At 49.0% G+C, this 144179-nt stretch overlaps 1 protein-coding gene and 1 pseudogene across 1 annotated transcript; both read left to right on the top strand.

The window, feature by feature from the left end:
- Positions 1–23668: 23668 nt before the first annotated feature.
- On the top strand, positions 23669–92948 carry LOC140420981 (protocadherin-20-like). The gene is made up of 2 exons (XM_072505207.1): positions 23669–23805; positions 85657–92948. Exons 1-2 carry the CDS (start codon positions 23755–23757, stop codon positions 88237–88239), a joined length of 2634 nt encoding a protein of 877 aa, XP_072361308.1. The 5' UTR covers positions 23669–23754; the 3' UTR covers positions 88240–92948.
- A 25687-nt stretch (positions 92949–118635) lies between these two features.
- LOC140422752 (nucleosome assembly protein 1-like 1-A) lies at positions 118636–121227 on the top strand (annotated as a pseudogene).
- The last annotated feature ends 22952 nt before the right edge of the window (positions 121228–144179 follow it).

The following is a 144179-nucleotide window of genomic DNA, read 5'->3' as shown; positions in this document are numbered from 1 at the left end:
CGGCTGTGGTACAGAGAGAGAATAAAGGACCTGGACCTCAGAACCCTTTTTGGATTTTCAGGAGAGATATCAGCCTGGGCTTTTCTCAGCCTTTGTCACAGAGTTTTAAACTTGCACAGGCCTGGCTTGACAGAGAATGCTTTCAGCATTTAAATTAGGAGATAAACCTTCACAGGCCTGATATCAGAGAGAGAAGAATTTCCAGCTTTTCTGGGAGAGATATTTAACAGGCTTCGGCCTAGCTCCTTCTCAGAACAAAACTTAAAACAAAAATGGAACCTGTCTTCTACTCCAGAATCTTCTGAAAGGCTCTACCGATCCGAATCGAAAGCAGAGAATTCCCAGAATTTCCAAGGAGGGGATGGCTGCTTGTCAAGTCCATCAAAATGACATCACGAGCTATGCCACAGAGCACACTGCATCAAGGGGTGTGTCTGGGCCAGTTGAAATAACAGCCTGTAGTAGGGGGTGGGTTCAGTTCAAAACCAAAAGTCTGTAGTTTTAAAAACAGCCAGCAGGACAGGCGTTACAACGGAAACTGGGATCAGACAAGGATTTTAAACAGGTGCCTTACAAGGTAAATGATGATCAGTTGAGTCTTGTTGACTTTTTCAAAAATCAGCATGCTGCTGATTATAAAGACACAAGGGAAGTAATCAAATAATTCACAGGAGGCAACAGATCTTTGCCAGCTGTGACCTGAAGGAAAATCTGTTAAGCTAACCCTTGGATTAGACTCATGATAATATGCAGACTGATAGATATTCTAGAGTTTTCTTTCATAACTTTTGGAAGCGAGGTGTTTTGGTGCAAATTCCAAGGAAGGGTCCATCCTGAATTTAAACCGGCATCCAAAGAGATGATAAACTAATTACTGGGGAGGGATGTTATATATGCAGGTTGATATTGTTGTGCTATTGCAAGGTCCCTTTAAGAGTTGAGTCACATGATAGTCTGTGACATCATCGGCTACTTAACGGGCTTAATGTCAGTCTAGACCAAGTGTTCATACACCACTTTGTCAGCCCTGATTGTGTCGTTGCAGTAATAAAATCAAATGATGACATGATACTTTGGCTGACACCACCCTGATTGGCCAGTGAAAGAGATGGGAGCTGATCACTGCTGAAAACATTTACGTGACCATCAGTTCTTGAAGGGTCAAATGCAAAGAGAGCATCTCATTCATATTAGACAAATAACAGAGCCCTCAAAGAAAGGACTGAGGATCTGGTGATCTCCATAAATATAGAAGGTGTACCTAAATATTAGTTGGCATGATTCTGATATTCAAAAGGAATGAAAATTGAATTGTGGAGCTATACACTAGTTAGTCTAACGTAGGCAGCAGGGAAAATGCTTCATAACATTTTATGAGATACTATCAATGTTCAGTTTTAGCAAATAGGTTTACAGGAATGGGTTCTGCCTCACAACTCTACTGCAATTTATCCAGCAGAGCACTAAATCAGCAGATGAGAGCTATGCAGTGGATATAATTTACTTGAATTTTCAGCAGGCATTGCATAATGCTCTGCAGGCGATGGCTTTCCAAGATGATTAAGATCCATGAAATGAATGGTAAATTGACTACCCAGACTGAAAACAGGCTGAGCAAGAAAGAAATAGCAGGCGGTGGTGAAAAATGGGGATAAAGTTCTGATTTGTAGGTGAACAAAGTTCAGACCTAAACAGCCTTCGAAGGCATGGGAATAACAAAATGGCACAAAACCCATTACGTTTCACCCAGACTGTCATGTATTGTACTTGAAAGGAATTGCTGAAGCAAGTGGGCTGAATGCAATAATCAACAGATGTTTATCAAACGGTTCTTAGCTGTATGGGGGAGGGGGGGGGGGGGGTGGAGCACAGATAGATGATAACAAATCAGCAATCCCCATTTCACAGCCTGTCCAATATTCCATTACTTTAGAGTGTAAAACAAGCTGCATTGTCAACCAAAACAAATTTCAGCCTCTCTATTTCTATCTCTGAACTTGTTTGATTTTTACCATTATACTTCCTTCAAGATTTTTTCTTAACTGTTGCTTTATCAAGACAATTCCCCCCCCCCCCCCCCCCACCCCGAGCAAATACATGTTTTACTTCCATTGTGGAGACTTTTGCCCAGCTCCTAGCCCATGTGACAATTCATTGTGATTTTGCGCTTTTCCCCTGCCTAACATGACCGAAAGGAATGAAAAGAAGATGATTAACACTACCAGAATGGGCAGGGAAGTGGCAGATGGAACTTAATGCAGAGAAGTGTGAGGTAATGCATTTTGGGAGAATGGATAGGTAATATTTTTTTCTGCCTTCTTCTTTTATGGAAGGTGAGCATCATTGACAGGGCCACCGTTTGCTGCCCATCCCGAATTGCCCTTGAATTGCATGGACTAAACCATTTCAGAGGGCAGTTGAATATCAACCACATTGATGTGGGTCTGGAGTTATATGCAGGCCAGGCCAGGTAAGGATGGCAACTTTCCTTCTTTAGAGGACATTAGTGAACAAAAATAAATTTAGAGCACCCAATTCTTTTTTTTTTCAAATTAATGGGCAATTTAGCATGGCCAATCCACCTACCCTGCGCATCTTTGGGTTGTGGGGGTGAGACCCACACAAACATGGGGAGAATATGCAAACTGTACACGGGCAGTGACCCAGGGTTGGGATTGACCTCGGGTCCTCGGTGCCGTGAGGCCATAGTGCTAACCACTGCACCACCATGCCACCCCCGTTGGGTTTTCAAAACAATCAATAATAGTTGTCACTATTAATGAGACTATATTTATTAACTGATCTGAATTTTTCAGTTGGCAGGGCGTTCGGTCCCCACCATCTGAAGGGTCATTGGAGAACATGCCCCCACCGACTCCAGCGTACCAATGCTAATTTGTTGATTGGCATAAGGCACGACATCTGCCCTCACAGCAGCCAACATGATTGGCCAGCTGAAGGGCAGCACGGTGGCACAGTGGCTAGCATTGCTGCCTCACGGCACCGAGGTCCCAGGTTCGATCCCGGCTCTGGGTCACTGTCCGTGTGGAGTTTGCACATTCTCCCTGTGTTTGCGTGGGTTTCGCCCCACAACCCAAGGATGTGCAAGGTAGGTGGATTGGTCACACTAAATTGCCCCCTAATTGGAAAAAATGAATTGGGTACTCTAAATTTATTTTTTTTTAAAGAAAAAAAAATGATTGGCCAGCTTCTCTCCCATCCCTCCAAGCACAGCACTGAAGTGATTGGAAGAGGCACTGCAAGGAACATAGGAGCATAGGAATTAGGAAAAGATGTAGGCAATTCAGCCCTTTGAGCTGTTCTGCCATTCAATCAGATCATGGCTGATCTCTTCCTGGTCTCAAATCAACTCCCCACCTGCTCCTCATATCCCTTTAACCCATTTTTAAAATCAGATATATATCTATCTCCTTCTTGAAATCATTTAATGATTGAGACTCCACCACACTATGGAGTAGTGAGGTTCACAAATTCACCACCCTCTGCGAGAAGTAGTTCATCCTTTTCTTAGTTTCAAAACTACTGACTCTCAAATTATATCTGTGACCACTCATTCTAGATTGCCCCACAATGGGGAACATTTGCTCTATGTATACTTTATCAATCCCTTTTAGTATTTTATATTCCCTGATCAGATCACCTCTCATTCTTCTAAACTGCAGCGAGTATAAGTCCAAACTGCTTAATCTCTCCTCATACTTGAACCCTTTCATTTGCGAAATTAATCTGGTGAACCTCCTCTGAACTGCCTCCATTGCCAATACATCCTTCCCCAAATAAGGAGACCAAAACCGGACACAATACTGCAGATGTGGTCTCACCAACACCCTATACAATTGCAATAACACTTCTCTACTTTTATGCTCCAGGCCTTTTGCAGTAAATGCTAAAATTCTATTTATGTTTTTAATTACATGTTGTACCTGCATACTGACTTTCTGCGGTTCATGAACAAATACATCCAAATCCCTCTGCCCAGACACATTTTGAATCTTCTTTCCATTCAGATAATAATTTGCCTTTCTATTTTTTCTGCCAAAATGGATAACCTCACACTTATCCACATTAAACTCCATCTGCCAAATGTTGGCCCATTCTCCTAGCCTATCTATATCCGTCTGTAAACTGTTTATCGCCTCTTCACAGCCTGCTCTGCCACCTATTTAAGTATAATCTGCAAATTTTGCTATGTTAAATCTGTCCCTGCTTGCAGATAAGTTTTGTAGATTGTAAACAGTTGAGGTCCGTGGACTGACCCCAGCGGCACACCGCTAGTTACAGTTCACCAGCCAGAGAAGGACCCATTTATTCCGACCCTCTGTTTTCTGTCAGTCAGCCAATCCTCAATCCAATCTAGTACTCTATCCCTAATCCCCTGTGATCTCACCTTCTGGATCAGTCTTTTATGCGGCACCTTGTCAAACGTCTTCTGGAAGTCTAGATATACCGCAAGGTCCCCATTATCCATCTTTCTGATTACATCCTCAAAGAACTGAAACAGGTTTGTCAACCATGCTGACAATGGTGGATTGGGCCTTGCCTTTCCAAATGTTCAGTCATCTCCTCCTTAATGATTGATTCCATCAACTTCCCCACCACAGAGGTCAAGCTAACCGGTCCATAGTTTCCTACTTTTTACTCTTTCCCTTTTTGAATAGGGATCTGCCTGGAATTAAGTCCCAGGATTCGGGGGAACAGAATGGCAGGAGTGCAAGTGCGAGAAGGGGAGGGAATGTCTGGGTGTTCACGAGGGAGGGCAAATGAGATCTTGGGAAATAGGCAAAGGGTTGTGGGGCGGGGGGGTCCACCAGTCACCAAGTCTTAAGGGGAAAGCACCTCCAATCAGAAGGGACCTTCCCACCCGATAGAACTTCATTTTTATTCATCCTTCCCCCTTGAACTATCATTCGCCCGCCAGCTTAAAAATTGAGGTTGGGGGGGAAAACATCCTTAAGTGGCCATTTAAGGTCTTGACTGGGGCAAGGGCAGGCTTCCCGTCTGAGGCCCCACCCGTCCTGGCATTAAATCTCTACCAGGTTGGGCGTGCGGTAACCGGAGGGAATCCCGTCCACACCATTTCATGTTCCAGCCCCAACGTCTCAGAACTCACCGGGAGGAGCATTACATTTGGGGCATTGAGTCCACCACCTGATACTTCCTGGATTTAAACCCATGTCCCCAGATTGTTAGTCTGGGTTTCTGCATTACTCATCCCATGCCATTGCTGTTGTGGTCCCACCTTCCCCAGACTCAATGGTGCAATTCTAGAGAGTGTGCAGGAACTGAGGGACATGGCGTGTTCGTGTGCATTGATCTTTGAAGGTGGTAGAACATATTGAGAGAGTGGCTAGCAAATCCATTGGGATCCGAAACCAAAGAGAAAATGCTGTAAAATCTCAGCAGGTCTGGCAGCATCTGTAGATAGAGAAAAGAGCTAACGTTTCCAGTCCAGATGACCCTTTGTCTTTTGGATAATTTGCTTTTATCCATTGGGATCTTGGTACTCGTAAATAATAATAATAGCTTTTTGCGACAAGTAGGGCTTCAGTGAAGTTACTGTGACAAGCCCCTAGTCGCCACATTCTGGCGCCCCCTCAGGGAGGCCGGTATGGGGATTGAATCTGCGCTACTGCCTTGTTCTGCATTACAAGTCATCTACTTAGCCCACTGTGCTAAACCAGCCCCTATAGGAGCACTGAGTCCAAAATTAGGGATGTTATGCTGAACATTTATAAAATTCGGGTTAGTACTGTGTCCAGTTTTAGTCACCGTACTTCAGGAGAAATAAGAAAGCCCTTCAGAGGGTACAGAGGACATTTACCAGAATGGTTCCAAAGATGCAGGCTTTTAGTTACACGGAAAATAATTTAATCAGTGACGCAACGTTACCAGCGGTGGATCCTGAAAAGGGTGCCACTTCAATGTTCGTGCCGGGAGCTAGTGACAATGTGATTCATCTGACAATTAAAGGGATGACAATGGGCATGTGCAACGCATGAAAATACGTGGTTGGACAGGTTTCCATTGGTGGATCCTGCTATCAGGTGACAGATTAGTAGGTATGAAAGGACTGTCATAGCTCTGCCTGGACAAGCCGGAAGGCTCGCCATCAAGGATAGGTAAAACATCCACCTCAGTTTGTCCTGAAGTTTGGTCAATTTGTTTTTGCAACTCTTTGTAACCCTCAGTGAACCCTCCCTGCCCCCCGTCCAAACTATTCCGCCCATCACGCCCTCCCCCCTCATTAAAATCAACCCTCCTGGGACCCCCTCCTCCCGCACCATCACATGCGAGGACATAGACTGACCCCAAGTTTCAGTGACTCCTCCCTGCAGATTCTCCTTCAGGCCATCATAGAAGGGTGGGAGCTGCTCTTCTTGCATGATGGTAGCAGAAGATCCTCCCCGCTGATCAAGGCAGCCCGAACAGAGATCGAAGAGGAGGTTAGGAACTGTGGAGTCCCCCCAAAATCATGGCTGCAGTCAAGAAAATGACCTCCTTCTGTCCACTCAATTATGCACAATGGCTTGGGATTGTCGCTCATGTCGGCATCAGGCTGTGTGGTTGTGCACGTTTGCAGTTAGGCAAGGTGGATGAATACATGAATTGCTTCAAGATCATGTGGCACTTGGGGACAAAGCTTGTGACTGTTTGGCTTAAGTGAATAATTGGACACAAATTAACATATTTTAACTTCTATTTATTCATTCACAGGATGTGGGTGTTGCTCGTGAGGCCAGCATTTGCTGCCCATCCCGAATTGCCCTTGAGAAGGTGTTGATGAGCCACTGCAAAACACTCACAGTTCTGTTAGGGCGGGAGTTCCAGGATTGTGTCCCATCGACAGTGAAGGACCAGCGATGTTGCTCCAAGTCAGGATGATGTGTGGCTTTGAGGGAAACTTGCATGTGTTGGTGCTCCCATGTAGCTTCTGGCCTCTTTCTTCTAGAGGGTAGAGGTCAATAGACCTTTGGTGAGTTTCTGGCAGTAAGTGAAATGGGGAATCCATGCAGACTATTGGGGTCAGTTGGCATTTGGCAAGTCACTAAATCTCCACTTTCTCCTGCAGAATAAGCAGACCCATAATCAGAAAGAAAGAGCGAGGATGGCAAGAGGGTCGCCCGATCTGCAATGGAAGAAGCCCACCAGGTTGCTGAGAAACAGGAAAGCAAATTCATTGCCGTTGGCATGTTGGAGTGGCAAAGCAGCAGAGGGAGAAGACAACCAGCGTGTTGCTCTCATAATGGGGGCCTAGGACCATGGGAAGAATTGTGCTGTGCTCATGGACTCCAGGGCATCTTAATCTGAATTTTTTTGCTCTTCGTTACTGGTGCCCGAAATCTAGACCCCAGTTCTCAGTTACTGGAGACACCGGTGACCAGGAGGATGTACCATCGTCTGCCAGTCTCACACTCTCCAAAAGCATCGATACTTCCACCTAGGACATGAAAGGCTCAAATTTAGAAATGGGCCAAATTCTGGTGACCACAGCGCAGGTACAGCCCAGCAGCTGAGAGAGGCTGTAATATTCAAGACCTCAGACATGGGAGGATTGATTAGGCCCCACACTGATGACAGGTCTCTGGTCACAGCCACAAGAAGCCCACTAACAATGCATCAAAGGTGATGGGAATATTTGGTGGAATGCCAGCTTTGGAAGGAGTTTGAGGGGTCCATGCACACCACGGAATCTGCCATGTTTCAGGCATGTGAACGCATGGAGAGGCTGCCCCAGAAAGCCAGGTGGATCTACCAATATTCTGACTTGCACTCTGTTGCTCTAGCCATTGGCTCCATACTGTATTGGTTAGGTGAGAGGGATTGAGACACCATGCACCATGCACCTTATCCTTAAGGAAGCAGGGTGGTGCAATTGCACAGCCTAACAGAGAAGGGGCATGGACCAGCTTCCTCAGGGGTTTCCTCTCAGGACACTCGGATGGTGAGCAGTCTCTCATTTTCCTCTTTGCCACTGACCCCAAAATTTGCCATTAACCAAAAGAAAATCTCGATGTGGCCATGGAGATTATCTCTGTACCTATAAGGAACATCACCAGTTGTGACGGAAACCCAAAGGCCCAAGACCTGCAAAGGACATCCTCCAAAGTCATTGCAGGCATCAGGGCATCATAGTCTGTCTCCATCTCAATTGCTGATGTTGTGTTCGCACCAAGATGGAGTGGTAGGAATTCTTTTTTTAAATTCATGAGCGAGCGCACATAGGTAGTGCAGGTATTTTTTATAAAATTCACTTTTTTACATCTAAATATTGCTCAATATATTGCTTCCACTTCATTGACATGTGCATTATTATCAGGCGCAATCTAACCAAATTGGAACAGAGTCCCATGACAAGTGCATTTAGCCGGGTGTTTAACCAGTGCTCACAGTGCTGAGAACCACCATGCTACCTATTGGGACTCTGTTTCAATTTTGGGCCTCAGCGGGGAACTCCTGCGCTGAGGCCGCTCTTAGTTCTGTTTCCTGCACTGAGAAGTACGGTGCGATCCCCAAAAGCTCCAACTGACCTACAAGGGAGTCCTTGGGCCCCTCGCATTGCACTTGTGCAGGCACCCCGGGCCCAATCCCCACCTGGCACCTTGGCACTGTCAGTCAGGCACCCTAGCAGTCCCCCTGCCAGTGCCACCTGGGCACCTTGGCTGTGCCAGGCAGGCACCCACATGATAGTGTCAGGATGCCAGGCTGGTAGTGCCAAGGTGCTGGGATGGCACCAGCAGTGCCAGGGTGCCTCCATGCACAAATGCCGTTCCAACTGGTCCCCGTTTGTGGTGACCGGCACTGAACAGTGCTCGCCCAAGATCTCTGAGGCAAAGGGGTTTGATCGGCTTGGGTAGATCAGGGGAGTACAACATCGAGTGAGACTAGCTGTCTCACTCTAATATACAGATTTGCAAAATAGTGATCCTGCCTATAGTGGGCGGAATTCAGATCACAACGTCTCACTAGATCACATTCGACCTCGCGAGGTGTGGCGAGCCGGGTAGATCCCAGAAGAGGGATCTCCCAGCATTTACCGGCCTTGCCACGCCGCCTTTCGGGTGTAAACTGGCCAGTAGATTGCATCAATCCTTTTTAGTCAGAGACCCAATTATAATGGCATAAGAACATTAGAACTAGGAACAAGAGCAGGTAATTCTATTCCTCCAGCCTTCTCCGCCATTCAATACGATCATGGATTAGCTCCTCTCGCCCTTTCTCAATAACCCTTCAACACATTACTAATTAAAAATCTGTCTCTCTCCTCCTTACGGTTAGTATTCATAGGTGACGAGGAAATGTTAAGTATCCCTTTTATTGCGCGAGAGACCATGGTGTTGTCTGTTTGCGGTCAATTATTATTTAATATTCATGTGTGTCTCCATTTAGATGGTAGCCGGACTGTGGGACAGAGAGGAAGATGCAGACTCTGCCAGGCACTATTATCTGCTGTGTGAAGGAGATTGTCTGAGATTACATTGCACATGATCAATTGAACTGCCTTTTGTGAAGTCAATGATCTGTAACAATGCCGCAGGTTATGGGATTTCGGTCATTATAGGCTGCTTGACATATTCCCACTGACACACCTGTTCTTTTGTAGCAAGTGTGTGTGACAGATGTCTGCTGCCCTTCATATTCTAGGTGTTAGAGGGCACAGGTTCTGAAGAAGCTCCTGAAGAGGAGGCAGGCAAGAGTTGGAAGACATCACGACCTGCCGAATCTGTCCAAGTGATGGGATAATGGTCGTTTAAGTCCCTCAATCGTGGGTGAATCTCATATATGTGAAATATGTACCCTAGGTAACCTTGGAATGTCCCTCAATGGCCCTCGCATCCATAAGGTGCTCAAGAACATTCATGTCCTCTGCTTGAGACTCATCCAATTCGTCTTCATCTGAGGAGTAGTGTTGCTCCACCCCCTGCTCTCCTAATGCAAGGGTTTGTCACTTTGGATGGCCACGATGTGCAGGGCACATGCAATGACTATCCATGAAACACTGCGTATATTGCAGAACCCCTTTGGAGCTGTCAAAACAGCTGAAGTGCATTTTTAACATGTGTTAAGAAACTCAAATACTTACCTTTAGTTTGTTGGTCAGAAAAGCCGGTTCCTGAGGAAGCTCAGGCCTCTTTGCCCATGCGTAGGCTGGAAAATGGGCAGATTTGCACAGTTGTTGTTTTTTGCACATTCTTCTAGCTGGAGGTCTGTGCTGTTCGTCTGCTCACAAGAGAAAAGAGAAAATGGTGTGAAGTGGAAGTCAGGTGATCTGATAGGAGATGGCATCATAGTTGGGACAGAGAGAAGATCCCGAAAATAAGTCCCAGGTAAGGGATGAGGACTTGGACAGGAATGACACCGTTAAGTAAAGGTATAAGGGAGCAGGGTAATGGACTCTGATTCAAGGAAGAGCTGCGGAGAACAAACATTAATCGATGTGGGTCATGAGGGAGAATATACCGTTTTGAAGCAGTAGTATTCTGCTTGACAAAACTGGACATCTGAGATTGTGTGTGTGGACAGTGAAGCTTGAGTGTACTCAGAGATCCAGTGGAAAAGATCTTTGGAAGGCAAGACTGAAACCTGTGAGGTGGTGAAATCATTAGAGTCGAAACAACCTTTGAAGAGAATTCAAAGGCAAAACGTCAGATGTGGTTGGAATCCCTTGTGAGAAAGACAAAGTTTCAGTGAGATTAGCTCACAGTGTGATAAATTTCTGGGTGGGATACTGAGAAATCCATGGAATCTTCTTTGTTTGCATCTGGCATTTATTGTGCCATGTGGTGTGCCTGACCACAGTTTGCGTGTTAATTCACATGTAACTCGTTTTTACCCTGAATATTCGAATATAAGATATATTTTGTAAATTGTTTCATCTTTCTGAATTTGGTTAGTAATGTTTATTTTTGTTTGTTCCAAACACATAGAATCTTGTGGCTTTATTCACTTCGTAAGCATCTTGACTCTTAAATATTAGTTACAGCATGCTATTGGTCCCCAAACGGATCTCCCTCAACATCCTGAGATCTGGCCAAAGATCATAATAATTCACTTTGGTGAAGGTGTGGGTTGCATTCTTCCTCTTTGCTGCTATGTGGTGGGAAGGCCCACTGTTGTCTTCAGCCAGTTCCAAAGGAGATAACCTTTGTCACCCAGGATCCAGCCTCCAATCTTGACAGATGCCTCAAAAAGCTCAACAAGCTGCAAGTTCTGCTAGATACAGGAGTAGCAAGAGCTCCCTGGAAAATAAGCACAGTCCTGCATGATCTTTTTTGCCTGTGGTTGCAAACTAATTGGATGTTTAGAGAGTGGAATCACTTGCTTTTGACACGACCACTAGATGACTAGATATTCCCATGGAGCGCGAATGGCGACATGAGTTCAATCACTCATTGAACGTGAGGGAAACGAATAATGGCTGCAAAGTCCATTGCCCATTTTGCCTGGCATGATGGAAAAGGGCATTGGTCACCTCTTTAATGCACCAGTGTGCAGCCTGCGGAATTCCACATGTCGCCCATAGAACATTGGAAATAGTCGGTTGCGAAGAGGTTGATTGTCGTGGTCACTTAAGAGTGCTACTGGCACAGGGTTGCAGCCAAATCCATGAGATTAGTTAACCCTCACACTAATGTAGGTCTTGCTGCAGGATCTGGCAGATCACAATGACCACTTCTCAAGTTATCCTGGCATTGCCTCTCAGACATCTGGAGGTAGTGTTTCTGCATCCTGAAGAAGCACTGCTGTCCGATGCTTTACATGGATGGCTGCCTCCTGCCCGCCCTTCCCCTCTGGCGCTGCCTGCTGCTGACCTTGCAGCCTTAATTGCTAACTGGCTAGTGGCCTCTTTGTCACACCCTCTCCTCCTGCCCCCTAGGTTGGAGCAACATTGTGTGCGTGGGTATCACCAAATAAACTGAGCGCAAAAGGCAAACAATGGTACGAGAACTTGTGTCCATGGGTTTCATCCATACAGCAGCTGAGCAGTGAGATTTTCCACCCCCCAAACTCCACCCACCCCATACTGGCCTGATCCCATGAAAACGGTCAGCTACAGAGTCCTTACTTTGCCACCTGTGACCTTCCACCATCCCGTCACCTTTGATTTTGTCTCCATCACCCTTGAACTTCCCAACATCACTAACCGTCTTCCCTCTGCAACCTTTGAACCTCCCCTCATCAATCTGAACCATCATTATAGAAGGGGACATTTCATTTCTCACCCCCTGGGACTACCCCCACCCAGGTCAAGATTTCCCCTCTGCTCCTCGACCCTTCCCATATCATCCTTCGAGTTTCCGTTAGTTCCTGTGCCCACAGATTGTACTTGAACCCCACCAAATTAAACTCCCCCTCTATGAATGTGAACATTCCCTTTGCCAGTCAGAATCATAGAATTTACAGTGCAGAAGGAGGACATTCGGCTCATCGAGTCTGCACCGGCTCTTGGAAAGGGCACCCCACTCAAGCCCATGTCTCCACCCTATCCCCGCAACCCAACTTAACCTTTTTGGACACTAAGGGCAATTTATCATGGCCAATCCACCTAACCTGCACAGCTTTGGACTGTGGGAGGAAACCGGAGCACCCGGAGGAAACCCATGTAGACACGGGGAGAAAGTGCAGACTCCCCACAGACAGTGGCCCAAGCCAGAAATCGAACCTGGGATCCTGGAGCTGTGATGCAACTGTGCTAATCACTGTGCTACCATACTGCCCCAGAAGCCTGAGTTTTATATGCAGAACACACACATAGACAGTATTGACCCAGCCCTTCAGCCTATCATTTTGTTTCTCTGCACTAACTGCATGCCCAGCCCCAACACATCCAAGATACCCTGTTCTTCTCCCCCTGCACACTTCCATGCCCACTCCATGCTCTGGCATCCTTTGGAGTGCCCTTCCACTCTTCCATGCTCTGACCTTACCATCTTTATCCCTCAGCGCCTTCTTCCATTCATCCATGCCCGAACAAGCCACCTTCCCTCACCCAGTTGAACAAAGACAACCGCTCACCTCAGAAACAACTACACAAAGCCGAATGGTGTGCATCATCTTTAAATAAACATGAACTGGATACAGCAGGGTTCCTTTGCACCACTGACTTAATCCAGAAGGAAGGTATTAATTTCAAAAGTATTTTTATAATGAGCATTCATGGCATGACATTGCAGCATAAGTAGGAACCACCCTCTCTGGAGAGCAGCATGAGGCCTGACTCACCACAGCCACACTGCTGAATCTGCCATCTTGATTTCAACATTTCAGTTCGTGTCTGATTAACTCACCCTGGCCGCCAGTATCTCTGCTTCCAGGTTCCTCATTAAATTCCACCCAGGTTAGCTTGGAAAGGCTGTGGTTGTTCTCCTTGGAGCAAAGACGATTGAGGGAAGGTTTGATAGAGGTGTACACGATTATGACAGACTTACATCAGATAGACAAGGAGCAAAATCAACCCAGAAATCGTCAGAGTGAGTGGGTGGGTAAAGTAGCATTTGACCTGCCGACACCTTTTTTTACCATGTTGTGCGGCACTTTGTTGTAAAAATGCAGATATCTCGTTGGTCTGCTGATGGGTGGCCTGTGATTCAGCTGCCCCGCCGTGACCTCAGAGCTTCAGTAGTCTGTGCACCATACTTAAGGGCCACCCCTGCACAGAGCTACCAATCCTCAGGGATTCGGAAGCCACTGGGGACTGATGTCTGCTAACGCCAAGAAACACGATGCTACTAAATTTAGCAACGCCTCCCTCGGACGACTACAAGACACAGTGGAAGCCCAGCGCGATGTTCTCCACTGCTACTCCGGATAAAGACTAGCAAGCAAGGTTACCAATCCATTACGGGAGGCAGTGGCAGCGATGGTCAGCTCCAAAAGATGACAGCCATCCATTGCAGGAAGACGGTGAATAATCTCTGTTCCGTCACGGTAAGCCACTTTTCTCATCACTCTTAACTCACAGACCCATCACACATCCACAGGGAACTCACTCACTGCCAACTCAAGGGACATCACCATTCATTCTCCCACACATGCCTTCATCTCTCCTGTGGATGTGCCCTCATTCCATCTGTGGCTCCACTCACCACACAGATATGCAAGACATACTACTCATCTGGCATGGCAGGTGTCATGCTTATACTCTCCACATCCGTTTACATGCAGGAGAAGCAGCCACACAATAGAAGGAAGAGGTCCTAGAATGGTGGAGGGATGCTCAAACTCAAGGTCTTCACAGACTTCGAGGGAAGAGCAAATCAGCTGTCTGATCAGTATGTGACCATTACTTGGTGAGGTCAACCAAGTAAGGAACCTGTACTGCAGCATCCATCAAACAACCATGCTGTGAGTGATAGCTCCTGGGCTGGATTCTCCGATTTTAAGACTATGTCCTGACGCCTGCGTGGGAATGGTGACCTTTTACAACCGAAGGTTTGGCACAAAACGGCCACCGATCCTCCATTTGGCTGGGGGATAGCATGAAGGCAGCGTAGAGTACCCAGCTCTAGCTGCCAATACGGGCATAGAATTGCCGGGTCCATGGCCGCGCATGCGCGCGGCAGCACCGCGCTGTGCAACGAGGCGCCAGCCGCGCACGGACCCGGCCTGCCGAATAGTGCCCCCTCTTTGACTGGCTCGGGATCTCCGTATCATCCCCCAACAATGCCCCAGCCCCTTCCAATGTCCCCCCTGCCCGCAGATCGGCCCTCCCCCGACTGTGGTTGTGCTGGATTGAGTCCGCAGCCGCCACATCGGGTTCCCGACAAGTATTACCATGAGAAGACCACGCTCAGCCGGTCAGGGGCGGAGCGTCGGGGCAAGGGCCTCGGGCAACATCCTGAGGCCGCCGATACGGCGTGCAGCGGTACTCCTAGAGTATGCCGCTTTGAAGGGTGCGGAGCACAGCGAATGCGGCGCCGCCCCCGATTTCAGCGCAAACTTTGATTCTCCGACCGATCGCCAAGCGCGATCTTGACGTCGCCGGCTGGAGAATCCCTCCCCCTGTTTCTCAGGCTCCTGCCATGCCCTCATGATCTCTCCTTTCTGTTACAGGCAGGAAGCTGCCGAGGGAGTCCATGAGCCAGGTCCTTGACTCCAGCCCGTGAAGAGCACAGAAGAGGAATGCTCCGACACCAACATTCTTAACCGCTAACAGTGCTTTCTGACACCCTCCAGGAGTGCAAAGACACACACTTCGGTGGGATCGGGGACACAATCTGGTGAGCACACCACACAATCTGATGCACAGTAGGTGGAGACAGATCACTCCAGATTGCTCAGAGGCCAGCATTCTGCTGAGTTCGAGCCAGATGAGGTGCCTCTGGACTGAGTCATACCTCAGTTTTTGGAACTGTAAGGACAAGCTTAGTGCGCATGTTTGTTGACCAAAACCCCAACACAACCTCCCCATATCACATGACTGAGTGGCGACAACAGTGGCCACTCGACTTCATCCTGAACTCTCATCCCTTGCGTAGGCATTGCCCTTAACCTTGCTGTTTGCGTGTACCATGAGCTTCACTTGTCAATTTCTACTTGAACATAAAGCAAAGGATTAGGAGCGCACCCTTTGGTTTGTGTCCATGGCCACATTTCGAAGTGGATCACCAAGCTTGCCCAGTAGCCCAATAGTTCTGCAGCACCATTGCACTCTGCATTTGGAAGTCTGCATGTGAGAGATTGAATGTAGGGCAGCAATCATTTGAATTCCCAGAAATTATTGCTGATTGAGTGGTCACAGTTGCTTCACGAACCTAACTCCAAGTATCTCAATTGAGCTCAAGCTGAACCATCTCAGTTGTGAAAGGCCCACCCACCACCCCCCTGGCCATTTGGTTGCGTGCAACCTTCGGTCTATTCTGTCATGACACACACCAGCCCCTCCCCCTCACTCCCACTGTTGCCTGTGCCCCACATCACAAACCAACCACGAAGAAGCTGCTGTGGTGAATTGCTTCTAACCCTCCCTTGAATCCATGGAGCCATTTCCTTGCATTGGGATCCCCATGAGCGCTGCCCTAAGTTGTGTGCACTCATCTCCAAATTCCCTCAAAGTTCAGGGGCGTCATTCTCCGACCCCCCAGCGGGTCGGAGAATGGCCGTTGGCCGCCGTGAATCCCGTCCCCGCCGGTTGCCGAAGTCTCCGAAGGGAGAAAAGTCGGCGGGGCGTTAATGTCGCCGCTGCCGTCGGAGAATGGCACGGGTCTGCGCAAGGCAGCCGATTTTCGGCCTGCCGATATTCTCCCTTCCGGGTGGGCCTAAGTCCCGTCGACGTGATGACCGTTCACGTCGACGTAAATTAAACCTCCTTTTCATCGGCGTGACCCTGTGCTCCAGGTTCACGCCGACCAGCGTGGAGGTGAGTGACGGCCTGGGGGGTTGGCTCTGGGCAGGCGATGGCGTGGACGCAGTCTGAATGCGTGAGGAGAGGTGTGGCTCGGGTTGTGTGTGTGTGTGTGCGGCGGGGGGTGGGGGTGGTGGTGGTTAGAGTGGGCTGGGCTCCGGGGGAGTGCCGGGAGGGGGGTCCGTGCCGGGGAGGGGGATGGGGGGGGTCCGTGCCGGGGAGGGGGATGGGGGGGGTCCGTGCCGGGGAGGGGGATGGGGGGGTCTGTGCCGGGGTGCAGGTTGGGGGGGGGGTCCGTGCCGGGGTGGAGGTTAGGGGGGGTCCGTGCCGGGGTGGAGGTTGGAGGGGGGGTCCGTGCCGGGGTGGAGGTTGGGGGGGTTCCGTGCCGGGGAGGGGAATGGGGGTGTCCGTGCCGGGGAGGGGGATGGGGGGGGTCCGTGCCGGGGAGGGGGATGGGGGGGGGTCCGTGCCGGGGTGGAGGTTGGGGGGGGGGGTCCGTGCCGGGGAGGGGGATGGGGGGTCCATGCCGGGGAGGAGGTTGGGGTCCGTGCCAGGGTGGAGGTTGGGGGGTGGGGTCCGTGCCGGGGAGGGGGATGGGGGGTCCGTGCCGGGGTGGAGGTTGGGGGGGGTCCGTGCCGGGGTGGAGGTTGGGGGGGTCCGTGCCGGGGAGGGGGATGGGGGGGGTCCGTGCCGGGGAGGGGGATGGGGGGTCCGTGCCGGGGAGGGGGATGCGAGGGCAAGTGAGTTGGTCCACCTGGCCAGGTGCCAGCCTCCAACAGTTGGACCCATGCGGTCCATGCCACCTGGCTGGGGGGAGGAGGGGATATGGGCAATGATGACATGTCGTCGTTCCCCTCCCCCCCACCAGGCCGTCATGTTTTCCGATCATCCAGCGATGTTGGCCGCCGTGGCGGCAGCCGCTAATGTCTATATTGCCCTGGATGAGGAGGAGGAGGAGGAGGAGCGTGCCAGAGAGGGACTGCCGCATAGGGACAGGCGGCAGCCGCCCAGGCTGGAGGGACACCTGGCCGACAGGACGAGGAGGGGGAGGAGGACGACGCGGCCCGACGGCAACGGAGGCACCCGAGGGCGCCCCGTGTGTACCGGCCCCGGCAGTCATACCAGGACCTCACGGACCGGGAATGCAGGAGGAGACTCCGGATGAGGCGGGAAACCGTGGCACACATCTGCCACCTGCTGGCACATCTGTCACCGCGTGGCACTGGCGGGGGACACCCTCTCCCCGTGTCCGTCAAGGTTACGGTGGCCCTGAACTTTTATGCAACGGGGTCATTCCAGGCACCGAGTGGGGACCTGTCCGGCATATCGCAGACATCGGTGCATCGGTGCATCCGGGCAGTGACAGATGCCCTATATGCCATGGCGCACCGCTACATCCGCTTCCCCGTGGACCGGACCAGCCAAGATGCCCGGGCCGTGGGCTTCTCTGCCGTGGCCGGGTTCCCCATGGTCCAGTGCGCGATCGATGGGATGCACGTCGCCGTGCGGCCACCTGCAGATAACAGGGCCGTGTTCACCAATAGGAAAGGGACCTATTCGATGAACATACAGGTAGTCTGCGATCACCGCATGATGATCCTGCACGTCTGCGCCGTTACCCAGGCAGTGTACACGACTCATACGTGTTGTCGCGGTCATCCATCCCCGGCATGTACGAGGGACGCCATCCCCGGCTGAGGGGCTGGTTGCTGGGCGACAGGGGCTACCCATTGCGATCGTGGCTGATGACGCCTATACGGAGGCCACGCAATGAGGCGGAGAACCGCTACAATGATGTAGTGACAAGGGGAGTGATAGAGAGGTGCTTTGACGTGCTGAAGATGCATTTCAGGTGCCTGGACCTCTCTGGGGGCGCCCTCCAGTATCGGTCATATAGGGTCGGCCGCATCATTGTGGTGTGTTGCGTCCTGCACAACATAGCCCAGCAGAGGGGCGATGTGCCGCAGGCAGAGGAGGGCCGAGTGGAGGAGCAGCAGGAAGAGGCGCAGTTCTCCCCAGATGAGGGTGATGGGGGTAATGGTCAGGGCAGACGGGGTAGACACAGGCGGGTGGCTGTCCACCGTTACCGGCTGGCCCAGCGGGCACGGGACAGACTGATAGCCGCACGCTTCACTGGCTAGATGGGCGTGGGAATCGGGTAGTATGGCCACAGACCGCACACCATGGCAACAGCCGACCACCCACACCCCCCACCCATCCACCCACCCAGCACCCTCACCCCCCTCCCCAACCCCACCCACCCCACCCGCATGCACACCACCCCCCCCCCCATTGCCGATCCACCTGCGGCACAACGGGCCGGGCTCACACAGTTTCAGGTGGACGCGTGTCTATTGCAGGCCATGGAGGATGATGACAACCCGCCCTGCGGTGAGCTCCTGGCTCCACATCGTTGGACTATGTCTGACCCATGGCCACAGTACCACCATCCACTCGGACCATCCCTGCATGCGGCTGTGACACTGCAGCGCACGGTCCCGTCCTCTGCCTGGGGGATGTTGATGGCGGCCCAGGGGGAAGGGGTCAGACTCACCTGGGGCTGAGGTAAGACCACCCCTCACACACACACTTGCGCTCAACGTACATGACACCCCCGCACGCTTTGGACAGAGCACAAAGGCAGCTTCTGTAGGTGTAACATTGACTTTAATAACCAAACGAGTTCATGCACGTGCCCTAGCCCCTAAAACTCATCTGTGCCCTGCACCCGTGCCAACTTGCTCAGTGTCTAACTGTTTGGCCTTACGGGCCCTTTGACTACGTCTACGTGGTTCCCCAGACGGTACAGTAGAACTGGAGGTGGACTCCTGTGATTCCTGCCCTCTGACACTGGATCCCTTTGGCGGCCGTTTCCTGGGGCGTCCTGGCCTAGATGGGCCAGGCTGCGGCCGGGCGACTGGGATGGCGAGCTGCCAGCCTGTCCTGCCCGTTGCCCACCCGATGCACCTGGGACGGAAGGGTCCGAGGTGTCGCGGTGTACCGGGACCTCCCCTACAGGGGGAGCCGGGATGGACCACACCACCTCCTCCTCCCTCGGAGTGCCCGATGGCCCCCAGGCCTCTACATGGTTGGGGCATGCGAACGGACTGGCCATCCGACGCCCCCCCGACATCTGGCGCTGCCAGTCCTGGAGGCCCATGCTGGTATCGACAGGGGTCTGCAGGTTTGCAGCCATGGAGCTCAGGGGGTTGGCAAACCCTGTCTGTGACAGTGCGACGCCGGCTCGCACATGGCCACTGGCGCCGATGCCCTCAGCGATGGCGTGCTGAGACTGGGCCATGGCCTGCAGAGACTGGGCTATGGCGTTGAGCGCCTCTGCCATCTGGCGCTGGCACTGGCTCATGGCCTCCTGTGAGAGGGCAGCCATGTCCTGGGCCACAGACGCCGCCTGCACGGAAAGCCCCAGGCCTCGCAAACCGTTCCCCATGTCTGACACCGTCGCACCCATTGCCTCCACCGCGGACGCCACCCGTGCGGTGTCAGCCTGGGTGGCACGCATGACCGGCACCACTCCCAGCTCCTGGACGCGGGTGGACTCCTCCACCTGCGACTGCAGCCGCCGCAAGCCGGCCGTCACCCTCTTCGCTCGTCTCCGGGTCGGTGGTTGCATCGGATCTATGTGTGGGTGTGGTAACTCCAGGAACCCGGGATCCATCTGGGCGGCAGATGTTCACTTGGGCTGGGCTGCCCTCCGACCGCCCGCCCCCTCTGCTGCTCCTACCTCCACCTGCTGTACCGGGACGGCTGTGTTGTGCGCACCAGTGAATGTACCAGACGCCTCATCACTAAAGTGCCCAACCGAGGTGAGTGTTTCTGCGATGGTGGAGGGTGTTGGTGACAGCAGTGGCGTTGTGTCGTGCTCTTCGTCCCACTCTGAGTCCATGGCACTTTGGGGTGGGGGTTCGTCTCCACCCATCCACTCTGAGTCACTGTCCGGTATTTCGTCTTCCTGGATAGTGCTGTCCCGGGTAGGGGTGTCCTGGGCAGTGCTGTCCCGGGTAGTGGTGTCCTGGGTAGTGGTGTCCTGGGTAGTGGTGTCCTGGGTAGTGGTGTCCTGGGTAGTGGTGTCCTGGCTCGGATGTGACGGGGGCCTGTGGCTGCCCCCCTCATCGCTGGGTGGTCGCTCCCGCACGTGACGGGGGTGTCGTCTCCCTGTTGCTCCAGGTCTCTCCGTCTCCTGTGGTGTGCGAGGGGCATCCTGCGTGCGTCGCATGCTGGAGGGCCCGTGTCTCTCCGTCTCCCGTGGCCTCCGAGGGGCATCCTGCGGGCGGTCTGCATCTGCGGGGATGGGTGCCTGGACATTTGGTCCTGCGATACACAATGAAGCATGCATGGTTAGACATCAGGCAGTGATCAGGTGATATGGGGAGGGGGGGATATGGGGGAGGGGGGATATGGGGGAGGGGGGATATGGGGGAGGGGGGATATGGGGGACGGGCTGTCGGTGGCTCACTTGCTAGTACGCCCCCGACCTCTGCATCAGCAACCTCCCGGTCGTCAGGTCCGCCAGCCAGTTCCAGGGCCCTTTCCTCGTGTTCGGTCAGTGGCCTCTCATCAGCGGGGCCTCCTCCAGTCCTCACATGCTCCCTATTGTTGCGTGCGCGCTTCTCCTGTGGGGGGGGGTAGCAGGGGTAAAAGGCAACACTGTTAGGCAGGTATATGAATGCACGCCATCGGTTGCGCGTGCATTGCAGAGGTTAAGGTTAGGGCTGGATTCACTTGGGGATATGGGGGATATGGGGGAGGGGGATATGGGGGATATGGGGGAGGGGGGATATGGGGAGGGGGGATATGGGGGAGGGGGGATATGGGGGAGGGGGGATATGGGGGATAAGGGGGAGGGGGGATATGGGGAGGGGGGATATGGGGGAGGGGGGATATGGGGAAGGGGGGATATCGGGAGGTGGGGATATGGGGAGGGGGATATGGGGAAGGAGGGATATGGGGAGGGGGGTTATGGGGGATATGGGGAAGGGGGATATGGGGGATATGGGGAGGGGGGATATGGGGAGGGGGGTATGGGGGATATGGGGGAGGGGGGTATGGGGGAGGGGGATATGAGGAGGAGGGATATGGGGGATATGGGGGAGGGGAGATATGGGGGAGGGGGGATATGGGGGAGGGGGGTTATGGGGAAGGGGGGATATGGGGAGGGGGATATGGGGAGGGGGGATATGGGGGGTATGGGGGATATGGGGAAGGGGGGATATGGGGATTTGGGGAGGGGGATATGGGGAGGGGGTATGGGGGATATGGGGGAGGGGGATATAGATGGGGGGGGTATATGGGGGAGGGGGGATATGCGGGAGGGGGGATATGTGGGAGGGGAGATATGGGGGAGGGGGGATATGGGGGATATGCGGGAGGGGTGATATGGGGGATATGGGTGAGGGGGGACATGGGGGAGGGGGGATATAGGGGAGGGGGGATATGGGTGAGGGGGGATATGGGGGAGAGGGATATGGGGGATATGCGGGAGGGGGGATATGGGGGATATGGGCGAGGGGGACATGGGGGAGGGGGGATATGGGGGAGGGGGGATATGGGTGAGGGGGGATATGGGGGAGGGGGGATATGGGGGAGAGGGGATATGGGGGATATGGGGAGGGGGATAAGGGGGTGGGGGGATATGGGGAAGGGGGTTATGGGGAGGGGGGATATGGGGGAGGGGGGATATGGGGGAGGGGGGATATGGGGGAGGGGGGATATGGGGGAGGGGGGATATGGGGGAGGGGCTGATATGGGGGAGGTGGGATATAGGGGATATGGGGGAGGGGGGATATGGGGGAGGCTCACCCTGCCTGCTCTGACGAGGTTGTTCACCTTCTTGTGGCACTGGGTGCCTGTCCGTGGTGTCAGGACCGCAGCGGTGACGGCCTCTGCCACTTCCCTCTACAGACGCCGGCTGTGGCGTGGGGCAACTCTGCGGCCGTGCCTGGGTTACAGGGCGTCCCTCCTCTGCTCCACAGCGTCCAGGAGCGCCTCCACATCCCGTGACTCAAACCTCGGGGCTGAGCGGCGGCCAGCCATCCAGTCGGGTGTTCCGGTCGGGTGTTCCGGTCGGGTGGGGGGGAGCAGCGCGGCCTTATGAGCCGTCATGCCGTGCGGCGCATATGACGCTGCACGGCGTGAACCACTGCGCAAGCGCGGATCCCGTTACGTCGCTGCTAGCCCATTTCGGGCCGGAGACTTTCGACCCATTTTTCCGACGTGACGCAAGTCGGATTTGCGCCATTTTTTGCGCCGATCGGCGGACTTTCCGCCGATAACGGAGAATTTCGCCCCAGGTCTCCAAGTGCATGCCGTTCAAAAGTAGTCGTAAATCAAGATGTTCTAAAATCACGCCCGTGTGGGATTTATGTTTGACATGTGAAGGAGGGAGTGGCGGGGGGAGGTGATCCTGGGCCACATCCATGATAGTGAGAGGCAAATATATTAAAACTAAGTTTCTGATATTCAACGGCAGGAAAGGCAGCCCGCCATTGACATTGTGAAAAATCACTTCCTGGATTTACGTCACTGATCTTGTCACGAGATTTTCCAATCTCACCACTGAGCACGCCCAGCTTGATTGGACATGGAAAATCCTGACCACGGATAAGATTTGAGGACTAGGGCCCTTTCAATGCGACAAGTGGTAATGACCACACAGACCCCGAGGGTGGTGGAAGTGGAAATAATTAACAATTTCAAAAGAAAATTGGTTGGGCACTTCTAAAAAGTAAACATGCAGGGCCACGTAAATTGAACAGTGGAGTGGGACTGACTGAATTGTTCCCCAGGGAGCAAGCATTCACCCAATAACCAAATGGCGTGTTCCTGTCCTGTAAATGACCCTATGACTAATGTCTTGAAATTACACTGTGGGATGATCACATTTGAACACCTAACCCAGAACTTAAACAAGATCTGTGGTTGTCACAACAAAAATAGCAATAACATAAACTTCGGACAAAGGCACATTCACATGGTGATATTTCACAGCATAATTTCAGGGTCCAAATTATTGGAAATTCTGAAACCTTTCTGAAATATTTCAATAATACGCAAAGATTTAAATGATTGCTGCACCGCATCAGTTTCCGTACAATCTGCTCGTGCACAAATGATGCTCGACATAGTGGTGAAGTTTTTAAAGTTTAAGTGTAATGAATAATAAAACTTTCAGGCAAAGGGAGTTATACCTGCCAGTTCCCTGGATTATGTGTCTTCCATTAAAAACAAAAATGCTAAAAAGCTCGTAGCCCCACCTACAGCTGCTGGCATTAAAAGCATGAATTTCTGCGACACTGCAGCATTGACACTTTCAGGGACTGCTGAAGCAAGCAGTCTGTTCCTTATGTTGAGTGTAAATTCTATTAGTTGGAACTATGGATCTTAAAAGTATCTTCTGCATGGACTGCACAGGATCAGTGCTTCAGGTAATTGTTTCTGTTTTCCTTTTGACTTGTCTGCTGATTCATCCCTTTCTGTCCACTTTGAGAAGTGTGAGAACAGTGCGTTCAGAAAGCCTGTTACAAAGAGACAGCCATATCACCAATTTTTTTACTTGCGATTATCCACACTTGCGAGCTTTGTTTCACTGTATTTCCTCCACAATATATCATTTCATTCAGTGCATTTCACAAAGAAAAATGGGCACTATAGATGTTGTGTAAAACTGAGCTATTGCCACCTTGTTATTTTACATCTCAAATGTCTGGACTCTGGAGGAGGTAGTTTAGAAAAGGATAAGGAATAAGTTTACACATAACGTATCTGTTATTTAAAGCATTGAGGTCTGCATTTTGCTTTTTATCCATCATAAAACTGAATCAATGTTATTGAAGTACTTGTCCATGTAGAATTTGGTCAAGTTCAGTAAAATTATAGCAACTGGCTTGGATGATTAGCTCTATCATTTGATGAGATACCTCAGAATGAAATGAAATCTGCATTTATTTTGTACGATATGGGCTGTTGATTCCTCCTAACTGCATCACTGGTGCACAACATATTTAGTACAACAAAGTGTGTGGGGGGAAAGAAGAGGTCCAGAATTGGTGACTAGAATCAAAATTGAAGCAGTTAACTAACACTGTATAAACAAACATTCTTATCTGGCAACATAGGGTCTATATGACCAGCAGGCAGTGGGAGTTTTTGCTCAATGATTGTGGACATCATTTCTCCACAGTTATTATTTGTTTCCTGCCCCTAACTGCTAGATTATACCAAATATTAATTTTGATGCACAAAGTGTTTTTAGTGTTTTACTTTATTTGTCATCTTTCATGTTAAATTGATATTTGTTTTACTGAGAGTTCTACACTGTAAATATTTACTTAACATTATTAATGTGCAATGAAACCTTGTTGTAACACATTCCTCTGCCAAAATAAATTTACCTGCAAGCTTTCCTGCCATGAATCTTTGCGATTTATAATATATAAAAACAAGACAAACAGGAAACATCAGCGGGTTAGGCAGCAGCTGTATTTTTCTCATGCTGCACTATTTATAAAGTTAATTCGCAGCTATTAAGTCTTTGAAAATTATTTCCATCTGCCATTTGAAACTGTGATTAATCATTCAAATGAATTACGGCCAAAGTTTCCCATCTTATCTCCAGGTAGCAGTAAAACAAAATGTTGTAGGAGTAAGGATAAAGTGCATTTCTATCCTAAGCTTTTAATTTTCTCGACCATCAGAGATTGGGCAATCAAGGGAGTGATTTGTAGTTCACTTAAAATCACTCCTAAAACTTCTGTGGCAGCTCAGCTGTTTGGAGTGGAGCCAAACAGACCTGAAGAATCCCAACCTCAAATGCCAATCTTTTTGATATAGCCCTTTTCAGTGCTAGATTTTTTTAAAAAGCAAGCTGTGAACTGATGCATTCACCTCTCACACCCTCTGGGCTGAGTAAGCAAACTGTCCAATTCCTCTTATGGACAGGATTTAGGATGAAAATTAAACAGAATGGAACCTCAGCAGGTTTGAGTCCCAACAGATAATGGTTACCGATGATCATGTGTGTCTCTCATCACTGGCACCCACAATACGGTGGGGCAGCATGATGGCACAGTGGTTAGCACTGCAGCCTCAGAGAGCCAGGCACCCGGGTTCAATTCCGGCCTCGGGTGACTGTCTGCGTGGAGTTTGTACGTTCTCCCTGTGTCTACGATGGTTTCCTCCAGGTGCTTCGGTTTCCCACCACAATCCAAAGATGTACAGGTTAGATGGATTGGCCATGATAAATTGTCTCTCAGTGCCCAGAAATTAGGTGGGGTTATGGGGTTACAGGAATAGGGGAGTGGGCCTAGGTCGGGTGCTCTTTCAGAGAGTCGGTGTGGACTCAATGGGTCAAATGGCCTCCTTCTGCACTGTAGGCATTCTATGATTCTGTGAATGTCAAGGCTAAACATCTGTGGAGCTAAAGCCGAGTGTGATGTCCTTCAGACGAGGTCCCTTTCTGCTCCTGCTCCAACTTCGTCTCTCCTCATGTTCAAGAGAGAGGCTGGAAAACGTAACGGAAAAGCAAATTACTTCCAAATCCTTAATCATGCTTCAGTGTTTATATTCTTCTCCATGATCCTTTGGTTGGTGAGTAAAATATATCCCCTAGTGGGAATCATGATCTTTGTTTCAAACAAGGAAACAAGATTCCTGAAGTAAAAACAGAAAATACTGTAAATACTCAGCAGGTCAGGCAGCATCTGTGGAGAGAGAATTACAGTTAACGCTTCAGGTCAATGAATTTTCATCAGACCTTATTCTGGTAAGTTCCCAACCCAGGATTTCCCACGACCTTTGAGAACGGGGTCAGAGGAGGGTAGGCTGGCAAATTAACATTGAAACCCATCGCTTTTCTGTGAAGGGTGGCACGGTAGCACAGTGGTAGCACTGTTGCTTCACAGTGCCAGGAAGCCGGGTTTGATTCCCGGCTTGGGTCACTGTCTGTATGGAGTCTGCGCGTTCTCCCCGTGTCTGCGTGGGTTTCGACCGGGTGCTCTGGTTTCCTCCCAAAAGTCCCGAAAGACGTTCTTGTTAGGTTAATTGAACATTCTGAATTCTCCTTCAGTATACCCGAACAGGCACCAGAGTGTGGGGACTAGGAGATTTTCACAGTAACTTCATTGCAGTGCTCATGTAAGCCTACTTGTGACATTAATAAAGATTATTATTATTAACATTCCATTTAACAATGGAAAGAATATTGGCCAATGCCAATTTGAGTCACATACTTGTTTAATTGAGGGTCCCTTCCCTCTTTTGTTGGTGTTTTACCAGTGGTGGGTGGTCACTGTGCCATGTCAGAAGACTGCTAAGTGAACACTAGTGGTTATAGGGCAGAGAAGGGTGGGTCCCCCGTTTTAGGAGGCTCATTTGCCCACAAAGCACTCTCCACCCACCCTCACCCCCAGCATAAATGACCACAATGCAGCAGTGGCAATGGCTGCACTCAGCAAGCCCTCACTAGGGCCTACTTGACTGGTCCCAGCACCCCCAGACCCCACTTACGTTGTTGTGAGGGTGCGTGATATGTGCTCTTTCATTCAGGTACAGTCCCAGCAGTGACCATTGCTCACAGTGATCATAGAATTTACAGTGCAGAAGGAGGCCATTCGGCCCATCGAGTCTGCACCGGCTCTTGGAAAGAGCACCCACACCCTATCCTCATAACCCAGTAACCCCACCCAACACTAAGGGCAATTTTGGACACTAAGGGCAATTTAGCATGGCCAATCCACCTAACCTGCACATCTTTGGACTGTGGGAGGAAACCGGAGTACCCGGAGGAAACCCACGCACACACGGTAAGAACGTGCAGACTCCGCACAGCCAGTGACCCAAGCCGGGAATCGAACCTGGGACCCTGGAGCTGTGAAGCAATTGTGCTAACCACTATGCTACCATGCTGCCCTACTATGCTACCATGCTGCCCCTGCTATGCTACCGTGATGGACCAGCAGTTCTTGAGAGCAGGCCGCTACACGTATTTGGCTTCTGCTCATAAAGTACAGCCCCAGATCCTGGTGCCATGAAGCAGAGTCACCCTCAATTTCAGCCCCGATGACAAGACCCAGGCCGCTTCGGAATAACCCTGGCCCTAGTGTGTGGACTGACTTTTTTTCTCCAATTTTAGAATGCTGGGTATTTGTTTATTTAATCGTGACAAGGGGAAATGATAATTTGTTCAGTTTTCCACTGGATAATTTTAGTCAATTGGATTTTGGTCGTCTTGCCCAGCAGAAACTTTACCAACCAGAAGTCCCATAATATTTAATTTTACCTCGCTAAAGTGCATTAACACCCCCGTGAACTATTCATATCAGAGGGTGGAAATTGGCAGAAATTAAACAAAGCACGTTTTCACAGAAGCAGCACACGGGCCAGCATTCAGCCCAACTCATCCACAATGGTGTTTATGCTCCACGTGAGCTCCTTCTTACCCCTCTCCATCACATCCTTAACAGAATTTATTTATTCTAATTCACTGACATGGATATTAACAGATTGTAAATTCAATCTATAGAGGCATTGTGCTGGAACGCGTGTAATCAATGGGATTTGAAATCAAAGGGTAACACTCAAATCCGGTTTTAACCATTATGTGCATCATCTTTCCTTTGTAATTTGTATTAATAATGACATTTCATTTACTGGCGAGTTCTGACCTTTCTCATACTTACAAGGACTTTCATCAATTTCCAAAACGTTGAGATTTGTAATTTTCCAGAAGCAGAAAGGAAACTCTCAGTCTCACATGGGTAATTTGCTTCTTGCGCAATGAAAATGATCCCAGCAGAAAACACAGTATAGTGAGAATTTAGTGCTCAAAAGAATTGAGTTATCAGGTAATTCAAATGGACTGACTTTGATTTAAGAGGACTGGACTGTTTACCAGTCAGTTCTTCAAAGTGCCCTGAACGGAGCATTGCTCAGCTATTTAATCATGTTAATAAGCAGAGTGTAAGAGACTGTGGAAGAGCCCGAGATGGTAGTTGGCTGCCTGAGGGTTCATGGTCAAATATAACCTACAGTTCCCAACAGCTTTCTCCTGTCCTTAACATAATTGTGAGCCAGATAGTGTCGAGATTACAGAAAAATCCAACTTCACAGGTATTCTTCCAAAACCATCTAGATTATTAAATTAGCTTCAGTGTTGAACGGTACAGTTCAATGATTGGCAGCACGGTAGCACAGTGGTTAGCACAGCACCAGGGACTCGGGGTCGATTCCCGGCTGAGGTCACTGTCTGTGTGGCGTCTGCACATTCTCTCCATCTCTGCGTGGGTTTCCTCCAGGTGCTCCGGTTTCCTCCCACAAGTCGCGAAAGACGTGCTTGTTAGGTAAATTGGACATTCTGAATTCTCCCTCAGTGAACCCAAACAGGTGCCATAGTGTGGCGAGGGGATTTTTATAGTAACTTCATTGCAGTATGAATGCAAGCCTACTTGTGATACTAATAAATATTATTATTAGATTATTATGAATTAAATTCTATCTGGTCATTTTCCTTTCCTTTCATAAATTGTTGACCTTTAGCCTGGTGTTGTAAGACTTCTTTCTGTGCCCACCCCAGTCCAACGCCGGCATCTCCACATCATTTTCTTTTCCGCCAGTGGAAACTAGTGCAGTGTTTTTTGAAAGATTCCTATCAAATCTTTGATAAACAACAGAATATTTTCAAAATGGTGTAACCACCAATTTGTCTCGCTTTTTGTTGACGCAGATGGCGGTTAGATTTTTTATCTTTACCGCCTGGACTTTAGACATCAACTAGGTGGGAATTCGATGGAACCCCCCACCCAGCAGAACACATTGGTTTTCACGCTGATTCTATTACATGAAAGGAAAATCAGAGGGGTACCATTGATGACAAACAACCTTGCCACCAGAGTTATTCTTGCAGTCTGCATCTGAACGATGCTTAAAACCCTGAGTTATGCTTGACATATGGTCAGTAGAGGTAAAAACCCATCTTCAGCATTAAGGGCGTAGAAAACTTCTATTTCCTGTTTCTCGTCAGCTTTTACGCTCTTTTCCACTGCCGTTTGCTGTTGAAAATAGCAAAAAGAAATGTTGCCCCAAATTTCCATTTGCTAAAGTGTGCCAGTGCTATCACTAGCTCAGAAAAGGCTTTGGGTTTTATGAATAGATTGGCAACTGGCCAAGAATGGATACTGTTGATCACATTTAAAGATGTACCATTCATAATGCTTTCTGTTAACAAATATACAGGCAAGTTACTATTGACCGATCTACAAGACCCTCGTGCACTCAGAAACTTTTGTGCAAGTCATGGGTTGTCCAGTTAATAACAAGTCCAGTTGTTCAGAGCAGAAAAAAAACCCTGCATTTTACCAAAGAAACACACAATATTGCAAATTCTGTGTTCATCGGTGAAGTGGCTGTGCTTGCTGTTTACCTGAAAGCTGCCCGTCAAGACTTTTCAATCTCCAGAGCTTGTATTTCGCCCTCCTTGATCTTAGTTTAAATCTGGTGCCAAGTCAAGGGGATCTCCAAGCAACCAACAATAGAGATGTCATCAAGCGGGATAAGTTGCCAATCATGTCAAAATATTCTCACTGAGAGCAAAGAAGGATGTATCCTCCGTTTGTCTTGAATATCGTCCATTTTTCAATATAATTTTGCAGGGAGTAAAATAAGTAATCAGAGCTGAAACATCAAAAACAAACTTTTTTTTTTTTTAAAATTATTTAAAAAATATGGGGAACTTTGTTCATCATAATGAAGAGATCCACAAGTATAACATTGATTCCAAGGTTAGAGAGATCTATCAGCAATAATTATGAATTCAGTTTACCATTAAAAACCCAGTTATAACTCAATCAACAAGGCATAACTTTTTAAGGCATTTTACAATGAGTCCAATGCATAAAAGGGCAAGTTCTTGTCCGATCAGTGATTTCTAATTAATTGTAACCTGAGAGACTTCAGCAGCACACCCTCTGGAGAAGCTTAGAATCACTAACAGCGACCTCTGGATTTCTGCATTTCAGTGGATGAGTGCAGACCTGAAAAGTCACTGTCTGTTTCAGAGGAGTAACGATTACAAACACAGACAGTTCCACCAGCATTACTCGTGTAAAATCAGGACTATTGTGCTTTAATGCAAGTTGCCAACAGAGCTTGGTAATAACTGTATTTGATTGTTTTAAAGGAGACAATTCAAAGGAAAGATGAATGCCAGCTAACCTCTCTCTCTCTCTATATTGCTCCATCTCTCTCTCTTCCGTGTATCCCTTGAATCATTCATTAGAGCATTAATGTCAAAGCAATAAATCATTGGACAAGACACAAATATCGGCAAAGCTGTACATCCAGTCATTTACAGTTTGGGAAATGTTGGTCCGTGAACCTATTTTGTTGGAGAAGAGCCATAAATGACTTTTTGTGCTAACACTGTGCACAATTGAAGCAGTGACAGATTGTATGAATCGCTGAGCCCTGTGTCTTCAAACAATTTTAAAATGGTTACCGAGCATTTTTGCTGTGAAGACAGTACAGGCATACTTGTTGGAATTAGGCCAAAAAGAAATTAAGCTGAAAACTGAATGAATGAGTTAAGGTTTTTACTCATTCCACAATGTTCCTTTAAGTCTAATCCTGCAAATTCATTTGGGCATTGGTCAAACTTTTCAGAGCCCTTGAACTGTTCATGGTACTGTGCAGATTCAATTCCCCAGCACAGTAAACAGAGGAAATTGAAATGACAACATTCATGATGTGCTACTCGCTTTCAATCTGCTACATGTTTATTAGGAACGAAGATAAAAATCCAGCAATTACATGTTGAATATCAGCACTGTAGATGATAGACAAGCAAAGCAACTTGCATTTATATGTAGCCTTTTAAGTAGAAAATCATTCCAAGGCTTTTTACAGAGACATGATCAGACAAATGAAGGGTAAGTAGAAATGTCCTAAAACACAGGGTTGCATTATATGGGCCATCAGCGGGTGTGATAGCAGGTGAGTGGATCAGTAAAATAGGATGCTGTGCCATCAGCAGCACATCCATCACCAGCCCGCCCATTCTTACCCTGCCACAATTCTACGAGATATGGGAAACGCTTCAGGTGGAAAGCCCGCCCGCTCAAACCTAATGGGCGATGTAAGAGGTGCCCACCCAATGTATAGCCTGGAAGTTTGACTTTGCGCTAGCCAGAGAAAGGGAGTGCCTCCCTTCTGGGTCCCTCGTGTCAATCGGAGGTTGACCCCAGTAATTTCCCCTTCTCATGACCACACTTCCCCTGCCCTGTCCAATATGACTTCTCCACCACTTCACCCACTTGCCTGGGCATGCAAGCCCAAGGTCCCAAACTTACTGGGAGATTTGGGTCCTGGGTCCATCGTGGAATGCCTTCTCCTTGGTAGTAATGGCAGTGACCACTGCTCCGGGTGGAGCTACTGGTACTACAGTGACTGTCAGCTCACTGAGGTGGGACTGGACTTGAAGGAACATTATGAAATGAGTAAAAACGTGGAGAGGGATGGGAGTCAGAATTCATAACCATTAAAGGTCTTTCATCCAATGGTTCCAGTGAATAGGAGAGGGACTCGCCACCAACATTAACATTGGGTCTGTGGAGTCTGATTCCAGTTTTTGGGTTTTTACGGGGTGGCTAAAACAAAAAGAGTGCTGGTGAGGCAGAGAGATCTAATTTTCACAATTCCATGGTTTCCATGGTAGAATAACGGCAGGTGGGCGCAATGCCCAATTGACAACTTAGGGCGAATGAAGATTAATTCAAAATTCCTCTTTGCCTAAAGGCTCCAGAGTAATTTCAATATCATATCAACGTGTAGATAGAGAAAATGCACCCTCACATGACTTGTGACAAAACCAATGCATTGGCTGCTGACTCTTTTTGCTCCTTAAATGAAAGATAGTTTGCCACTTGCAAAAATAAATGAAGATTGGCTGACAAATATTCATAGCTTTAATGATTTTCTTTGCAGCACACAATAGGAGCCCTCCCTAAGGTCATGGCTCCAAAAGCATTGAGTCAGGAGGGTAGCCGGAAGATCAGGGTTACACTGGCAGATTGAACGGGAATGTTCCACAAACAAGCTGCATTATGAACAGTGTAGATGGAAACATACAATTTTGAAGGGATATTAATAGATTCTGTAAATAGGAAGAACTGTGATGAATAGATTTCAATGTAGGTGAATGTCAGATCATCCACTTTGGATCTGTCCAAATGATGTAAAGCTGGAAATGGTGGATGTCTAAAGAGATTTGAGGATCATGGAAATGCCACGAACACATAAGGCAAATAATCAAAAGGATTAATGAAATTCTGCCCTTTATATCTAAGAGGACTAGAATACAATTGGATCAAAGTCATGCTTCAGCTGTACAAAACCCTGGTTAGATCACGCCTGGAGTGCTGTGAACAGTTTGGGTCAGCACACCTTCAGAATGATATATTGGCCTTGAAGGCTGCGGGCTATTTATTTACTCAAATGATAACTGGACTCCCTCCAAGAATTAAATTTTGAGGCGAGGTCGCACAAACAAAGACTGTCCTCATAGAATTTAAAAGGTGAGGGGGGAATTTGATTGACGTTTTCAAGATATTATGGGGAATAGGTAGAGCAAATAAAGAGATACAGGGCTGGATCTCTGTTTGAGAGACTAAATGCTGCTGCAGGAGTTGAATCGCAAGAACCTCACACTCCCGCTATGCACAGCAGTCAGGAGAAATTCAGGTCAAGCAAACGGGCCAGCACGCTAACCCACTTGCAGACAAGCAATTTCCGGCCCCCCTTGTGGCTGACCAGCTGGAGCACTTTTAAGTGCTTCAGTCACCACGGACTGTTATTCCAGACAAGAAGGTGGCTTCATGCACACCCACTCTGGCGTTCCAGGTGTCGGAGATCGACAGAATGCTGGATGCCACGAAGGAGAGGATGGACAACCTTTTCCCCAGGCTGGGGCATGTGTTGTTCTCTGCCTTGTTTTAACCAGATAGCTTTGATGTGCAGTGTTGATCAGAGAACAACGAGTCTTGTAAACCAACATAACTATTTATTTAACACTACTAATTGGATTTGGCGCTTATCCCCAAGAAACAAACAGTTGATTAATCGCACATAAACTATACTCACTATACTCTAACTCACAAACAGATTAAACTACTCTCTTGCTCTCTCACTAACTTCAGTACTCCTAGCCAGCTCCTGCTCCGGCCACTTACTCTAACCTTCTGTCCCACAAGGCTTAGCATCAATTTTTATATACTGCTAGGATTAGCTCCCTCTAGTGGCTGTCTGTATACATGTCATTAACCCTTACATTACCTTCATGTATGATAATACCACATCCCTCCTTTTTTCTAAAGAAAAGTTATTACCCTTTAAGATATTTTTCTTACATCCTTGTAGCATGCACTATTAATCAGATGTGCAGTGTCAATGAATACATAACCTACTAACCCCAATCTTTATAAGTCCTATCTTTAAGATAATTGGAGATCTTTAATAAAAAATACAGCAAAATCATGGCCTTGTCATTACAAATGTTTGAGGAGCGACTAACAATTTTGTTTTTTAAACTGGGGCGAAATTCTCCCCCTACGGCGCCAATCAGACGGGCATCGCGCCGCCCCAAAGGTGCGGAATGCTCCGCATCTTTGGGGGCCGAGCCCCGACTTTGAGGGGCTAGGCCGACGCCGGAGGAATTTCCGCCCCGCCAGCTGGCGGAAATGACGTTTGTTGCCCCGCCAGCTGGCGCGGAAATGACATCCCCGAGCGGCGCATGCGCAGAAGTGTCAGCGGCCGCTGACAGTTTCCCACGCATGCGCAGTGGGGAGAGTCTCTTCTGCCTCCGCCATGGTGGAGGCCGTGGCGGAGGCGGAAGGGAAAGAGTGCCCCCACGGCACAGGCCCGCCCGCGGATCGGTGGGCCCCGATCGCGGGCCAGGCCACCGTGGGGGCACCCCCCGGGGTCAGATCGCCCCGCGCCCCCCCCAGGACCCCGGAGGCCGCCTACGCCGCCTTGTCCCGCCGGTAAATACCTACTTTAATTTACGCCGGCGGGACAGGCAATTTCTCGGCGGGACTTCGGCCCATCCGGGCCGGAGAATTGAGCGGGGGGCCCGCCAACCGGCGTGGCCCGATTCCCGCCCCCACCCAATCTCCGGTACCGGAGACTTCGGCAACCGGCGGGGGCGGGATTCACAGCGGCCAACGGCCATTCTCCGACCCGGCGGGGGGTCGGAGAATGACCCCCAAGATCAGACTATTTCCAGTTCACAACCTTCAGTAAGCACTCAATCTTCACTGCGGTACTGGTCACATTAGTAAGTTTGCAGACGACACAAAAATTGGTGGACTTGCGTATAGTGAAGAGGATTGTCCGGGGATACAGCAGGATATAAACTGGTTGGATTCTTGGGCAGAGAAATGGCAGATGGAGTTTAATCCAGACAAGTGTGAGGTAATGCACTTTGGAAGGTCGAATGCATGTAGGAATTACACAATAAATGGTAGAACTCTTGTGAGTACTGACAGGCAGAGAGATCTGGGCATGCATGTTCACCGATCACTGAAAGTTGCAATGCATGTGAATAAGGTGGTCAAGAAGGCATACGGCATGCTGGCCTTCATCGGTCGGGGCATTGAATATAAAACTTGGCAAGTCATGGGTTGCAGCTGTACAGGACCTTAATTAGGCCTCATTTTGAAGATTGTGTACAATTCTGTTCGCCACACTACCAGAAGTATGTGGATGCTTTGGAGAGGGTACAGAAGTGGTTTACTAGGCTGTTGTCTGATATGGAGGGCATTAGCTATGAGGAGAAGTTAGATAAACTCGCTCTGTTCTCACTGGAACAACGGAGGTTGAGAGGCGACCTGATAGAGGTCTACAGAATTATGAGTTACATGGACAAAGTGGATCGTCAGATGCTCTTTCCAAGGATAGGAGAGTCAAGTACTAGGGGGCATAGGTTTAAAGTGCGTGGGGAAAAGTTTAGGACTGATGTGCGAGACAAGTTTTTTTACACAGAGGTTGGTAAATACATGGACACTCTGCATGGGCAGGTGGTGGGAACATCGAGACTAATATATGAATAGGGTGGAATGGAAGGATACGGGCTCTGTAAATGCATATGCTTTTAGTTTAGGCAGGTACAATGGTCAGCGCAGGCTTGGAGGACCCACGGGCCTGTTCCTGTGCTGTATTGTTCTTTGTTCTTTATCACCAACAAATCATCAGTCCAGTCAGTCAAATGTTCAAATAGTTGAACCATGTTCGTCGTCTGATTCGGCCTCTTTCTGTGCTTGTGATGTTGCATTCGCGTTTCCTGTGCCTTCAAAACCTGTTTGGTCTCTGGTTTGACAGCAAGAATCACCACATCCTGACCATTGGAATGTTGTTGCTTCCCAAACAATGTCCTGTTCTTCCTGACATTGGTGCCATTATTTTTGAACTTGGCCTTGTCCACACATGCATGTTTCTGTTCTACCTTGAATGGTAGTTGTGTTGCATACACTGTGCTGCTGTCCCTTGCCTGATTGTCAAGCATAACTGCCAGTTCCAACACTTCCCTACCATGCAAGTTGTAGCGCACAAAGACTCCGTGAGGCGAATAGAGTGAAGTCGATGAGGCTTTATTAAGCGTGTCTGTTCCCCCGCAGCTCGATAGTAAACTGGCCTGCGGGGGAAGACTCCGGCTTCTTATACTCCGCCTTCAGGGCGGAGCTAGAGGTCAACGGCCAACCAGGACCCGGGATCTGTCAGCCAATGAAATTAGGGCTTCCAGTCCCACATGACCCCCAATACATACTACCACATTCACCCCTTGTCAAAAATGAACCCGGCGGGGTGATGCTTCGTATGGTGGTAAGGGTTTACAGGGCTGGTCCTGGGAGGAAAAGAAAAAAAAACATTCGCAAGGCAATACAGTATTGTACAATTTTGTCCTGTTGCAACTATTTACAGAGGGTATGGGAAGAAAAGCAAAATGTTCTTGTGAAAGTCCATATTTAGTTTTAGATCGACGCCACGAGTCGGTCGGGTGGTCTGGTCGTCCGTGTCGATCGCCTCGGCCCCGGTGGTGGTGGTGCTTGTACCGTTGTCGTCGCCTCCAGGAGCCTTACGGTTTCAGCTTGGGCTTTATTCTTGGTCGGTGCTGAGGGGAGGGGGACCGATCCTCCTGGGAAGGGGGCGGTCGCGGAGTGCGGCGGTGGCAGGAAGGGGGGGGGGTTGGGTTGATGATGTCGGGGGGATGTGCGTGTTGCCGGCGGGCGCCAGATCCCGTAGGGAGACCGTGTCCTGTCGGCCGTCGGGGTACTCCACGTAGGCGTACTGGGGGTTCGCGTGGAGGAGGTGATCCCTTTCGGCCAACGGGTCCGCCTTATGTGCCCGCACATGCTTTCGGAGCAGGATGGGTCCTGGGGCCGCCAGCCAGGTCGGCAGCGACGTTCCAGAGGAGGACCTCCTGGGGAAAACAAGGAGACGCTCATGAGGCGTTTGATTAGTGCTCGTACATAATAACGACCGGATGGAGTGGAGAGCGTCCGGGAGGACCTCCTGCCACCGTGAAACTGGGAGGTCCCTGGACCGTAGGGCCAGTAGGACGGCCTTCCAGACCGTGCCGTTCTCCCTCTCTACTTGCCCGTTCCCCCGGGGGTTGTAGCTGGTCGTCCTGCTTGAGGCTATGCCCTTGCTGAGCAGGAACTGGCGCAGCTCGTCACTCATGAAAGAGGACCCCCTGTCGCTGTGGACGTAAGCGGGGTAACCGAACAGTGTGAAGATGCTGTTCAGGGCTTTAATGACTGTGGCCGCGGTCATTTCAGAACAGGGAATGGCAAAAGGGAAGCGAGAGTATTCGTCCACCACATTAAGAAAATATGCGTTGCGGTCGGTGGAGGGGAGGGGCCCTTTGAAATCGAGACTGAGGCGTTCAAAGGGGCGGGAAGCCTTAATCAGGTGCGCTCCATCTGGCCTGAAAAAATGCGGCTTGCATTCCGCGCAGATGTGGCAGTCCCTTGTGACTGTACGGACCTCCTCTAAAGAGTATGGGAGATTGCGGGACTTGATGAAGTGGTAAAACCGAGTGACCCCCGGTTGGCAGAGGTCCTCGTGGAGGGTTTGGAGGCGGTTAATTTGTGCGTTGGCACATGTGCCGCGGGATAGGGCATCGGACGGCTCGTTCAGCTTTCCGGGACGATACAAAATCTCATAGTTGAAGGTGGAGAGCTCGATCCTCCACCTTAAGATCTTGTCGTTTTTGATTTTGCCCCGCTGTGCATTATCGAACATGAAGGCTACCGACCGTTGGTCCGTGAGGAGAGTGAATCTCCTGCCGGCCAGGTAATGCCTCCAATGTCGCACAGCTTCCACTATGGCTTGGGCTTCCTTTTCTACTGAAGAGTGGCGGATTTCTGAGGCGTGGAGGGTCCGGGAGAAAAAGGCCACGGGTCTGCCCGCTTGATTAAGGGTGGCCGCTAGAGCTACGTCGGAGGCGTCGCTCTCGACCTGGAAGGGGAGGGACTCGTCGATGGCGCGCATCGTGGCCTTTGCGATATCCGCTTTGATGCGGCTGAAGGCCTGGCAAGCCTCTGTCGACAGAGGGAAGGTCGTGGTCTGTATTAGGGGGCGGGCCTTGTCTGCGTACTGGGGGACCCACTGGGCGTAGTATGAAAAGAACCCCAAGCAGCGTTTCAGGGCTTTTGGGCAGTGCGGGAGGGGAAATTCCATGAGTGCGCGCATACGTTCGGGGTCGGGGCCTATTATCCCATTGCGCACTACGTAGCCCAGAATGGCTAGCCGATCGGTGCTAAAAACGCACTTGTCCTCGTTGTACGTGAGGTTCAAGGCTTTGGCGGTCTGGAGGAATTTTTGGAGATTGGCGTCGTGGTCCTGCTGATCGTGGCCGCAGATGGTTACATTGTCGAGATACGGGAATGTGGCCCACAACCCATGTTGATCAACCATTCGGTCCATCTCCCGTTGGAAGACCGAGACCCCGTTTGTGACGTCAAAAGGGACCCGTAGGAAATGGAATAATCGCCCGTCTGCCTCGAAGGCTGTGTACTTGCGGTCACTTGGGCGGATGGGGAGCTGATGGTAGGCGGACTTGAGGTCCACGGTGGAGAAGACCTTATATTGGGCAATCCGGTTGACCATGTCGGATATGCGGGGGAGAGGGTACGCGTCTAGTTGTGTGTACCTGTTGATGGTCTGGCTATAGTCAATGACCATCCTTTGTTTCTCCCCTGTCTTCACTACTACCACCTGCGCTCTCCAGGGACTATTGCTGGCCTGGATTATGCCCTCCTTTAGTAGCCGCTGGACTTCGGACCGAATGAAGGTCCGGTCCTGGGCGCTGTACCGTCTGCTCCTAGTGGCGACGGGTTTGCAATCCGGGGTGAGGTTCGCAAACAAGGACGGGGGTTGCACCTTGAGGGTTGCGAGGCCGCAGATAGTGAGTGGGGGTATTGGGCCGCCGAATTTGAACGTAAGGCTCTGTAGATTGCATTGGAAATCTAATCCCAGCAAGGTGGGGGCACAGAGTTGGGGAAGGACGTTTAGTTTGTAGTTTTTGAACTCCCTCCCCTGCACCGTTAGGGTAACTATGCAGAATCCCTGGATCTGTACGGAGTGGGATCCTGCAGCTAGGGAAATCTTTTGTGCGCTGGGATAGGTGGTCAAGGAACAGCGTCTTACCGTGTCGGGGTGTATAAAGCTCTCCGTGCTCCCGGAGTCGACTAGGCATGGCGTCTCGTGGCCGTTTATTAGCACCGTTGTCGTCGTCGTCTGGAGTGTCCGGGGCCGAGCTTGATCGAGCGTGATTGAAGCGAGACGTGGTTGTAGTAGTGGAGTGGGGTCCGTTGTTGCCGTCCAAGATGGCGTCGGGGATGGACAAAATGGCCGCCCCCACGCGTCGTACAGGTCTGGGGCGGTCCAAGATGGCGGCGCCCCTCCTCCCCTCGTGGTGGCAGGGACCCAAAATGCCGGCGTCTGCGGGTCGCACATGGTGTGCTGGGGGGCTGGGGAGCGCTAGGACCGCGAGCGCTAGGACCGCGAGCGCTAGTACCGCGCGGAGCTCCCTCACCGGGGACAGCGGCGGTCGGGGCCCAAGTAGGTGGCGCCAGCGGGTCAGGCGTGGGGCGCGGGGTGGGGGTTAGGGTGGCGTTAGGGACGCGCAAAACTCCCTCCTCTCCGTGGAGAGTGTTGGCCGGGACCCAAAGCGGTAGCGCCGGCGGCGGGTCATACATGGGCTGCGGGGAGGGGGGTTGGGGAGCGTAGGTGGCGTGCAGAGCTTCCAGTTCTCCCGGGACCGCGGTGGTCGGGACCCAGAGCGGCTGCGCCTGCGGGTCGTACATGGCGTGCTGGGGGGGTTGGGGCGCGTAAACGGCTTGCAGGGCTCCCTGTTCTCCCGGGACAGCGGCGACCTCGCGGGACCGGCACACAACCGCATAATGGCCCTTTTTCCCGCAGCTTTTGCAGATAGCTGCGCGGGCCGGGCAGCGCTGTCGGGGGTGTTTCGCCTGGCCGCAGAAATAACAGCGGCGCCCCCGGTGCGACTCGGCGTTTGGACCGCGCAAGTCTGTGGGGTGTCCGGGGGGGGGTAGGGGGTTTGCCGCGACGGGTACGTACGGGGCCCAATGGGTCGCCGTGCGGTCGGGGCCGTAGGCGCGGGTATTACGCGCGGCCACGTCTAGGGAGGCTGCTAGGGCCCGGGCCTCTGAGAGTCCTAGCGACTCTTTTTCTAGAAGTCTTTGGCGGATTTGGGAGGATTGCATACCTGCCACAAAAGCGTCGCGCATTAACATGTCCGTGTGTTCGTTTGCGTTCACCGGCGGGCAGCTGCAGGCTCGTCCCAAAATCAGCAGCGCGGCGTAGAACTCGTCCATCGATTCTCCGGGAGCTTGCCGTCTCGTCGCGAGCTGGTAGCGGGCATAGATTTGGTTAACTGGGCGGACATAGAGACTTTTCAGTGCTGCGAACGCCGTCTGGAAATCCTCCGAGTCTTCGATGAGGGAGAAAATCTCCGTGCTCACCCTCGAGTGCAGGACCTGCAGTTTTTGGTCTTCTGAGACCCGGCCGGTGGTCGTTCTGATGTAGGCCTCGAAACAAGTCTGCCAGTGCTTGAAGGCTGCTGCCGCGTTCACTGCGTGGGGGCTGATCCTCAGGCATTCCGGAATGATCCTGAGCTCCATAGTCCTTTTTAGGCACGCTTAATAAATTGTAGCACACAAAGACTCCGTGAGACGAATAGAGCGAAGTCGATGAGGCTTTAGTAAGCGTGTCTGTTCCCCCGCAGCTCGATAGTAAACTGGCCTGCGGGGGAAGACTCCGGCTTCTTATACTCCGCCTTCAGGGCGGAGCTAGAGGTCAACGGCCAACCAGGACCCGGGATCTGTCAGCTAATGACATTGGGGCTTCCAGTCCCAAATGACCCCCAATACATACTACCACACAAGTGTCATGTGCCATCGAGTTGTCCAGTGGTATCACAGTCGTACCTCTAAATAATTTCTGTGGTACCCGAACCAGTCTTGGTGCGCTTAGGATCAGTTCCTTGATGCCTTATCGATTCAAATTCAACTTGTCTACCATCCATGTCCTCAGGATTCTCTGATGTACCATCAAGCTCTGTAACATCAGTTCCTGTCGGATGCTCAATGTATGCTCAAACTCTTCGTGCTCCAGGTCTGGAACCAACTTGTCCAAGAAACCTTCTCCTCCTTGTTGGCTGTTCTTCATTGCTGTGCTCTCTAGCGACCTGTTCACTGTAGCACGTCTATCATCAGCCTTTGTACAGTCCAGCTGAGATCTTTCAGTCTCACTTTTATCCTGTACAACTTGAATGCTACTAGCGGTCGCTACTTCACTAGTTGCAAATAACATGGCTTGACCTTCCTTTTGATTTTGATTTGATTTATTTTGTCACATGTATTAGTATACAGTGAAAAGTATTGTTTCTTGCATGCTATACAGACAACGCATGCCGAATATAAGGAAAGAAGGAGAGACTGGTCCTCTTCACATTGCTCATCATCCGATTCTTCATCGGTGTCTCTGCTGTAACCTACAGCGGTTAGACATTCCCAGTCTTCTTCTGCCGGCTCATCAAATAAGCACGATAGACTTTCCCAGTTTTCTTCTTCTTGATCCATTAACGTATCTGTCGCATATACGCTCCGGACCAGATCCAATGCTGTATAAGCTTGCACACCTACCACCGATATCCGCCCATCGTCAAAGTCTAGAGGTATTTCCATTTCTCCATGTCTCACCATCAGACAACATGTACCTTCCATGACGACCGTGCTCCCATTGTAGTCCACCAGTCGACACCTAGACTTCCCCATGGTCGGTGTCTCATTTGCTTGCAGCAATGACTTCCACAAAATCATATTCGTGTCTGCACCTGTATTAATCCTAAATGATGTTGCTATGACATTCAGATCGAGATCTCCAGTCAATTTCTGACTTATCTTTTGTTGGAGAGGCTCACCCAAGATTCCTCACCCGAATCCCTTGGAGCAACCTCAGCGACTGTCGCTATCAGAAAGGATCCGCTTCTCCGAACTGCTCGTGTTCACTGTCTTTGGTTAAGTTTTCAAACTCTGCTTCTTCTCTCTGGACACTTCTAATCTTCCTGTAGTCAGTGTAAGACTTCATAAATCTGTGTCCTGGAACAACCTGAGGAAAATGGCATTGTGCTCCAAATTGATATAACTTGCTGCAGTTCCTGCCCTGTCTGCCAGCGGCGGACATTTTTTTCGCATCTGGGCAGTTCTACAGCGTGTGCAAGTCATGACCCGCTTGACGCCATCGTCAAAGTGGCATTCTGCTGATGCGCGCAGTTTGCTATGCTGTGCCACAGCATCAATGGTGTCAGCCACGTTTCCAGTCTTTGCGTCCTTTTCAGTCGCTACAAATTTGGCATTTCCGGTTGATGCCTGCTCACTCGCCTTGCACATATTAATCGCCTCTTGAAACGATAGCAATGGTTTTCTAAACATTTTTTCACGGAGACGCTCATTTTGTATTACAAACACGAATCATGGAATGCAATGCAGAGGCAAAATTACATGACTGTGCTCTCAATTTTAACGCCGTAATGAATGCACCTACCGACTCCCCACTATATTGCAGCCATTTCCTGAACATATACCGTTCATTCATTTAGTTTTCTTGGGATTTGTAGTGCACGGCAAATTTTTGCAAAACCACACTGTACTTTGACCTGCGAGAGAATGGACATGTGGTCAGTGGGCAGGATGGGTGTCAGTAAGGCAATAGCAACTCACGTTTGACAGGTCCTCCGGGTGGGGCCTGGTGGTTTCTCGCCTCTGCGGCGTGCGCTAGCCTCCGTGTTGGTGCCCACCCTATCCTAGGCCACACCAGTCACCTTCGGGGCCCGCTCATCGAAGGTGGAGAAGACTTTGATGTCTGGCACAACTCCACCAGTCTGGCCCCTTTCCCGGCGATTATGGGAGAGCATGTCTTGAGGAGACACAGAGAGGGCATGTTAGCCACACTCATGGTTCACAGTAGTGGGGAGGGGTAGGTGTGAAGGAAGTGTTGGGTGGGGAGTTGAAGTGGGAGGGGTTTGGAGGAAAGGTTGTGGGACGTTCAAGGAGGAGGGAGGGTGGAGAGAGAGTTGAGTGTTGCATGGACAGTTGGGGGCTTGGATGCTCTCATAGGGGTGGAAAGGTCTCCGGAGGGTGGGGAGCATTGGTGTCTACTCACTTATGCTGCCCAGTGTAGGTGATTGACCTTTTTTTCAGCACTTGAGGCTAGTCCTTCTGCCCTATGGCTGACCCACCTGGCACCTCGGGGAAACAGGACATTCCTCCTGGCCTCCACAGCATCTAGCAGGCTCCCCAGGTCAGTGTCCTCGAATCTTGGGGCTGGGCTCCTCGGCGCCATTGTTGCAAGCTGCCTGGGGTTGGCTGAGCAAATGCTTGTTAGTGGGGGGCTGGCGAGTGCGGTGCCGGGGAATCAGCTGGCGAGCCTTCATTGGCGGCGAGAAGTCCATGAGGCCACGTTAAGTGGACCAATTAATATTGAATCGCGTTGCCGGTCTCGCAGGAATTCCTGCTCACTTCAAGATCTTTCCGGATATTCGCACCCTAAGTGTTCATGCAGGGCTTGAATTAGAGATGTTCCCCGGTCCCGTTGGTGGTGCCAGTCCCGGATCCTTTCAGGACATGCTGATGGGCTAGCGCTCTCGCCATGTGAAACTAGCGCAATCCCAAACGCTGCCGTCAGATTCTGCCGGAAGTGGCCCCGGAGAGCTTGACAAGCTGGAGCTGGATATAAGCACTTCACTTCCCACACACACTCATTCCAGCCAGGAAGACAGCACCGAGGAGAACGTCCCCTGAGGTTTGTGGATGCGGAGCTGCTGGATGCTATAGAGGAGAGGCAGGACAGCCTTTTCCCCAGGGTGGGCAGGAGGCTACCACCCGTAGGTGAGACACCACCTCTGTGCTTTTGGCATCACCCCCATCCCACACACCCCCCCGCCTCTTATGGCCCCCACCAGGAGGACGGGTAGACAGTGCTGTGTGATGATGGGCAATCCCCCAAGGCCAGCCAGGGTGCGCCACTAGCTCTGCACCCCTGGCATCACGCCCTTCCTGCACCCCACACAGGGGAGGGGGTTGGCAGTTCCTGCATGGGTCTGGGACTTCCAGACAGACATAATTATCCATGACCACAGCAGATAACCCTTGTCGCCCAAGAGCCAACCCTTAATCGGTGAGTACATCAGGACGTATGCGTTGTGGATGCTGTAGCCACCTGGGATGGCCACGTCCCGATTACAAAATGGACACTTGCAAAGAATGCAGGGAAAATTGGACAATGCTAAGAAAGAAGCAGGGGCAAGCTCTCTCTGTTGATTAGAACCTTAAACTCTCAGACAGGACAGAAACTACCAAACGATCTACATACTAATGAGCCATCTCTGGGGACAAAAGGGAAACATTTAGATATACAATGTTTAAGCAGACACCCCGGCGCCAGATGAAGCTAAGACAAAGCAGACTAACAGTCACCAGGACACGTCCAGCGATCAGGGAGCCACCCCTCTATTGGAGGAAAACCGATACAGATGATTGGGAAAGACCCAATTAGTTGAGGCCAAGTTCAAGGCCCGCCCAAAAGTGTGCGAAGCCCTTTTTAGGATCAAAGGTATCCCCCAAGGGAGAATGTTCCTCCTTTGGCTTTGGCTCTCACCGAAGCGAGAGACCTAACTAGGAGCTGCACCAGACCAAGTGAGTCCCAAGTCAACGCACGCTATGAGATAGACATTCCTAGTTGCTGCCCTGTAAACAGCTCAACCCAGCAGCCTCAGAACCGAGCAACGGCCATTGTTCCTCTGACTGAGTGGGCACCCGAAGCTAAGTATAGGCTTTAGTAATAGTGGTAGTTTAGTTTGTCGAGTTTATGCATGAGTAGATTTGACTGTGTGTAAATAAATGAGCATTGCTTTTGAACTTACTCACTGGTGTATCGAGTCATTGATCAGCATCAGATTCTGAGCCTTGTGGCGGTGTCGAAAGATACCTGGCGACTCTTGAGCAAACGTGATAAACAGAGCCAAATTAAGAGCCAACCAAAAGTTAGCAACAATGCTGCCTGGATATCGGGCATGGACATGCATGATGTGCAGCGGGTGGTCACACACCACCTGTACATTCATGTGTGGAAGCCATTTTTATTCATGAAGGGAACCCCGTCATGTGCCAGTTCCTGTAGGGGGCTCATATGTCCCATCTATCACTCCCTGGACTTGGTGCATGCCAGCGATGGAGATGAATTTTGCTGCAGGCCATCCTGGTGGGCTCAGTCCACATTGAAGTTTATATAGTCAGCTGCCCGGTAATATAGGGCATCAGTGACGGTGCAGATGCATCTGTGTATGGGTGTCTGTGAGATCCCAAACAGATCCCTGCTCGGCCTGTGGCAAAATTGTTCAGGGCGACTGTCACGTTGACCGTCACTGGGAGAGGGTGTCCTCCTCCATACCCCTGTTGTTCCAGGTGCGCCATCGTCTGGCACAGGTGTCGCATAGTCTCTGGTTAGCTGGTCTTCAGTGACACGTACAATGCAGCAGGTCCTCGAATGACAGGCGGCAACAGTATACACGTGCCCTAATGCAACGCCTCCTTCACCCCTCCCCATACGGCCTGTTGGATGGCTGGCTTTCCAGCCTCACCGGCTGGTCCTTGTTCCTCTGGGGCAGGCTCCTGTGCAAGATCCTCCTCAAGCAGCACCCCTGCCTGCAGCCTCAGTGCATCTGCAAGAGCTTCTGCAGACAGGCAGAAGGCAACCATTCCTGGCTGTACTCCAAAATTTATTGTCGACAGGGGGGGAAAAGGCAGAAATGTTACCATGCTGAGTACTCTCGTACCCACCCAGGTCCCGGTTCAACAGGCTACACGATGGCCATGGATTGCACTGCAGCTCCAGACTCTGCATGTCCTCTCCCCCCCACCCCACCCCACCCCACCAGGCCCACCCCCACCCCTCGGCCACTCCCCCGACACTATGCCTTCCACACCGCACTGGCATCGGGGGACCTCTAACCCCATCCCTATTGGCAGGGGTACCGGTGACCAACGCAACCCATGGCAGCGTTATGTTCAGCGGCCCAAATGGGGTCTATTATGGGTGTCCTCCTTGGGTTGGCCGTGTGATAGCCCACCAGCAGGGTGGCACCGGGTTGTGGAGGGGGGGGGTCACTGTGTGCCATCGACCGCTTCCATGCTTGGTGACATGCTTGTGGGCAGGGCCCAAGGATGTGGCTGGTCGAGGGGGGGTGAGCCTCCGTTGGGCTGTTGGGATTGTAGCTGTGGTGTGCTGTGGATCCTGGGTGTGGCACACATGCTGTGGCAACCAGTTCAGAGGCAGGATGGGAGCAGGGGTCCAGCCGGTGGTCCTGTGGAGTGGGCTAACTGATAGTGTCACTGGTGGGGCCACTGCCCTGAGAGGGGCAGTGTGCCAGGGAGGGTGCCAAAGACCACGGTGCATGCAACCTCTGTTTGGAGTGTGCTCTTCTCTTTCCCTGCAGTGGAGCTGACCTTCTGATGGGTGCACTGAGGAGTGGCAGCGCCTGGTGGGCCACGGGTTGCGCTTGGCCACGCCCATCCCATTGATGGGTCCGATGGGGTCTGAGGGTTCCCACGGGTGGCCTGAGGGGGCACCCAAAGGATTGTTGGCACTCTGAACATTTACAGGACACAGTCGGCAGTCAGTGAAGCGCACAGCTTGGGGCCTGCAACCTGTACATGATGCCTGCCTTGCAGACTGCTGTGCAGTCCATGCCCGGCCGCCTCAATCGCGGGGGACACACACCGAACCGCGGCCCATCTCTGAGTTGATCCCTGCTATCCTCTGCCCCCAAGCCCTAGCAGATGCCCTCCAACCAGAGACACTATAATACCTGTAGTGAACCGTGCCCACATCACTTCCGCCTGGCGGGGCGGAACATCGCGGAGACCCTGAGAATACTGGGCCGACCCCGGTAATGACATGCTAAAATGCATGCAGGTGCCGGTTTTGCATGCTGATACTGGCGTGGAGCACGTTATTGCCACCAGCGGCGCCCCGGAGCAGCGGTTGTTTTGGCGCCTGGCACCAACCTCGATTTTCCCAATTCTCTGCCTGATCACGATCTACGTTTCCAGCCTCATCAGTCGGGCACCTACCCCCATGTCTTTTGGCTACACAGGATCATCAGCAGACGAGGTCGAGCCGTCCGAGGGCACTGTAACCCAGCCAGATGCTCAGCGCACCCCTTTCACCTGCACCATCTGTAGTTATATATATAAGCAATTGTACGTGTAAATATGTTTGACCTCTGACCACTAGGTGGCAGGCAAGTTATTCCATGTGACACTGCAACCTAGGGGAGTCTGTAGAAGAAGTGGTCGTGGTTAGTTGTGTTTGTGTTTGTTCCAGTTTGTTAATATTTGTTTTCAACCCACTGTTTGTTATACAATAACAAATTTGACTCATCTAGAACTAGATGTTCTTTGGTGCACTGATTCAATCATTGCCTAGGCACTAGAACATGGTACCAGAAGTGCTGATCGACAAACTGAAGACCTGAAGTGCGTTCATGACAGGAAAATCAGCAAGAACCCCTCACCGATTCCGGTACCAGTAAGGAACTAGCACTGGCACCGCATGAAACTCCCGCAGATCGTGCCGAAAATGTCTGGAGAATGGCCGGGTCCTGGGCCGCGCATGCACGGGGCTGATGATCTGCACCGGTCGTGCCATAAAACATGGCGCCAGCCGTGCTTGAACATTAACCTGCCAACTGCTACCCCACAGTCCACCCCCTGGCCACCCCCCACCAGTCCCTCCAGCCCTAGCAGAAGCCATGCCGGCCAGTGGAACATATCCCGGAAGTGTGTGGCGGCACTGGACACTGTCTGCAGCCGGCACGCCGGGTTCCCGACCACGGGACCACACCTGGCCCGCACCGTCGGGAACTCGGCCTATTGGGGGCAGAGCATCGAGGGTGGGCCAGCCAATGACGCGCCTACGGCGTTGAAGTGGTGCGCGGCACACGTCACGATGACGCCGGTTTGGAGGGGGCGGAGGATGTCGCACCAGCGTCAAACCGACGCCAGCCCCGATTCTGGCATTGGAACCATTCTCCGCCCGATTGTCGATCATGTATTTGGCGTCAGGCTACGGAGAATCTAGCCCACAATCTTCAAATTCAGAAACGGTACTACAAAAAACAAATGGGGAACATCCAAAGAAATTTCTCAGAACGCTAAACTGGTGAAAGAAGATGGAAAGTTAGAAACAACTCCGTACCTTCGAGTAACTGGTAATGTAGATGGCAATTGGCACGCATTTTGGTTACAATTCACATTGTATGTCGCAGCCTTAAGTTTACAAGCGCAGCTCAATGAACCGAAAATAGGGTTATTGCTCACTGTAGCACAGAGACTATTACCTCGTGGGTAATGTTAGCAATCAGGGTCCTGGGCCACTCTCTGCTGAGCACCAGTCACACATGCTTCAGAACATCAGGTGGATGCAGGGATTCCCAAGAGAGTGAACAGGCGGTGGGCTGCCCAATCCCAGGGAACAACTGTCACCCAGACAGATGTTGCGCTTCTGGAAAACATGATCCCATCACTATTGCAGATGCACAGACAGAATCTACAGGAGGGGTGTCAGCAACTTTCCCGCCACCTTCAGGTGCAGGAGATGGTGCAACACTGAAAGGGTGCCATCTGCAGGGGAAGGATTGGAGCATCACATCAGAGCCATGTGTCAGGATGTCCAAGGCTTGGGGCACACTGTGCTGTCCGTGGCTGAGGAGCAGGACAGGACATCCCAGTCAGAAGGCGGACATATCCCAAGCGCAGATAAATATTGCTGCGGCTTTCTAGAGTTCGGCCCATTCACAAAGGATCGTGGCTGAAGGCCATGTCACAGGTACTGAGGGACATGATCAAGGCAGTGAAGGGCATGGCTCACTCGCTGAGGGGCATGTCCCAGTCTCAGTGCACCATGGCTGAGAGCATCAACACCATGGTTCAGGCGAGGGCAGGCCTCCAGGACTTGCAGGGCCAAGTGATGGTGGGGCCTCCGTCTGAACCTCCCTCCGGCTCCCTCCGTCTGAAACTCTATCCCATGGCATAGCCCGTGGACCAAAGAGTGCCCCGCGTGAGGAGGAAGTGGTGGGGCCCTTGGCGGTCCCTCCCGCAGAAAGGTGTTAGCGATAGGCTGTGTAGCCCTGACCTGTTTATCCCAGTGAGGTTTAATTTGGGTCTCCTTACTGGGTGGGACTTGTGTTATCCTGCCAGCAAGGTGGAAACTGGTTGTGTGGTGGAGACTGTCATTATGTGCAGCCATCTGTCTCCATACTAAGATCCTTGTGTGGCGGGCAAGTCCAACACATGCGGGTGAGCGAGGCATGTGTGCGTTTGCTGGCAGCTTAGCTGTCATGTCATGTGGAGCCTGGGCTTAACACACAGGTTGTGAAGGAGTTGGTCAGGTTCCCTGCCCAGGGGCAGGATGGATGGGATCAGGGACGTGGTGGGCAGACAGGGCTTGGGGGCACCTCATCTTCCTCAGGGGTGGGCTAGCTGATAGTGTCATTGGTAAGGCTTTTACTCTGAGAGGGACAGTGTGCCAGGGAGGGTTCCAGCGACTATGGTGCATGTTTCCTTTATTTGGGGTGAGCTCTGCTAATCCCTTACCCCCTCTGTTGTGGTGCTACATTTCAGAGGAGTGTCTTGAGGAATGCCAACACCTGGTGGGCTGGCAATCGAGCATGGCCACGTCCATCCCCTTGATGATACCGCTGGGGGTATGGGGTTTTGGGAGGGGTAGGTTGGGTGGGGATTCACATGACCAGAAACCCTTTGAACATATGCAGGGTACTGTCAAATGACAGCAGTCTCAGCAGACAGGAGTCTATAAGTTTCAGTTAGAGGGTGGGTTTAAATGATATAGGTCACAGATATAGGGTGAGAGGCGACAGATTTAGAACTGAGATGAGAAGGAACTAATTCTTGCAGAGGGTGGTGATTTTGTGGAACTCACTGCCCCATAGTGCGGTGGAATTGGAGTCATTAAATAGCTTCAAGAAGGAGATAGATATATTTCTGATTTTAAAGACGGGTTAAAGGGATACGGGGAACAGATGGGGAGGTGGATTTGAGACCAGGAAGAGATCAACCATGATCTGATTGAATGGCGGAGTAGACTCGAGAGGCTGAATTGCTGACTTCTGCTCCTAGTTCCTATGTTCCTGTGAAATAATACAGCAATGGGGATCTCAGCCAAGGCAACCCGGTCCCGAAGGTGACACCCGAGTGAGCGCACTTGCTCCAATTTATCCCCTGCTACTCCCTAAGGGCCAGGCATACACCCCCCAGCAAACCCAAAAAGATTGGTCTTTTCTTACCTCTTTACTCCTCCTGAACGGCCATGGCACCTGAGACCCGCTCGTAAATACTTGCAGCCGGCGGGAGACCAGAGTATCAGAATGGCATCGGCACTGAGCACCGACCCCACTTTTAGCCCGACGCTCGATTTTCCGCCCAAACGGGAGTCCCACTGCCGGCGTGGGGCAGCGAAGAATACACCCTTAAATATTTCTGCTCGTCGGAGAGTTTAAAACTAAGAGATTCGTTCAGGAATAAAATGAGAAAACATTTTGACGCACAAAGGGTGGTAAAGATCTGGAATTCTGTCCTACGAAAGGCAATTGACGTTAATTTAAATCGGAAATTGATAGGTTTTGTTCAACAAATGTATATGGAGCTAAGTCATGGATCAGCGATGATCTCATTAGATGGTGCAACAGACACGAGAGGTTAAATGACTTACTCCTGTCCCTAGGATTAGATTTTGTGCCTCCCCGGTGGGGAGTTTGCAGGGAGGTGGGTCTGCAGAATATCAGAGCGTGCCCTCTGCAAACCCATTCAATTGTCACTTATGGGCCTTATCATGCTGCTGCTGCTGGTATTTAACCAGTGATGAGAGAGGTCCGCATCAAAGCTAACATTTTCCAGTCGCTCCCACTGAAGGGACCTTCCAGTCCCAACGATGGAGAACCTCCACCGCGGGTGCATAAAACAGGAAACTCCATTGACTGGGTCAGGATCAGAAGATCCCTCCCCGGCCAATGGTGCTCCACTGGCGTGAAACAGAAGGCGGGAGTTACGGAGAATCCAGCCCTCAAAGCCCAGCCCACCAGTTCTCACTACATGGACTAATGCAGTGGGTGAGGGGAGGATTGCCTCCTTAATGGACTCCTGTTCCCATCGGAGGGCCTGCCCCCAGCTCATTTCAGTCCCACCCCATCCAGTTTCTTTCTCCTTCTCCCTCCCCGACCTGTCTACCTCAGTCCCATCAATGTCGAGGAGGCCGCATCTTGAGCAGCCAATGCAATGTAATAAATGGAACGAAATGCATGTAAATTGCTGTTTCAGGCCTTGGATGGCAGGACTAATGAGTTGTGATAGAAGATCATCAGCCCAAAGTGCTAAATTTGCTTCTTACTCCACACATGCTGTCAGACTAACTGATATTTCCAGCATTTTGAAATTGTATTTCGGATTTGAATCATCCCTAATATTTTGCTTTTGTGTTCAGCTGCAGGTGTTAAAAGGGGGGTATGAGATGTCAGGGAGCATCCAAATATTAACGGCAGAAAATTACACAAACTCGTCCATCATAGGCAGTTCTGTACCTCACAACTGTTAGTTTTTTTAATCGAAAAAAATGATATACAAATTGACATGTGGAGCTTCAACAGACAGATGGACCATCACCCTCTTAAAGGTTACCTCAGCAATCACTGCCGCTCATCCAACTGCCTTGACCACTCAATTCACAGAGGCACTGTTCAAAAGGGTCCCAATTCCTCAAGTTTCCTCAGAGGTAATCATACCTCTTCTCACCATTCCAGTTGATATTTGTACTTTTTTCCTAATTTCCACTCAATTCAGGCTGGCATTCCTCATCTCCTCCAAATTCTGTTACCATCCCAGCCTCTTCGACTTAGCATTATTCACTCCCCTCCAGTTCAAATTAGCATAATGCTCCCCTCATAGAATCTGCAGAATCCCTACAGTGCAGAAGGAGGACGGCGGTGCTAAGATCTACAGCAGGAGCTGCAATTCTGATTGTTGGTAACTGCCAGGGAAGACTGATAAAAGCAGCTTCAAACCATTACTGATGGAGCACATTTCAGGTGGTACTCGAGTGGGAGTTGGGGTGGGGGTGGGGGGTGCAAGAGGCCTATCACGGTCAATTAAATTAGCATCAGTCCATAAGTTGCCAATACTGCCTCTTCAAAAATGGTGCTCCGCATTATACACGCTGAGATCTATGGATTAAAGTGTCAGGTTTGCCTCTTGCTGAAACCTTCAAGGTGAGAGGTTGCAAAGATCAAAATCATCCACTCACCAGATATTATTAGCGCATTTGAAACTAATAGCCTTAATGTTTTACACCAGGGAACTCCATGTTAGCCATTGTTTTTCAGGCAACCAATCGTACAGATAACTTGCTTCCCTTGTCAAGTAAGATGTTAAAGTCCAAAAATTGTTATTTTCTTCATATATTTTCCCCAGAGAGGGTTGGACCCCTTATAATGGATTTCTTTAATTGGTTCGCATTCTGAGAAAAGAGAATAATCCATGCCACTATCTGTCAATCTGATTATATTAACATTTCAAATAAATGGTTGCAAAACAACTGTTATTTCCTGAAGTCAGAGTTCACAACGATTCCACAATCAAACCATTTGCAGGTTTCCATTCTGAATTTTGATGAGGCCCGACAGGTCCCATTTGAATTCCAGCTAAACTGTATTCAACATATGCAGAATTTCTCCCATTTTTCAGTGTTGTCCTCTCAATGAGGTGTTAAATTCTGATTCAATCTGCTCGTCCCTGTGATTCAGAGATATCAGGGATCGCATGATACAATTCAAAGGAGAGAAAAATGTTCTTCTGATGTCTTGGTCAACATTCCTCTCTTAGCTACCACTGCCATTCACCCCATTGTTGCGCGTGCAAAATGGTTACCATATTGATTTTAGTGACAGCTGGAAGTCATTCAACAGCTAGAAATACTTTAACGTAACTTACTGTGGATTTCTAAGGGAGATGATCAGATGCTATTAACTGAAAGTATTTCTTTGACCTTGGAATTCCATATCATCCTGGGATCCATTAATTTGTATACCCTGGGAGCAAACATCATGGGCGCGATTCTCCGCTCCCACTCCCGTCGAGTTTCACGACGGCGCGAAACGGCCCCGATCGCGATCGATTCAAGGCCTGAAAATGGGCTAGGAGCGAGGCCGCGAGGAACTCGGGGGGCGTGGCGCGAAAGCAGCGTCGTAAGCGCGCGGCGCCCGAATGACGCGGCGCTGCGCCATAAATGGGTGATCCGCGCACGGAAGGACTTCGGAGGAGGAGAAGGAAGAGAGATGGCTGAGCCCCGACGAGCCGCGCCGAGGCTCCGGGACACGGACCCGGACACCCTCCTCGATGACACAGAAAACCGAAGGGCCACCCTCTGTCCAAGACGTGGGCATCGCCAGCCATCCAGCACGGTGAGACGTGGTTGGCGTGAGGTTGGCACAGCTGTGAGTGCTGTGGGGCACACCTCCCGGTCCGGGGAGCAGTGTCAGAAGAAGCTGCATGACCTCACTCGGTCTGTCAGGGTAAGTGCCATGAGGGTGCCCCTGGGTCACAACCAAACCCCCCTCCCGGGCACAAGGGGGGGAAGTGGGGTGGGTGGGTGGGGGGGTTCAGGGTGCACAATGTTGTACTCGACCCACAGGAGCACCGGGACCGCCCCCTGGAGAGATGCCATGGCGTGGCTCCAACTGACTCCTCACCCAGCATTAATATAGCCTATATCTGTACACCCTGATGATACCCGCCTAATTGGGATGCTTTATCCAACCCCCTCCCCCAGGACAAGATAGCTCACAACCATCGTGAGCGTATGAAAACCAGAGGGGGTTCTCCTGTGCTGCACCCCCTAAATGTTCACGAGCAGAGGGTCCTGGACCTCGCTGGGGGATCCGCCACCCCGGAGGTCGCGACATGCCAGGTCGGAGGCACAGAAGGAAGTGAACCAACCCTGCATGTCCTCACACCCCCCCCCCCCCTCCCCCTCCGAACCCGTCATCGCCCCCCTCACACTCTGGCCACTACTTCCTCAATCCCCTCACCCCTCACACTCTGGCCACTGCAACCCCGATACCCTACCCCCCTCACACACTGCCCCCACCACCACCATACACCCGGCCCAGCATGTCTAACGAACCCCTTATCGTTGTGTTCCCCAGGGCCAGTGCCCGAATGTCCAGGGTCGTCTCGGCCAAGACACAGCCGACCACCTCCAACCTCAAGCACACCCAGGGACGCATGCCAGAGGGTGGCAGTCTGTTGGACAGGAGGGCCATCCTCTCAGTCTGTGACGCTGGACAGGGACGCACAGAGGATGAACAGAGACAATACTGAGGGGCACAGGACGGACAGTGACAAAAGTGATGGCCGTGCATTGCCCGAAGGTGGGGTCATGAGCCACGACAGTAACGGGGACAGGACGGGGTCAGTGAACGGTGATGCACAGAGGACGGCCACACTGTGCACGATTCACCTGGAGGGTGACATGACATGGGCCGCATGCACCTTGCGCCGGGCCATGAGGTGGCCCAGTACACACCAGACTTCCTAACGGACGATGACCTCGAGCTAGCGGCACTGCTGTCTCCCACACCATCCACCATCCCAGAGACACTCACCTAGTTTGGGCAGATAAGTGATGAGGCTCCTGGGTCACGATCTGGTGCGCACCACACAGCCGAGCCGGTACAGCAGGTGGAGTTTGGAGCAGCCGAGGGGCTGGACGGTCGGAGGGCAGCCCAGGCCGAGCAAACAGCTGCCGCCCAGACGGCTCCCGGGTTCCTGGATGTACTTGACCCACCCGGACAACCGATGTATGTGGACACCCAGGGACTGAATAACATAGAACATAGAAAATACAGCACAGAACAGGCCCTTCGGCCCACGATGTTGTGCCGAACCTTTGTCCTAGATTAATCATAGATTATCATTGAATTTACAGTGCAGAAGGAGGCCATTCGGCCCTTTGAGTCTGCACTGGCTCCTGGAAAGAGCACCCTACCCAAACTCAACACCTCCACCCAATACCAAGGGCAATTTTGGACATTAAGGGCAATTTATCATTGGCCAATTCACCTAACCTGCACATCTTTGGACTGTGGGAGGAAACCGGAGCACCCGGAGGAAACCCACGCAGACACGGGGAGGACGTGCAGACTCCGCACAGACAGTGACCCAAGCCGGAATCGAACCTGGGACCCTGGAGCTGTGAAGCATTGTGCTATCCACATTGCTACCGTGCTGCCCTTAAGAACAAATAAATCTACACTATATCATTTTACCGTAATCCATGTACCTATCCAATAGCTGCTTGAAGGTCCCTAATGTTTCCGACTCAACTACTTCCACAGGCAGTGCATTCCATGCCCCCACTACTCTCTGGGTAAAGAACCTACCTCTGATATCCCTCCTATATCTTCCACCTTTCACCTTAAATTTATGTCCCCTTGTAATGGTTTGTTCCACCCGGGGAAAAAGTCTCTGACTGTCTACTCTATCTATTCCCCTGATCATCTTATAAACCTCTATCAAGTCGCCCCTCATCCTTCTCCGTTCTAATGAGAAAAGGCCTAGCGCCCTCAACCTTTCCTCGTAAGACCTACTCTTCATTCCAGGCAACATCCTGGTAAATCTTCTTTGCACCTTTTCCAAAGCTTCCACATCCTTCCTAAAATGAGGCGACCAGAACTGTACTCCAAATGTGGCCTTACCAAAGTTTTGTACAGCTGCATCATCACCTCACGGCTCTTAAATTCAATCCCTCTGTTAATGAACGCGAGCACACCATAGGCCTTCTTCACAGCTCTATCCACTTGAGTGGCAACTTTCAAAGATGTATGAACATAGACCCCAAGATCTCTCTGCTCCTCCACATTGCCAAGAACTCTACCGTTAACCCTGTATTCCGCATTCATATTTGTCCTTCCAAAATGGACAACCTCACACTTTTCAGGGTTAAACTCCATCTGCCACTTCTCAGCCCAGCTCTGCATCCTATCTATGTCTCTTTGCAGTCGACAACAGCCCTCCTCACTATCCACAACTCCACCAATCTTCGTATCGTCTGCAAATTTACTGACCCACCCTTCAATTCCCTCATCCAAGTCATTAATGAAAATCACAAACAGCAGAGGACCCAGAACTGATCCCTGCGGTACGCCACTGGTAACTGGGATCCAGGCTGAATATTTACCATCCACCACCACTCTCTGACTTCTATCGGTTAGCCAGTTCGTTATCCAACTGGCCAAATTTCTCACTATCCCATGCCTCCTTACTTTCTGCATAAGCCTACCATGGGGAACCTTATCAAATGCCTTACTAAAATCCATGTACACTACATCCACTGCTTTACCTTCATCCACATGCTTGGTCACCTCCTCAAAGAATTCAATAAGACTTGTAAGGCAAGACCTACCCCTCACAAATCCATGCTGACTATCCCTAATCAAGCAGTGTCTTTCCAGATGCTCAGAAATCCTATCCTTCAGTACCCTTTCCATTACTTTGCCTACCACCGAAGTAAGACTAACTGGCCTGTAATTCCCAGGGTTATCCCTAGTCCCTTTTTTGAACAGGGGCACGACATTCGCCACTCTCCAATCCCCTGGTGCCACCCCTGTTGACAGTGAGGACGAAAAGATCATTGCCAACGGCTCTGCAATTTCATCTCTTGCTTCCCATAGAATCCTTGGATATATCCCGTCAGGCCCGGGGACTTGTCTATCCTCAAGTTTTTCAAAATGCCCAACACATCTTCCTTCCTAACAAGTATTTCCTCGAGCTTACCAATCTGTTTCACACTGTCCTCTCCAACAATATCGCCCCTCTCATTTGTAAATACAGAAGAAAAGTACTCGTTCAAGACCTCTCCTATCTCTTCAGACTCAATACACAATCTCCCGCTACTGTCCTTGATCGGACCTACCCTCGCTCTAGTCATTCTCATATTTCTCACATATGTGTAAAAGGCCTTGGGGTTTTCCTTGATCCTACCCGCCGAAGATTGTTCATGCCCTCTCTTAGCTCTCCTAATCCCTTTCTTCAGTTCCCTCCTGGCTATCTTGTATCCCTCCAATGCCCTGCCTGAACCTTGTTTCCTCAGCCATACATAAGTCACCTTTTTCCTCTTAACAAGACATTCAACCTCTCTTGTCAACCATGGTTCCCTCACTCGACCATCTCTTCCCTGCCTGACAGGGACATACATATCAAGGACACGTAGCACCTGTTCCTTGAACAAGTTCCACATTTCACTTGTGTCCTTCCCTGCCAGCCTATGTTCCCAACTTATGCACTTCAATTCTTGTCTGACAACATCGTATTTACCTTTGCCCCAATTGTAAACCTTGCCCTGTTGCACGTACCTATCCCTCTCCATTACTAAAGTGAAAGTCACAGAATTGTGGTCACTATCTCCAAAATGCTCCCCCACTAACAAATCTATCACAATATTGCCCCTCCTCTGGTCGGACAATCTACATACTGTGTTAGAAATGCTTCCTGGACACACTGCACAAACACCACCCCATCCAAACTATTTGATCTAAAGAGTTTCCACTCAATATTTGGGAAGTTAAAGTCGCACATGACTACTACCCTATGACTTCTGCACCTTTCCAAAATCTGTTTCCCAATCTGTTCCTCCACATCTCTGCTTCTATTGGGGGGCCTATAGAAAACTCCTAACAAGGTGACTGCTCCTTTCCTATTTCTGACTTCAACCCATACTACCTCAATAGGGTGATACTCCTCGAACTGCCTTTCTGCAGCTGTTATACTATCTCTAATTAATAATGCCACCCCCCACCTCTTTTACCACCCTCCCTAATCTTATTGAAACATCTATAACCAGGGACCTCCAACAACCATTTCTGCCCCTCTTCTATCCAAGTTTCCGTGATGGCCACCACATCGTAGTCCCAAGTACCGATCCATGCCTTAAGTTCACCCACCTTATTCCTGATGCTTCTTGCGTTGAAGTATACACACTTCAACCCATCTCCGTGCCTGCAAGTACTCTCCTTTGTCAGTGTTCCCTTCCCCACTGCCTCACTACACGCTTTGGTGTCCTGAATATCGGCTACCTTAGTTGCTGGACTACAAATCCGGTTCCCATTCCCCTGCCAAATTAGTTTAAACCCTCCCGAAGAGTACTAGAAAACCTCCCTCCCAGGATATTGGTGCCCCTCTGGTTCAGATGCAACCCGTCCTGCTTGTACAGGTCCCACCTTCCCCAGAATGCGCTCCAATTATCCAAATACCTGAAGCCCTCCCTCCTACACCATTCCTGCAGCCACGTGTTCAGCTGCACTCTCTCCCTATTCCTAGCCTCGCTATCACGTGGCACCGGCAACAAACCAGAGATGGCAACTCTGTCTGTCCTGGCTTTTAACTTCCAGCCTGACTCCCTGAACTTGTTTATTACCTCCACACCCCTTTTCCTACCTATGTCGTTGGTACCAATGTGCACCACGACTTCTGGCTGCTCACCCTCCCCCTTAAGGATCATGAAGACACGATCCGAGACATCCCTGGCCCTGGCACCCGTGAGGCAACATACCTTCCGGGAGTCTCGCTCGCGACCACAGAATCTCCTATCTATTCCCCTAACCATTGAATCTCCTACAACTATTGCTTTTGTATTCTCCCCCCTTCCCTTCTGAGCCCCAGAGCCAGTCTCAGTGCCAGAGACCTGGCCGCTAGGGTCTTCCCCCGGTAGGTCATCCCCCCCAACAGCATCCAAAACGGTATACTTGTTTTGAAGGGGAGTGGCCACGCGGGATCCCTGCACTGTCTGCCTGTTTGTTTTTTTCCCCCTGACTGTAACCCAGCTATTCTTGTCCTGTACCTTGGGTGTGGTTACCTCCTTGTAACTCTTCTCAATCACCCCCTCTGCCTCCCGGATGATCCGAAGTTCATCCAGCTTCAGCTCCAGTTCCCTAACACGGTCTTTGAGGAGCTGAAGTTGGGTGCACTTCCCGCAGGTATAGTCAGCGGGGACACCGGTGGTATCCCTCACCACCCACATCCTACAGGAGGAGCATGCAACTGGCCTAGCCTCCATCCCTTCTTACCTGACAGAATATAGCTGCCCTGTGGACTAACTAGATCTCCGCCCTCCGACTCTGCTCCCAGTCAGCTACACTTTCTGTAAACTCCTGGCTCTCTTCTCACTCTTTGCGGAAATGTCAGAAACAAAATGAAAGCAGCACCTTACTCCCTCCTCACCTAACTCCCTCGGTCACCAAACTCTGACTATAGCACTCAAATGCACCAAATTCAGCATTCCCTCAGTCACCAAACTCTTACTATAGCACTCAAATGCACCAAATTCAGCATTCCCTCAGTCACCAAACTCTTACTATAGCACTCAAATGCACCAAATTCAGCATTCCCTCAGTCACCAAACTCTTACTATAGCACTCAAATGCACCAAATTCAGCACTCAGTGCAAACAAAGTCTGCACTGTAGGGGATCACTTTTATACTGTGAATCTAGCCTCTGAAAACTGGCCTAATCCAATTAACTAATTAACAAGCTCCAGCTGCAAGTGCCTACAAGTAGAAGCCTGTTTAAAGCTTATTGAAAATTCACCTTCTTCTAAACCAAACAGCAACTTTTAAGTTAAATAACTAAATAAAAGAAAGACTAAACTTTAGATAAAAATGAAGCCTTCTACTCCCTCGGTCACCAAACTCTTACTATAGCACTCAAAAAGCACCAAATTCAGCACTCAATGCTGAAGATGGCCCTCATCCCTGAGGGCCATCTTCCAGGACCTGCACACGTAGTTGGAGGAGTCCATTCACGTCCAGGAGCAGGGAATGTTGCCGCTCATCGCAGCCACCCAGGCCAACACCTCACGGGTGGCGTCCACGGTGGAGGCAATGGGTGAAACGGTATCGGCCATTGGTCAGGTTGTGCAAGGCATTGGACTTCACATGCATGCGTCATCCATGGCCCAGGAGAGGACTGCCCTCTCACAGGCAGCCATGCGCCAGAGCGAACACGACATTGCCGCCGCTCTCTGGGCCCTGGCCGAGCCTCACCATGCCATGGCACGGTCCCAGCAAGCGATGGCACAGTCCCAGCAGTCAGTCGCGGAGAGCATAGACCACCTGGCGCATGTGATGGATGGCGTAGCGCACTCACAGGTAGAGGTAGCACAGTCCCTGGCAGGAACGTCGCACGCCCTGGGCTCCGTCTCTTTGAACATTTGGACCGTGGTCGATACCGCTGCAGGCCTCCAGGACTGGCAGCGCCAGGTGTCGGGGGTGCGACGGGGCATGTCTCCGATCGCACCTCTGTCCCACAGGGAGGCCCGGGGGCCACCGGGCTCCCCGAGGGAGGAGGGGTTCTGGGGCACGTCCCATCACCTCCAGCAAGGGATGCCCCGGTACACTCGGCCTCCCCCATTCCATCCCTGGCGCATCTGATGGGCAGCGGGCAGGACAGGGTGGCACCATGCCATTCAGCACGCCCGCCGAGCAGCCTGGTCCATCAAAGTCGGGCCACCACAGGAAACGTATGCCGATGGGGAGCCATGTCGCAGGGTGCGATTCTCAGCAGTCCGCCTCCACTCCTGCTGTACCATCTGGGGAGACACCTAGACGTAGTAGTAGGGCCCGTAAGGCAAAGAAGTTAGGCACAAAGTTGGCACGTGTGCAAGGGCACAGTTTAGTTGTAGGGGGTTGGGCATCTGTATGTGAATGTCACAAATAAACTCACTGTTGCACTTAACTTGTAAGACTCTGTGCTATGTCCGGTGCCAGGGGGGCCGGTACTGCAGGGCCCCTCCGGAGCGGTCCAGGCATCTGAATCGCATCTTCAGCAGGCCGAAGCACCGCTCCACCACACCCCTGGTTGCTGCATGGGCCTCGTTGTATAGGCTCTCCGTGTTGGTCTGAGGCCTCCGTGTTGGCGTCATCAGCCATGACCTCAATGGATAGCCCCTGTCGCCCAGCAACCAGCCCCTCACCCAGGGGGGGCATCCATTGAACATTGCGGGGATGAACGACTGTGCCAGAATGTAGGCGTCATGCACACCCCCGGGGTACCTTGCACACACGTGCATGATCTTCATGAGGGGGGCGCACACCACCTGAATGTTCAAGGAGTATGCGCCCTTCCTGTTCATGAACACTTCCCTGTTGTCAGCAGGTGGGCGCACGGGGACGTGCACACCATCGATGACACCCTGGACCATCGGTATCCCGGCCACCTTGGCGAATCCACGTGCCCGTGCTCCCTGCTGTCCTCGGTCCTCGGGAATTTAATGTATCTGTCCGCGATGGCGTACAAGGCGTCGGTCACGGCCCTGATGCATCTGTGGACCGATGACTGTGAGATCACGGATAGGTCCCCGCTCGGCGCCTGGAAGGAACCGGTCGCGTAAAAGTTTAGGGCCACCGTCAACTTGACGGAGACTAGCATAGCGTGTCCTCCACCCATTCTAAGTGGTGCGACGTGTGCCACGAGGTGGCATATATGTGCAACCGTCTCCCTGCTGAACCGTAGTCTCCTCCTGCATTTGATGTCCGGTAGGGCCTCGAACGACATTCTGTCACGGTACACCCTCGGCCTTGCTGGATGCCTGTGGCACCCTGGCACCACCATCAGTGGCTCCTCCTCCTCCTCCCCCCCAAGCACTTTGATATCAGTGCCCGCTTCCTGTGCATTCCTCGCCGTCGGGGAGTCAATGTTCCCCTTGGCATCCCCCTGGACATTCCAGCCCTGAGCGCCTGCGGCCTGCGCGGCGACGACGGGCCACTCCGCGCCCATCCCCTCTGCTGCAGCAGCAGCCGCTGCATCTGCAGCCACTGTGGGCCGTCTGAGTCTACGCTGCCGGATGGCCAACTGCAGAGTTGCGGCTCCAACCACGGCAGTGAACATCGCTGTCTGGTTGGCATACATGGTGACCTGCAGGCGGGTGGTGGGGGGCAGAGAAACAACATGTTACACGGAGGTTCTTCCACACCTCGCCAGCCGGGTTGCATGGGATACCTGTGTGTCCCGGTGGCCTGGTCGCGCTGCAGACACGCAGCCAGCCTAATCCTTGGTCACTGTCTGCGTCCAACGGTCAGTTCACACCGTCCTCCTCACCAGTGTGCCAGTCGCCTGTGCCCATCAGCCACACGACAACCTGCAGCCGTGTCCTCGTCACCGTCCTGCCATATCAGGGTGGCTGACATGAGGCATCCGCGGATGGACGACACCCTCCACACTCTTCCTCCCTCCCCCTCCCACCTCCACTCCCTCCCTCCCCCCCTCCCACCTCCACTCCCTCCCTCACCCCCTCCCACATCCACTCCCTCCCTCCCCCTCCCACCTCCACTCCCTCCCTCCCCCCCTCCCACCTCCACTCCCTCCCTCATCCCCCTCCCACCTCCACTCCCTCCCTCCCCCCCTCCCACTTCCACACCATCCCTCCCCACCCCTCCCACCTCCACACTCTTCCTCACCCCCCTTCCACCCTCCTGTTGGCCGCAGCGTTCTCGGGGAAGCCGACCCGGGCTGCAGGAGCTCCGGAACAGTCCGCTCACCTCCTCACTGCTCAGTGTCAGCCAGCAAGACTGGCTGACGACTTTATTTACCAGGTGTGAACGGTGACAGCATGAACTGGGGTCACGCCGTCAGGACTTCAGCCCATCCGGGCCGGAGAACAAAGAACAAAGAAATGTACAGCACAGGAACAGGCCCTTCGGCCCTCCAAGCCCGTGCCGACCATGCTGCCCGACTAAACTACAATCTTCTACACTTCCTGGGTCCGTATCCCTCTATTCCCATCCTATTCATGTATTTGTCAAGATGCCCCTTAAATGTCACTATCGTCCATGCTTCCACCACCTCCTCCGGTAGCGAGTTCCAGGCACCCACTACCCTCTGCGTGAAAAACTTGCCTCGTACATCTACTCTAAACCTTGCCCCTCTCACCTTAAACCTATGCCCCCTAGTAATTGACCCCTCTACCCCGGGGAAAAGCCTCTGACTATCCACTCTGTCTATGCCCCTCATAATTTTGTAGACCTCTATCAGGTCGCCCCTCAACCTCCTTCGTTCCAGTGAGAACAAACCAAGTTTATTCAACCGCTCCTCATAGCTAATGCCCACCATACCAGGCAACATTCTGGTAAATCTCTTCTGCACCCTCTCTAAAGCCTCCACATCCTTCTGGTAGTGTGGCGACCAGAATTGAACACTATACTCCAAGTGTGGCCTAACTAAGGTTCTATATGGCTGCAACATGACTTGCCAATTCTTATACTCAATGCCCCGGCCAATGAAGGCAAGCATGCCGTATGCCTTCTTGACTACCTTCTCCACCTGTGTTGCTGTTTCAGTGACCTGTGGACCTGTACTCCTAGATCTCTTTGGCTTTCAATACTCTTGAGGGTTCTACCATTCACTGTATAATCCCTACCTGCGGGGATAGCGGAGAATCGCCATTTTGGGTGTCTCGGGCGATTCTCCGGCCTGCGCCGCGCAGAACACGACGGGGCCGTTCTCGCCGCTTGGGTGAATCGCGGGAGGGCGGACCGGCGTCGCGGGGAAAAATGGCGCGCCAGGCGATTCTCCCAATCGGTGTGGGAGCGGAGAATCACGCCCCATGTCTGGAATGGGCATTGAGGCAAAGGCCTTCAAAGGCTTAGTAGCCAGCAATTTAAAGGCCTTTGTTGTCAGGTATTGTTTGGTAGGTCTTATTGAGATATTCATAGTCGTAGATAATTCAACAGTAAGTATTTATTAACTACTTGAAACTATATGCATAGGTACAGGTCTAAGCTAGGAATTGCATCCATGCTTGTTTCTAAGCATGGATCTGTCCAACACTACATTGACCCTAGGTGTGCATCACGTGTTCTCTGACATCACTCTGGGAATGGTACTGACCTCAGTCCCATGTTAACCTTTATGGGCCAGATACTGAGACAACAACTTCCCCCCAAGTCTTTATTCAGCTCATTTACAAGTTACTCCATCGTTTATATCATTACTGTGATCCGATCTCCCCTCTCACATTTCTGAGTTCATAGGTCCAGGTGGTCTGAAGGCATTATAATCCTTTCATATCTCGTTCCCTCTCCTGTCGGAGAAGTGGTTATTCTGTCACTGGTGGTAAATTTTGTTGCATCAGAGGTTGTTCCGGCATGTGCGTGCCTCTTCATTCTATTTTTCAATTCTTTGGCGTTGTGGTAGTACCAGGTATTGCGGTACCTCAGAGGTGGATGACTATTGGTTAGACCCAGGAGTCTACCATTGGCTGTTGTACATAGCTCCGCCCTGAGAGGCGGAGTATAAGAACTGCTGCCGTCCCAGCAGCCTTCACTTTCTGTATCGAAGCTGCTGGGGAAGAGTTCTAGCAGATTAAAGCCTTCAGTTATGGAATCACTTCATCTTGAGTGTAATTGATTGCGCATCAATTTAATCTGCTACAACTTCAGTTGGAAGGATGGATCTCCGCATCAAACCGGAGTGCCTCCAGCTCACCCCCCAGGCGGATAACTCTGCTGCTATTTTTAAACACTGGCTGGCGTGCTTCAAAGGCTACCTCGACACGGCCGTGGGCACCCCCATGGAAGGACAGAAGATGCATCTCCTGCGCTCCCGGGTCAGCCCTGGGATCTACCCCCTTATCGAGGAGGCGGAGAACTATGCTGCCGCTATCGAACTGCTGGAAGGACATTACATCCGCCTGGTAAACCAGGTCTACGCTCGTCACCCGCTTGCGACTAGGCGGCAAAGCCCCGAGGAAACGTTGGAAAATTTCTACCGGGCGCTACTGGTGTTGGGCCGAAACTGTGGCTGCCCGCAAGTTTCGGGGAGCGAGCACATGGAACTTTTAATCAGGGATGCTTTCGTTGCAGATATGACCTCCCCCGATATCCGCCGAAGGCTCCTAGATAGGGACACTCTGGGACTTAGAGAGGCACGGGCCCTGGCAGGGTCCATGGACGTTGCCTATAAAAACGCACTGTCCTTTGCACCCAATCGCACGGAGGCCCCCTGGGCTGCGTGGCACCCCACAACGGCAGCCCCTCAGACCTTCCCCCTGTCCCCGCAAGCCTGCGCAGCGAGACGGCCCGCTAACGCCGCCGGACCCCGCTGTTTCTTCTGCGGGCAGGTGAATCATCCCCGCCCGCGCTGCCTGGCCTGCACCGCCACCTGCAAAGGGTGCGGCAAGAAGGGCCACTTTGTGGGGGTCTGCCAGGCCCGTGTCGTGGCCGCGGTCTCCAGCGACTATGGACCGCCGCGGCAACCCTCTCTTCAGGCCCCGAACGGCCAGCGCTCACCCCCCCCCCCCCCATCCTAACGCCACGTGCGACCCACAGGCACGGCCATTTTGCCCCCCGGACTCCACGCTGGACGGGTGGGCGCCGCCATTTTGTCCATCACCGACGGCATCTTCTTCATCCAAGGACACCATGCGTGACCCATGGTTGACGCCATCTTAGATGGAGCCCCAAGCCCCCAGCTCGGTCGACTACACGCTGCCCAATCAGAACTCGCAACTGCTTCATCTGGCCTCGGTAACACTGGACCAAAGTCGACCTCGGACACTCACAACGGCTACAACGATGGTCCTCATCAACGGCCACGAGACGTCCTCTGGGAGTACGGAAAGCTTTGTTCACCCCGACACGGTAAGGCGCTGTTCACTTGTAATCCACCCTGTAAATCAAAGGATCTCCCTGGCCTCTGGGTCACACTCGGTGGAGATCCAGGGGTTCCGCCTAGCGAACCTCACTGTCCAAGGCAGGAAATTCAACAATTTCCGCCTGTATGTCCTGCTGCACCTCTGCACGGCTACCCTCCTGGGGCTGGATTTCCAGTGCCATCTGCAAAGCCTGACTTTTAAATTCGGCGGCCCTATAGCCCCCTTACTGTCTGCGGCCTTGCGACACTTAAGGTCGACCCGCCTTCCCTGTTTGCGAACCTCACCCCGGAATTCAAACCCGTCGCCACCAGGAGCAGACGGTACAGTGCCCAGGATCGGACCTTCATCAGGTCTGAAGTCCAAAGGCTGCTGGGGGAAGGGGTCATCGAAGCGAGCAACAGTCCCTGGATAGCTCAAGTAGTGGTGGTAAAGACCGGGGAGAAGCATAGAATGGTCATAGACTACAGCCAGACCATCAACAGGTTTACGCAACTGGATGCGTACCCTCTCCCCCGTATAGCCGACCTGGTAAACAGGATCGCACAGTACAAGGTCTTCTCCACGGTGGACCTCAGGTCCGCCTACCACCAGCTACCCCTCCGCACTAGTGACCGTAAGTACACTGCCTTCGAAGCAGATGGGCGGCTCTATCAATTTTTAAGATTTCCCTTTGGTGTCACTAATGGGGTCTCGGTCTTCCAGCGGGAGATGGACCGAATGGTTGACCGCTAAGGCTTACGCGCAACGTTCCCGTATCTGGATAACGTCTGCGGCCATGACCAGCAGGACCACGACACCAACCTCCGGAAATTCCTCCATACCGCGAAAATCCTTAATCTGACATACAATAAGGATAAATGCGTGTTTAGCACCGACCGTCTAGCCATTCTCAGCTACGTAGTGCGAAGTGGAGTCATAGGCCCCGACCCTGAGCGCATGCGTCCCCTTATGGAGTTCCCCCTCCCTCACTGCCCCAAGGCCCTAAAGCGTTGCCTCGGGTTCTTCAGCTATTAAGTACAGTGGGTCCCCAATTACGCAGATAAGGCTCGACCCCTGATCCAGTCCACAACCTTCCCCCTGTCGACGGAGGCCCGCCAGGCCTTCAGCCGCATCAAAGCAGACATTGCTAAGGCCACGATGCGCGTCATCGACAAGTCCCTCCCCTTCCAGGTCGAGAGCGATGCGTCCGACGTAGCTCTGGCGGCCACCCTAAATCAAGCGGACAGGCCTGTGGCTTTCTTCTCCCGTACCCTCCATGATTCTGAAATTCGCCTCTCCTTGGTCGAAATGGAGGCCAAGGCCATTGTAGAAGCTGTGCAACACTGAAGGCATGATCTGGCCGGCAGGAGATTCACTCTCCTCACGATTATGGGGCTATTTCCCCATGCCGGCGTGGGAAGGGTGGTGTTTCACCCCAGAAAAACAGGTGCAAACGGCCACCGATTCCCCATGTTGCTGGGGGCTAGCAGGACGGCAGTGTTGAGCACCCGGTTTTAGCTGACGATACGCCCCGGAGAATTGTCGGGTCCGTGGCCGCGCATGCGCAGGGCGGCGGCCTGCAGCGGCCATGCCCTGCAACATGGCGGCGGCCGCTCGCGGACCTGGCCCACGAAATAGTCCCACTCTTCGGCCGGCTCGCATGCCCCAGACTACCCCCCGCCCCCCCCCCCCCCCCCCCCCCCCCCCCCCCCCCCCCACACCCCACACCCCACAGTGTCCCAAGCCCCAAATAATGTTCAGCTTCCAAGTCTTTTTTTAAAACTTTGTCCTGGTGATTTCCTCCTTCTTAAAAAGCCTTTGCTTCTTGAGGTTCATATGCTCCTTTAATTTTTCCTTCAGTTTTCCAGGATTTAAATTTTCTTCTGCAGTCTCTGTGAGGTTTTGAGATCCATTTGCCATCACCATGTCATAAAGTGTTGGGCGTATTTAAGTTGCTCTTATTCAAGTATTCATAGTCTGAGGTAGTTCAACTGTAAGTATTTAATACTTACTAGAAACTATAAACATAGGCATAGGTCGAAGCTAGGAGATGTCTCCATGATTGTTTCTACACATGAGTCCGCAGCCGCCACGCCGTGTGGGACTGAGTACAGTGCTGTACTCCCGACGGGCGGGACCATGAGAGACGCACGGCATTGGGAATTCGGTGGGTCAGGGGCGGAACATCGGGGGGGGGCGGGTCTCAGGCAATGTCCTGAGGCCGTCGATACTTTGCGCAGCGTACTCCTAGAGTATGCCACATTGGAGGGGGCGGTGCATCGCGAAAGCGGCGCCGCTCCCAATTTTGGCGGCAACTCGGATTCTCCGGCCGGTCGCCGAATGTAATATCTCGGTGACCAAGAATCCCTGTTTCTGTGCTGTTTACCTAACTGGACAGTGGAGTTTTTATAATACCATGGTTTCCTTTCTCCTCTTTATTTGGATCAGTGCAGCAATCCAATTTGCCTGACAATCTGAATGACTGTCTCAAGATCTACCTTTGCTTGAAGTAGGGCTGAGTGTGCGTTGAACACCACACCAGCAACTATTCTATCCCTGATTAGTTCCAATTTCAGATCACCAACTCGCAGTCCTCAATCATTCTGTATAGCTCATTCATGAAAGCATCGACAGATTCTCGTGCTGGACATGTTTATTAAATTTAGCCCATTCAAGAATTTTGTTATTTCTGAGATTAAAATAAGCGGCAAATTATTTTTAAAAGTCATCATATTTTGCAGATCATAAACGTCATCATATTTTGCTGTTCTAGCTATTCAATCTCTGGCATCGGGCCTACCCAATAAAGTAGTGTGTCAAATTGTTCAGCCTCTGTACTTTTTAAAATAAATTTAGAGTATCCAATTATTTTTTTCCAATTAAGCGGCAATTTAGCATGGCCAACCCACCTACCCTGCTTAACTTTGGGTCGTGGGAGTGAAACCCATGCAGACACGGGGAAAATGTACAAATTCCAGATAGACATTGACCCAGAGCCGGGATTGAACCCAGGTCCTCAGCGCTGTGAGACAGCAGTGCTAACCACTGCGCTGCCCTGCCACCCAAGCCTCTATATTTTTAACGAGGCCTTCTGAAGCAATGACGCATTTAGGAAACCTCTTTCTTCAAATCCAATTTAGTGATTGATCTTGGCCCTGGACAAGCCAAACTTGATCTGAAAGAGTGGATTTCTGGGGCGAAATTCTCCGGTATCGGCGCGATGTCCGCCGACCAGCGCCAAAAATGGCGCAAATCAGTCCGACATTGCGCCGCCCCAAAGGTGCAGAATCCTCCGCATCTTGAGGTGCCCAGCCCTAACCTTGCGGGGCTAGGCCCGTGCCTGACTGATTTCCGCCCTGCCTACTGGCGGGAAAGGCCTTTGGTGCCCCGCCAGCCGGCGCGGAAATGACATTGCCGGGCGGCGCATGCGCGGGAGCGTTAGCGGCCACTCACGGCATCCCTGCGCATGCGTTGTGGAGGGAGTCTCTTCCGCCTCCGCCATGGTGGAGACCGTGGCGAAGGCGGAAGGAAAAGGGTGCCCCCACGGCACAGGCCCGCCCGCGGATCGGTGGGCCCCGATCGCGGGCCAGGCCACCGTGGGGGCACCCCCCGGGGCCAGATCGCCCCGCGCCCCCCCCCTCCAGGACCCCAGAGCCCGCCCACGCCACCTCGTCCCGCCGGTAAGAGAGGTGGTTTAATCCACGCCGGCGGGACAGGCATTCTAGCAGCGGGACCTCGGCCCATTCGGGCCGGAGAATCACGGGGGTGGGGCGCCAACCGGCGTGGCGCGATTCCCGCCCCCGCCGAATCTCCGGTGCCGGAGAATTCGGCAACCGGCGGGGGCGGGATTCACGTCAGCCCCCGGCGATTCTCCGACCCAGCGGGGGGTCGGAGAATCTCGCCCCTGATCTGTGGTTTAAAATTATTAATTGCAGGTTCAGCTTTAAGAGGTTTCCAAAAATCGCAGTACACATCTTCATAAGGGTTTCCATCCCTTGTTGGTCCACAGTAATACCATTCACGATCTCAGCATTTAAATTTTCAACAATGGCTGCCTGAATCAACTGGTTAGAGTCTTCTTACTTTAGCATAATGGTCTCGGATTTTGGAAGCATCGAATCCCAGGTTGTGCTGAATTTTCAACACTACCTATTCAGTCCAATGAATTTTTAAAATTAATTATTACTTTTTTCTTTGTTCAGGATGACCATGAGAATTGGGTTTCCCAGACTGTGATTTAAACAGCAACTTCTGACCACTTTGGTATTTAACTTTCATCAGCACTAGTATTATTCAGGCAGCTTAAATGTTTAGCTCGCCCATGTTAGGTCTGTTGGCTCTGCACAATCTGGGTAGTGAAGCTGGATGTCCATGGGATACAACAGAGTTTTATGCTGCAGTGAGGAATTCTGCCTTCAGCTTCCAAGTCTTTTTTTTGGAACTTTGCTCTGGTGATTTCTTTCTTCTCAAGAAGCCTTTGCTTCTTGAGGTTCATATGCTCCTTTGATTTTTCCTTCAGTTTTCCAGGAATTTAATTTTCTTCCGCAGTCTCTGTGAGGTTTAGAGAACCATTTGCCACCTCCATGTCATCAGGTGTTGGGCGTATTTAAGTTACTCTTATTCAAGTATTCATAGTCTTAGGTAGTTCAACACTAAGTATTTAATACTTACTATAAACTATAAACATAGGCATAGGTCGAAGCTTGGAGTTGTCTCCATGCTTGTTTCTACACATGGCTCTGCTCAACATTGCACTGATCCCTAAATAGAGCTCATGTATTCTCTCATACCACTGTGTGGGCAGCACTGTACTCAGTCCCACATTAACCCCCTATGTGCCAGACCCTTATGTACAGCATTCTGATTTCTCTAAAAGTCAAACTCAGGTAATTTTCCTCTTTATATATTTCCTGCTGGTCATTTAATATTTATCTAGATGTCATGGTCGCTCGTTTTCTGATCCTTCAAGCTCAAAGGGTCGGTGGCAAACTCTGATTCCCACTTTTTTGTCATCTTCTCTTTCGTTGTGTATCAGTCAGAAAATTTATGCATGTTGGTTTTTCTACCAAATGCCGACTAATTCTTATATTGTTTCGACACTCTTGTCAAGCTCAGATGGAAACACCCCATCCATGAATTCTGTGTCATAGAATTTACAGTACAGAAGGAGGCCTTTCGGCCTATCGAGTCTGCACCAGCCCTTGGAAAGAGCACCCTACCTAAGCCCATACCTCCACCCTATCCCCACACCTCCACTCTATCCCCACACCTCCACCCTATCCCCACACCTCCACCCTATCCCCGTTACCCCACCTAATTTTTTTTGGACACTAAGGGAAATTTAGCATAGCCAATCCACCTAAACTGTAGATCTTTGGTCTGTGGGAGGAAATCGGAGCACCCGGAGGAAATCCATGCAAACACAAGGAGAACGTGCAGACTCCGCACAGACAGTGACCCAAGCCGGGAATCGAACCTGGGACTCTGGATCTGTGAAGCAACTATGCAAACCACTATGCTACCGTGCTGCCCCTAATATCAAATGCAAAGGGGTCGGAAATCCAGTGGGGCAAGTCTCCAATCTATATTGCTCTGCCTGACACACTTTTTTTTTCAAAAAAATGTTTATTCAAAGTTTTTCCAACAAAAAGTTTCAACCAATTAACCCCCCCCCCCATAACAGAAAAGAAAAAGAGAACAGAACAAAACATAAACATACCAATCCAACATAATACAGAACTTGTACAATGGGTTCCTCCCGCACATAATAACCCTCCCATATGTTTATGTTTTTCCTTTTACAAGTGGCCCTAGGAAAAACCCCTTCCCCGCCCACCCATACACCCACCCCCACCCCCGAAGGAGACACCTACCACCTCCCAACAACCCCCCCCCCCCCCACCCACCACCCCTCCCTCCCTGGGTTGCTGCTGCTGCTGACCGACCACATTTTAACGCTCCACGAGATAGTCTAGGAATGGTTGCCACCGCCTGAAGAACCCCTGCGCAGACCCTCTCAAGGCAAAATTTATCCTCTCCAGCTTGATGAACCCTGCCATGTCATTTATCCAGGCTTCCACACTGGGGGGCTTCGCGTCTTTCCATAATAGCAAGATCCTCCTCCAGGCTACCAGGGACGCAAAGGCCAGGATACCGGCCTCTTTCGCCTCCTGCACTCCCGGCTCGTCCGTTACCCCACATAATGCTAATCCCCAGCTCGGCTTGACCTGGACTTTCACCACCTTGGACATAGTCCTCACGAAACCCCTCCAGAACCCATCCAGTGCCGGGCATGACCAGAACATGTGGGCGTGATTCGCCAGGCTTCCTGAGCACCTTCCACATCTGTCCTCCACCCCAAAGAACCTACTCAGCCTCGCCCCTGTCATATGCGCTCTGTAAATAACCTTAAACTGTATCAGGCTAAGCCTAGCACACGAGGGTGAGGAATTAACCCTACTCAGGGCATCAGCCCACAGACCCTCTTCAATCTCCTCCCCCAACTCCTCCTCCCATTTGCCCTTCAGCTCCTCTACCGAAGCCTCCTCCTCTTCTTTCATCTCCTGATATATCGCCGAAACCTTGCCTTCTCCGACCCATACACCCAAAATCACCCTGTCCTGAATCCCTTGTGCCGGGAGCAACGGGAATTCCCTCACCTGCCGCTTCACAAACGCCCTCACCTGCATGTACCTGAACGCATTTCCCGGGGGTATCCCAAACTTCTCCTCCAACGCCCCTAGGCTCGCAATCGTCCCATCTATAAACAGGTCCCCCATCCTTCTGATCCCTGCCCGATGCCAGCTCTGAAACCCCCCGTCCATCCTTCCTGGGACAAACCGATGGTTATCTCTGATCGGGGACCACACCGAGGCTCCCATCTCACCCCTATGTCGTCTCCACTGCCCCAGATCTTTAGCGTTGCCGCCACCACCGGACGTGTGGTGTACCTTGTTGGCCTCTGCCTTCCCTGGATTCAACAGGTCGAATTCCGTCTGGAGACTTCGCCGCTCCCTAAGTAGTCCCTCTTCAGGGGCCTCTGCATATCTCCTGTCCACCCTTAGGATCTCCCCCACTAACCTCTCCCTTTCCCTGCCTCTCTATTCTCCCTGTGAGCTCTGATGGAGATGAACTCTCCCCTGACCACCGCCTTCAGCGCTTCCCATACTACCCCCACCTGCACCTCCCCGTTGTCGTTGGCCTCCAAATACCTTTCAATGCACCCCCGTACCCTCCCGCACACCTCCTCATCCGCCAGTAATCCCACATCCAGACGCCACAGCGGGCGTTGGTCCCTCTCCTCTCCCAACTCCAGCTCCACCCAGTGCGGGGCGTGGCCTGAGATAGCTATGGCCGAATACTCCGTTCCCTCCACTTTCGGGATCAGCGCCCTGCTCAGAACAAAAAAATCTATCCGAGAGTAGGCTTTGTGTACGTTGGAAAAAAAAGAAAATTCCCTGGCCAGGGGCGTAGCAAATCTCCACGGATCTACTCCCCCCATCTGGTCCATAAACCCCCTAAGCACCTTGGCCGCAGCCGGCCTCTTCCCCGTCCTAGATCTGGAACGATCTAATGTTGGGTCCAACACCGTGTTAAAATCCCCCCCCCCATTATCAAGCTTCCTACCTCCAGGTCCAGAATGCACCCAACATACGCTTCATAAATCCAGCATCGTCCCAGTTCGGGGCGTATACGTTTACCAACACCACACACGCCCCCTGCAGCTTACCGCTCACCATCACGTATCAACCTCCATTGTCCACTACAATATTCTTGGCCTCAAACGACACCCGCTTCCCCAACAGTATTGCCACCCCTCTATTCTTCACATCCAGCCCCGAATGGAAAACCTGTCCTACCCATCCCTTTCTTAACCTGACCTGGTCTGCCACCTTCAAATGTGTCTCCTGAAGCATGACCACGTCTGCCTTCAGTCCCTTTAGGTGCGCGAACACTCGGGCCCTCTTAACCGGCCCATTCAGGCCCCTCACATTCCACGTTATCAGCCGGATTTGGGGGCTTCCCCCCCCCCCCCCAATGCCGACTAGCCCTCTCCTTTTCTAGGCCAGTCCCGTGCCCGCGCCTCCTGCACCCTCCTGTCCCCCAGACGGGGGACCGCCGCCCTGGCCACCTCTTCTGTTTCCAGTTCCCCCTCGGCCAATGCAGCAGCAATCCTATTTCCCCCCCCCTCCCCACCCTTCCCCCTCCCGCCACTAGATCCATATCTAGCTCTTTTGCTCCCCCCATAACACTCCCATAAGTCAACTGACACCTGCTGACCCCGGCCTCCCCCGCCATCCCATTGACGCCCCCCCCCCCCCCATGTGAGAATCCCCCCCTCCTCCTCCTCCCCAGCAATCAGTGTGTGCCCCTCATCCCCCCCTCCGTCCTTCCCTAGCGCGGGAAAAAGCCCGCGCTTTCCTGAGCCAGCCCCTCCCCCTCTGCCGCAGCTCCTGTTGCGGCCTTATCCCAATTCCCCATCCCCGGGCGTCCCCTCCCTCCAGCACCGGCGCCCACATTCTCTCACAGTCTCCCCATCAGATCTCTTCCCCCATCCCCATCCATCACCCAACCCGTGGAACATTCCCTACGCATAGTTAAAACCCTGTATACAACCGACATCCCCCCCACAACCACAGACCCTCAGTTTGAGTCCAACTTTTCAGTTTGTGTGACGGTCCAAGCCTCTTCAGGCGTTTCAAAGTAGTGGTGTCGATCCTGAAATGTGACCCACAATCGCGCTGGCTGCAGCATTCCGAATCTCACCCCCTTCCTATGTAGCACCGCCTTGGCCTGATTCAAACCAATTCTCTTCTTTGCCACCTCCGTACTCCAGTCCTGATAGATTCGGATCTCCGTATTCTCCCACCTGCTGCTCCGCTCTTTCTTGGCCCATCTCAAGACACACTCTCTGTCCACGAAACGATGAAACCTCACCACTACCGCCCTTGGCGGCTCGTTGGCCGTGGGTCTCCTCGCCAGGACCCGATGAGCCCCATCTAGCTCCAGGGGACTCGGAGAGGCCCCCGCACCCATCAGCGAGTTGAGCATCGTGCTCACATATGCCTCGGCATCGGCCCCCTCCACCCCTTCAGGGAGACCCAGAATCCAAAGATTCTTCCTCCTCGACCTGTTCTCCAGGTCCTCGAATCTTTCCGCCCACCTCTTGTGCAGCGCCTCGTGCGCCTCCATCTTCACCGCCAGGCCCAAGATCTCGGCCTCGTTCTCTGCGGCTTTTTCCCGCACCTCCCGGATCTCCGCCCCGTGGGCCTTCTGGGTCTCCTTTAGCCCCTCGATCGCCGTCAGCAGTGGCGCCAGCACCTCTTTCTTAAGCTCCTCCACGCAGCGCCTGAGAAACTCCTGCTGCTCCGGCCCCCATGCCGCTCGATCTCCGCCCTCCGCCATCTCGTTTTTTCTCCCTCGCTTCTTTCGCTGCTCCAAAACCGCTTTTTTGACCGCTCCACTTCTGGTCCATTCCATATACTATGGAGGGGGGACCTTGCTCTCACCTTCCCACACAGGAAGTCGTCGAAAAATTGCCACTGGGGCTCCTCTGGAGAGCCCAAAAGTCCGTTTTAGCGGGAGCCGCCAAAATGTGCGGCTTAGAAGTCCTCTGCCTGACACACCTGAGCAAGCATTCACAGGGCATCAAGCAGAGTAAAATCAGTCCCAGCATATTGATTGGTCACGCATGTATTTTCTCCTGGGGGAGGCTTTCAAACAAGGAGAGGCCTTACATGTACAATTTAGGAGCCAACCCAGTTTTAGAATGTGTTCAATAAAATGTTAAAACTGTTCCTTGAATTAGATGCCACTTGCCTATGTTCAATAAGAAACTGAAAGCATTAAGAACTGGACAATTTTTCTCCAAAGATATCAAACATTACATGTTTTTGAAGCGTAGTTGATCCTGATATGTAAAAAATGATAGAGTTACTGTACTGTTGAAAAATAAAATACTGAGCAGAATCTTTCAATATGTCGCAAAGACATTGATAATATTATCTCTATTTTCTGGAATGCTTCTGCAGACACAAATCTTAGTCGATGTAAATTAAAATTTCCATGTACACATATCTGGCATGACAAACACAGCACACTTGAGATTGATCAGTTTAGACACTATAATCGGTCATTGTTTTAATTGATATTGCATCCGCCAAAATGAGTGATTGCATTTGGAGTCCAGATATTTTAACCCTTGCAGTAGTGCTGTTAATCAACCCATGGCTTTAATCAGATTAACATATTCTTCTTTATTCCAAAAAATACTGCGTCAGTAAAGGTGCTTTCGGGATTTAAAAAAATACATATTTTAATTATTCCTTGCAGGATTCATGTAAAGTTATTTATGCAGACCTGAGTGTTGCATTCAATTGTGTAATTGTTTGGTATTTGATTGTGTGCACCTGTTGACTTTTCACTATGTGCTGCGTGGTATTAGTTAACCTTGGGTTATAGAGTCAAATGGAAACTAAACTGAAGGCGAGGAGCTGGAAGCATGAGAGTGCAGACATTTTAAAAGCATGGTAAATAAAGCTCCTGCTTAGACACAGAAACTGGTGTGTCAACTGTGCATATTTCTCGAGGGATTAAACACAAAGCGTAGGGTATAGCTGTCAACAGGGCAAGCAGAGTCCAGAATTTGGGAGGCAGGTGAAGCTGCTTTGGTCCTTGTACCAATAACACACTATCCAAAATTGGTGAATGAGTTATATGCCAAACATCCCTCTGTGTACCCGAACAGGTGCCAGAATGTGTCAACTAAGGACTTTTCACAGTAACTTCATTGCAGTGTTAATGTAAGCCTACTTGTGACAATAAAGATTATTATTATTACTTTGCTCTCTCATTGAACATGAGTCTTTCTAAAAAAGGTCAACTTAAGAACAAGATGGCACAACATCCAGTCGCCACCCACTGAAACTTAATGTTAAAGATTTGTCACAAAAGGGAGAGGGAGGGGATTTTGCCAATTGAGTTCCATTCCTGACGGGACAACCAAAAGTGTGCACCATTTGCCCTCTCTTGCTTTTTCCCATTTCCCACATGATTACAATTAAAATTTAAAGTGCTGGCAGTGCGCACGGGAGACATGTGTGATGCTGCGGTGGAGAAAGCTTTTCAGTGGTGAAGCCCACCATCGGCTAACAATGCTAGGGGTGGGCGATAAAAGTGTCTCCTGGTCAAACAGACAGGCTCTGCATCACGGTCTGTCCAACTCCATTTTTAGTTGCATGAGACTTCAGGTGCCACGGGTGTTTTCCAAAATTAATTTTTCATTGTAAATATTTCACATTACATTGGTTTCACTTCATTCATGTGTATCATCGTTATTTGTTTGAGATCTAAATTTACTGCCTCATGGCTGGCACGTTTTGATGACTGTAGGGAAATTAGGACCATTTATTTTATTCTGGATGAAACAATGTTGTGTGTTTTTGTTCACTCTTTTTTGAATTTTCATCATAGTGTCCATTGTTGCACACTGTGGGACATTGCTGAACTGACAGAATCAGCTGGCCCTCCCTTCTGTGCAATGTAAACAACATTTGTTGTGGGCCAGGGTTTAGAACACTCCAAAGTATATCATGGCGTTCACCAGACCTACAACTGTTTATTGATTTTGGTTATGATGAGCACAAGGGCCTGCCTTTCAGGTGTTATTCAAGCACCAAAACAAAGTTTATTCTACAAATTTAGCTAACATAAACACACACAGTAAGCATTTTTATCAACCAGCAACATAAATACGCCTCACAGCTACAGTACTCTATGTATAACCCTTAATAAATTCCCCCTTTAGCTGTTCCAATTTAATAACAAGATCCCATAAACCAGAAAATCCTTTTCAAAGGGAAAACCAGCACACAGCACTCAAGACCTGGTATGGATGCTCCTGTTTCCTAAACAGTAGGTTTGAATTTCTTCCAGAAAACAATTATTTATTTTCATGTCATCAAGCGTTTGGAAACAGCAGCTTTTAAAATGCAAATAGAGAAAAAAAGCTTCTTTCAACCTATGCAGAACAAAACCAGTTCAAACTCAAAGCGAAAGTAAAACCAACTCCCAGAGCCACAGCCCAGCTCCACCCGCACAATGACATCACTGAAGCCACGTGATAAGACAAAAACATTTCTTAAAGGGACACTTCCATGACACCTCCCCCCAAGAAAAAAAATAAACAATCAACTTCAAAGATGGTTTCATTTTTCACCTTTTCACTTTTCCATTAAGAACAATTGACAATAAATATACATTTTTTTAAACAAAAACAAAACATGCAAACATTGATAATTACACAGACCATTTTAGTTCTTCTTCTTCCACCATCGAACCTGCTTCTCTTCATCACATTTGTGACAAAACATCGGCTATCACATTTTCTCATCCTGCAACATGTATAATTCTTAAATGAAATGGCTGTAACAATAAACTCTATCGAAACAGTCTGACATTTTTATTCCGGAATGGCATTTTTATTCCTGAATGGCTCCAAAAACGTCAATGGATTATGATCAGTATATATAATTGTTTCAGATGAATTGCTGGTAACATGAATGTTAAAATGTTGCAAAGCCAGCACCAAGCTCAACACTCCCAGGACACATTGTCCAAGATCACTCTCAGACCCAATAATGAAATATAGGTGAACCCAAATCCCTGTAAAGACTCTGCCAGCCAACCTCCTGAGATGGAGCCACATTTGGATAATACTGAACACCCTAGGCCCTTCAATTTCTTTCCTTGATTGACTGATCCCAACTTCCTTCTCCACTCAACACCCAGCATGTCAGGCTCTTCCAACCCTAACCCGAACCCCATGCCCCTAAACCATTCCACAATCCCTCCCTCACTCTTACCAATGACTTACTCTTGTCAGTCCGAAGCGATGCAGACCTAGGGAGGCTCCTACAGGCAGTCGAGGTAGGAGGGATGTCCTGTTGCCCCTGGGATCCCAGAGGGTAAGCCACAGGGCAGCCAGTGCCACCTGGAAGTAATGGCAGCTTGGGCTTGGGCAGCATTGTAGTTTGATTGGGATACTAGGCAATGTTACATGGCATGCCTAACCACAGGAATTCATTTGGGATGTGTGAAGTTGTCACTTAACAACGATTGCCAATTCCCGATTAGCTACAGCCTTCAGCCACATGGCCAGAGACCTCCGTGGTCAGTGAAAGTTATGTGTGGTCGGTGGGGCATACAAGCAGGGGCTAGGGCTGCCCGTGGAATAGGTACACACAATCCAGGGGTTGGCATGAAGGACCGGAGTGCAGTTAACCCCCCTCCCCAGCAGAGACTCCCCCAGCTCTGATACCCCCATCCCAACTGAAGCTGGACCTGCCTCTTGCAGGTCCAAAACATTCGCCATGCAACCGGCCTGCTCCAATAGACGAAATTGGGATCCCGCTGTAACATGGCGAGAAACTAATAATCACCACTTCAGCCCAATTTCCCCGTACGCTCCTCCCCCCCTCCTCTGAGTACAGGGGCAGCAAGCCTAGCGCCCCAGGGCCCTGTGTCTGTGAGCAAAGATGGCTACTCCCCTCCTCGGGTCCTCGCAGCAGGCCTTTCGCCAGGTTCATGTTTTTAAAAAGGTGCATTAATCAGCGCCCATTTGATCTCTTGCTGGGGAGGCGATTTTACCATGTGAGGCCACTGGATATGGGGTGGCTCCCATTAATTGTTTGGAAATTGGGCTGAAGTGGTGATTATTAGATCCTCGCCATGTTACAGCGGGATCCCGATTTCGCCTATTGGAGCAGGCCGGTTGCATGGCGAATGTTTTGGCACCCGGCGTGGTTCTGATTTTTGACTTCTCCCACTATTGACTGGCCTCATTGCACTCTTGCTCATGCGCAACAAAGCCACTGATTCGTGCCCATTGTGTTGCAGCCAAATACCAAATGCGTCTATCTCCCAAGGGCTGTGGAGTCTGATTTGTGAGGGCAGGCATTACCATTGCCAGAGGAGCAGCCATTGTTGTCAGGGCTCCCCTTTATGGATTAAAGCATGCCCAGTGCTTAGGGCCATCCCTCAGATTCTGTTGGAAGGTTGTCCATTTCCCCATGTGGTGGAGAGCCCCCCAGGAGAATTAGGCCCACTTAGAACATTCATTTGGACTCTGGGCAGGAGGGGCATTTGCTACCTTCCCCCTCTCAGACAAGATAGCATGGCAGAAAGACGATGCTGGGAACTCTATCCACCACCTTCCCAATCCATTGTATCTGCCCCTTGAGACACCCAGGAGCAGAATTTTAATACATTTATGATATAGCTACCATGATCATCATAAAGCTTACCATTGGAACCCTGGTGCTTCTTTTTAATATGTCAAAAGGTGTGGAACTGGGGGCTTGTCCAAGATTATTTTCACTTTCTCCATGCCATGCAACTTTTATCTAAAAAGAAACCAGACATTCTTTCAATCATTTAAAAGAGAACAGGAGCAGTCCAAGGTGATTTCTTTTTCTACAGTTTCTCTTTAGTCCTTTGGGAGGCATTTGATCTCTCCTAAATTTTGCATATTTAAGGTACAGCCAAGTCTGAGACAGGGTGGCAGGGCAGTGGTTACCACTGGTGCTTCATGGCGCCAGGGACCTGGGTTCAATTCCAGCCTTGGGTGATTGTCTTTATTGAGTTTGCACTTTCTCCCCGGGTCTGTGTGGGTTTCCTCCGGGTGCGCCGCTTTTCTCCCACAGTTTAAAGATGTGCAGGTTAGGTGGATTGACCATGCTAAAATTGCCCCTTAGTGTCCAGAGATGTGCAGGTTAGTGGACTTATGGGGATAGAGGAAGCGAATGGAGCTAGTTCGGGTTCTCCTTCAGAGTGTCGATGCAGACCTGATGGGCTGACTGGCCTCCTTCTGCAGTGTAGGAGTTCCATGGTTCTATTTACTGTCTTGAATGGTTTACATAAATTAGCATAAATCCCTATTATATAATACTTTAACAACATAAGCTGCTGTAACTCACTCCAAGCCCCATTTGCTTTTCACCCCTCGCTTGCTGGCATACATTAGCTCCTGATTTTAAAATTCCTATTCTTATTTTCAGATCCCTTCATCGCCTCCATACTTCTGTAATCTCTGAGATACCCGGAATCATTTAATTCTGCTTCCTGAACTTCTCCTATTTTAATTGTATCACCGCTGCACCTTGTGTTGCTGAGGTCCCAAGATCTGGAATCCCATTCCCTAAACCACTTCACCTCTCTATCATACTTTCCTCCAGACACTCCTTAAAGCCACCTTTTTGACCAAGTTTTTGATCATCTGATCTGATATCTCCTTACGTGGCTTGGTGTCATATAATTTTTTATAATGCTCCCATGAAGCACCTTGGGCACTATATAAATATACATTGATGTTGTTGGTAATAGTTTTACCTCCATAGTCATTGCCATTAGTATGTGCCAAATAAATGGAAAGGAATGAATAGTGGAGGAGAAAAGTATTCAAACTGGCAATTTTTAAGTGCATTTGTCAGGAAATAGTCTTGAGTATAATTGGCTTTGCTACTTTCTCTATTCAAGACGTTCCGTCTCAGCATGGAGGCAGTTTTTTATTTTGGACAAATTTTGTTTGAGGAAATGAAATGAAAATGAAAATCGCTTATTGTCACAAATAGGCTTCAAATGAACTTACTGTGAAAAGCCCCTAGTCGCCACATTCCGGCGCCTGTTCGGGGAGGTATGGATTTTGCAGGATGACATAGAAAATTTGGCACAGAACTAAGCTCTGACCATGCCAGTGTTTATGCTTCACTCAAGCCTTCTCACTTCCTTACTCATCTAAGTCCATCAGCATCACCCCTATTCCCTTCTCCCTCATAATCTTGTTCCTCCTTATATGCATTTATACTACTCACCAGAACTTGTCCCTCTGGTATCGACCTCCACATTCTCTTCACTCTCTGGATGATCCTCTATTTTATTTCTCCATGACTATATTTATTCATGGCCTTTAGTTTTGTATCAAGTGACCTTTAAGTGGATCAGTTGGATACCTACTGATTGCTGGCAGGTAACCCATCCCACCTTCAGGAAAATTGCCAGGGTCAGTATGGAGTTAGGAAACCAGCACATAGGCAGAAATTCTGCGCTGGCCCAGCTTTGTTCCACAAATCATCCCCCCCCCCCCCACCGCCACCCACCGACCCCACCCCCCAAACAACAAATAAAAATTCTGCTTGTTATCTGCCTCTTTCCTCCCCTCAGTTTTTCCCTCATGGCGTTATTCTTCCTCACTTGGGTTGTTTGATCTTGTTTTTTTTAGCAGAATATGTTTTTTCTTGGTCTCGGTTGAGCACCAAATGTTTCCCATTGCTGTTCCACATCATTGTTTTAACAAAATGGTGATCCATTTTTATTTTCCAAAGTTCCATGCTCAGTTCCTCAAAATCATCTTTTCTCCAATCTGTTACCCTGGTCCTTGCCATGCTTACATCATTCTCCGAGGCCGTATTATATTATGGTCACTATTGTCCAGGTGTTCCTCTGCTTTGACTTCTCTTAAGTGCTTTGTTTCGCTCCACATTACCAAATCCAGCCGTAAATTCTCCAGTGTTGGGCTTCTTACAGACGATGCTTGAAAGAAATCTTTAATGGAACTCCATTTCCCTATACCCTACACCGATCTTCTGCTGGCAAATAATAAGTCTTACAACACCAGGTTAAAGTCCAACTGGTTTGTTTCAAATCACTAGCTTTCGGAGCACAGCTCCCTCTTCAGGTGAATCTCAGAATTATTTTATAGTTTTATTTTTTTTAGTCCACCTGAGGAAGGGGCTGCGCTCCTAAAGCTAGTGATTCGAAGCAAACCTGTTGGACAACATGGTGTTGTAAAACTTCTTACTGTGCCCAATCCAACGCCAGCATCTTCACATCATGGCAAAATAATGTCAAGTTAGTTGAAATCCTCCATGATTATTTTTATTATCTTATGTTTTCTACTCATTTCCATAATTTGGTTTAATATTTCTTCCTCCCGATCCCTTTGTTTATTAGGTGCTGCGTAGATGACTCCTATAACTGTGATGAATTGTTTTTGTTATCTCTTATTTCTGTTGACATGGATTCTATTTCTGTCTCACAGATAGCCGCGTCCCTTTTCATTATGTTATCTTCAGTAGATTCAGCAGCACCACATCCCTTTTTTCCCTCTCCATCTTTCTAAATATGTTATATCCTGGAATGTTTAATTTGTAGTCCTGATCTTTTTCCAATCATGTCTTAGGAATCCCAAATCTATCTGTTTCCTTGTAATGTATTATTGCTCCTAGTTCTCCTTTTTTACTGTAAACATGATGCTGTACGGGCAGACTAATTCATTCTTAATTGCAGTGTTTTTCAAACTTTTTCGAGCGACCCACATTTACAGAATATCGCGACCCATGCCACATTCACAAAAGATTCTCCATAATTACTTTTAAAAAGTCACACTCTTTATTGGCATTTCTGTATTATTGAATGTATATTTTTAAATTGAGCTGCTGTTCACCTTAAACAACAGCTCCACCCTGACACATTGCTAACGGGCGGAACTCAGGATTATTTGATTATTATATTTCTTCACACCCATTGTCAGCATTTGGAAAATTGTAAGCAAATGCCAGAAAGATTGACAGGCTCAATATTGCACAGTTTTAACAACACCATGATCACGCGTTCAAAACCTAACACAAACTCGGATAGTAAATTAAACTGAAAACTTCAACTTCAGAAACAGGAGCCCTAATGGCTGAACTAAAAACACGGTCAGACAGAATGTCACTGGTCGCCTGTCAGTACCTTTTCCCAGGTAAATGTGTAACAGACCGAAAGCATGCTAAAAAAAAACAATGCTGGGCACAGCTCAGCTGACCAATATGCAAAACGTGCAGACACATTCCATTCCATGCACCTGCAACATTTTGCTGGCTCCTATATACATGAGTGTAATTTAGTCGCCAGCTAATGTCATCTTTTGTGAACAATTCAAGCCCCAATAAAGGTAGATGCAAAAGTCCTTGCTGCAGAGGAACCGATTCGGCTGATGGAGTCCATGGAACTACGCAGCAGAACCTGATGCTTGGGGACGAGTACCTGGGAAGAGGGGATGCATAGCGGCAGGGGACATGATGAAAAAAAGAAATGTCCTTGAAGGACAAGAGCCCCAGTGTGGAGAGACAATTTGGAAGTGGAAAGAGTGGACAGAGGGGCATGTAGGGCTGGAGGAGACTGTACATCCAGCTTAACCGAGAGAAAGATAAAATACGCATGGGGTTTGTTCGTGCCACACTGAACTCAAGAAATAATACAGATCCTGACGGCGAACACAGTAACAGGATAAATCACCGCAAGAGACTTTTACAGGTCTCTGACTGTGAACTGCGCACCTATACTCTAGGCCAGAGAGGCAATGAGGTGCACGGCATTGCTTTTTCATCAGCCTCGCGTGGTGATACACTGTAACGCAGTGAGAATTTATCTAGAGATTAAACGGTAATCATAATCAGGCAATATTTGGAGTTTATTTTGGTGTCCTTTTGGAAACCCATGCCATACCATCCAGCGATCCATCCATGGGTCGCGACCCCCTTTTGAAAATCACTGCTTAATCATTGCATTACCTCTCATTTTAAACCATCTTTTTACACTCCTATCCTATAACTTATCTATTCCCTGATTATTTTTTCTCTTTTTGATACAATCTTTCCCATTCCATTTGTTTCTCTTTAAACTGGTCTCAATACCTCTAGCACCCTTGCCATGTCGTGCTGGCTTAAAGCATTCGTCACCTCCCTATTTACTCTTTCCGCTCGGACACTAGTCCTATTATGGTTCAAATGGAGCTTGTTTTATCTGGTTAAGCATTTTCTTCACATCAGTGGGACCATCGTCTGATCAATGGAAATCTTTCTGTATTTTCAGTGTGAATTGCTTTAAAAGGAGGGCATGCTCATTGACACAGGAACATAAGATAGGAATAGGAGTAGGCCATTAAGCTCATCAAGACTGCTCCGCTATTTAATTAGATCATAGCCGATAGTCTACCTCAACACTACCTTCCCATGCTATCCCCATATCCTTTGATGTCATCAGTATGCAGAAAACTATTAATTTCTGTCTGTAACATTTTCAATGATTGAGCTTTTACAGCCCTCTGGGATAGAGAATTTCAAAGATTCTCCACCCTGTGAGTGAAGAAATTCTTCCTCATCTCAATCTTAAATAGCCCGCCCCCTTATTCTAACACTGTGTCCCGGGGTCTTACCAGCCAGGCAAAACTTCCAACCAACATCCACCTTGTCACGCTCTGTAAGAAGTTGTCTGTTTCGATGGAGGTCACCTCTCATTCTTTGAGATACAGGCCCAGTTTCCTCAAACTCTCCTCATAATATATCCCAGGGTCTGGTGAACCTCCGTTGCATTCCCTCGGTGGCAAGTTTAACTTTCCGCGGATAAGGAACTCAAAACTATCCACAATACTCCAGATGCACTCTTACCAAGGTTGTGTACAATTCCAGAAAATCTTGCTGAAGGCACAATCTTGCTAAGGAAACCGTATCCTCCAGTAAATCATTCTCTACCACATTTCAAAGTGTTGAATGTTGATACTGTCATTTTCAATAATAGTGGGCGAGCTTCTCCAGTCCACCAGCCACGTGTTTCTCGGTGGCGTGCCGTTTGTTGGCGGTGGGATTCTAACTTCCTGCCGCTTGTCAATTGGATTTTCCATTGGAAACCATAAGCGGGAATGCGCTGCCTGGGGGAACAGTGAATCGCAACGGCCGGAGAATTCCGGCGAGTGATTAATATCCTTCTCTTTGAACAGGATAAAATTCACAACTAAACAAAAAGCTGTCTTAGAGAATAATGATTTTGCTTGCCTTTGAAATCCATAGCGGCAGACGCAAGTGAAACATTTATTACTACATGTATCACCACATGAAATAACAAATATTTTGTTCCACAGAAACTGGTCTACATACTTCTAATGATGCTCTGCCACAAGATACATAGCCACCTGGCCACAGAACTGGAATATAAAGTGCAAGAGGGTGAAGATGAAGGGGTTTACATTGGGAGTATAGCCAATGATTTACCTTTGCCATCAGATACTGATTGTGATTCACTGGCTTACAGATTCATGAAAGAAATGGATTATGTGACCCTCAATAGCGAAAGTGGGGAGCTGTACACAACAAAGCAGAGAATCGACAGGGAAGCTCTATGTCCAATTGAATTCCACGGTACTCCTTGTATGCAGGAAGTAAATGTGATTATTCTATGCGTTGATCAGTATCTGAAAATGGTGAAAGTTAAGATAGTCATCCTGGATGTCAACGATAATGCACCGTTTTTCACCCAACAAGTGATTAAACTTTCTATTCCAGAGGATGCACCTGTAGGCAAATCGTTTGGAATTGACTATTTTGCCAACGACAATGACGCTGGGAAGAACGGCATTCAGAATTATTATCTTGAAAATAGCCAGAATGTTTTCCATTTGAAAGATGGTGAAACACCTTTCATTGTTGTTCAGCAGTCGCTGGATAGGGAGGCAAAGGATTTGTATGAGATGAAAATCGTGGCCGTGGATGGTGGCCTACCGCCTTTATCTGGGACAGCGACACTTCTGATCAATATTCAAGATGTTGACGACAACTGCCCTGTATTTAATATATCCGAGTTTGATGTCCAAATCCCCGAAAATATGTCCTCCAACGGTGTGGTGGCACAGCTTCATGCTGTAGATGCAGACCTCGGCCCTAATGCTGAAATCACTTATTCTTATGGAAATCGTGTGCAGGATGAATCCAAGAAGCTATTTACCTTAGATAGTGCCACTGGGCTTATTACATTTTCTGGAAATAGAAGTCCAGAGACATCCCCTGAACATAAGCTCACAATCATTGCTAATAGTCTGGGCTGTAAACCAACTATGGTTCAAATTACAGTGTCCATCGTTCACAGCAGCAAATATAGTCCAAAGTTGGAGATCAGCTATATAGCTAACCAGGCAGATGGTGTGATTTACCTGAAGGAGACTGCACCTGAAAACACCCCGATTGCCCTACTAGAGGTAACTGACCCAGATCATTATCTAAAAGGGGCACTCTACATCAGTGGTGACGTGCCTTTCTATTTAAAAGCCTATGGAAAGTCAAGAAATAAACATTTGGTTGTCACATCACAGGTTTTAGATCATGAACTTGAAAACCAGTATGAAATTGTCATTAAGGCAGGAGATCCTCATACTCTTCATGATCTAACAATACATGTCATGGTTACTGATGAAAATGACAATTCTCCACAATTTTACCAAAGTTCCTTTGAGGCTTTCATTGAGGAAAACAATGCACCTGGGGTTTTCTTGCTGAAAATGTCTGCAACAGATGCAGATGGTGGTCAGAATGGGGAAGTGGTCTACCACCTGGGGCCTGATGCTTTACCCATCTTTTCAATCGAACGATCGACAGGAAATTTAACAGTGTCCATTACACTGGACAGGGAAAAAGAGAAACTCTACAGGTTTACTGTTTCTGCTTCCGATCAGGGAGTTCCTCCCAGAAAGACAGATATCATTGTAACCATTAATGTCTTGGACCAGAATGATAATGTGCCCTCCTTCCTCACCAATGACTATACATTCTTTATTCCAGAAAATTTCCCAAGACGTGGTGAAATTGGGGTTATCAATGTAACAGATTTAGATGCAGGGTCTAATGGAAATGTTACTGTGTCTATCCTAAATGGTAGCAGTAATTTCTTAATGGACAACACAAGAGGAACCTTACGCTGCAATTCTTCAGTGGACAGAGAGAAAAATACCATGCATATCTTCTGGGTTGAGGCTGTAGATGGCGGGAAACCATCCCTCTCCGCAACTGCAAAAATAACTGTGTTTGTTCTGGATATAAATGATAATCCTCCAACAGTGTTACTTCCTCAGTCAAATATCTCATGGCTTCTGGTGCCCCCTAACACACCTCAAGGATCCGCAGTGGCAGAGATTTATGCGATTGATCATGATGCTGGTATTAATGCCGTCATGACTTATAGTATTGTTGGGAGAAATGGCCCAGCCCCTCATGTGTTTGGAATCAATACCGCAACGGGAAATATTACATTGCAGGAGAAACTGTTACGCAAAGACTATGGTTTGTATCAACTACTGGTAAAGGTCAGTGACCTTGGGCAACCACAACCACTTCATTCCACGGTAATGGTCAATTTGTTTGTCAATGAAACTGTGAGTAATAAAAGTTACTTGGAAGAGCTGGTGCACAGACAAACTCACTTCACGGAAGAGGAAGAAACTGAACCAAATCCATGTCCATTATTACAGACATTAGACATTCCCTGCTCACCTCCAATCATTCCCATTGCGATCACAATGATCATTGTCTCTGCTATTTTCTTTACCATTGCCCTTTGTATTCTGTTAAGCATGAAAAAGAAAAGCAAAAGAAAAGAACTGTATATCGATGCCCAGATACCTTTAAAGATAAATCTTGACTATTATACAAAAGACTGGAATGATGAACAGTTGTAGAACTAATAAACTTGCTGAAGAAAGCAGAGAAAGGACTGCAATAAGCATACGAACAATGGCTGTGTAGATTTCTTAAAAATAAACTGCATTTCAAGAACATTTTTTTATCTTTCTTAGATATATATATTTATAACATTTTCTGAACAAATTATGTTCCAATAATATCTTCACAAATGTTGAAAGATACTACAGGGAGAAACCTGACTCAAAACAGTCACATATGGAGGCAGCCAACATATTTTCATCTGTATAGTTTCACTTATAAAATTTTACAGGGGAATTAAGCACAAGAACCAACTATTAACTTGGTTTGCTGAAATACTGGAACTAATTTGTTTCATTGTGCACTAGTTTCTCACAGTGCTCATTTATTTTCTTGATATCATACCAGAATACCAAAACAAAGTTTATTTTTCAAGACTTCTGTTAGATTATGTTTAGGTGTCTGTTTTTACACTGCAAAAGTGGTTTCAGGTGATCTAGTCCTGCAGTTCACAACATCGAAAATAGTCAAATTTGAGGTTTCAGATTTTAATCCAAATTTAGAGGTGACAGTGGGCTGAATTCTTTCGTCCCCCAGTGTTTCTCGGCTGCATACAGTTGGCTAGCAGTAGGCATCTATCTCCCTACTGCTTGTCGATGGGATTTAGCATTATAACCACCCCACGCTGCCATGAAACCCACCGCCAGGGGTGTGCTGCCAATGGGAAAAGTGAATCGCTAAGACCAGGGAATTCCGACCAGTATCATTCTGGGTTCAATCTTCTGCATCCCTGTCCAAAACGTTGACTTACTGATGGTAAATAAGGCAAAATTGGGTGCTGAGGGCTTGCACAACCTAATCCAACTTTCCCAAAATTTCCTCCACCTCCCACAGGGATGGCTGCACACTGCCCCTTTCCAAATCACTGTCTGCAAGCATCAGCAAACGGACGGGGCTAAGATTGTCAGTTCTGTCTTTTCTCTGTCCTAATTACTGCCACTTTCTCAGATCAGCACGTAGGAGGTGGTGACAACCCTAACTACAGTGGATCTGAGGTCAGGAAATCAAGGGAATAGAGTTGGTAGAGACCTATGGGATGATCTTAAGACATCACTGGGTGGGTTTAGGTAGGTGGAAAGTTAAAGTATTAATGCCGAACCCAAAACCCCTCAAGTCTGCCCATTTCTATTTTACCGAGTGAAATTTGATCGGCCGCATGGAGGTGACATTGGAGACGCCTGAGAGCAGCAGATAACTAGTTATCATTAAGTGCCCAACTTTGGAGCAAATTAATATTGGCCCACTGAGGTCGAGGCCTGGCTGAATGTGGCCTCCTGCTGGCAGGCCAGAAGACCAGCATGGCCTCCTTTAATTACACCCCACAGCCTGCCCCAGGCTTTCAGAGGCCAGAACAATGATTACTTGGCAGCTGTGGCCACAGTTCATTTTAAAGGCCCTTACTCACTCACTTATGTCAACCTCTCCCTGTATATAAAATCCTGCACACACCTTTATCGGCTTCTTACTACAGACAGATCTCTGCACACTGACCTATATTAACTGTTTTATAAATGTAGGTCCATACTTCTTCACCTGTATCAGCCTCTGCCTGCATGTAGATCTTGAGACATCCCTATTGATGCCTATATAGCTGCAGCTCCATTGATTTTCAGGAATCCTTTAGTATGACAGAGAAGGTCCCGCGGTATCTGCTTTGGGATTGCTGCTGGGCATTGGTGGCTTGACTCTGGGCAATGGGAATCCTGACTGGAGGTTGGTATGCATACTCATAAACCTGTATTCAGCTAAATGGATTGGATTCTGGGTGGGGGGGGAGCAAATGCAATCTTGCATTTGCCATTATGCTGTACTGAAGGGGAACATCTGCTTTATGACATTAATGCAACAAAAAAATAGGGAGACGTTTTACAGCCCTCCCAGAGGGAGCTTATAATGAAACGGGTCACTCATCCACTGGCTTCACACTCACCCCAAGCTGTTGTCCCCCATATTATGGAAGGGGGGGTGGATTCAATCTTAGACCTATTGACGGCCAAAACTGCCCAATAGTCAGTTAAAGGCCTTATTCTGCCTTTGCCACAATAATATATGCAGATGGGGCAGGTGGAGCAAAGGAGCTACTTATGCAACCCGGGTTGAAAGGTAGAAGGAAAGGGGGTACTTCCTTGGGGGGGGGGGGGATCTCCTGTGCTGTTTGGGGGAGCCCCCCAAGAGAGTACCCCACTTTGTGCATCCTCCTTTATACCTCCAAAACCTGAACGCCATTGTTCCTTCCCTCGTGTCCCCAATCACACCCCGGCCAAAACCATGGACTTACCTAAGCTGGGTTGGTGGGTTGACTTCTTCACAGGACTGCCTTGTAGCCCGAGCGGTGGCATCTACTGCATTCTTCTGCTGCTGACACCACTCCATGACACCAATCAGATTGGCTGGCAACTCCCGAGGGCGGGACTTCCTTTCCCTGAGGGGTGCAAGTCCTCCTCTCAGCTTGTTAACATCGCCCCAGTATTATTGCTGCAGGACAAGCCTTTTTAAAGTCAGTGGGCTCAAGATCAACTTTTCAAGGATGAGCAATACAAACTCCCCGTAAAATTCACCCCCATAACGCCAAAACATGTTTCCTTGCATGCTGAGCTTATGCTTGTAGCTTCGATATTTACTCTCATTCTAATTGGAAGCTTTGGTTTTTGTGTGCACATGCATGAATTGATGAGAATCCTTTGTCAAACCATCATTCACTAATCCCATGAGACTTGAGAACATGCTTCAGGCAAAATTGTGACCCATGAATGCCTCCACATTTAAAAAGAAGGTTTGAATTGCAACATGTATGACAATTGTGCTTCCATATATTCAACGCGTTTTAGAATAAAACTTATGAATGGTGAGATTTACAATCATTGTGGAAAAAATTAAGCATTTTTATTAAGACTGTTTGGATTCTGTACTGATGTCCAAAATAAAAGCACAAGAACAAGGCCAGTTCTTGGTTGCTATTTTCTACTTTCTACAAGGCAGAGGGTATTGACATTATAGTCTGGCTTAGAGTTGAATTGAAATGAAATGAAAATCGCTTATTGTCACAAGTAGGCTTCAAATGAAGTTACTGTGAAAAGTCCCTAGTCGCCACATTCCGGCGCCTGTTCGGGGAGGCTGTTATGGGAATTATGGACATGGAAACATAGAAAATAGGAGCAGGAGGAGGCCATTCGACCCTTCGAGCCTGCTCTGCCATTCATTATGATCATGGCTGATCATCCAATTCAATAGCCTAATTCCACTTTCCCACCATATCCTTTGATCCCCTTCGCCCTAAGTGCTATATCTAACTGCTTCTTGAAAACGTGCAATGTTTTGACCTCAACTACTTCCTGTGGTAACAAATTCCACAGGCCGACAACCACTCTCTGAGTGAAGACATGTTTTCTCATCTCTGTCCTGAATGGTCTACTGCGGATCCTCAGACTGTGACCTCTGGTTCTGGACATCATCGGGAACCTCCTTTCTGCATCCACCCTGTCTAGACCTGTTAGAATTTTCCAGGTTTCTATGAGATCCCCCTCATTCTTCTGAACTCCAGAGAATACAACCCTAACTGATTCAATCTCTCCTCATACGTCAGTCCTGCCATCCCAGGAATCAGTCTGGTAAGCCTTTGCTGCACTCCCTCTAGAGCAAGAACATCCTTCCCAAACTGCACACAATATTCTGGCGTGGCGTCACCAAGGCCCTGTAGCATTCTAGCAAGCATCCTTGCTCCTGTACTTGAATCCTCTCGTTTTAAAGGCCAACATACCATTTGCCTTCTTCACCGCCTGCTGCACCTGCATGCTTACCTTCAGTGACTGGTGTGTAAGGCCACCCAGGTCTCGTTGCACATCCCTTCTCCTAATTTATGGCCATTCAGGTAATAGCCTGCCTTCTCACTTTTGGACAAAGCAGAGGATTGAGTCATTCTGGGAACCCTTGGTGTGCATTGTCTGACTTCTGTTATCGTATACAGAAGTCAACTGAGGTGATGTACTAGATTGTGCATCAATGGGGGATGTTTATGTAATAGCAAAGACTAGCACATGTTGAGAGGATAAGTAATATGACAACATTAATGTAGATTGTGTGCCAAAGCATTGGGTTTTCCTTGCTTTATAGAATCTTTGATGGCCATCGGATGAAGCTATAAGTTCTATCACAGATATTTTGAGCTACATATTGATAAAGAATGGTAATTATAATAAAAGTACTCATTTCTTTATGCATTCTGCACTGACAAGTCTTCACAGATCCTGGAACCAGTTGACACAGATCAAAGAACCAAGGCAACAATTGTAGAAATTCTTGTTTGATAGCTATGTGAACATATGAGTTGTGTCTGTTAATAGGACAACCCCAATAGTTACTTGTAGTAATTTTGACCCACAACTCTGTGGTGAAGGGTTTCCAAGTATGGGTTAATATTAAGCTGCCTGAGCTTACTAACCTGTTATTTTGTAGGTAGCAGAGAAATTTAACTTAACTCCACGCTAGTGGAACACCGTGTAAGAACTGAACATCAATTTTCAAGGTTGAATGTATGATGAGAGATAGCCCAGAGATAGATGTTATTGGATATAAATTGTAAAGTTTTAAAATACATGCATTGTTTTGCACTGAATATCTTTATTTACCTATTTTGCGTTGAATAAATGCTCTATCAGTTTATTCCCCATGTCTCAGTCTGATAATACTGTATATTCAATGTGCCAAAAGAAGAGAATCACATCTTGGCTTTATCCACTCGAGGAAGATGACATACAGAGAAAGTATTTTCTATTTCACACTTGGGCCTCTCTATTGTTTACTTTGATCCTGGGTTGTGTTATGTACCCCACTGATGTTCAATATGAGGGCATCCCAAATCCCAGAAGGAAAACTTGGAATGCTGTTTCTTAATAATTTATATTTGCGATTTGGAAAAAAATCTGAGAGAAGAGATGAAACCCAGTGAGAAAGGGATTGGCCTTGTTGTAAATTATTCAAGTAACAAAGTATTTATTAAACTTTAAAACACACAAGGAAGGCACCAATAAAGAATAGCATTTACAATTAATCACAATAATGCTTACCCAGAAAGTATGCTTAAATTACTCCCCAATCCAAATCTGTCTACTTTCTTAAACTCTGAGAATACACATTACTCTGAGAATACACCTGCCCCAAAACAACATCCCATAGGTTTTAACACTATGAGTCAAATCCAGAAAATAATCACCACACAAGACTTGTGGCTTTCTTTTGGGAACCGTTCTTCTAGTTCATAGTAGAACCTATGGTGTCTCACATAGACCAGACTTCTTTTAGTTTCTTGTCCTTTCAGGGCTCTGAGAGAGCACTGCTTTGCAACTGAGTGTGGCTGTAATCTAGGTCCCTGGATGACTAATCTCCATTTAACAAAGTACTTGTTCCACCCTGCTATCTGGCTAATCTGCATCCCACAAATCCTCAGTGCAGCTGAAACCCTATCAAGTTAATTTTTATCCAATTCTTTACTTTCTCTTTTATTCCCACTTCCTAACCGCTATTAAAGGCACATTTCAGAATATAGAGGATGAATATCTAATATTATATTGAGGATTAAACGTATCATTTAGTATATTAAACTAAATGTAAATGCAGCATAATTTTTCAAGTAGGCCATTTTAATGCGCAGTAAAAAATTAGAAGCAATGACAGTTGGGAAAAGACTGTCTTGTCTCACACAATTTGTGATACATTCAGCAACTCTACCCTAAGGAATGTGATCTCTTGGTATCAATGCACAAATGGACAAAACGTCCAGGCTAATATTGGGCCTTCAAAATCTGACAACTTCCACTCTGTCCTCTCTTAGGTGATTTAAACTAGTCCAGGAGATCATCTGGCCATGATTGATGTTCTACTGTGTTAGGATACCGGACCAGACCCTGACATTTGGTAGGATACTGGACAAGGATGCCATACATTTTTTTGTCAGGAAAGGATACTTCACCCCAGGAGTGGTGACTCTAACCAATAGCTATCTTTTATGTTAAAACAAACTTTAATTTAAACACAGAATTAACTACATTAATATTAAAGCAATAGCGTTAAAATTATTGGCACGGTAGTGCAGTGGTTAGCACAGCTGCTTCACGGCGCTGAGGACCCGGGTTCGATACCGGCCCGGGGTCACTGTCCGTGTGGAGTTTCCACATCCTCCCCATGTCTACCTCACAACCCAAAGATGTGCAGGGTAGGTGGATTGGCCACGCTAAATTGCCCTTTCATTGCAAAAAAAGGAATTGGGTACTCTAAATTTATTTTTAAATAAAGCTTTACAATTATCAGTTCTTAAACACAAGGAAAAACTGAGGCTTACGTCAATACCCGCTACTAACTCCAATTCAGCAATTTGATACAGTTCACTTGCCATTTATAAATTAAGTTAACAAAAAAGGTTTACTTGCTCAGTTATGTGGAGATTTTTGGAGAGAGTTCCTTTCAATAGCAGACTCAGTACATATCTGCTCAACTCAGCAGCATTTGGCGAAACTGATGTTCAACTGAAAATCCTTCTGTCTCATCAGGCTCAAATAGAACCATAGCATAGAATAGAATCAGAGAATTCCTCCAGAAGGAGGCCATTCGGCCCATCAAGTCTGCACTGATCCTCTGAAAGAGCACTCCACTTAGGTTCACTCCTCCACCATATCTCCATAACCCACCTAACCTGTAGATTATTGGACTGTGGGAGGAAACCCACGCAGACACGGGAGAAAGTGAAAACTCCACACATCGCTGAATCCCCCATTATCAACTATCCTAGGGTTACCATTGATCAGAAACTGAATTTAACTAGCCACATAAATACTGCATCTACAAGAACAGATCAGAGGATGGAAATCCTGTGGCAAATAATCCATTTCCTGACTCCCAAAAGCCTGTCCAAAATCTACAAGGCACATGTCAGGAGTATGATGGGATACTCTCCCCTTGCAGCTCCATCAATACTCAACAAAGTCAACACCATTCAGGATAATGCTTGATTGGCACCCAACCCCCCATCTACAGCATTCATTCCCCTCGCCATCGACACAGAATAGCAGCAGTGGTACCATTCACAAGATGCACTGCAACAACTCACCAAGGCTCCTTCAACTGTACATTCTAAACCCATGACTTCTGCCACCAAGAAGGACAAGGGCAGCCGATCCATGGGAACACCACAACCTGCAGGTTCCTCTCCAAGCCATACACCACCTTGATTTGGAGCTATTTCACCATTCCTTCACTCTCGCTGGATAAAATGCCTGGAACTCCCTCCCTAACAGCACTGTGGACGTACCTACATCACATGGACTGCAGTGGTTCACGAAGGCGGCTCAACTCCTCCTTCTCAGAGGCAATTAGGAATGAGAAATAAATTCTGTCCTAACATTTTATGAATTGTTTTTTTAAAAAGTCTTGAGTAAAGTGACACCTGATTGAATAGAATAAGTGATCTTCAATTAATTTTACTAGCTAATCAAAAACTTTCCACTCTTTTGATTACAACCTTGGCATTATTTTGGAAGAAATAATAAACTGAAAAGTTTTTTATCTCATTAAGTGCAGTCAGTAGGTTGCTAAATCATAGGACATTTGATTCATAGGACATTTGATTAATAGGACACACAAGTGCAATTGACACACTTACACTTTTACATCCTTCTAACTATAAGAAAAAATGTATCATGTTTCAGGCTCATAAAGTGTTCCATGCTCAATAAAGTATTACAATTCATTGATACTGTTCATTTAATGACATTTGCTTAAATATGTTCAGGCATTGTTGTCTTACCCATAGGACTGGGCGCCATATTTTAGGCTATTTTTCAAAACTGTGTACGAACTATGCTGACAATTCAAAACATGCTTTTTCCTCATTTAATTATGTCGCTGGTCTGAGTATGAATTTAACATTGACTTTTAGCAACTGACTGTGCAATTCAGCAGAGGATTTTGAGGATAGCCTTTCAAAAGGATATTAATTGTCCTCACAAAGCAATTTTACTTTGTTTCAATCCAATTTATGATTGGCCTGAGAGTATCAGTAATTATTGCGACAAAGCCCATTTTGCACATGATCACTCATTTACGTGAAATATAGGGAAAGCCAATCTGTCCTTTAGTTAACCTGAGGAGCTGATTGAGAAAAACAACTTTGAATCGATCATAATAAATAAAGCTTGTTGCCTGAGAGGAGTCACTTCAATGAGAGGCAGCTGCACTTCAGCCATGATAACCATGCTCTACAAAATGGCCATATTCTCCAACCTGCTTACTGAGCAATGCCAGGGGAGATTCACTCATATATTAACCAATACTCATTCTAAATGTGTCAGAGTGTCCAATAAAGAGAAGATACTACAAGGCAGGGAAAAGTCTGGGCGGGATTCTCTCAGCCCAGGCCGGGCCGGAGAATCTCAAGGCGAATCGCGCGACACCGCCCCGATGTCAGTCCGCTGATTCTCCGGAAAGCGGAGAATCGGAGTCATTAGCGCCAGCGCGGTCAGCGCTGCGCCTGTCGGGGACCGCTGTACACGCCCCCCCCGGCGATTCTCTGCCCGGGATGGGCCGAGCGGCCGTAAAAAAAAATCTGAGTCCCGCCACCGCCGTCCACGTGTGGTCTTACCTGGCAGGACCTCAGCATGCATCCATCCGAGGGTGGCCTGGTAGGGGGGGAGGGGGTTGTCTGACCCTGGGGGGGGGGGGGCCCTCCGCTGTGGACTGGCCCGCGATCGGGACCTACAGATCGGCAAGCCGGCGTCTCGGGCTGGGGGCCTCTTTTGATCCGCGTCGGCCCCTGTAGCCCTACGCTATGTTGCGTCGGAGAAGGGAGCCATCGCGTGCATGTGCGCACTGGCACCGGTCGCACTGTGCATGTGCAGACCCACAGCGCCCATCTGATGCCGGTATTGGCTGCTGGAGCGGCGTGGGGCGCTCCAGCGCCATGCTGGCCCCCTGTAGGGGTCAAAATCGCTGCTCCTGAGGGCATGTTGATGCTGTCGTGAAACACGATGGCGTTTACGACGGCGTCAACACTTAGCCTCAGGATCAGAGAATCCCACCCTGTATTGGTATTCAATGTTAAAATGTTCTAAAATTGGATTTGAATCAAATATGAAGCCAGTTCATGAGTCCAAATCTAATTTGCTTGGACCTGATTGAGATGGCTCCACATGTAGTTGGTTGTTGATTTATGGCATCTCAACAGAAAATCTGATTAGCTGGAAAATGCTGAATAAAAACCTAGAAAGCATGATGAATACTTTGGAAAACATTGCCCTATCTCCCTCTGTTTATTTCATCAGACATATTCCAGTTAACGTAATTTATTAACTATGAAATGCGAGAGCAGTGTCAAGTAAAGTAGTTCACGCTTGTTGAATTCAAATAAAATCGATCTCCCGAGTTGAACCTGCTACGTCCCTTTTACTTCCAATCGATCACAAAATTAAGACTTGAAGAGTCACTGGCAGCATAGAAAATCTTTTAGTTATTAGTTAAAGATACCAAAACTTCTCTATTTTTGTTTCCTATCTTTTTATTTTTTCAATATGCTCACTGAACCGAGGGGAAGAACTAAGCACAATGATCAATTGAACCTGCAAAGTTTGTAATTTTCAAGCAGAATACTTCAAAGTATAGTAAAGAAATTCTAAGGATAGCTCATGAGATTCCATTAGGAGGATAATTAGGAAGGACCAAAACACAAGCAAAGACACAGGGCGGGATTCACCTCCCCCATCCTCCTGGCTCGGTTACCGGAAATGGCGATTTTGCAGCGGGTGCGGCCAAAGGATTGATGCACGCTCAATGACCACTCAAGCGAAGTTGTAGTCCAACTGAAGGCTTTACTAAGCTAGATATTTCCCCAGCAGTTCAGATACAGAATGAGGGCTGCTGGGGCGGCACGGGTTCTTATACCCCTCCTATCAGGGCGGAGCTATTATACACTCTAGCCAATAGCAAGCATACAGGTTCGGTGGAGGCTCGGGCGTCTGTGACTCTGGGAGCGTGGCTTCGATCTCCATGGCAGCTTCGTCACCCCTATACGGTGCTGGTGGGGAAAACGGTTGACCTGGGAAGGGAGCGCCTGCGGGGGGCGTTGGTGGGTGGGGGGGCCTAGACGGGGGCGATCCTCCTGTAAGGTGCTGCGGTGGAGGGGAGGGTGGGACTGGTGGCTTGAATGTGCGTGGAGTTCCGGCGGGCATCAGGTCCCGTAGGGAGACCGTATCTTGTCGGCCATCGGGGTATGTCACGTAGGCGTACTGGGGGTCAGCATGGAGCAGATGGACCCTCTCGACCAATGGATCCGCCTTGTGCGTCCGCACGTGTTTTCGGAGCAGGATGGGTCTGGGTGCTGCCAGCCAGGTCGGGAACGAGGTCCCAGAGGAGGACTTCTTAGGGAAGACAAGGAGACGTTCGTGAGGTGTCTGATTGGTGGTTGTACAAAGTAGTGACCGGATGGAGTGGAGGGCATCCAGGAGACTTCCTGCCAGCGGGAGACTGGGAGGTTCCTGGACCGTAGGGCCAGTAGGACGGTCTTCCAGACTGTTCCGTTCTCCCTCTCTACCTGTCCATTACCCCTCGAGTCGTCCTGCTCGAGGAGATGCCCTTGCTGAACAGGAATTGACGCAGTTCGTCGCTCATAAAGGAGGACCCCCGATCACTGAATGTAAGCGGGGAAACCGAACAGTGGAAAGATGCTATGGAGCGCCTTGATGACAGTGGTGGCGGTTATGTCGGGGCAGGGGATGGCGAATGGGAACCAGGAGTACTCGTCAATCACGTTCAGGAAGTACGTGTTGCGGTTGGTGGGTGGGAGGGGGCCTTTGAAGTCCATGCTGAGGTGTTCAAAGGGACGGGGAGCCTTTATCAGGTGCGCTCTCTCTGGCCGGTAGAAGTGCAGTTTGCATTCCGCGCAGATTTGGCAGTTCCTGGTGGCAGTCCTGACCTCCTCGAGGTCCCAGGTTGTGGGTCTTGCCAAAATGGAAATAGCGAGTGACCCCCGGGTGGCAGAGGTCCTTGTGGAGGGCTCGGAGGCGGTCCACTTGTGCGGTGGCACATGTGCCACGGGACAGGGCGTCAGGAGGCTCGTTTAGCTTCCCGGGACGATACAAGATCTCATAGTTGTAGGTGGAGAGTTCGATCCTCCACCGCAAGATCTTGTTGTTTTTTATCTTGCCCCGCTGCGCATTATCGAACATGAAAGCAACCGACTATTGGTCCGTGAGGAGAGTGAATCTCCTACCGGACAGGTAATGCCTCCAATGTCGCACAGCTTCTACTATGGCCTGGGCCTCCTTTTTGACTGAGGAGTGGCGAATTTCGGAAGCCTGGAGGGTACGGGAGAAGAAGGCCACGGGTCTGCCCGCTTGGTTGAGGGTGGCCGCCAGAGCTATGTCGGACGCATCGCTCTCGACCTGGAAGGGGAGGGACTCGTCGATGGCGTGCATCGTGGCCTTTGCAATGTCTGCTTTGATGCAGCTGAAGGCCTGGCGGGCCTCTATTGACAGGGGAAAAACTGTGGATTGGATCAGGGGGCGGGCCTTGTCGGCATAGTTGGGGACCCACTGGGTGTAGTAGCTAAAAGAAACCAGGCAGCGTTTCAAGGCTTTAGAGCAGTGACGGAGGGGGAACTCCATAAGGGGGCGCATGCGTTCAGGGTCAGGGCCTATAACTCCATTTTGCACTACGTAGCCGAGAATGGCTAGACGGTCGGTGCTAAACACGCATTTATCCTTATTGTATGTTAGGTTAAGGATTTTAGCGGTCTGGAGACATTTTCGGAGGTTGGTGTCATGATCCTGCTGGTCGTGGCCGCAGATGGTGACATTATCGAGATACGGAAATGTTGCCTGTAAGCTGTACCGGTCAACCGTTCGGTTCATCTTGCGCTGGAAGACCGAGACCCCATTAGTGACACCAAAGGGGACCCTTAAGAAGTGATAGAGCTGCCCGTCTGCCTCGAAGGCAGTGTATTTGCGGTCACTAGTGCGGATGGGGAGCTGGTGGTAGGCAGACTTTTTTTTAAAAAAAATATTTATTAAAGTTTTTTAACATAATTTTTCTCCCTTACAAACAATAACCACCGCGCCCCCACCCCCCCCCCCCCCCCCCCCCGCCCCCGTAACAAAAAAAACTGAGAAATCACGCAGAGCAAGATATATACATGGCAAAATGATATATTTACACAGCTTTGTACACTGGCCCTCACCCGTACGTGCCAGTTTCCCCAACCCTTCATGTTATCTCTTGCTCATCCACCCTCCCAGGCAGTCCCCCCTCTCCCCCCCCCCTCCCAGGATGCCCCCCCGCCCCCCCCAAGTTTGCTGCTGCTGCTGACCGACCTTCCTCTAACGCTCCGTGAGATAGTCTAGGAACAGTTGCCACCGCCTGTAAAACCCCTGCGCAGACCCTCTCAAGGCGAACTTAATCCTCTCCAACTTTATGAACCCAGCCATATCATTTATCCAGGCCTCCAGGCTGGGGGGCTTCGCCTCCTTCCACATTAGCAAGATCCTTCGCCGGGCTACTAGGGACGCAAAGGCCAGAATGCCGGCCTCTTTCGCCTCCTGCACTCCCGGTTCGTCCACTACTCCAAATATTGCGAGCCCCCAGATTGGCTTGACCCAGACTTTCACCACCTGAGATATTGCTCCCGCCGCTCCTCTCCAGAACCCCTCCAGTGCCGGGCATGACCAAAACATATGGACCTGGTTCACCGGGCTCCCTGAGCACCTTCCACATCTGTCCTCTACCCCAAAGAACCTACTCAACCTCGCCCCCGTCAAGTGTGCTCTGTGGACCACCTTAAATTGTATCAGGCTGAGCCTGGCACACGAGGAGGAGGAATTAACCCTACCTAGGGCATCAGCCCACAGACCTTCCTCGATCTCCTCCCCCAGCTCCTCCTCCCATTTACCCTTCAACTCTTCTACCAGCGCTTCCCCCTCTTCTTTCAACTCCTGGTGTATTTCCGACAACTTGCCCTCCCCGACCCATACACCCGAGATCACCCTATCTTGAACTTCTTGTGCCGGGAGCAACGGGAATTCCCTCACCTGTCGCCTCACAAAAGCCCTCACCTGCACATATCTAAAGGCATTTCCCGGGGGTAACTCGAACTTCTCCTCCAGTGCCCTTAGGCTCGCAAACGTCCCGTCGATGAACAGGTCCCCCATTCTTCCAATCCCCGCCCGATGCCAGCTCTGGAACCCCCCGTCCATCTTCCCCGGGACAAACCGGTGGTTACCCCTGATCGGGGACCACACCGATGCTCCCATTGCACCCCGGTGCCGTCTCCACTGGCCCCAGATCCTTAGCGTTGCGGCCACCACCGGGCTCGTGGTATACTTTGTCGGCGAGAGTGGCAGCGGTGCCATCACCAACGCCCCCAGGCTCGTTCCTTTACAGGACGCCATCTCCATCCTCTTCCATGTCGCCCCCTCTCCCTCCATAACCCACTTGCGGATCATCGCCACATTTGCTGCCCAGTAGTAGCTCCCCAGGTTTGGCAGCGCCAACCCTCCTCGGTCCCTACTGCGTTCCAGGAACCCTCTCCTTACTCTCGGGGTCTTATTTGCCCACTCAAACCCCATAATACTCCTGCCTACTCTCTTAAAAAAGGCCTTCGTGATCACGATGGGAAGGCACTGAAACACAAACAGAAACCTCGGAAGGACCACCATTTTGACCGACTGCACTCTACCCGCCAGCGAGAGCGGTAACATGTCCCATCTTTTGAAATCCTCCTCCATTTGCTCCACCAACCTCGTCAGATTCAGTTTATGTAGGGTCCCCCAACTCCTGGCTATCTGGATCCCCAGATACCGAAAGCTCCCCTCCGCCCTCCTCAGCGGTAGGTCCCCTATCCATCTTTCTTGGTCCCCCACCTGTAATACAAAGAGCTCACTCTTCCCTACATTGAGCTTATATCCCGAAAACTCCCCAAACTTCCTTAGAGTCTGCATGACCTCCACCATCCCCTCCATTGGATCCGCCACGTACAGCAACAGGTCATCCGCATATAGCGACACCCGATGCTCTTCTCCCCCTCGGACCACCCCCTTCCATTTATTAGACTCCCTCAATGACATGGCCAATGGTTCGATCGCCAATGCGAACAACAGGGGGGACATGGGGCACCCCTGCCTCGTCCCTCGGTAGAGTCGAAAGTACTCCGACCTCCGCAGGTTCATCACTACACTTGCCATCGGGGCTCTGTAAAGGAGCTTAACCCAATTGATAAACTCTACCCCGAACCCAAACCTGCGCAGCACCTCCCAGAGGTACTCCCACTCTACTCGGTCAAAGGCCTTCTCCGCGTCCATAGCTGCCACTATCTCCGCCTCTCCCTCCTCCGATGGCATCATTATCACGTTTAAGAGCCTCCGCACATTGGTGTTTAGTTGCCTGCCCTTTACAAATCCCGTCTGGTCCTCGTGGATTACCCCCGGGACACAGTCCTCGATCCTCGTGGCCAGCACTTTTGCCAGCAACTTTGCATCCACATTGAGGAGCGAGATCGGCCTGTACGTCCACATTGCAGTGGGTCCTTGTCCCGCTTTAGGATCAAAGAAATTGTCGCTTCCAACATTGTCGGGGGCAGGGTCCCCTCCTCTCTTGCCTCATCAAAGGTCCTCACCAGTAGCGGGGCCAACAGGTCTGCGTACTTCCTGTAGAACTCCACCGGGAATCCGTCTGCATGCTCCCCAAGTGGTAGGCAGACTTGAGGTCCACCGTATAGAAGACCTTATAATGCGCGATCCTGTTTACCAGGTCGGATATGCGGGGGAGAGGGTACGCGTCCAGCTGCGTAAACCTGTTGACGGTCTGACTGTTGTCGATGACCATCCTATGCTTCTCCCCGGTCTTTACCACCACTACTTGAGCTCTCCAGGGGCTGTTACTGGCTTCAATGACCCCTTCCCTCAGTAGCCTTTGGACCTCTGACCTAATAAAGATCCAGTCCTGGGCACTGTAGCGTCTGCTCCTGGTGGCGACGGGTTTGCAATCCGAGGTGAGGTTTGCAAACAGGGAAGGCGGGTCGACCTTAAGGGTCGTGAGGCCGCAGACAGTAAGGGGGGTATAGGGTCGCCGAATTGGAAGGTCAGACTTTGAAGGTTACACTGGAAGTCTAAACCCAGGCGTGTAGCCGTGCAGAGGTGGGGAAGAATGTAGAGATGGAAATTTTTGAACTCCCTTCCCTGGACCGTGAGGTTTTGCTACACAAAACCCCTTTATCTCCACTGAGTGGGAGCCGGAGGCCAGTGAGATTTTTTGATTAACAGGGTGGATGAGGAGGGAACAGCGCCTTACCGTGTCGGGCTGTATGAAGCTCTCCGTGCTCCCAGAGCCAATTAGGCAGGACGTCTCGTGCCCATTGATGAATACAGTCATCGTAGCGGTTGAGAGTGTTCGAGGTCGAGACTAATCCAGAGTCACCGAGGCCAATCGCAGTAGTTGAGAATTCTGTTTAGGCAGTGTGTGGTCGGCCGAGTTGGGGTCCTGGTGGTTCATCCAAGATGGCGTCTCCAATAGGTCGCACATGGCCGGGGTGCACAAAATGGCGGCGCCCATCCCTCAAGCGTGGCGGCCGTGGAACAAGATGGTGGCGCCCGGGGTCCGCACGTGGCCCTGGGATATGGGGGTGGCGGCAACCGCTGGCCGCACAGGGCCCGTGGAGAGGTGTGTGGTGGCGGTCTGGATTCGCCACTGGAGACCGCGGCCACCACTCAGGCCTGACATACCCCCACAAAATGGCCCTTTTTGCCGCATTCCTTGCAGGTGGATGCGCGGGCCGGGCAGCGCTGGCGGGGGTGCTTGGCCTGCCTGCAAAAGTAGCAGCGGGACCCCTCGGGTTGCCAGGCCACCTTGCAGCGCAGGCCTGTGGGGGAATGGGGGAAGTCTCGGGGTCGGCCGCTGCGAGGTTCCACGCTGCCCAGGAGGCTGCCGCACGGTCGGAAACGTAGGCGCAGGCGTTCCTTGAGGCCACGTCCAGGGAGCCTGCAAGGGCCCATGCCTCCCTGAGACCCAGGGTGTCCTTCTCTAACAGGCGCTGGCAGATTTGTCACAAAAGCATACCTGCCACGAAAGCGTCCCGGACTAAGAGTTCCGTGTGTTCGCTCGCGCCGTGAGTTCGCTTGCTGGAACTTGCGGGCAGCCGCAGCTTCTTCCCAGCACCAGGAATGCGTGGTAGACTTTCTCCAACAATGCCCCAGGGGTTTGCCACCTTGTTGCAAGCAGGTGCCGGGCGTAGACCTGGTTTACTGGGCGAATATAGTGTCCTTTTAGTAGCTCGATTGCTGCATCAAAGTCTTCCGCTTCTTCGATGAGGGTGTAAATCTCCGGGCTCACCCTTGAGTGCAGGACTTGCAGTTTCTGCTCTCCCGTGGGTGTGTTTTCGGCCGTTCCGAGATATCCTTTAAAACACGCCAGCCAGTGCTTGAAGGTTGCCGCTGAGTTTGCATCGTGGGGGCTGAGTTGCAGACACTCCGGCTTGATTCTGAGCTCCATCCTTTTAAATCTAGCTTATTAAATTGATGCACGATCAATGACCACTAAAGCGAGGTTGTAGTCCAACTGAAGGCTTTAATAAGCTAGATGTTTCCCCCAGCAGCTCAGGTACAGAATGAGGGCTGCTGGGCGGCACGGGTTCTTATACCCCGCATATCGGGGCGGAGCTATTATACACTCTAGCCAATAGCAAGCACACAGGTTCTACCAATGGTACTTTAGCCTCTCAGGTACCGTAATACCGGTAATAGCAGAAAGATCTAGCGCACAGAAACGGGTTTACTGGTTGGGACTCCATTAAGATGTCATTAAATTTTGTCGAACATGCCACACATGTCAAGTAATCGGAAAAGCATAAGCTGCAGTGAAGGAAGCACCTTTAATTCCTATTCCGGCTTTCAAAGAACCTTTTCCAAGAGTTCCAATCGACTGTGTTGGACCACTTTTGAAAACACAAAGTGGGATTCAATACTTATTATGGATGTATGCACTAGATTTCCTGAAGCCATACTGTTAAGAAACGTTACAGCCAAGAGAGTGGTAGAAGAATTAATCAAGTTCTTCACTCAATAAGGCTTAACAAAAGTGATACAATCGGATCCCTAAAATACCCTAAAATTTCTGTAGAGGTTTCAAAATTGGAAGACTAGGTTATTTGGATGGAGTTACTGCAACAATTTAATTTGATAATCATTCATGGGCTGGGAGAGAAAACATCATTGTTGATGCACTATCACAAGTGTAAAAGGCTGTGTGTAAATACTTTTGGGTATATTTTATGTTAATCTATGCTTCTAAATCTTTTTAATATTAGATAAGGCAGAACTGATAAGAAATAACTGAGAAATGAAATTGCCTTTCAAATTATGAAATTTTGTTTGAAAAAAGGGGGGCTAAGTGTTAAGATACTGGAGTAAAAGGAAGATTCAAGAATTGAGTAAAATTAAGACAAACACTGAAATTGGGATAAAATAAAATAAAAAAACTGGATAAAAGGAGAACTGCTGAGTGCAGCTGTCTGAAGGGGTGTTTTGATATGTGAATTAGCGTAGAAGTCGGAAAACAAGTGACTGGAGAAAAACAATGTTGCAAACAAATAGATCTTAGAATTATAGAAGAGATGAGTTCAGCGTGGAGAGAGAGGGATATATTTTGCACCTATGTGCCAAAAGACTGGTCCGAGGTGTTATTAAGATAGGATAACATCAAAGGGATAGGATAGTATAATCACAGGAGGATAGCTAAGTAGAGCAGGAGAGAAGCAGCTACCATCATATCCACACCCAGCTGAAGAAAGCAGGCTATGGTAAATAAGTTGTTGCTAAACACTACTATTATTTAAAAAAACCTTGAACAGAGATTAACCGCTGAGCTGAACTAAAGACAGTTTTCCGAAACCCTGAAAAGAACCTGCGGGTGGCAAATATGTGCTGGATTTAGTTTATAGAGTTATATAATATAGGATGTTGTTTGGGAGAAGGGGCGTTTCTCCGAGTTCAGGAAACCTAGGTAGTTGGGAACAGGGTTTAACTTCATGAGATACAGTGTGTGTATAGCCATTATTGTAGCTAAGTGTACTGTTGTGAGGTATTATAGTTTTCGTATTGTGTGCTTTTTTTTAGGTTAATAAGTATTATTTACTGATTGATTACAGCAAGATTAGACTATTTCTCATTGGTTTGAATATCTTTCTCACATTGTACCAAATTAAAAATATACACCACTAAGAACCGGTGATTCAAGTTACCCTTCTGGGTTTTGGGTTACCCTTGCATTTAACGTCAGCAGGGTGCTTAACAATACACCGTCATGTATGAATGGGAGGAATACACATCACTTGTCCTCCAGAATCCCCTTTACCTAGAAGGGGTGGTACGCGGATGGCATGTCAACGGAGGCCAGGCAAAGGGCTTAGCACTGGCCTGTTGACTTTGAGGTGGAGGGAAACCTGTACAGGTTGGCACAGTGTCAGGAGGAACAAGGACCTGAGCAGCAAGATGCAGCAGGGCCTCAAGAAAGCCAAGACGTTGACAAACATGGCCTACTACAATAGTGAGCAGTGACCTGACTCTGGGTATGTCACCAGCAGTGTTCTTATCCAGAAATGAACAATAGGAAATGCTGGAGATGCCCTTGTATGTCCAGGATGTGAGTGTTTACAATTGCCAGCTGCTTCAGTATGTACTGCGACCACAAGAACTCTGGAGGAATACGACTTCGCTGCGGGCCTTGATTGAGTGAATGGCTGTCCGGGTGCCCTTTAGATATGGCCTCAGGACCTTGGAACCCATAATTTAATGGTGGCATGCGTATTTCCTGCCCTCCTCATCACAAGATTCACTGAGCTCCTCACGGATGCATAATTATTGAGCTGTACTGTGGAAGGTTGTGTGTGTTCAGCTGTACCCAGCAGCTTTCACACCAACTTTCCTGCCCCACAACCAGACTTCGACTCCAGAGCAGAATATTCAGCCTATAATTCAATGTTGTTTTTAAAAAGTAGGATAGAAAGATTGGGAGGAGGTGTAGTATAAAGGATTTACAGTTGGTGTTGTGGAAATAATATTTGACGGAGACTTCGAGCTTCGTTTTAGGAGTTTATTAACAGAATATCGTGGAGAGCCTGCAATGGTTAATGACCATTCACCAGCGCTCTGGTTTACAGCATATTGTCGCCATCTGAGATGGCCACCTGCAAAGGACCATGAGAATTATGGCCAACCCAGGACTCCGACAGAAACAGAGCGTCTGTGTATTTGAAATGCAGGTGGATAGACCTGATTGAAACCCCCACTCGTTTGCATTTTAATGACCCGTTCCCAGAACAATAGGACTCCAATCAAGAAACCGCTACAGCTACAGACTGATCGGCGCCCCTCCATTTACTGAGAGAGCCCAACTGCCAAGGTCAAGGACCGCTAAGGACCCGCCCAGCTACCAAGGCACCATTATTGGCCGAAATCGAAGGCAGTGATCAGAGCCCTGTCGAACTATTGGGTCCAAAGTTAAGGACCGCACCAAAGAGCGCGAAATCCCAGAGGGATAAAAGGTGACACAGCCATGTGTTCTGCCTCGTTTGGACCCGGCCTGTGCCAGCCTCTTTTGGGATCGGCCTGTGCCGACACCAATCGCAGCCAGCCAGCCATCCACGTTCAAGACCAACAATCGCTACCTGACGGATGAGCCCAGCAGAGACTGGGCTCTCTTAACTGACAGCATTTTGCAGTACATTCTGGCGTCCTTGGCTAGAACAACTTGTCAGCACAATAGGATTCATGTAAAAGTTGTTCACCAGCACTTTGTACTTTACCCATCATTCTAAGATATGGCTAAAATCAGTGTTAAAATATAGTCAAGCAATCCCAGCATGCTTTAGTAAGTGCAAATTCCGCACAGTCACACAAGGCCGGAATTGAACCGGGGTCGCTGGCACTGTGAGGCAGCAATGCTAACCATTGTGCCACTTAAAGTTCATTTGGCAAGGAAGAAGATTTGCAGAGTGAATCACTTTGTATAAACCTAAGTGGTATATTTTCACTTTGATGCAGTAGTTTCTTTGATACCCCTGTAAGAGGTAAGTTATCTATGTGAAATAAATGCTGACAAAACTTTTGCTTGTGAGTAGGGAGAAGAGCAACAAGAGTTTTGCCATTTCAATCACCAGAGATGTCATCACATGAATAACACACAAGGATAAATCATATCAAAATGTATGTCACTGTATCTTGCGTGTGCAAATAAATGTTGCTCTGAGATTCACTTAAATTGTAAGGACTTGATATGAGTTTTCAGTATCAAACTGATAGTTCAAAATCCTTTTTTGCAGAAAGTAATTGAATTATTCAGTAATTTATGTAGAATTCTGTACAATGTATAACACAGACACGGGAGGGGGCGATTCTCCAGAATGAAGGCCAAGTGTGCAGGTGCCGGGATTTAGATATTTCAGTAAGCTCAGGGAAGGAGGTAAAAGAGGGGGAGGGGTGGCATTGTTAGTCAAGGACAGTATTACGGTGGCAGAAAGGACGTTTGATGAAGACTCGTCTACTGAGGTAGTATGGGCTGAGGTTAGAAACAGGAAAGGAGAGGTCACCCTGTTAGGGGTTTTCTATAGGCCTCCGAAAAGTTCCAGAGATGTAGAGGAGAGGATTGCAAAGATGATTCTGGATTGGAGCGAAAGCAACAGGGTAGTTGTTATGGGGGACTTTAACTTTCCAAATATTGACTGGAAACGCTATAGTTCGAGTACATTAGATGCGTCCGTTTTTGTCCAATGTGTGCAGGAAGGTTTCCTGACACAGTATGTAGATAGGCCAACGAGAGGCGAAGCCATATTGGATTTGGTACTGGGTAATGAACCAGGACAGGTGTTAGATTTGTAGGTAGGTGAGCACTTTGGTGATAGTGACCACGATTCGATTACGTTTACTTTAGTGATGGAAAGGGATAGGTATATACCACAGGGCAAGAGTTATATCTGGGGGAAAGGCAATTATGATGCGATGAGGCAAGACATAGGATACATCGGATGGAGAGGAAAACTGCAGGGGATGGGCACAATGGAAATGTGGAGCTTGTTCAAGGAACAGCTACTGCGTGTCCTTGATAAGTATGTACCTGTCAGGCAGGGAGGAAGTGGTCGAGTGAGGGAACCGTGGTTTACTAAAGCAGTCGAAACACTTGTCAAGAGGAAGAAGGAGACTTATGTAAAGATGAAACATGAAGGTTCAGTTAGGGCGCTCGAGATCTACAAGTTAGCTAGGAAGGACCTAAAGAGAGAGCTAAGAGCCAGGAGGGAACATGAGAAGTCTTTGGCAGGTAGGATCAAGGATAACCCTAAAGCTTTCTATAGATATGTCAGGAATAAAAGAATGACTAGGGTAAGAGTAGGGCCAGTCAAGGACAGGAGTGGGAAGTAGTGCTTGGCGTCGGAGGAGATAGGAGAGGTGCTAAATGAATATTTTTTGTCAGTATTCACACAGGAAAAAGACAATGTTGTCGAGGAGAATACTGAGATTCAGGCTACTAGACTAGAAGGGCTTGAGGTTCATAAGGAGGAGGTGTTAGCAATTCTGGAAAGTGTGAAAATAGATAAGTCACCTGGGCCGGATGGGATTTATCCTAGGATTCTCTGGGAATCTAGGGAGGAGATTGCTGAGCCTTTGGCCTTGATCTTTAAGTCATCTTTGTCGACAGGAATAGTGCCAGAAGACTGGAGGATAGCAAATGTTGTCCCTTTGTTCAAGAAGGGGAGTAGAGATAACCCCGGTAACTATAGACCAGTGAGCCTTACTTCTGTTGTGGGAAAAATCTTGGAAAGGTTTATAAGAGATAGGATGTATAATCATCTGGAAAGGAATTATTTCATTAGAGATAGTCAACACGGTTTTGTGAAGGGTAGGTCATGCCTCACAAACCTTATAGAGTTCTTTGAGAAGGTGACCAAACAGGTGGATGAGGGTAAAGTAGTTGATGTGGTGCATATGGATTTCAGTAAAGCGTTTGATAAGGTTCCCCACGGTAGGCTAGTGCAGAAAATACGGAGGCATGGGATTCAGGGTGATTTAGCAGTTTGGATCAGAAATTGGCTAGCTGGAAGAAGACAAAGGGTGGTGCTTGATGGGAAATGTTCAGACTGGAGTCCAGTTACTAGTGGTATACCACAAGGAGCTGTTTTGGGGCCACTGCTGTTTGTCATTTTTATAAATGACCTGGAGGAGGGCACAGAAGGATGGGTGAGTAAATTTGCAGATGACACTAAACTCGCCAACACTAAGGACATTCAAATGGTCATTGGATAGACATATGGACAATAAGGGAATAGTGTAGATGGGCTTTAGAGTGGTTTCGCATGTCGGCGCAACATCGAGGGCCGAAGGGCCTGTACTGCGCTGTAATGTTCTATGTTCTATGTTCTAAGTGTTTGCGCCGTCGTGAACGCCATCGCCTTTCACGATGGCGCGAGTAAGGCCTGGGCACGACCTATTCTGGCCCCCACAGGGGGCCAGCATGGCGCTGGAGCGGTTCACGCCGCTCCAGCTTCCTTACACGGCGCCAAATGGCTGGAGCGGCGTGAACTGCTCCGGCGCCGTACATGCACGGGGAACTTCTTACATGCGCCGGCCTCGACCCAACATGGGGTCGGTGTTCAGGGGCCAGCCGCACCGGAAAGTAGGCCTGGGGGAGGGAGAGGCCGGCCCGCCGATCGGTGGGCCCTGTCGTGGGCCAGACCCCATCGGAGGCCCCCACCGGTGAAGGAGCCCCCTCCCCCCCCCCCCCAACTCCCCCTCCACAGGCCGCTCCCCGAGCGTTCCCGCAGAGTTCCCGTCAGCAGCGACCAGGGGTGAACGACGCTTGCGGGACTCTGTCGTATCAGGGCACCCGCTCGGCCCATCCGGGCCGGAGAATCTGTGGCCACGCCGATTCCAGCGGCACGCGGCCGGCGCTGCGCAAAATGCGCCGCCGCAAATGGCGCCGGTTCTCCGCACCTCGGAGAATCGTGCGCCGGTGTCGGGGCGTCGTGGCGCAGTTGCGGCGATTCTCCGGCCAGCGCGGCTCTCGGAGAATCGCCCCCAGGGCATTCAGTTCTACTGGTTTTGTCAGTGAATATGCTGCACCTGAGCCTCCTCCCATGCTACTTCCACTAATCTTATCAGCATACCCTTTACCTACCTTAACCTTCTACATTATTTCAAAAAGTCATTTTACCAGATTTAAGGCACTATATAAATTGTTGTCGAATGAAACAATGGAACTAATGTGCTAAAGTAGGAATTTAGTGTTAAAACTTTAGAATGATCAAAACATTTGAATGAGGTGATTTTGAACAAAAAGAGACCTCCTGTTTATATCAGTGCTTGATTAGCATCCCTTCCACCACCTTAAACATACACTCTTTCCAACACTGGCACAATGTGGCATCCACGTGTATCATCTACAAGATGCACTGCAGCAACTCGCCAAGGCTTTGCCAAAAACACGTTCCAAACCCACAACGAAAATGGGCCGTGGCACAATTCTCTTCATGTTACTTTACACTGTGCTCTGATCCAGTCAATCTGTGTGATCTGAGAGGTAAGTAGCCATCACCTTTACAAAGTAAAAGCTTTGCATTGAGAAATTCTGTGGTGAAGTTCATCTTTCATTCATTCCAATAAAGTTCTCTTGATTGCATAAGAATATGGCGTCCTGACATTTTGCAATTGAAGAGTATGCTGCTACTGTAAATGTCAGCTACATGCATGGTGTCAAGCTACGGCTCATCTGGCAACTTTCTTGCCTCTTGAAGCCAGTAGGTTTATTCATGAGTGGTATTTGAAATATATTGGTTTCCTCCATTGGAATATAGTGGAAGGTTTAAGTAAGTTAAGGTTTTATCTTTCACTTAAGAACTGTTCTGACTGTTATCTGTAAAGTTATTTATTTGTTGCTAATGTGGTTAATTCTGTGTTTAAATTAAGGTTTGTTGGGACGGTACGTTGGCGCAATGGTTGGCACTGCTGCTTCACGACGCTGGGGATCTGAGTTCGATCCCGGTCCCGGGTCACTGTTTGTGTGGAGTTTGCACATTCTCCCCATGTCTGCATGGGTCTCACCCCCACAATCCAAAAGATGTGCAGCGCAGGTGGATTGGTCACTCCAAATTGCCCTTAATTGAAAAAGAAAAGAATTGGGTACTCTAAACTTCAGGAAAAAAAGAAAAGAAATAAACTAAGGTTTGTTTTAATATAAAATATACAACTTGGCCAGTGTTATCACTCCTAGGGTGCGGTAACATTTTCTCATAATTTTTCCAAATTCAAAATAGTTGGCTTCTGATCAATGATCCTAATAAAATTGGGGGCTCATCTGGGATGTTATTTATTGCTGATGTTATAATTATGGCTGCACATCATTGACAGTAATGTGCATTGGGACATCCGGATGTCATGAAAGGTGCTATATAAATGCAGTTTTCTTCACTTACACACTCCAGTGTTGCTAGAACTTATAATTATCTCATTGCACTAAAGAGTTGATACATTATCGGGAAATGGAAGCGATGAGAGAAAACAAAATTACCTCCCTCACTCTTCACTTCGGGTTAAGCTGGAGTGAAAGAAAGGTGCAGAACCAATAACGTCTTCATGAAATTGTGAGTATTGAGGAATATTTAATCTGTTTTAATGTATATGTTCAGGGACAGCAAGTGCGATGACTTTATGTACTTAGTAATTGAGTCATTCTTTGAAGGAACATGCAGCAGACACATTTCCTGGAGGTGAGAGAGGGTATACCTGAGATGTGGAGTGTCAAAAATATTTGAGGCTGAATTTTATGGGAGGGGCATCCCTCCCCCCCCCCCCCCCCCCCCCCGCCATCCCAACCCCCAGGAATAAATGTCAGTCCCACACTGACCAACATTAAAAAAGGCTGTCCCAAAGCGATAACACACTCCGGGCCTGCTGATGAAAGTGAAGGTGGGACTTCAGCCCCTCAGTGGGAGGAAATCCCATCCTCCAGAGCTGATAGCTGGCAACTCCAGCAGTCCTAGCAGTGCCACAGCTCAGGAGTATGGTATGGGCGAAGTAGTAATATTCAGGTTAATTGCCATGTTAACAAGTTCAATTGCCTGTTAATTATTTGTTCAAAATTGGCAGGCGGACTGCTGATTTCAGCACTAGCATCCCCCAACTTTTTATGGGGATTGAATTGGGGTTGGGCTGGAAGGCTAGCCACCCATCACCTTTTACATGCTGCACCACTCTTAACACCACCGAAAATACACGGGCAGGAAAACCAATCCAACCCATGGAGGAGAGCTCAGGTTAATTGAGTTCCATCCCATGTCTGATCCATTTCAAATTTAAATAGAGGGAAATTGTTGAGTCTTCTATCCTTCCTGCCATGACTATCAGCTTTCTGTATGCTTCCGGGCTGCTTCCAGTACCTGGAGATTTTGCCCCATGATACAGTTGATAGTTCCCATGATAGGTCTTAGGAAAGCATTATAATCCATTCCAGGTCATGTTTAGAAGAATACCCCTTTACAACTGCAAAAGCATTTCAGAAATATTATTTGGTCTCTTAATTTCTTCAGCTCTTCCTGGGTCTCAGGGTTTCCAATTGTTTTTAAGAGGATGGCGTACCAAAAACTACTGTTGCAAGCATACAAAGTGGCAAAGATTAGTGGGAGACGAGAGGATTGGGAAATCTTTAGGGGGCAACAGAAAGCTACTAAAAAATCTATAAAGAAGAGTAAGATAGATTATGAGAGTAAACTTGCTCAGAATATAAAAACAGATAGTAAAAGTTTCTACAAATATATAAAATAAAAAAGAGTGGCTAAGGTAAATATTGGTCCTTTAGAGGATGAGAAGGGAGATTTAATAATGGGAGATGAGGAAATGGCTGAGGAACTGAACAGGTTTTTGGGTTGGTTTTCACAGTGGAAGACACAAGTAACATGCCAGTGACTGATATAAATGAGGCTATGACAGGTGAGGACCTTGAGATGATTGTTATCACTAAGGAGGTAGTGATGAGCAAGGTGATGGTGCTAAAGGGAGACATGTCTCCTGGCCCTGATGGAATGCATCCCAGAGTGCTAAAAGAGATGGCCAGGGAAATTGCAAATGCACTAGTGATAAATTCACTAGACTCTGGGGTGGTCCCGGCGGATTGGAAATTAGCAAACGTGACACCACTGTTGAAAAAAGGAGGTAGGCAGAAAGCGGGTAATTATAGGCCAGTGAGCTTAACTTCGGTAGTAGGGAAGATGCTGGAATCTATCATCAAGGAAGAAATAGCAAGGCATCTGGATGGAAATTGTCCCATTGGGCAGACGCAGCATGGGTTCATAAAGGGCAGGTCGTGCCTAACTAATTTAGTGGAATGTTTTGAGGACATTACCAGTGCGGTAGATAACGGGGAGCCAATGGATGTGGTATATCTGGATTTCCAGAAAGCCTTTGACAAGGTGCCACACAAAAGGTTGTTGCATTAGATAACGATGCATGGCATTAAGGGGAAAGTAGTAGCATGGATAGAGGATTGGTTAATTAATAGAAAGCAAAGAATGGGGATTAATGGGTGTTTCTCTGGTTGGCAATCAGTAGCTAGTGGTGTCCCTCAGGGATCAGTGTTGGGCCCACAACTGTTCACAATTTACATAGATGATTTGGAGTTGGGGACCAAGGGCAATGTGTCCAAGTTTGCAGACGACACTATGATGAGTGGTCAAGCAAAAAGTGCAGAGGATACTGGAAGTCTGCAGAGGGATTTGGATAGGTTAAGTGAATAGGGTCTGGCAGATGGAATACAATGTTGACAAATGGGAAGTTATCCATTTTGGTAGAAATGACAGCATGCGGGGGGCATGCGGGGGCAGAACCAGCAGTACCAACTGGGCCCACCATGTAGCTTGGTGGACCTGGTCGGCCATGGGGCGAAGCACCATGCTAACATGTCGGCCTTTCACCCTCTGCAGACATGTATAATAGAATTCAACCAACAATGGTGGTATTCCTGCTCATCACTGCAGCCCTGGGGGATGCCTGCACCTGTATGAGCTGGAGCTGCTCGAGGAGGAGGAGGAAAATGCCGCAGAAGAGCATTCAGCAGCGGAGCGGGACCCAGAGGAACAGGAGGCAGCCACCTAGGATGGAGAGCGGGCCGCCCAACAGACCAAGGAGGAGGGTCAAGGTGACGGTCACCCCAAACCTTTACGCAACAGCATCATTTCAGGTGCCGAGTGGGGACCTGTCCGGGATCATCATCCACTGTCCCGTGGACCAGGGTGCACAGTGGTTAGCACTGCTGCCTCACAGATTCAGGGACCCGGGTTCAATTCCGTCTTCGGCAGACTGCCTGTGTGGAGGTTACACTTTCTCCCCGTGTGTGCGTGGGTTTCCTCCGGGTGCTCCGGTTTCCTCCCACAGTCCAAAGATGAGCAGATTAGGTGGATTGGTCATGTTAAATTGCCCCTTAGTGTCCAAAAAGATTAGGTGGGGTTACTGGGATATGGGATAGGGTGGAGATATGGGCTTAAGTGGGGTGCTCCTTCCAGGGGCGGGTGCAGACCTGATATTGCCGAATGGCCTCCATCTGCACTGTAAATTCTATGATTCTATGACCTCACAGTCCTCAATGCACAGGTGCATCCACGCCATCACAGAGGCCCTATATGCCTGATCATCTCAATACATCCATTTCAATGTGGACCCAACCCACCAGGATGCCCGAGCAGTGCCATTGCCGACATGCCCGGATCCAGGTGGTGATCAAAAGGATGCCTGGCCCTCTATGAGCACCTGCAGATGACAGGCCCTCTAAACAAAATGAAAGGGGTGTGGCTATCAGCTGCGCATCATGCACATCTGCACCCGATACCGTCGTCCTGGCACACTCGATGACTCCTGACATGATCGAGATGTCCATCCCCCTCAACCCACCCCCACCGGCTGGAGGTTGGCTCCTAAGCGACAGGGGTTACCACGACAGTCGTGGATGGTGACGTCTATCTATCCAGAGGCCACAGACTTACACAGAGACCTGCTGCAACGATGCTCAGACAGCAACCAGGAGCATGATCGAGGGGTGTATCGGCCTCCTGAAGTTGCGGTTCAGGTGCCTGGACCTCTCTGGAGGGTCCCTGCAGTGTGACGCTGAGAGGGTCGCCCGCATCGTGACAGCCTGCACAGCATCCTCCACATCCTCGCGCAGCAGAGGAGCGATGTGCTGGAGGAGGAGGGTGAACACCGGAACTTGGAGGATGTGGGGGGAGGGGGAGGGTGGACAGGACACGCGGCCCAGGCAGGCACGGGAGACCACACGATGGGTATGGCAGGGCTAACGCACATGGGACGCTTTGATCACCTCCAGGTTCACTGATTGGTGGGGAGGAGCCACTGGCTTGGGGCAGGGACACCGGATCCCGACATCACACACACCCCCACTTCCCAGGCCATCTCATCCCACCTGCCTGAAACCCCTTCTGTAATACATACCTGCCGCACTGCAGGGTGCGGGCCCTGGGTTTGAAGTGTCACCGGGTTTGGTCTATAGGATGGAGGATGATGACAACCAACTCTGCGATGAGCTCTGGTCATTTAACAACGTCTGACTCCTGCCCACAGTAGCACTTTCCACTGTCCACCTGGGTGAACCCTGCATGTGAGCTGATCATTCCATCACACGGTCCCATCAGAGCCCTGGGGTGACTGGCTGGGGGCGGGGGACACCAGATAGACCCGGTCCATCAACAGCAGATCTTGCAAGACACAAGACAAGACGCATGCTTAGACCCTGGGCTGGGGGTTGGTGAGGATGAGGTCAAGGGTGAGGGTGGTGCTGGGGTAAGGGCGAGGGTGTGGTTGGTGTGTGGGTGAGGGTGGTGAGGGTTGGTGTTGGGGGCGATGTTGATGACACACGTGCCATGGGGAACCACAACGCGCAGGGTCTTACTTTCTGGCCCATGGCTGATCTCCACCACGGCGACCTACTTTTCCTCGGGCCTCCAACCACGTCCTGGGCCCTCTGTTCTGCCATGCTGAGGGGCCGCAGGTCCGGCGGTCCCCCCTCCAGTTGTCTCCCGCTCCCAGTGGTTATGAGCAGCATTCTCCTGGTGGGGGGAGGGGGAGGGTGGAGGGCGGACTCAGAAAATGACAGTGTTGGTTAGTCCCACGCATGCTGCCCAGTGGGTGGATAGCTGGTGGTGTCACTGGCCAGGGCACCCAGCGATGGCAGTCGGTATGGGTGCCGGCATGTGGTGCAGGGTGAGGGTTCAGCCACCCCTTTGCGTGAGTGAGGGGGGAGATAACGGGTGTATAGGATGGGTTTAGTGCCAGAGACACAGAGCTGCCTACTCACCCTGGCCACCCTGAGGAGGTCAGGCAGTGTTTTATGGTACTGCTGGCCAGTCCAGCTGGCGTCAACACTTAGTGTCAGAAACGTAGGACCCCGCCGATGATCATTATAATGTTGGCATCCAGCTCAATGCATCTGGTACAAGTCACTCATTTAACTCAATGGTTTTCAAGCTTTTCTGCACAGATGAGACCCTGCAAATATAAACATCCTCCGATCGGGCTCTGTAATTACTGACAGGGAGTACTGACGAGAATACTAAAGAGGATTCACTGAAGTCATTCCAATTAAAAATGCTCAGGCAAGTAGAAGATTAATCAGGGACATTTAATTTGCTACAGGTCACAGAACTGTAATAAGCCTCACTTGGTCCATGGGAATACAAGCTTCCCCACTCACGGACGGAGGCCGGCCTTGCTGGGACTCTTTACTGGGCTATGTAAAAGCATGTCTGGACAGGGACTGGCAATCTGGTAGTCCCGACGGGGGCTTACTGTGTGTTCGCTGCCATAGTGGCCATTTTCTATGACTAAAATAAACTCACGTTTATTCACCTTCAAGGAGCCTCCTGGGTCTTCATAAGAACAAAGGACACAATTTCAGAATGGCTTGGTCCAGATTGTTAGGATCATATAGGACCCAAGAGGGCATTGTTTTTGAACTCATTCAACGTCAAACTAGACAATTCTAGTTTTGCGAGGCAATATGTTTTTCATGCCCAACTGGGGACTAAACAGGATCAGTGAACATGATTGATGAGATACGCATCGAAGACCTGTTTTTCATTGATCTGATTTCGACTGAGGACACGGTGAGTCTGAATATGCAAGCTGAAGAAGTCTCACTCACCAGTTGCAGCGGTAGTGATAGTGATCCTGACTCCATGGAAGACAGGTGGATGATTCCATTGATGGTCAATGGCACTTTAATTAAATGCAAGCTTGACATGGGAGTGAGGGCCAACCTTATCAGTTTGTCAGATTTGAACAGGCTGAGGGTCAGTTCGACAGTCGTCAATCAAACAAGATTGCTGAGAGACTACACTGGGAAGGAGATTGTGACGTGAGGCGCTTATGAGCTTGAAGGATGGGTATAGAACTGAAGTCACACCATAACATTTTCCATTGTGCCAAGGAACGGGGGTCCATCCTAGGAGCGGATGCGTGTGAGGCACTGAACCTAGTTGAGCGGCTGTACATTCCAGACAATGCTATGACAGAGGATGACTGCAAATGGCAACGAGGTGAAGTGGCGCAACTATCATGAACAAACATAGAACAGACAGTGCAGAAGGCGGCCATTCAGCCCATCGAGTCTGCACCGACCCATTTAAGCCCTCACTTCCACCCTATCCCCGTAACCCAATAACCCCTCCTACTCTTTTTGGTCACGAAGGGCAATTTATACTGGCCAATCCACCTAACCTGCACGTCTTTGGACTGTGGGAGGAAACCGGAGCACCCGGAGGAAACCCACGCAGACACGGGGAGAACGTGCAGACTCCGCACAGACAGTGACCCAGCGGGGAATCGAACCTGGTACCCTGGCGCTGTCAAGCCACAGTGCTATCCACTTGTGCTACCGTGCTATCCGATGAGATAAAAACAAAAATCAAGGTGGAGGAAGATAAACCAGATGAAGAGATGGAGGAGCCAATAGGAATTTCAGAATTCTGGTTAACAGTTTTTTAAAATGTGGATTTACTCAGTGACATGATACAGGAGCATGATAAACCCATCTTAAAGCATTTACAAGACTTAAAGGTGAAATGTTCAGACCCTGGAAAACCAATGAATTTTACTCTGGAATTTAAGTTTGAGCCAACTGAGTATTTCACAATTGAAGCAGTGACACAAACATACAAGATGGAGTAGCAGCCTGATGAGCCAGATTTGTTATTCTTTGATGAACCAGAAATTATAGGATGCACAGGATGCCAGATCAACTGGAAGAAAGGAAACAACATCACAATGAAGACCATTTAAGTGAAGCAGAAACATAAGGGCCGGAGCACTGGTAGAACAGTTACACAAGCTATACCAAATGACTCTTGCTTCAATTTTTTTAGTCCTCCTGCAGTTCAAGAGGATGGGGAACTGGATGAAGGTTCCGTCGCAAGACTTGCTGCTGGCTTCGAAATTGGTCACTTCTTGCAGGAACACATAATTCCATGAGCAGTGCTATGCTTCACAGGAGAAACTATTGCAGATGATGATGATGATTCCGATGATGATGATTATGATGATGATTATGATGAGGAATGTGAAGAAGCAAATGGTGAGCCAGACGAAGAAGACCATGAAGGATTATTTAGTTTCTTTGGCATTAGTGATGAGGTGATAACAAGTAGCTTCGAACCTGTGCAGGACAACGATGAGTGTGAAAGTTTGAAAATGGAATGTGCTGAGGTTGTAAAGCAAGATTGCAACAGGAGACAAATTAGCTGAGAGCAAATCAACTGTAAACAGCAAACAACTGAAGAAATAATCCCCATTTTGGAGAAATTGGCTCCAGAGAAGCACAATGATTTTAACCTATGCCCACAGAATAGTTCCTGCAGTGAATTCCCAAGTACTCGAGGCCAGTCCATCAAAACACTTGCAACAAGAACAGGTGGATATATTTTCATGCAGTTATACAACAACAGATGAAGCATGTACCATTGTATCAGATGAGGATAAGCCACTAATTGAGACTAAAACACAAAGTGAAGACGTAATGCCTAATGTTGAGGGCATTGATCCAGCTAAGATACCAGAATGCCAGGGTTTGCAGATCATTCCTAAAGTCGCAAACTTGCCAGCAACTGCGAAAGAGTCCAAATGTATGACGACATTGGATGCCTCACCAGTTGATGGGCATGCAATACTGCCTTCGAGCGCAAGCACCATGGATCAACCAAAACTGATCAATCCAGCAAAGGCTCCAGAATCAACTATTGTGGCAGAGGAGCCAGAAAAGTTTTCACAGCAGATGATCCAGAGACAGCTGTTATAGCGGGAGATCCAGAGACAGCTATTACCGCCGATGATCCAAAAGCAACTACTACGGCAGAGTATCCAGAAGCAGCTCTTGCACCAAAAGACCCAGAAGCAGCCATTGTAGCTAATCCCTTGGCCGAGACCAGTAGCAAGAATGATGCTCTAGGTGCGCAGGCAGATGTGATTGTGAACCCCACTAACTTCATAGATGATGCCACTAAAGCTAAGAAGAAAAGGAGAAGGAAAGAGCTGATTATCAAAAAGAGAAGAAGGGTAAGAGACGAGTAGAGGACACAGTTGGTCGACCGGGTAGCAGCCGCGACAGTGAAGACACAAGCATCGTCAATAAGGCCAATGTACAAAAACACACAGAGTAGGAAACGTCACTTCAAAAGGCTGAAAGAGTTTGTGACTCAAAGACAGCCAGAAAACCGGTCTTTTGAAAGATGGAACAAGATCACGTATTCGGTCAAGGTTCAGGAGACCAACAAGAAGATATTGTTAACCTCAAAGACTGAACGTGTAATGAACTGTGTATAAGGGACATGTTTGAAATTGTTATGCATATCATGTTTTGTAAAGCAGAGATAGATTTGTATATGTGACATGTTTGAAATTATTGTGCATATCATGTTTTGTAAAGCACTGTTATATTTGTTAAAACATTCACGCTTCCAAAGGAAGGGGGATGTGCTGATTATGCATATGAATAGCAATGCATATAGTTGGATGTACGACCTCCGACCAGCAGGTGGGGACGCTGATCCACCATGTGACGCCACAGATTAGGCAGCTGGTAGTAGGTCGTACTAGAGGACAGTCGCATTAGAGGTAGCTCCAGGAGAATTCACTTATTCCTTACCATTTGAATTATAGCTCGTTAGTTATCTTTTCACGTGTTCATTTTGCCAATAAACTAGCTTACTAGTTAAACAACTAGATATTCTGTGTGCATCTTTACCACTGCCACAACACCGAACATACCAACAAAGATCACAGAAAAATGGAAACATTCCTAGAGGCTCGTAGAATCCTACAACACAGAATGAGGCCATTTGGTCCATCAGGTCGAGACCATTTCGAACACCCAGTACAAAGTTTCAGCTACTCATAAGAAAACAATGTTAATGCTAGATAATTGTTTTAAGTTAGTATTCTCCACAGACTCATATCGTAATAACTCAACAAATGCAGACATTTGATGACAGATGGACAGAAATCTCATAAGCTGCCTGAGATCCTCTCATGGTTCCTCTGGCGTCAAGGAAATCAGTTTGAACATTTATTATTTAAGCTATCAAAAAAGTCTCAATTCTGCCCCAAGCCAAGAGCTTCAACTAAGCCCTGAGGCAGCATGAGTGTAGCCGTTGTTCAATTCATACTTGTGAATAGATGGATCTTAATGCAACAGATGATCTGTTTATCATTTCATCATCATATTTGCTTTGAAAATCTGTTTGCATTATTATTTTTAGCTGCAAAAGAATTAATGCTCACAGACCGCTGCAATCCCAGACCTGTATCATAGAGGGGCAATTTTATGCAACAAAAATATAATTATCTTTGTCCCTGAGGTAAGGATTAAAGTGCTTTGCTACATACATTATTGAAGCCTTGAGAGCTAGAATGTTACAACAAATAGCACTTCCTGCAATATTACACATTTAGACTTTACAGGAATAGTATTTATAGAGCTACAATATTTTGAGCTGTAGCCGAGGTATTGGAGATAATAACAGAAAATAGCTAACATGCATGACATAAACTGCCTGATATAAAGTGCATTATGGTAAAGGAGAATTAGCCTGAGTTCGAACTCAAACAAGCGCTTCACAACAGACAGATCACCAAGGCAACACTGATAATACATTCCTCATAATCAGATTGGGGCCTTCAATGACAAAGGAGGATCTATTTAAATTAATTAAATGCTGGAAAAAACAAAGGTTTCTCTTCAGGCCCCACAACCAACTCCATTTGTGGCCACCAAGTCTAATTCGTTCCATGGGCACTAAACCACGTTGTTTGCAAAGTTGGCATTCTATTTGACCCTGAGCGGAACTTTCAATCCCACATCCACTCCATCACCAAGTCCGCCTACTTCCACCTCTGAACTACATGTCTCCACCTCTGCAACAGCCTATCTGCTAATAAAATCTTCATCCTTGCTTTTACCTCCTTACTCAACTTTTCTAATGCTCTCCAGGATACCTTTCACAGTGAACCTTCCATTAGATTGAGCTCTTCTGAAGTTCTCCACCCTTATCCTAACTCATGCCTTGTCCTGCTTACCCATCTCCCTTGTTGTTGCTGACTTGCATTGGCTCACAGTTGGACAAGGGCATGATTGTAAGTTCGGACCCTGCCATGACATTTCCCCTTTCTCTCTCTATAACTTCCTCAGCCCTGCAACACTGTGATATCAATGCACTCCTCCAATTTTTGTCTCTTGTACGGCCCAGATGTCCTGTTCTCCACTATTGGCAGCCATTCCTTCAATTTCACCAGCCCAAAGCTATGGAATTCCCTCTCTAAACCTACCTGCCTCTCTATAGCCCTCTCCAACCTAAACCGCTCAGTAAAACCTACTTCTTTGACCAAGCCTTCGATTATTTGTCTTAATATGTTCATCAGGCCCAATGTCAAATGTTGTCAGTTGATGTTCCTCTGAAGTTGGGATGCTTTGGGAGGCGTAATTAGAGTGTAGAAAGGTGTTAGAAAAATGAAAGTTGTTGTTGAAGAACATGTGGCTGAATAATACATTTGGCCCCCCAAAACCACATCCAATGAGAGCTGATATGTTCCACCCTGGCCCACCCTGCAGCCATAAAGCACTGCGGGGCGAACTAACGAGGGCTGAGTGGGACTTCCACCCCTCATTTGGGAGAAAGACCCACTCTCTGGAGATGACAACCAAGCAGATTTTCCAACAGCATCAACAGTTCTGGCAGTACCAGAAAGGCAGCTGTTGGGACTACAGGAGAAGAGTAATGCCAAGGCCCATGGATATATGGAGCAGGTATGTTTGGGTCTACGACTGGAAGGATTTGGTTGGGTTAATGTGGGCCGTCTCCTACTTCTGGTTTGGAGGTTTACAACAACTCAAGACTACCAAATTATTGTTTGCACATAGCACGTTTATTCAACATTCCAAAATTTTTGCTCCAATAAAGATTATACTCATACATCCACATGGGCAAGGCTGCTTGGGTTTGTCCAAGAGTCAGAATTGAGTGAATGATCAGTTCTCTCCTTCTGGGGCAGCATGGTGGTGCAGTGGACAGTACTGGGACTGCGGCGCTGAGGACCCGGGTTCGAATCCCGGCCCTGGGTCACTGTCCGTGTGGAGTTTGCACGTTCTTCCTGTGTCTGCGTGGGGTTCACCCCCACAACCCAAAGATGTGCAGGGTAGATGGATTGGCCATGCTAAATTGCCCCTTAATTGGCAAAACATAATTGTGTACTCTAAATTTTTTTTTAAAAACAATGTTCTCTCCTTCTCTCTTTAGGTACATTGTGGCACAGTAGTTAGCACTGTTGCCTCACAGTGCCAGGGACCCAGGCTCAATTCCGGCCTAGAGTGATTGTGTGGAGTTTGCACGTTCTTCCCGTGTCTGCGTCGGTTTCACCCAGGTGCTCCGGTTTCCTCCCACAGTCCAAAGAAGTTCAGGTTGCTAAACTTCCCCCTAGGGCCCAAAGATGTGTAGGTTAGGTGGGGCTACAGGGTTAACAGGCTAGGGCAGGAGGTGTGGGCCTAGCTTGTGCTCTTTCAGAGGGTCAGTGCAAACCCGATGGGCCAAATGGCCTGATTCTGCCTTGTCAGGATTCTATGGATCTATGACTACTTCATCCTGAGCAAGCTAGCTATTACCCTGCAGCACAATTTCTTATACCCCGCTCTGCGCATGCTCCCTGTGTGATCAGCACTGGATAAGCTGATCACCGGTCTTGTCATTATTGGAAGCTTCATTAAGTTTTGACTATCTGACATACGTTCCTTGATATTCCACTGAGACATTGACTCATTTCCACCAACCCCACCGTCTCCTAGCAACTTGCTCATATGATGTGCCAGTTATACATTCAATACAAATTTTTGCAACATTGTAATGTTCACTTCCCTTTTAACAGCACAATTTCTCCATCTTCCAGACTAGGGCCATCCCCTCCTTCCAACTTCTAGATACTTGTTCATCACACTCAATTATTTGATTGTTTCCTCTCCAGCTTATCACATACAGTTTGAGTTGGATGAGGGGGTGTCACTTGCATTAGGGAGAGGGACAGGAGGGAGGAAGGGTGTGGGTTTAAGTGAGGGAGCAGGGACGGGAGCTAAGCGGGACCACCTAGCAATTGGCAAAGGGCAGCTCCCAAAGAGCGACGCCTCCTTCCTTCCCACCCTTTAAGCATTTAATTTTACAAATCACGTTTCCCACTCAAGCTCCACTGCCCACGTAGAACATTTTATGGCCTGGGGATGCTTATTGTCAGGGTCAATTTGCTGGATAACAAACCTACTTGATGGGGGAGAACTCAGACGTGGACAGGAAGATGGTGGCATGGGTATCCGCCCAATGTTACATTCCTCCCCCCCCCATCCTTCCGCCAGGGAAATGCGCCCACTGGGAGCATATAAAATTCAGCCCATGGTCTTGTCTGTCATTAACCATAGTATAAACTTAAGCCAGAGTAGACTACTGACTAGATCAGAGTAATGACCATAGCTTATTATAAATCTATAAGATATAACAAAATTAGCAATAGTTAAGCAGGGGTTAGTGAATGAAATCAATTGAAAACTGCTAGGCACAATGGGCTATGTCCTTGTAAATTGGAGATGAGAGAATTTCCAGTTGCCATTACTAGCTTTTTACCAAAACCGGAATCAAAAAAACAATCAAGTGTGATAAATTGGTGCAAGGTATAAAAATTGCAATTATATTGATGTAGGGGGGCAACTTGGAGACGAAAGATCAACCTCAGGGCAGCTAAGGTTACATTTGGCATACAGACCTGATGCAAATCACATGGAGATAGGGAGTTGAAGCTTACCATGACTGGCATATCAACATAAGGTCAGGCAGATGCTGAATCCTGTATTTCTTAATGAAGTATTAGTGTTGCTCAACTAGATTTATGGACCCATGCATTAAAAGGATTATCATGAGTTGCCAAAACTTGGCATGCGTAACAAAAATGAATTCATTGGCTAGTAAGTAACTGCTAATTCACATTAGCTATTCTAATTTATTTTCAGATTAAAGGTAAAAAGGAGAAATATTTTACAGATTAGAAAGACTAAAAACCAGCTGGAAATTTAAATTAAAAACAAAATTAAATAAAATAGATATGCAGAGACAGGCAATGTGTTGTACCTGCATGATGTGGGAACCCATTGTGGTTCCTCGTGAACACACCTGCAGCAAATGATATTTGCATGAGGAACTTCGGCTCAGGGTTGATGAGCTGGAGTCTGAGCTTCAGACGCTGTGACACATCAGGGAGGGGGAGAGTTACTTAGCCACTGAGCTTCAAGAGGCAGTCACACTCCTCAGATAAAGTACCCTGAATTTGGCCCGTGGTAAGGGACAGGAGGGTGTGATTATGAATGAGGTAGGTAGAGGGATGCAGGAGCTAGGCTTGCAGGAGACTTGACCTTGTCCAACAGGTTCAGGATTCTTGCTCCCTGTGTGGATGAGAGCACAGACTGTGGGGAGGATGAGCAAACTGACCACAGCTCTGTGGTACAAGTGGTGGGGACGAGAGAGAAAAGAAATGAGGCCATAATCAGGGAGAGTACAGTTAGGGGTTATAGACACAGTTCTCTGTGACCTGGATCGAGAGTCCGGAAAGTTGTGTTGCCTACCTGGTGTTCACGTTCGGGATATCTCATTTGGGCTGCAGCGGAACTTGGAGTGAGAGGGTGAGGATCCCATTATAGTGGTCCATGTTGGTATCAATTGCATAACTAGAACAAGGATGGAGGTTCTGCTCATGGAATATGAGTAGGGAGGAGCTAAATTAAAAAGCAAAACTAAAAAGTCAGTAATCTCCAGATTACTATCTGAGCCACAAGCTAATTGGCACAGGGTCAATAGGATTAAAGAGGTAAATGCATGGCTCAAAGCTTGGTGTGGGAGAAATGGGTTCGAATTTATGGGACATTGGGCCAATACTGGGGAAGGAGGGAGCTATTCCAATGGGACGGTCTTCACCTGAATCATGCTGGGACCGGAGTCCTGGCAAATCGCAGAACTAGGGCTGTAGATAAGATTTTAAACTAAACAGTAGGGGGGAGGGTTTGGTTGTATGCAAAGTTAGAAAATATAAGTTAAAGGAGAAGTTGGGAGTGCAGATTCATAATGAGGACTTAAACTAAATAAAGGAGCTGAGGGCTCAGGAGAGATTAGTGAAGTTTCCAGAACACGTAATACAATAGCGTGTATAGAAAGCAGCAGGAATCTAACTTCAGGCACAGCAAAAAAGAGGGACAGTCAACCCAGTACAGAGTGTTGTACCTAAATGCGACCAGTAAAGAAACAAGGTAAATGAGCTTGTTGCACACATTTAAATTGGTGGGTACGATGCTGTGGGAATCACAGGGACATGGCTACAAGGGGATCCGGGTTGGGATCTAAATATCCAAAGATATGTGTCTTATCGAAAGGACAGGCAGATGGGCAGAGGGGGTGAGGTTGCATTGTTTGTCAGGAATGAAATTAAATCGAGAGCAAGAAACGATATAGGATTAGAAGGCATAGAATCTGTGTGGGTAGAGATGAGGAATCACAAAGGAAAAATGACCCTGATAGAAGTTATGTAGAGGTCCCATAGCAGTAGTCAGGCTGTGGGGCAGAAAATAAATCAGGAGATAGAAAAGGCATATGAGAAAGGCAATATTACAATAATTATGGGGGACTTCAATATGCAGGTGGACTGGGAAAATCAGATTCGTAGTGGACCCCAAGTATAGACATTTGTGGAATGTCTCCGAGATTATTTTTTGGAGTAGCTTGTGGTAGAGCACACTAGGGAACAGGCTATTCTGGATTTGGTGATGTGTAATGAGGCAGACTTGGTTCGGGAACTGAAGGTGAAGGAACCCTTCGCAGCACTGACCACAGTACAAACAATTTACACTGCAGTTTGAGAGAGAGAAGCTGGTAAAGGTAACTACAAGGACATGAGGGAGGAGCTGGCCAGAGTTGATTGGATGGGGAGCCTAACAGGGAAGGCAGTGGATCAGCAATGGCAGGAGTTTTGGGGGATTATTCGGGATGCACAACAGAAATTCATCCCAAGGAGGCGGAAACATGCTAAGGCGAGGATGAGGCAAACATGGCTGAAAAAGGAAGTCAAGGACAGCATAAAAGAAAAAGAAAAAGCATACAAGGTGGCAAGGATTAGGGGATTGGGGAGCCTTTAAAAGCAAGCAGAGGCCAACTAAAAAAGCAATAAGGGTGAAGAAGATGAAATATGAGTGTAAGCTAGTTAGCAATACAAAAGAAGATTGCAAGATTTTTTTTCGGCTATGTAAAAGGTAAGAGGGAGCCAGGAATGGAGATTGGACTACTGGAAAATGAGACGGGAGGAGTGGTAATAGGGAACAAAGAAATGGTAGAGGAACTGAATCGGTACTTTGCATCAATCTTCATAGTGGAAGACACCAGTGGCAAACCAGAACTACAAGAGAGTCTGGAGGCAAAGATAAGTGTAGTGGCCATCATTAAAGAGATGGAAACTGAAAGGTCTGAAGGTGGATAAATCACCTGGATGGATGAACTACACCCGAGGGATCTGAAGGAGATAGCTGAGGAGATTGTGGAAGCATTGGTGGTGATCTTTCAGGAATTACTGGAGGCAGGGAAGGTCCCAGAGGACTGGAAAATGGCTATTGTAACACTTCTGTTTAAGAAGGGAAGGAAGCAGAAGACAGGAAATTATAGGTTGGTTGTTGGTAAGATTTTAGAGTCCATGATTAAAGATAAGATTGCAGAGTACTTGGAAGTGCACGCTAAAATAGGACTGAGTCAGCATGGCATCTTCAAGGAAAGGTAATGCCTGACAAATCTGTTTGAATTCTTTGAGGAAGTTAGACAAAGGAGTATCAGTGGATGTGATCTAGTTAGATTTCCAGAAGGCCTTTGACAAGGTACCGTACATGAGGCCGCTAAATCAGATAAGGGCCCATGGTGTTAGGGACAAGGTACTAGCATGGATAGAACATTGGCTGATTGGGGATAAAGGGGTCTTTTTCAGGATGGCAGCTGGTGACTCGTGGTGTTCCACAGGGGTCAGTGTTGAGACCACAACTATTCATGATATACATTAACGATCCAGAAGGAGGAACTGAGGGCATTGTTACTAATTTTGCCAATTTTACAAAGATTTGAAGAGGGACATGTAGTGTTGAGGAAGCAGGGAGGCTCCAGATGGACATGGACAGGCTTGGAGACTGGCCAAAGAAGTGGCAGATGGAATACAATGTGGAAATGTGTGAGCTTATGCACTTTGGTAGGAAGAAAAGAGGCATGGACTATTTTCTAAATGGGGAAAGGCTTCAGAAATCAGAAGCACAAAAGCCACTTAGGAGTCCTCATTCAGGATTCCCTTAAGGTTAATGTGCAGGTTCAGTTGGCAGTTAGGAAGGCAAATGCAATGTTAGCATTCATGTCAAGAGGGCTAGAATACAAGAGCAGGGGTGTACTGCTGAGGTTGTATAACGCTTTGGTCATACCCCATTTGGAAAATGTGAGCAGTTTTGGGCCCCATATCTAAGGAAGGGTGTGTTGGCCTTGGAGGGGATGAAGAGCTTTTCATATGAGGAGCAGTTGAAGACTCTGGGTCGGTACTCGATGGAGTGTAGTAGGATAAAGGGGGTATCTCATTGAAACTTACAGAATACTGAGAGATCTAGATAGAGCTGACATGGAGAGGATATTTCCACTTGCAGGAGAAACAGGAACCTGAGGGCACAACCTCAGACTGAAGGGACATACCTGTAAAACAGAGATGAGGAGGAATCTCTACAGCCAGAGGGTGATGAATATGTGGAACTCATTGCCACAGAAGGCTATGGAGGCCAAATCACTGAGTGCCTTGAAGACAGAGATAGATTGGTTCTTGATGAATAAGGGGATCAGGGGTTATGGAGAGAAGGGAGGAGAATGGAGATGAGAATCATAGCAACCATGATTGAATGGCGTGGCAGACTCGATGGGCCGAATGGCCTAATTTTGCTCCTCTGTCTTCTGGTCTAATAAAGACATGTATAATTGAAGATCTTACATAGCACATCGTGTGTCATACATACATCTGCAACCCTCACTAAAAGGCAACTGGTTAAGAGTGATCTCACTATAGGAGGAATTTTCTGACCCCTGCAGTGTGTTTTGTGGCGGCGGAGGCAGCTTACCATGGGTCCCACCGATGTCTGAGGCATTTTGCGTAGCTTATCCAGAACGCCATGGGTGGTTACCTTCCGTGGGCCAAAGGTCTTGTTCGCAGGAAGGGCCTGAAAATCCCGCCCTACATCCCAAAAAATGTTATCACCTTTTACGTTATAAACACAAAGAAATTAATTCTTCCAATCTGCCAATAATTTTAAATCTTTCTCCCGCAGAGCCTCCACTCTGGTGGACCTTCAGTTTATCTATTTATTCAATTCCAAAGTTTCAGCACTTCAGTTTTTCTCTTTTTTTCCAATTATCCCCACAGTCACATATGTTTCCATAAATGTGTGACTCGTGATACGAATATGTAATCCATACCCAGCTCATAACTGACGTTCAACCTCTGACCAAAGCGGTCATTGTGACCACTTTCTGGATTGCAGTTCAAAGCCACAGCTGCTCTCTGTGCCTCACATGCTAGCCTTCCATGGGCCTTCTTCATCTTACTCCAAATCGCAGGTTTCCATAACCTCAGCCTGTCAGTCCAACAATGCTTGTGGAATTAATTAATTCTCCATAGTGCTCCCAGAGCCCGGCACTATCCAAAATATTCGCAGGGGCACTATGTATTCCCAAGTTATAAACTCTAGCTCTCTCAGACTTAGGACTATGCCCAAACTTAAGAACAAACTTCCAAATGCTTTCCCAGCCACTAGAAGATGAATTAGAAATAAAAATCCCTACCTCATTTGTTAAATATAGTTCGACCTTCTCATGAAAAGCTGGCTGTTAAACAAAATGCAAACCACTGGACACTACTTGCAAAGATTTAGTAGTGTACGATTATATACAAAAGGGTCACTTTTCAGGCGGGATGTGTTTTGGGAAGGCTGAATGTACAGTCAGAAGATATTCTCCAGTATTGAATCTCGACTGAGGTCCCTTTAACTCCTGGGGGTCAGTTTAAATGTTGCATCACTTTCTCTCCCAAAACCCAGGGAAGTCACATCAATGCTGGTGGGTGAGATCAGAAATTTATCAGGAGGCCAAGGAGGCTGGGGTCTGAGGAAACATTGCATTAGGGACTGCCAGCTGGAAGGGAGGGCAAAAGTTAGTGTTGGTAAGGTCCATGAAGTCATTGAGGGACACTGGGAAACGGGCAAAAGGAATCCTTCAGAAAAGTGTCATTTTTATACTTCGCTAAAGCTCTTCTATTCTCCCTGCTATCTCTCGCTGTCAGCTTTGGCATTGTGTGGGATTTCCATGACTTTTACTTAAAATTTTACTTGGGGGCTGTTTAGCACAGGGCTAAATTGCTGGCTTTGAAAGCAGACCAAGGCAGGCCAGCAGCATGGTTCGATTCCCGTAACAGCCTCCCCGAACAAGCGCCGGAATGTGGCGACTAGGGGCTTTTCACAGTAACTTCATTTGAAGCCTACTTGTAACAATAAGCGATTTTCATTTCATTTCAAATGTGTTGCAGCACCAGTAACATTATTGGGACAGGGGGCTCGATTCTCTGTCAGCGGGATCCTCCTTTTCGCCGGCAGATTTCCTGACGGTGTGCGTGGTGCTCACAATGGGAAACCCCATTTGCCGGCTGCCGGTATGTAGAATCCCGCTGCTGGCGGGGCGCGCCACAGCAGGTGCGGCGGGACGAGGGATGCTGCCCAGGACCTTTGCACATAGAGTAGGTCCCCAGCTGTCTTGGGTTGGTGGCTATCCCATGTCCGACCTAAGGTAAATTACAATGGAGGAGAGCAGGAATACATAGGCGAAATGTCACAGATATCATCCCTGCCTTAACCATTCCCACCAGGCATGTGGGGTTAAAATTGAGCATTATGTTTCTTCAATACAAAGACTACAGAGTCCTATGACAGATGCAATATTTCATTCAAATGGAAAAAGATCAAAAATAACATCAACAATGACTAATTGTTGTTACCCTCCACAAAAATGTTTCTCATTCGCCTTACTGCAATCTCAACTTCTCCATGACATGGTGGGCTGGATTTATATTGGCCATTTTCTTTAGAAACAAGATTCTATTTAACATATGGAGAAATGATAATCAATAATCTGGTCCTCCACAGAAAAATGACTTGCTTTTTCATTTCGCCTTGTTAACAAGTCTATCCTCACAACATTCATTGAAGAGAGGTTTATTTTGGTTCTGTATTAAATCTCCTATTGTTAATCCTTTACCGAAGGGCCCTCTTTTTGACTCTTTTGACTATTGCCAAAGTCTTTCATCCATCCTACCACATTATTCCACAACTAAAATGAACTACTATATTTCCTAATAACCTGTGTTGTGTCAATGAAATAATTTTTCTCCATATTTGTATTTGCTGGTAGCAGGCATTGTTCGTGTGAATCTGTCTGTACCCTTTCAAAAATCTCAATATCCTAGTGTGGAGCCCAATACTGCACTCAATATTCTAACGAAGATCTTATTAAAGTTTTATATAGCCTCATCATTATCCCTTCGATTTTATATTCTATACTGCTTGTAATAAAACCTGGAATTCAATTAGTTTTTTTATGGCCTTATCAACTTATGGGAACTTATCAAACCACCCTGACCTCAGCAGTGTCATGCCTGGGGGAGCTTTTAATCAACAACAGCTCACATATATATGTTTATAAATATATATTGACAACAGAAAAGCAAATACCATGAACTCTTCACATCTGCGTCATACCTATAAATCTTTACAAGAGTATCAAACCAATTATTTTTAGTCATTGGAACTGAGGACACATATTACTTAAACCTTTTGATCAAAATGACAATCTGCTCTTATGCAAGTGAAACAAGCAATTTGAAGTTTGTCAAACTGGTTTCTTATAGAATAAACTTGACTCCACCTATTTTTGCAATCTGAAGATATCCCACACCTTCTCACTTCCAAAAATAACTTAGTTCTGGGCAGTTTTAATTCACCCAGTTCCCCAATCAGCTTTATAAATCTGTCACTGGGGTAAAAGGGAAGCTGTATTTAATCGTATCAGTGCCAGAAAACAGGTCATGGTGGCCTGTTTCCCACAATCCTTATTGAATTGGAAAAACGTGAAGCATTTCGGTCACCTCGAAAAAAAGGGAAGCTTTGCCTTGATTTTAAAAAATGTTTAACTTATTCCACAACCGTATTAATATCTGTGGGACAAACATTCATCAATCTTTCACTTATGGTTATCAAGTTTAAAATATATATAAAATCTTTTACATAATGAACAATTAGTTGGCTCCAATTTTATAGCTGCCAAACGGGTGGAAAGGGAAGATATCAGGAAACAAGATAACCTTGAATGGTACACTTTCAGATTAAAGGGGCCCAACTTGAATTGCAAGCTGAACCACCAAATGAAGTGCAGTCCAATTGAAAATAAAATGCAGATTTTTTTACCAACCTCTTCTGATCGGAACTCTTCAACTTCCAAGGATTTAACTGGTCTCAAACATATCTTTTTTAAAATTCATTCAAGGGACATGATATTCATTGGCTTGGCCAGCATTTATTTCCCATCCCTAATTACCCTTGAGAATCATAGAAATCAGAGGATCGTAGAAAAGTTACAGCACAAAAGGAGTCCATTCGGCCCATATTGTCCGTGCCACTCTGAGGACACCCAGGTGCCTTTTCCAATACCACCTTCCTGCACCTGGTCCATAGCCGTGTAACTTGGAGTGCTTAAGGCGCAGATCCAGGTACCTTTTAAAAGAGTTCAGGGTCTCTGCCTCCACCACCATGTCGGGCAGCGAATTCCACACTCCCTCTACCATCTGCGTGAAAACGTTTTTCCTCATGTCCCCTCCAAGCTTTCTGCCACTTCTTTTGAATCTATGTCCCCTGGTTCTAAAATTCTCCACCAAGGGAAATAATTTTATTCTGTTCACCCTATCTCTTCCACTCATCATTTTGTACACCTCATTAAGTCACCCTTCATCCTTCTTTGTTCCAAGGAAAATAACCCCAACCTATCCAATCTCTCCTCGTAGCCACACTTTTCTAGGTCTGGCAACATCCTTGTAAACCTCCTCTGCACTCTCTCCAGAGCAATAATGTCCTTCCTGTAATGTAGCGTCCAGAACGGCACACAATATTCCAGTTGTGGCCTCACCAGTGTTTTATGCAATTCTAACATTATATCCTTACTTTTATATTCTGTACCTCTGCCAATGAAGGCGAACATTCCATATGCTTTCTTATCAACCTTGTTCCCTTGAACTTCTGCCTTTAGGGCCCTGTGTACCTACACACCAAGATCTCTCACGTCATCTACCCCTTTTAGTATATTCACATTTATTATATACGCACCACAACTGTTTGACCTTCCTAAATACATGACCTCACACTTCTCTGTGTTAAATTCCATCTGCCACTTTATTGCTCACTCCACCAATCCATTTATATTGTTTTGAAGCTTATAGCTATCCTCTACACTGTCCACCACTTGGCCCATCTTTGTGCCATCTGCAAATTTCCCAATCATGATCCTCTCATTCATGACCAAAACATTAGCATATAACACAAACAGTAAGGGTCCGAACACGAAGCCCTGTGGAGCACCACTTGAAACAACTTTCCAATTGCAAGGGCAGCCATCCACCATTACCCTTTGTTTCCTATTACTAAGCCAACTTTTTATCCAGTTTGCCAGAAGATAGTGGTGAACACCCTTCTTGTACGGCTGCAGTTTGTGTTATGAAAGACAACAACCTGGGGGACACATAAGGATTTTAAAAAAAGACAAAACTGGTCGGTAGCGATTTAAATGAAAAAGTTCTGTGGTGCACTGTAACTTGAGTTGCGATGACCGGGAAGAGAAGGATTTCTCGGAGTTATCTAACTTTGATCTTTTAGTGTATGTACCAAGGTACAGTTTCTTCCTTTTTTTGTGCGTTTGTAAAAAAAGAACAAAATGGAGGGGGGTGAAGAAAAGTTCTCAAATTGAGATGTTCGAGGAAGGAAAGACATCTGTCTGAGTTTTTGCATGCATAATTTTTTCTGTCTTTCCATTTATCCTGGTTGTTTTCACTTCCATTATTTGGGGCTCTGTTTGAAGGTGATGGGATTGATAAGATGTTGTAAAGGGGGAGGGGTGGGCCGTTGAGCCTAGACCTTAAGTGGATGGTTGTTTGCCCTCTGTGCTTGGTGCTATTGTTTTGAAAACTTATGTTAAGAGTTGGGGGGGGGGGGGGGGTAAAGATCCAGCAGCTGGTGGAATCCTAGGCGCCAGGGGCACGACCTGCTGGGCTAGCTGATAAAGCTGGTTCACGGGAGCGAGGGCCCGTGTGTGCGCACACTTGAGTCATGGCGGACGTGGCCATGTTACAGGAGACACACTTGAAGCTGGGGGATCAATTTAGACTGAAAAAGGGATGGGTTGGGCAGGTGTTTCATTCAGGATTGGACTTTAAAACAAGGGAGTGGCCATCCTGATTAACAAAAGAGTGGCGTTTGAAGTGGGGAAAATGGAGAAACTCACACCGGTTGGTTATGGGGGGTGATTTTAACACGGTCTTGGATCCTCGCATGGACCGGTCGAGTTCCAGGTCGGGGAAAGTATCAGCACTGGCGAAAGAGCTGCGGGGGTTCATGGAGCACATAGGGGGGTCTTGATCCAAGGAGATTTGAGAGACGGATTCCTAGTGGAATTGTATAAAACATATTCGGGGTCAGTGGGACCAGTGTTAAGGCTTTCAATGAATCCAAGGAGTTGGGAGTGCTTCCCCCAACAGTATTACAGGCATCAATCTCTCTCAACCTGAAGCGAGACAAGGACCCGGAGAGCCAATTTCCCTTCTAAATGTAGATGCTAAATTACTGGCAAAGACCGTGGCCACCAGAATAGAGGACTGTGTCCCGGAGGTAATAGGTGAGGATTAGACGGGATTTGTGAAGGGCAGGCACCTGACGTCCAATATTAGGCGGCTTCTTAATGTTATAATGATGCCAGCTGAGGGGCGTGAGGCTGATGTGGTAGTAGCTATGGACACGGAAAAGGCTTTCGACCGGGTGGAGTGGACATACTATGGGATATTTTAGGCAGGTTTGGGTTCGGGCAGGGATTTGTGGACTCGGCCCATCTGTTATATCAGGCCCCGGTGGCAAATGTGAGAACTAACCAAACTCAGTCAGAATATTTTAATCTCGCGAGAGGGACAAGGCAGGGATGCTCGCTCTCCCCATTACTGTTTACCCTGGCTATAGAGCCTTTAGCAATGGCCCTGAAAGCATCGAGTGGGTGGTGGGGATAGTGAGGTGGGGGTGGGGGGGGGAGGGGGGGGGCGGTGGAGCACAGGGTTTCTCTCTATGCAGATGACTTGCTGCTTTATGCTACAGACCCGGTGGGGAGGATGATCGAAATCTTGAAGGTACGAGGAGAATTTGGGCGATTTTCAGGCTATAAGTTGAATATGGGAAAGAGCGAGATGTTTGTGATCCAGGCGCGGGGACAGGAAAGGAGACAGAGGAGGTTACCTTTTAAAGTAGTGGCGGAGAGTTTTAAATATTTAGTGATTCAAGTGGCTCCAAAGTGGGGGCAGCTCTACAAGTTTAAATCTGGGCAAAACGGTCGACCAAATGAAAAGGGATTTCCATAGATGGGACATGCTCCCGCTGACGCTAGCGGGAAGGGTCCAGACGGTGAAGATGACAGTCCTCCCAAGACTGCTTTTCTTTTTTCAATGCCTTCCGATTTTTGTCCCAAAGGCTTTTAAAAAAAAATAAACATGGCGATTACAGGTTTTGTGTGTGTGGGGAAAGCCCCGAGAGTAAAGAGGGCACTCCTGGAGCGGGGTCACATGGCGGGGGGCCTGGCCCTCCCGAGCTTTATTAATTATTACTGTTCAGCCAACATATCGATGGTCAGGAATTGGGCAGTGGGGGAGGGCTCGGCCTGGGAGCGAGTGGAAGCGGCATCCTGCAAGGGTACGAGTTTGGAGGCTTTACTAACGGTGCCCCTGCCGTTCTTGCCGGCTTGGTACTCTACAGGCCCTGTGGTGGTGGCAGCCCTAAGGGTGTGGGGGAAATGGAGGCACCACATGGGATTAGATGGGTGTGGTGTTGGGTGTTCTGACACACAGATGAGCCAACACGGTTGTATATGGTACAACGCTATTTTATTCAAACTTACTATGTACAGTTTTGTCTTGGCACTCTGCACGTGGGGGTTCCCTGCTTGTGATTTTGTAATAGCTCTTCTCTGTGTCTTTGTCCCCAGACCTACTGAACACCAGGTGTCGTGCTCGTGCTTTTTATGTGGTTGGTGTTCTTGTCTGTGATTGGTTGTGGTGTTGTGTGCTCTGATTTGCCTGTTGGTGTGTCCATCATGATGTGTGTGTTTGAATATCATGACATCCCCCCTTTTTACAAAGATATGTGCCTACGTGGTAATAAATATGATCGTGTCGTGAGTGCATCTAAGAGTGTGTGTGTGTCGTGTGCAGCATGTGCATATGACGGAACTATGTACATGGGGCGATGTCGGGTGCGTCACATGAACCAAGTTGTACCATAACATAACATAAATGCGAACGAGAGAAGAAAAAAAAAACTTGAACAGTTGTCCAGTCAGACGACATCTGGAACGATAAACAACAACAGGTTATCATGTAAAATTGTGCAACTTGTTAGACATATGAACGGTATTATAAGTCCAGTCTAATGGGCTTGCGACGAGTTCGGGTTGACCGCCTCAAGGGTGGACCAAGAACCACCGGCTGCTGTGCAGGCATGGCCATGGGTGGCGATGGAAAGGGCGTGATGTGCGGCAGCTCCACAAAGTCATCCTCGGAAGCCTGTTGAGGATCTGGCGTGTGCGTACTGTGTGGCTGTGAGCGTGGAAGTCGGCGAAGGGCGCGCCGATTGCGGCGACGCACTGAACCATCCGGCATGCGAACCAGGAACGAGCGGGGAGCCACTTGTCGGAGGACTTCGGCCGGTGCTGACCAGCCACCATACGGTTGATGGACGCGTACTTTGTCTCCGGAGGACAGGGGGGGCAGGTCCGTCGCTCGTGTGTCGTACCGACTTTTCTGGCGATCACGCTGCATTTGCATGTTCCGAAGAACCGTCTCATGGTCTGTTGTTGGTGCCAGGATGGAAGGTACCGTCGTCCTGAGGGAGCGACCCATGAGTAGCTGCGCTGGCGAGAGACCCGTGGATAGCGGGGCCGATCGATAGGCCAGCAAGGCGAGGTTAAAGTCCGATCCGGCAGCAGCCGCCTTGCACAGGAGCCGCTTGGCGATGTGGACACCCTTTTCAGCCTTCCCGTTCGATTGTGGATGTAGAGGGCTGGATGTCACATGAGTGAAACCATATGCTGCGGCAAAGGACGACCATTCACGGCTGGCGAAACAGGGTCCATTGTCTGACATGACAGTCCTTGGAATGCCATAGCGAGCAAATGTTTCCTTGCAGGCCCCAATGACTGCGGACGACGTCAGATCATGGAGAGGCATGACTTCCGGGTAGTTTGAGAAGTAGTCTATAATAACGATGTAATCTCTGCCGAGCGCGTGAAATAGGTCAACACCCACCTTCGCCCAGGGGGACGTCACCATCTCGTGTGGTAGAAGTGTCTCCGGAGGTTGCGCCGGCTGAAACCTCTGACAGGTTGTGCAGTTGAGCACCATGTTGGCTATGTCTTCATTAATACCCGGCCAATATACCGCCTCCCGGGCCCTTCGTCTGCATTTTTCGACGCCCAAGTGGCCTTCGTGTAGTTGATGAAGAATCATCTGGCGCACGCTGTGCGGAATAACGATCCTGTCTGATTTCATAAGGACCCCGTCTATGTTGGTAAGATCATCTCGCACATTATAAAACTGGGGGCACTGCCCTTTGAGCCACCCTTCCGTCATGGGGCGCATCACTCGCTGCAGAAGGGGGTCAGTCGCCGTCTCTGCGCGTATGTGGGCCAGACTAGGATCATCAGCTGGCAGATTTGCTGCTGTCAGAGTTACGTGTGCCTCAATTTGACGCACGAACCCCTCCGCATCTGGTGGTGTGCTCACTGCTCGGGAAAGAGTGTCCGCCACGATGAGATCCTTCCCCGGAGTGTAGATCAGTTCGAAATCGTACCTCCTGAGTTTGAGTAAGATGCGCTGGAGGCGAGGAGTCATGTCGTTCAGGTCTTTGTTAATGATGTTGACCAGGGGGCGGTGGTCAGTTTCGACCGTAAATCGTGGCAGGCCATACACATAGTCGTGGAACTTGTCCAGTCCAGTTAACAAGCCCAGGCATTCTTTTTCTATTTGCGCGTAGCGCTGTTCGGTAGGGGTCATGGCTCGTGAGGCATATGCAACCGGGGCCCATGACGACGTGCTGTCTTTTTGCAGGAGTACCGCTCCAATACCAGATTGGCTGGCGTCTGTTGAGATCTTTGTAGGGCGAGTCGTGTCAAAGAACGCCAGCACTGGTGCCGTGACCAGTTTGTGCTTGAGCTCCTCCCATTCCCGCTGATGCGATTGGTGCCAGTTGAATTCTGTCGATTTTTTTACGAGATGGCGCATATTTGTCGTATGAGAAGCCAGGTTGGGAATGAACTTCCCAAGGAAGTTGACCATGCCCAGGAATCTTAGGACAGCCTTCTTGTCAGCCGGTCGTGGCATGGCTGTGATGGCGCTAACTTTGTCTGCATCGGGACGGACCCCTGACCTTGAGATGTGGTCCCCGAGGAATTTCAGCTCCGTCTGGCCGAAGGCACACTTCGCACGGTTGAGACGCAGGCCATTTTGTCGTATGCGGGTGAAGACACGTCGTAGACGATGCATGTGTTCCTGCGGAGTGGTGGACCAAATGATGATATCGTCCACATATACACGTACCCCTTCGATGCCTTCCATCATCTGCTCCATAATGCGGTGGAAAACTTCAGATGCTGAAATGATGCCGAATGGCATCCGGTTGTAGCAGAATCTGCCAAAAGGGGTGTTGAATGTGCATAGTCTTCGGCTGGCCGGGTCCAGTTGGATCTGCCAAAATCCTTTGGACGCATCCAATTTGGTGAATATTTTGGCTCGCGCCATCTCGCTGGTGAGGTCCTCTCGTTTCGGGATGGGATAGTGTTCCCGCATGATGTTGTTATTCAGATCTTTAGGATCTATACATATACGGAGCTCGCCAGAGGGCTTCTTTACACAGACCATGGAGCTGACCCATGGCGTGGGCTCCGTGACCCTGGATAGGACCCCTTGGTCCTGAAGAACCTGCAGTTGTACCTTGAGGCGGTCTTTGAGTGGCGCAGGAACCCTGCGAGGTGCGTGAACGACAGGGATGGCGTCCGGTTTGAGTCGAATCTTGTACGTGTATGGCAATGTCCCCATGCCTTCAAAAACCTCCTGGTTGTGAGCAAGGAGGGAATGGAGATTTGCGTGGAACTCAGCATCCGGGAAGTCGGATATCTCATCTGGAGAGAGAGACATAATGCGCTGTACCAGGTGAAGGACCTTACACGCCTGTGCGCCCAGTAACGAGTCCTTTGATGAGCCGATAACTTCGAAGGGGAGTGTGGCCGTGTGCATCTTGTGAGTTACCTGTAGCTGGCAAGATCCTATGGACGGGATGACGTTCCCGTTATAGTCAACCATCTTGAGCCGGGATGGCGTGATGGGTGGTTTGACCTTCATGGCCTGGACTGCAGAATATGCAATCAGGTTGGCGGATGCGCCGGTGTCCAGACGGAAGGTGACGCGCGATCGGTTGACCGTCAGGGTGGCACACCACTCATCGGCTGGATTGATGGCATTGACCTTGTTGACATCGATGACGGAAACGCGGAAGGCATCCTGGTCATCTGCATCACTTAACTGGAAGTCTTGATGCGTGGACTGGACGGTCCTGACTTGTCTGCGAGATTGTCGAGGATGTGCCGGATCCATGGGTTGAGCCGAACGACAGTGGGCAGCGTAGTGGCCCATCTTGCCACATCTGAGGCACTGTCGGTTTTTTGCAGGACATTGCCCTTTTAAATGTAGAGCTCCACAATTGCCGCACGTCATGACGTCACGGCGTTCGTTGCGCCACTGCGCATGCGCAGTGCGATCTTGCGGTGGGCGCGCCTGCGCAGTGCGTCCCTCGTTGTGGCCGTTATTTTTGGCGCGCACCTGCGCGGGAGACCGCGAAAAGCGCGGGAAGCGGCCGCTGTCGTCCGGGCCGTGGGTCGGGAAGTAATCGACGGCCTGGATGCGTTCGACGTCGTGGGCGGCCTGGCTTGCCGATTCGACGGCTGGGGACCCCCTCCGTGCCAACTCGGACGCCTGAAATCGGGCAAAACGGCAGGTAGCATTTTCGTGGAGGACTCAGGCTTCCACAGCAGACGCTAAGGTGAGGCTTTTTATTTTAAGAAGCTGCTGGCGTAGGCCACTAGAGGCAACGCCAAAAACAATCTGGTCCCTGATCATGGACTCTGTGGTGGTGCCGTAACCGCAGGACTGCGCTAGAATCCGGAGGTGCGTCAAGAAGGGTTGAAAAAGCTCCTCCTTACCTTGCAGGCGTTGCTGAAAGAGGTATCTTTCAAAACTTTCATTTACTTCAACTTTAAAGTGCTGGTCCAGTTTGAGGATGACCGTGTCATATTTGGATTGGTTTTCGCCTTCTTCGAACACCAGTGAGTTGAAGACGTCGACGGCATGCTGACCTGCGTAGAAGAGGAGCATTGCAATCTTCGTTTCATCCGAGGCACTCTGTTTTTCGGTGGCACGGATGTACAGGTCAAATCGCTGCCTGAAGAGCTTCCAATTGGTACCTAGGTTCCCTGCGACTTGCAACGGCTGCGGTTTGTCGGTACGGTCCATGTCCAGAATGGCAGGTTAGTAGGCAGGTATCGATCCACTCCTGTACCATGTGGTGTTGGGTGTTCTGACACACAGATGAGCCAACACGGTTGTATATGGTACAACGCTATTTTATTCAAACTTACTATGTACAGTTTTGTCTTGACACTCTGCACGTGGGGGTTCCCTGCTTGTGATTTTGTAATAGCTCTTCTCTGTGTCTTTGTCCCCAGACCTACTGAACACCAGGTGTCGTGCTCGTGCTTTTTATGTGGTTGGTGTTCTTGTCTGTGATTGGTTGTGGTGTTGTGTGCTCTGAGTTGCATGTTGGTGTGTCCATCATGATGTGTGTGTTTGAATATCATGACAATGGGGTGTCAATGTGGTCTCCGATTTGTAACAATCACCGGTTTGTCCCGGGGAGGCTGGATGGGGGCTTCAGGAGGTGGCAGCCGGCAGGGATCGAGAGGTTTGTGGATTTATTAATCCAGGAGGGCTTTCCGACCTTGAAGACACAAGAGGAGGAGTTTGAGCTACCGGGCGGGAATGGGTTTTGATACCTTTGTACGAAGGCAGGTTCCAAGCTTTCCTCGCCGGCCCCTGAGGTAACTACAGCATAAGGTGATGTCAAAAACTGGGGTTGGAGAGGGGAGGATTTCGGAGATATACAAGGAGTTGGTGGAGTGGGAGGGGGCCCCGATCAGGGAGGTGAAGCGAAAGTGGGAAGAGGTGCTGGGAAGAGAGCTGGAAATGGAAAAGTGAGGAAAAGCCTTGAAGAGAGTCAATTCATCCTCGTCCTGTGCCAGACTTAGTCTGATCCAGTTCAAAGTGGTCCACAGGGCCCACATGACGGTAGCCCGGATGAGCAGGTTCTTTGACGAGGTGGAGGACAGATGTGGGCGGTGTGGGGGTAGCCCGGCTAACCATGTACATATATTCTGGGCATGTCCGAAGTTGAGGGAATTCTGGCAGGGATTTGTGGACATTATGTCAGAAGTCCTGGAAGGGAGTCCAGAACTGGCAATATTTGGGGTATTGGATGAGCCGGGAGCCAAGGGGGAGGGAGGCCGATGTCCTGGCCTTCTCCTCCCTGGTGGCCCAGAGACGGATTCTGCTGGGATGGAGGGACCCGAAGCCCCCGAAGTCAGGTGTGTGGGTCAGTGATATGGTAGGGTTTCTCAGCCTGGAAAAAAAATCAAGTTTGCCTTGAGAGAATCAACTCAGGGGTTCGCGCAGAGATGTCAACCATTCATCGACTTCTTCAAAGAAAATTGAACGTCAGCAGCAAAGGGGGAGGGAGGGGGGGAAGAAAATAGGAGGCATGGCAGTGTCAGACAAGGACAGGTAACTCACTGTACGAGTAATTTGGGAATAGATCTTGGGCACTAGGGGAAATTGTTTTTTAGGTTTCCTGCGTGTGTCGGCCCACACGCTTGTTTAAGAAATGTTAATGTGTTAAACTGTGAAAATTACAAATGCTTCAATAAAATATTTCCTCAAAAAAAAACTTAGGAGCATGTAACGAGATTTGTAATACAATTTTGCACATCATGGGCGCGATTCTCCGACCCCCCTACCGGGTCGGAGAATCGCCGGGGGCCGGCGTGAATCTCGCCCCCGCAGTGTCCCGAATTGTCCGCCACTGGAGATTCAGCGGGGGCAGGAATCGCGCCGCGCCGGTTGGCGAAAATCGCGCCGGTCGGCGGGCCCACCCCCGGCGATTCTCCGGTCTGCGATAGGCCGAAGTCCCGCCGCTGTCAACCCACGCCAGCCGAGGTGGATTTAACCACCTTTTGAACGGCGGGACAAGGCGGCGCGGGAGGGCTCCAGGGTCCTGGGTGGGGCGCGGGGCGATCTGGCCCCGGGGGGTGCCCCCACGGTGGCTGGCCCGCGTTCGGGGCCCACCGATCCGCGGGCGGGCCTGTGCCGTGGGGGCACTCTTTTCCTTCCGCCTTCGCCATGGTCTTTACTATGGTGGAGGCGGAAGACCCCGTCCACTGTGCATGCGCGAGGATGCCGTGAGCGGCCGCTGACGCTACCACGCATGCGTTGCACGGCAAAGTCATTTCCGTGCCAGCTGGCGGGGCGCCAAAGGCCTTTCCCGCCAGCCGGCCAGGCGGAAATCAGTCTGGCGCGGGCCTAGCCCCTCAAGGTGTGGAGAATTCCACACTTTTGGGGCGGCGCGATGCCGGGCTGATTCGCGCCGTTTTTGGCACCGGTCGGCGGACATCGCGCCGATTGCGGAGAATCCCGCCCCATGTCTGGAGACTATCACAATTCCAGCTGCTGATTTGGCCTCAGTAATAACAAATCATTTGCTGCAATTAATAACTTTTCCCATTGATGCAAAATGGATATCTTGGAAACTTTTG

This window comes from Scyliorhinus torazame, chromosome 5, assembly GCF_047496885.1.
Source record: "Scyliorhinus torazame isolate Kashiwa2021f chromosome 5, sScyTor2.1, whole genome shotgun sequence".
Taxonomy (NCBI): domain Eukaryota; kingdom Metazoa; phylum Chordata; class Chondrichthyes; order Carcharhiniformes; family Scyliorhinidae; genus Scyliorhinus; species Scyliorhinus torazame.
Note: the sequence above shows the minus strand (reverse complement) of the source record. Positions and strands in the feature narration are given on the sequence as shown.

Coding starts and splice junctions, on each gene's coding strand:
- LOC140420981 (XM_072505207.1), top strand. CDS start 23,755: ATGGATCTTAAAAGTATCTTCTGCATGGACTGCACAGGATCAGTGCTT. Junction 23,806..85,656: donor GCACAGGATCAGTGCTTCAG/GTAATTGTTTCT, acceptor TTTGTTCCACAG/AAACTGGTCTACATACTTCT.